The sequence below is a fragment of the Anastrepha obliqua genome, chromosome 1, assembly GCF_027943255.1.
Source record: "Anastrepha obliqua isolate idAnaObli1 chromosome 1, idAnaObli1_1.0, whole genome shotgun sequence".
In the NCBI taxonomy this organism is placed as follows: Eukaryota; Metazoa; Arthropoda; class Insecta; order Diptera; family Tephritidae; genus Anastrepha; species Anastrepha obliqua.
In genome coordinates, this window is record NC_072892.1 from 16,340,052 (window position 1) to 16,484,230 (window position 144,179).

Genomic DNA, 144,179 nt, shown 5'->3' on the forward strand with positions numbered 1-144,179 from the left:
GCTGCGAAATATATGAGAAAGTCAAGGTTCGTTAGCAAGTGGATAAATCGCTATAAAAAGGTTGGTAACGGTGATGATTTTCCTGATCGCGGAAAAGATTCTCGCACTGTCCTCGAAAGATCCAACTTTGACTTTACGTGGACCTGCAGTGAAATTGAAAGCAAAAGGTGTTGACATATCTTACGGAACGATTTGCAGGCATTGCTTGCCAATAAACTGAAATATCGCAGTACTATGGAAAAACCAATGTTGAGTGCAAAACACGTTGAAAAACGAGTGGAATGGGCGAAGGAAAACTTGGACCGCGGTTGGAGTAACGTAATTTTTTCTGATGAATCCTCCTTCTGGGCATTTCCGACGTAATTTAGATCAACTTTCTCGAGAAATTCGGAAAATTTGGAGGTAGAATATGTAGAAAAACTAGTGGAAAGTATGCGCCGACGGTGCCAGGCCATAATAAGTAATGCAGGAGGTTGGAGTTGCTACTGAGGTATTTGCATTGAGTATTGACGACCAAATTATCAATAAATTTGCCAATTTTAGAAAAATCAATTGTTGTTATTATTTAACAGTGACCACGCTCTTATGGACTAAGTAGGCAACTGAGCAGTAACGTCCTCTCTCGACGAACAAAACTAACACTCTACAAGACTCTCATCATGCCCGTCCTAACATATGGCGCAGAAGCTTGGACGATGACAACATCCGATGAAGCGACGCTTGGAGTGTTCGAGAGAAAGATTCTGCGGAAGATTTTTGGACCTTTGCACGTTGGCAACGGCGAATATCGCAGACGATGGAACGATGAGCTGTATGAGCTTTACGACCACATAGACATAGCGCAGCGAATAAAGATCCAGCGGCTACGTTGGCTGGGTCATGTCGTCCGAATGGATACAAACGCTCCGGCTTTGAAAGTATTCGATGCGGTACCAGCTGGTGGTAGCAGAGGAAGAGGAAGGCATCCTCTGCGTTGGAAAGATCAGGTGGAGAAGGACTTGGCTTCACTTGATGTGTCCAACTGGCGCCGGCTAGCACGAGAAAGAAAAGACCGGCGCGCTTTGTTAAACTCGGTCAAAATCGCGTAAGCGGTTATAGCGCCAATTAAGAAGAAGAGAAGAAGACCACGCTCTTATGTAACAGACTGTAAAAAGATAGTGTGCCACCAAAACTCACATCGTTCGACAAGTAGCGGCAATTGGAAGGTTTTTAAGAATTTATACGTTGCTTGAAGCTATGATATTGACCATCCACCCACGTTCCCAAGACAGTCGGCGCTACGTCAGCGGAATGACCCGGATTTATATATAAGGTTGTCAAAAAAGTCTTGCGGTATTTCCGCAAGCTTGTCTTTGCAAGCGCGTAGTTCTAGTTGTATTCGTCGCATCGGTTCACGCTAGAGCATTTTGGAAAGCTCTTTTCACATGCTAACACGTGTTTGATTAGTTGTTGTTTGCTTTTAGTCGTTCGTGAGTTATAGCGTCGCAAACATGGAGCAAAATAAAGAGAAAATACGGCATATTTTACAGTACTACTACGATAAAGGCAAAAATGCATTTCATGCTGCCAATAAAATTTGTGCAGTTTATGGACCCGATACAGTTTCCACTTCCACCGCACAACGATGGTTTCAACGTTTTCGTTCTGGTGCAGAGGTGATCGAAGATGCGCCACGGTCCGGAAGGCCTGTCGTCGAAAATTGCGATAAAATCGCTGAATTGATCGAAAGAGACCGGCATAGTAGCAGCCGTAGAATCGGCTAAGAGCTGGGCATGAGTCATCAAACCGTTATAAGCCATTTGAAGAAGCTTGGCTTCAAAAAGAAGCTCGTTTTTGAAGCGGATGGTGACTGGCGATGAAAAGTGGGGCACTTACAACGTGAAGCGCAAACGGTCGTGGTCGAAAAGCGGTGAAGCTGCCCAGACAGTGGCCAAGCCTGGATTGATGGCCAGGAAGGTTCTTCTGTGTGTTTGGTGGGATTGGCAGGGAATCATCCACTATGAGCTGCTCCCCTATGGCCAAACGCTCAATTCGGACCTGTACTGCCAACAACTGGACCGCTTGAATGCAGCACTCATGCAGAAGAGGACATCTTTGATCAACAGAGGCCGAATTGTCTTCCATCAGGACAACGCCAGGCCACACACATCTTTGGTGACGCGCCAGAAGCTCCGGGAGCTCGGATGGGAGGTTCTTTTGCATCCACCGTATAGTCCGGATCTCGCACCAAGTGATTACTACCTATTTCTGTCCATGGCGAACGAGCTTGGTAGTAGGAAGTTGTCCACAAGAGAGTCCTGTGAAAATTGGCTCTCCGAGTTTTTTGGCAATAGGGAAGCGAGCTTCTATAAGAGGGGCATTATGAAGTTGGCATCTCGTTGGGAACTCGTCATCGAACAAAACTGCGCATATTTGACTTAAATCGCATTATTATAACCAATTTTATGAACAATTGAAAATTCAATAAAAATACCGCAAGACTCTTTTGACAACCTTATATATATTCACAATGTGAAAAATGTATATCACTTAAAATGATTCAGGTAAAAATTAAAAAATACAAAAATACAAATATACGCAAACGGAAGATTGTTTGTTTGATTAATTATGCGCCACCCTGAATAACCCATACTTTTCATTCATTATATACCACAAACCGCAAATTATTTTAGTCACCCCTTTTACACTGACTCCAGTGCTATTTAGAGGTTCTAGTAATCAAATTAATAAATCTTTGCGGGCTTAGCAAAAGAATATAGGGGAATAAGCATGTGACTATGATGCCCCATTTGGATTGCGTTGATTTTCTTTCGCTTATTGCTATCTACTTTTAAGATTTACTGAGTTACAGCTTTTAAAAGCCTTTCGCCATCAAAAACATTTTTATGACGCCAGTCTTAATTATTTTGGACTTCACCTTGTATAACGACTTTCCCGGTAACCCTATATAATCGACTTTATTATGACGATTTTCTCACATTCACTGAGAGCCAATTAATGGTATTCTTATCTCAAACGTGCCATCTATCACTTGTTGTTGTATGAGAGACGACAATGTAAAACAGCATCAAGCATGTAATACACACACGCAAACACAATCGGCAATTCACAAATCTGCCGTTTAGAGATAAGAAGTTCAATCAATGAACGCAGTTTAAGTGAAATACGAGTACACCTGAACTCCAGCGTGATCGCGTTGCTCACTGACTAGCCCAGTAAGAAATCTTGCATGTGTTCGTAAGCTCGTGTTTGGTCGGCTTGGCGAACGTAAAGTCTTAAAAACCGACTCCCTACAACTTTCGCTGCCAACTGACTATGGCTGCATACATACATACATACATTTATACTTACGAAGATGCTCACAAAGCCACAACTGAGCAGTGTCAACAACAAAGCGAAATGTGTTTGGGTATCTCTCGTATTTTCACGTTCACAATTATCAGATGTAAACAAACAAAATTCGTAAAAAAAAATTGTTAACACGAGTATAATTTAAATAATTATAAATTAATTAAATACAGTGAGTATTGTTGTGTTATAACCCACAGTGGGCATGAAACGTTAAATTATAGAAAAAGTTTTTGTTTTTTAAAGAGGTCGCCCCTATTTTGCATTGACAAGCCTGTGAATGTAAATAGATGGTCGATTTTTAAAAGAACATATCGCAAGATTCGGGATGTTTTTGGTGGAAATAATCGTCCGAATAAGTCGAAAATTCAAGAGCTACTGAAAACATTTAAAGAGACTGGTTCTGTAGAGAATAGCAAAAAGACTGGCACACCAAAAACTGGACGTTCTGTTGAGAAAATTGCTGCTCAGAGCGCAAAGAGTTGCTGAATAACCTTCAACATCGATTTCTTGACGTTCTCAACAATAAGGCATTCATGAATCGACTCTTTGGCGGATTTTACCTGTAGACGCCGTGCTCGTGGTGAGCATTTAAATGATGTAATTTTTCACATCTAATTAAGAGCCGTATTTCGGATAAATATAGTGGAACCTGAGAGAATCTAAATTTTTACATATTTGATTTTAAACATCTATGCGCGGTTTTTGAAAGATCCTTTATAAAAGTATAGCAAAAACCATGAAAATGCGATTTTGAATTAGAAAAAGTCCGAAAACTTTTCGTCTGATTTTACGGGTTTTAATTTGAATTTCCAGAGAGATTTTTTTTACGCAGTTTTAGAGCTCCTTAAATTTTAGTATATATAATAAAGTGTAAGTTTAAAGTTTTTGTTTGTCGCACCATTGCTCGTTACACTGATACTGGTAGCATCGCGAAACGTCATGAAGGTGGTCATCAAAAGACTGCAACGTCACGTGAAATGGTTCAAAAAGTGAAGCAGCGAGTTGAGCGAAATCCTCGACGAAGTGCCAATCGAATGACGAAAGAACTGAAAATACCTGACCGCAGCATCCACCGCATACCGAAAAATGTACTCAAACTTAAGCCTTACAAGATCCAAAAGGCGCATGATCTCACGCCAGAGTAGCAAGAAGTCAGACTTGAAAGAGCGAAGGAGTTGCTTCGCTTGGCAGAAAGCGGTCATTGTGTTTTCTGTCGAGAAAATATTTCAAATTGAGCAATTCGTAAACTCTCAAAACGATATTCTTTATTTGGCCGACCGTTCATACGAGAATTTGAGTTATCGATTGACCACCATTTCGGTGGCAGACCGTGGACAGGACTGGGCACCGTCTCACAACGCTCGAGTGAACCAAGAACGGCTAAAAGCAACGTTCCCAACTTCATAATGTCCACACAATCGCTTTCAAATCCACCAGATGCGAATCCGATGGATGATTCTCTTTGGGCCATTTTGGAGAGCAAGGGCCAAACTAAAAAATTCACCATTGCCACCAAGTGGGCCAACATACCTGCAAGTCACATTCGGGCAGCTTGCAATTCGTTGCTGGCCATAGTGAAGGCAAGAAAGAGGTGGTCATATCGAGCAAAAGTAAATTGATTCTTAATTTTGTATTATTTTCACACGTTTTTTCCAAATAATATTTATGGCCATTTTAATTGGTTACACTTTGAGTGCTGGGCCCTGTATGCTGAACTCAATAAATCATAGTTCGTTCAGATGCCGCTTATACTGATCGCATTTTCTCCATATAAAAAAGTGTCGTGCATTCGTTATAGAGAAAAATTATCGTAAAGAATTGTAAGACGCTTCAAACGTGCTCTTTTGTAAACAAAAATGTAAAGGGCAAGAAAACTGTGTACCCAAATTTTAATTTTAAAATCTTATTAACGAATAAAAATGTGTTGCATTTTCACAAATCTTGAACAAAGTCTTAAATTTGGATTGGAAAGATATTTATTGTCGAATGAACTATATTTTTATAAAAAAATAATGAAATTAAAAAACAAAAGGTTAAAGTACTGAACTAACTAGTCAAAATGTCGTGCATTTATTATTTGTGCATCCAAAGCGAATTATAAACTTTATTACCAGCAACAATTTCGAGTTAATTATTTGAAATTAGTGCAGAATTCACACCAAACGATTTCCACTTCATTAAGTTGAAATATTATTTAATATCACTTCCATGCCACCAGCGACAATCTAATTTTCAATCACCCTCGGCAACCCGCAAACGCGGAATTTCCGCGTCATTAGCATGCGAAAAGCCACAAAGAATTTGTAATACGCACAGTTTAGGGCGTTTGCAGCGGAGTAAATGCCGGGAGAAAGGTACAACTAACGAAGAAATGCAAGTTAAAGCTCCCGTAAGTAAAGCCAATAATGGTCTAACGGCGCTTCGCTGCTGTGCACTTTGCATTTGTGTTATGCGACTCGGGTAATCCCCGTAAAATGCTGAAATCCGAAAGACACGCGCTAGTCGTACCGCAGCATAGTACTCACTTAATAGCTGTCATGTACCCTCTAACTCAGCTATTTAGTATATACAGATGTATATATGTACGTGTGTATGTATGTGTGTATGTTAGTTGATACCTAAGCTGTCAAGTCTCACTTAATCTTCGCGACGTTGCGTGGTTCGTGCTGAAGATGTTCTGCAAGTTGTTGGTTTCGTTTACTTCGGTTTGTGGGCGTTAGTTGAGTATGTTTTGAATTTGTGTTTGGTGTTAACACGTCTTCGACGTCACTCGCTAATAAACGATTGACATAATTTAAAGTGGGTACGTACATACATACATATTTATCTCTTATATATTTATGTATATCGGCGGCATTCGAGATCAACTAGTCGCATCGGGGAATTTTTAGTTGGAGATGTTTTATTTTTTGTTTATCTATAGTCTGTATGTTACCCCGATCTACCTATGCGCGTATGCTTTTTTACGGTAATAGCGGGTTTTGATTGTTTATTTTAGTTTTTATTGCGATTAAAAGAAGCTGTTAATATTTATAGACAATTGGGGTATTCACATTTTTTTAAATTAATTTGCTTTAATATACATAAGAAATACACTGTGACTACGACTAGTAGCTATCTGATCCAATTAATAATAATTACTAAATTAATGAAATTTAAACAGCTGTGTGATCACGGCACGTGTTTTTCTAGCAACCTAACAGAGCAGAGATGAGACACGTCAGTACAGGGTGGCAAAACTTGTGGTGCTTTCTTTTTTCACATTAACGTTGCATTCATTCCGCCCTGTGACAAAGCTGTCACAATTTCGTTTTGTTTTCTCAAACTGTTATAATCTGACTAAAATACTTAGTTTTGTGGGTTTGTGGAATCTCGATGTCATTGAGTAAGTCCAGTAAGAACAGTGTTCGGGTCTGGTGTCCGATTTAGTCTCATTCGTTGGGATTCACCAATTATGTAGCCATTTTTGCATTTTTACAAAAGAAATGCTTTACTCGCAAACAAAAAAGTGTCTATCGGCAGGATACGAGTTTATAAAGTTAAAGAAATTTATTGGAAGCGATTTTTTTTACTTTCTAAAGTAGGCCACCATACTCTGTCAAAAGCTTGAGTGATGTCGAAAAAGTTGTTGTGCAAAAATCTTCATATTCGAAAGCGTTGTTTATATGTTCGACGAGACGGTGCGCTTGCTCAATGGTGATGTGCTGTTTTTTTTTTTCCTTATTCACTCCTCTCGGGAGCACAGAGCCTCGACAAGACTGCTCCATCGAACACGGTTCTGCGCTGTTGTTTTCGCACCTCCCCATGAGATGTCGGCATCTGCTAGTTTGCGCAGCATCGACCTTCTCCAAGTGTTTTTTGGTCGACCGCGACCTCTGCTTCCTTGCAGGCTCCAGTCCAGCGCCATTCTCGTGATGCGGAGGCATTTGTTGGTGAAGAATTCTAGCCTCTGTGTGATGGTGTTAGAGACCAGCCATGTTTCGCTTCCGTACAACAATACGGACTTCACGCATGTGCTGCTTACGGAAATCAAATTATGAACTATGAAACAGCAAAATTATAGCAAAACAATTTCTAATGGCGGCTGGCAACGGCAGCCCTACGAGTGTGTTTCTGCCACTTATCTGGCCGGTATGATTTGAAATTATTTGACTTCTTTCCTGGTTTTAAAATCATGCTTATTTGAGCAACTTTTCACAGAGGTGGAACAAATCATTTCAGCATGATTGCATTGAAGAGTTGGATGAGAAATAGTATAGCTTCTTTTGGTATGAACTGGTGATCACTGTACCTTAAAAAGCTCTTGGTAGATTTCAATAAAATTTATACTGCTTTTGAAAAACATAAAAAACTCGAATTTTTATTCAAAAATCTCGATTTTTTTTAACAATTAATTGTCGGTTTTTTTCTGGAAAATCTGAAAAATATTTCCTGACGCTGCCATATTATTGCTTCGAATCAAGCGCAAGATTATTTATTAGTAAAACTATTTTCTCTTGTTCGATTGATTTAAATGAATCTCCAAAGACTTCTGATGATCACCGCAAGGGACTTCTGGAAAAACGAGCTCCACACAAACAGCGATAACTCTTACAATTATTAATTTTTTTTTTTTTTTTTAATTTTGTGATGTATTAATGCTATGTTTCTATTTTGTATTGTATGTATTAATGCTATGTTTCTATTTTGGTAAAATAAAGCAACTGAGAGCAACTTAAGAGTTTTGCTGTCATCAAATCGTAACCAGGGATTTTTTGGGTTTTAACTGCGACACTCCAAGCTTCTATTTCTTCCTTCTTCTTCTTCTTACAGCACTTCGTTTTTGACAAATCCATTTGGTGAGTTTCCTTTAAAAGTGAAGAACCATGGAGTTGAATATATGGCGGTGCTTCGTCTGGGTTGGGCACAATAACTTGCGAGAGATGTATAGCAAAGCAGTCCGCTTTCCCAGCGATCGTTTTCGCCCATGTTCCAGCTGGCTTAAAAATGGGAGGGTTTTGTTGAATTGGCGCTTTTAGGCTTTTAGTCGCCTTTCACAGAGATTACTCTATTCCTGTAGTATAATAGTTTAGCAGTATAGAGTTATTCTACTTAAATACTTTCTGCCATGACATCACCAAGGCACTAAACATTCATCATCAAACGGTTTTGAACCATTTAAAAAAGGCTGGTTACAAAAAGAAGCTCGATGTTTGGGTACCACATGAATTGTCTGTGAAAAATTTAATGGGCCGATTTAACATCTGCGATTCTTTGCTGAAACGAAATGATATCGAACCATTTCTGAAGCGAATGTAACAGGAGACGAAAAGCGGATCAAATACGACAATAATGTGCGAAAAAGATCATGGTGCAAGGGTGGTGAAGCTCAACAAATGGTCGCAAAGCCAGGATTGACGCCTGGAAAGGTTATGCTGTGTGTTTGGTGGGATTGGAAAGGAATCATCCACTATGAGCTGCTCCAGCCTGCTCGAACGATTGATTCTACACTTTACTGTCAACAACTGATGAGATTAAAGCAAGCAATCGAAAAAAAAACGGCCAGAACTGATCAGCAGAAAGGGCGTCGTCTTCCATCAGGACAACGATAGGCCACACACATCTTTGATGACTCTGCAAAAACTGGGAGAGCTTGGTTGGGAAGTTTTAATGCATCCACCATATAGCCCTGACCTTGCACCATCGGACTACCATTTGTTTCGGTCAATGCAGAACTCCCTTAATGGAGTAAAGTTGGCTTCAAGAGAAGCCTGTGAAAATTACTTGTCGCAGTTTTTCGCCGAGAAACCACAAAAGTTTTACACTGATGGAATAATGTCTCTAGAAGAAAAATGGCAAAAGGTGGTCGACCAAAATGGTACATATTGGGTTTAATAAAGTTCATTATAAATATAAAAAAAAATGAGTTGAAGTTTGATTAGAAATACGAAAAGACTTTTTCGACTTCCCAATATGTACTATACCTATGTTAGTAAGCCAAAAACAATTTTTGAACCGCGATTTGATGCGTTATTGATGCTGGTATGCCTTGTGAACTCAAATAACTTGTTTATTATTCCGATTTCTATTGGAAGATTACATCGAATGCAAAAATTTACAGTTTTGGTTGTCCAGTTTCGAAGTGATTTTATGTATTTTTACAGGCTCCCTAGCAAAATCTAAGTAGCTTTTATTGAACCGTTATTTGTATACCTAACATCTGTCTCGGAGTGTATTTCTGCCATGAAAAAGTTCCTCATAAAACACTACCTGCCGTTCGGAGGCAGCTCAAAGTGACTGCAGGTCCCTCCATTTGTGGAACAATATCAAGACGCACGCCACAAATAGAAGGAGGAGCTCGACCCAACACCAAATAAAGTTTGTAGGCGCCAATTATATATATAACATTTTTCAAAGGAGGGGACTTTATCGTATTAATGCTGTTCTAGCTGTCAAAGAAACACCCTCATAACAAGAAACATTCCCATGGCAGCCGGTTCTACGTTACCGGAACGACTCGGGTTTTTTCTGACCAATGGCTGCCGCCCCAGTAAACTAGCCCTATCTAGTAAACCATTTACTATCCCCCCTCTATCGTCCCAGGAGCAATTCCACGCAGCAATCTTGCTCCAAATACTTCCCCTTACCCAACCCTGAGCCAGAGGTATTCTATTGCTGCGTTTGCCATAAACGTCTCCACCCGAGCTCCACCTCGATTAGGAGCAATAAGTTTAACGGGTGGAGCCACCTTAAGACTTGTTCAGATAGGGAGTGTGGTCCACACGGTATGTGGCCTCGTGTTACTCCCGTCTCCAGGCGTCCAATGCCTCCACGGAACCTGGCATCAGTCAAATGCACTTTTTCCAATGGCTGGTGGCGCTTTCGGAAATGCTCTGGCCTGCGCACCACCCGTGAGTGGAAAAGATGAAATAGTCCACTTTATGAGCCGACACGAAATCCCAATATTTGCGGTCCAAGAAACCAAGCAGTTGGTTTAAACAGCTGACGCACGTTTCGTATTTGGTTTCACTGTCAAACATCTTCAGTTTGGTCTATAATTTAACCATGAATGGTCTAACAAACGAACAACGCTGGCAAATCATTGAATTTTATTATAAAAATCCATGTTCTGTTAAGAAAGTTTATCGCGCGCTTCTTCCATTTTATGGTCAGTTTAATCGACCCACTGAAGCCGCTATTCGAGCTAGGGTGACTAAATTTAGAACCAAATTTACATTATTGGACATCAAACCACCAACACCACTCCCACTTACGTAGAGTGCGAACTGAAGAAAATATAGCAGCTGTATCTGCCAGTGTTATTGATGACCATCGATTATCGATTCGTCGCCGTTCGCGGCAATTGGGCCTCTGTTACTCAACAACAAGGAAAATTTTGCGAAAGGATTTAGGTGTGAAGCCTTTCCAAATACAGCTGGCGCAAGAATTGAAGCCGAACGGCTTACCGCAACGCAGAGTTTTTGGTGAATGGGCTCTTGGAAAGTTGGTCGAAGATCCACTTTTTTATCGAAAAATTGTGTTCAGCGACGAAGCTCATTTTTGGATCAATGGGTACGTAAATAAGCAGAATTGTTGATTTTGGAGTGAAGATCAGCCAGAAGAATTGAAAGAGCTACCAATGTATCCAGAAAAGCTCACAGTTTTGTGCGGTTTACGGGCTGAGGGACTTCTCAAAGATGCTGCGAATCGTAACGTAACTGTGAATGGTGAGCGCTATCGTGAAATGATATCCAACTTTTTTTTGCCCAAAATGCAAGAGCTTGCCTTGCATGACATGTGGTTTCAGCAAGACGGTGCCACATGCCACACAGCACGCGTAACAATTGACTTGTTGAGAGGCGAGTTCGGTGAACATTTTACTTCACGTTCGGGGCCTGTCAATTGGCCACCCAGATCGTGCGTTATAACGCCTTTAGATTATTTTTTATGGGGCTATGTTAAAGCCCATGTCTATTCAGACAAGCCTGCTTCAATTAACGCATTGGAAGACAACATTAAAGCATTTATAGAGTATGCCAAAATTGGACTAAGCGGATGGACCATTTGAAGCGCAGTCGCGGTCAACATTTGCATGAAATAATCTTCAAATATTAAAATATATGGACTGTACTATCGATTTAAATAAACATTTCATGCATTTTTCTGAATTTTTTGAAAAACTCTCCTATAGTTCTTAAAAAATCACCCTTTACCAACTTCAACAAAGCTAATTGGGCTGGCTTCGCGGAATTCACTGAGGATAACTCGAGTTTGAATGTACATAGGGCATGAAATAAATTCTTATCGATAGTTTTCTATATCAAATCCCGCAGTCGTTAAACTAAAATAGGCCATGTTTATATTCACTTTTCAACGCCTGTAGCGGATGAGTTCAGTTATTGTAATTTTTTTCTTGATTATGCAATGCATGACCACTGTCACTTGAGCTGGGCGTTCACTGACACACTTTAAACTAACTAACAAATAATTGTCTTGAATCAAAATATCCGAACCTCTTCTTAGAGTCTTCAGCCTTCAACAGTCTTTCAGCAGCATTCCACCTCTAATTCTGGGTCATCGATCTCGACTCTTTTTGGCAAATATAAAAATATCACCAAAAAACCATATTTTAGTTAATCACCTAATTCATCTTGATTGTCATGCCATTCAGTTTTAGATGCTTCGCTAGTATGAATACCAAAACAAAAGCAAACAATTTAGTTGTTTGTGGCAGTTTCCATAAATGAAAAACTTGAGCTAAATAAAAAATCCCCCAGCAGCGCGCCGCCAAATTGCAAGCAGCACACAGGAAGATAGTAACAATGTCTAACTCAAACACAAATAATTATGGCACAAATAATTATGGACGATATTAACATATAAAAGCTGACGCATTTTCCACTCGCAGCACATTTGCGCCCTAAGCACCAACGCTATCACATGGAGCGGTCTTGCAGCCAAGCGATTATTAGAACGAAAGCGTCAGTAAATATTTCGAAATTACAGCAAAAACAGTACAACAATTAGTACAAGCACGAAAACACAGAGATCTCATACGATATAGTTACATATGTATGTGTGTACGAAGTACGAATGTGCATATGAGCAAAAACAAGCGGAAATGATGAACTCTTTCGATGTGCTGGTGAAATTTCTATTGACGCTTTTATCCATTAGCCCCACATATCCACAAATTGGCACCTTCGCTGGTAAGTGTAAAGCACATCGTCCCTCATAGTCGCTCAAAATATTGGAAAAATGCAGATGACTACGGTGGACTATGAAAAATGCACTTACACGCGCACACATCTACAGATTTTTATATCATATTTACAGCTCCAGTCACGGCGACCCACGGCCATTGGAAGTTGATAGCGCGCGACGGTTGGAGTGCACGTCCGCCCAAAGAGCGCAAAACCTTTGTCGGTCCTGCACCTTTCGTTATCATTCACCACTCGTACCAGCCAGGCGTTGCACAAACGACAGACGATTGTCGAGTGGCAATGCAACAGATGCAGGACTCTCATATGGATGAGCGGCATTGGGCAGACATTGGCTACAGTTTCGCCGTTTGTGGTGATGGCAATGTGTACGAGGGTCGCGGCTATGAAGTGGTTGCAGCCCACGCGCCACTCTACAACAATCGTAGCATTGGACTATTGCTAATTGGAGATTTTACCGGTAAGAGCCAGTGATGATGACAGTCATGATGATGTTGTACTATTGAATGTGCACTTATGGCTAGAATAACATTCGCTTAAACCATCAATTTTATGGATTTTACAGACCAACTGCCACCGGCGCCAATGATGAAGGTGGCGCAGAATTTTATAAAATACTCACTCGAAGCTGGCCACTTGCGTGAGGACTACATTTTGTATGGGCATCGGCAGGTGCGCAATGGCACCGTCTGTCCGGGCGATGCGCTTTATGCAGAGATACAAAATTGGTCACACTGGCAAAATGATGTGGAGGTTAAAGCGTATCCGCCCGTGTACGTACCTGCGAGCGTGGATGTGGTTGTGACCGAGAAACCATAAAAAGGAGGAGGAGGAGTGGAAAGAAGGAATTACTTTCAGCCTGCAGTATTAAAGAAAATGTACAAATTAATAGTAAAATTTCAATTTCACAATTTTTATAATATTTTTGTTTTTCTCAGGAGCAAATTCCCTTGATAAGAAAAACAGGTTACTTAAGCGTTCACTTAAGCACGTACGAAATACTACAGAACAGCAAAAATAAAAAAAAAATATTCATCCTCTTTTAGTTTCGTGTTTCATGAGCTCTACTTGTGGCCTTGAAATTTTCCCATACATATCAATGATTTTATCATTTTAAAGCAAGTGTGCAATACTTATCTGATATGGGAAGTGATCAGAAGCGAGGCTGAGGGCAATGCGATCCTCAAAATTTAGTTGTGGAAAAATAAATGATTCAACATAAATCAGAGAAGAACTTCAGTCCAAAGTGTCAAAGTTGAAATCATCATTCCACCATCTCCTATCACCTGGTAAAACAAAGAGCTTCAGAAGTTGAGGTGAGGTGCAAGAAGACCACTCAACTGTAGAATAAGAAGCTTATTCTGAGATGGACTCTGGACAAAGATACGCTTTTAGGTGGCAGTTGGGCAGTATCGGGCTTCATTTTAAAGAAAATTGCATTGCATTGCGTCATTGAGGAGTTAGCTTATATATGTTTCCCATGGGCCTCAACAAACCAGTTTAAATTAGGTTTACTTAACGCAAAACATTTTGTTTGTCTCCTTACTCAGAAAGTCCTTTGTAGTCTTCGCCATTTAATTTCCTAACTCGTAGCTGTTTTTACAGGTCACTGGACGATCGGTAGACACGCGGGAAAGCTAGGGTTACCATTTAACCCCCATTGCAGAAGCTGTATGGACCTTTCAGAGAAGGAGACTGTAGAGCATTTTATCTGTAAATGTCCCAGTTTGGCAGCTAGACGACTAAAGTCACTGGGCGCTCCTTTCTTCGACAGCCTGAGACAATGCGCCAACCTAAATCCCATTAATCTTCTCCATTATACCAACAGGCTCCATTATACCTCTGGTTGGCTGTAGATATCTGCCTGTTGGAGCTCTCATAATGGTAGCAAAACGGCGCTTTACTGATACTTGAGGAGTTTCAGACCGGCACTTCAACCATTTCACCTACCTACCTACCTACGGCCTGCTTGTAGCGCTTCTGCTTTAACTAGTCCCCTCCACGTATTGGGTGATCTTCCACGTCAGCAACTTCCTTGTGGGCACCAGTCTAATGATAATTTTGCGGTATCTCCAAGAGCCTTCTTCCGAAGTGTATGCCCAATCCATTTCCATTTTCGTCGCCGAATTTCGAAATGCACAGAAACCTGCTACGTCATTCTCCAGAGATCAGTGTTCGAGATGGTGGAAGTGATTGTGGTTAAACCTCGTTAGTAAAGAGGCCGAAAAGTGAAGTTCGGAATTGCTACTTTCTGATACGAGGGATATCAATAAATGAGTAACAAGAAGAGGCATCTTTAGTGTTCTTATATCAACAACCTTTATTTTATTTCGCCCTTGAGAGAAAGTATAACCGAGAACCTCACCAATGTAATCCACACCAGTTAATTTCTATTGATGAAGTCTTCAGATTATGACTTAAAGTTCGTCACGCAGCGGAAGTAGATCTTAGTTTGAGTTTACCAAAACTTTGCGGCTTGGAAGAGAAATTTTTTTTATTACATATTTTTCTGTCCATATATAGTATGTACACTATATATTTCATAAGCGTTCGCAAGATTAATTCATGTTGTGTTGCTTTTAAGTCCAGCACTGTTCAATGTTATTACGGATGGAATCATATAGGGTTTGATTGAAAAGTAATGAACCTTCCCGCGCAGAGCGTCTGCCAAGCGACCAACCGAATCGGCTGGTGGGGGAAAATGATCGTTGGACCTTCCCCTCCCACTAGAAACCGGTCCCAGTTCGCTGGCAACAGCGGTGCAGTCAACAGGAGTTTGCAGTGGCGAAATGCAGCGATCGTTGGAGCTACGTTACGCGATCAAATTTTGCGTAAAGCTAAACAAAACAAGTACCGAAACCATTGGGCTACTCAAGGAGGCTTACGGAGACCAATCTCTGTTCAGTGCCCAGGTAAAACGGTGGCACAAGTCGTTCAAGGAAGGCCGTGAGGACGACGACCCAAGAAGGCGCGCATCTCGAAATCCAAGGTCAAAACCATGCTGACCATCTTTTTCGACTCTCGAGGTATCATCCACAAGGAGTTTGTACCTCCACGAAGCACTGTAAACGAGGCATTTTACAAAGAAGTGCTCCTTCGGCTGAAAAACCGCGTCGCCCGGGTTCGGCCCGACCTCGTCAAGAATTGGACCCTTCATCACGACAATGCGCAGGCGCACACCGCCTTCCTCTGCACCTCTGCATTGGCCAAGATGAGAGTTCCGGTGCTTCCTCGCCCTCCCTACAACCCAGACCTGTCCCCTCCGGACTTCTTGTTCCCGCGCCTGAAAATAAAGCTGAAGGGGAGGCGTTTCGACTCCATCGAGGTGATCCAAAAAACTGTGACAGCCGAATTGAACGCGATTCCGGCGGATGAGTTTAAAAAATGTTTCCTGCAAGGACCACTACCAGCGGGGTATTGACACTCAAGGGTCCTACTTTGAAGAATATTAGTTGTGTAAGCCAAAAGGTTTAATAAAACTGCTTAAAAAAATAAGGTTCATTACTTTTCAATCAAACCCTGTAGCACAAGTTAAACCATCCGCATTGGGTTTCCGTATGACAACTGGTGCAAATCTGAAAAAGTGGATATCGGTGGAGAAGGTCAAGGCAATGGTAATAACCAAAACGCTAAAAAGATGCAAGCTGGCGGTTAACAATAAGGCAATGGAACAAGCCATGGAGCCATGGAGCTGACATATTACCAGCAGTAAGGATCTAAAGAAGGAAGTGCAGACTGAGGCAAACAAAGCAGCAACACTATCTGGCTGCCTAAGATCAGCGATATGGGAGAACAAATACATGAATATGAAAGTAAGAAAAGAATACATATATGACATGGATTCAACCGATTCTAACGAATGCGGCGGAAACAAGAGCAGGCACTTCTATAACCCAGCACTATATTATATAGTATATATATATCTAATTGGCGCGTACACCTTTTTGGGTGTTTGGCCGAGCTCCTCCTCCTATTTGTGGTATGCGTTTTGATGTTGTTCCACAAATGGAGGGACCTACAGTTTCAAGCCGACTCCGAAAGGCAGATATTTTTATGAGGAGCTTTTTCATGGCAGAAATACACTCGGAGGTTTGCCATTGCCTGCCGAGGGGCGACCGCTATTAGAAAAATGTTTTTATTAATTTGATTTCACCGAGATTCGAACCAACGTTCTATCTGTGAATTCCGAATGGTAATCACGCGCCAACCCATTCGACTACGGCGGCCGCCATTAGCACGGCACTATATTAGCGCTGTTGAAATGAAAACACTACGGACAATAATAGGATACTCATTGCGCGGCAGAAAACCTAATGACCAAATCCAAGAGATTTATGATGTAGCAGACGTAGGCCGGTGGATAAGAGGAAGAAAAACTGTGGAGAGATTATGTTCGCAGAAAAATACTTCGGAGATATCCTTGATCCCAAACTCAGCTGGATACCCAATGTAGCATACAGGATGAAAAAAGCTATATAACACTTTACACGTGTAAGAGAATGTTGGGTAAAAAAAGGGGTCCTCGACCAAAGTTATCCAACTGATCCTACCTACACAGCCATTGTAAGACCGATAGTAACACATGCGGCACTAGTCTGGTGGTCCGCGATGGAAAAGAAATACAACCGAACCAAGCTGAACAAGATACAAAGAGCAGATGTATCTTAACCACAGGAGCGCTTAGCACCAGACAACAAAATTGTACGATCACAGAAAGATCATTCTACAGGGACCCCGACTGCTCAAAATCAAATCAGACTTCACAATCCCTGACCTCAACTTCAAGCAAGGCTTTACGGTACGTTTTCCACTGAGAGCCGAAAGGAGGAAAGGGAAAGTGATTGGAAGATTTGATATCGACATGTACACTGACGGCTCTCAGATGAACTGTGGTGTGGGAGTTGGCCTCTTTTCTATTATCCAAATCAATTCGACTTTCTGACTATGCCAGCGTATTCTAGGTAGAACTATTAGCATTCAGGGAAGCTTGCGAATCACTCAAAGACACTGCAAAGAAATTAGTACAAGAGTAGCTATCTTTTCAGGTAGTCAAGCAGCTATCAAGGCCTTATACTCCAACTCCATTTCATGCAAACTAGTTTCACAATTCAGTGAGGAAGGAACTAGAACTGCTTGATCGCTGGCTTCAAATTACTCATATATGGGTTCCCTGACACAAGAATATAGAGAGTAATCAGAAAACAGACGAGCTAGCAAAAAAAGGTTCGACATTAAGCATAACAGAGACGGTGACAGTTGCTACCCCATGCAACACAATAAAAACATTCATTGCTTCACACTACTGAAAGAAGGTGGAAGCAATTAACTACATGGCCGTCGTACAATACCGAGAAGCCAAACTACCTGTTAGGATACTCTCGCTCAAACATGTCACGTATTACTGAAACCCTTACAGGTCACTGGAAGGTAGGGAATCATGCAGCCAGGCTCAACCTCAATCCCATCTGCAGAAACTGTCAAGCGGAGGGTGTGAAAGAAAGTCTTTTCCACTATTTATGCGAATGTCGGGGTTTAGCCAGAATAAGACTTCGCTCATTCGGTAAACCTTTACTACAGCAAATTAATGCCATCACAGACATAGAGATAGAAAATTTGCTGTCATATCTGGATGTCACGAAATGGATCTGAATTAAAAAAATGGACATCACACGAGAACAGTGCTAATAAGACGGCGCTAGTCGTTAATTAAGTATATATAGTACAAGGGCTCAACCATCTGCACAACAACAACAACATGTTCGCAGAATGTCAAGCGAAAGCAAAGCAAGTACGGCGATGAACAGCAGAATAATCCACACTATACCGCCCGGGCGACCACCGAAAATATGGCACGAAGGCTGGACATCCGAATGCACTAAACTACAGTAAAAGTTATCCAAATATATTATTGTAAATATAATTTTTAATAAACGAAGAAGAAAAAGTTTTGCTTTTGTTTACATATTTCAACAACGAATTCATTTATTTAATGAAAAATGCTACTTTAAAATCCTAAGTAAACCAGTAAGTTGAAGCGAGCGGGTACTTTATTTTGTTATTCCGCGTCAAACCAAAGCAAGTCTTAGTCATTAAAAAAAATACACTTTTTTTTTCTATTACAAAATACCCAAAAAGTTGTGATGAGCATCAAAAACCAATAAACGGATTTGTGTAAATATTTGTACGCGCTGTTGTGACCTTCATGAGAGCACACGAAACTGTTAAGAAGCGAAAGAGAGCGAAATGTAAACAGCAAACAACAAACAACAAACTTAAACCAAAGTTTTGAGAGCGACAGTGATTAAGACACAGATTAAGAAGTTCGAAATAATTAATTCCCCAGCAGCAAAAAGCATCGAGCGTCAAGCAAACAACAAAAGGCAGGCGAGCTAATATTGTACAAAGTCGGACGATTGGGGAGACAGAGGAAGGAATATAGCGGCTAAGTATGTAAATAACAGCATTACTATATTATCACCATCCCAGCTCGCGCATAGCACCCGTATAAGAGTCCGGCATGCAACGCTCAAGTCGCACAAATTAAAGCTTTTAACTGGTGATCGAAGCGGCGCGTTCAGTTATCAATTAAAAGCGGGCATGACCACAAGCAGGTTGTCAGCGCAATAGCAATGAAATGCTACAACAAAAAATACTAAACAATAGAATTGCATTAAGGCAGCGAAAATAGAGCGAAATAACGCCGTCATAAATACCGACAACGCGCACCAGCCGAAAAATCACTGCACAGAAATAAGCAGCAACAACAAACCAACCGTTGAAACAAAAGCCGTTGAAAATTTTAATATTGCGATGCGGTGGAAAATGTTTGATGCACGCACCGAACGAACTTCGACGTTTGCAAGGGCTGCTGGGGCCGTAGGATGCAGAACCTCAACGCACCAGCTGGTATTGTTGGTTAGCTTGCTTTTGGCCGGCAACATGGCCATGTTTACTTGTGAGTTAATTACGAGTTAAATTGCCTTTGCACACTACGGAAATTGTGAAAATTCAAAATTTCATAAATCAAATAAGTGAGAATGTGTGTGTGCATGTACATATGTGTGTGTGTGTGTGTGACTCTGTATTCTATGCAATTGCACTCGTGTATGAGTGCAACTGACGCTATGAGCTATACTTGACTGTTTGTGCCTAATAACCACAAGCCACAAATGTTTGCTTTTCACCCCTCCACCAACCCACTTTGACGGCGTTTAGCTATCAACACGATTGAAGCTTGTGCTTTACCCAAACAACACAGCAAACGATACACCGAAAGCCTCGGGGGGGATGTAACAAGCAACCAAATATTGGGCTACATGCGTGACTGGCGCCTAATCAGGCGCGCCGAATGGAATGCACGCACACCCACCGAAATCGCCAATTTCACCGGACCCGCGCCCTTTGTTATCCTACATCATTCCTATCAGCCGGGCGTTTGCCAAACGGAAGACGCCTGCAAAGCAGCAATGCGTTCCATGCAGAACTACCATATGGACCAACATGGTTGGCCGGACATTGGCTATAGCTTTGCAGTTGGCGGTGATGGCAATGTGTACGAAGGTCGCGGCTATGAAGTGGTCGGTGCTCATGCGCCAAACTACAATAGCCGCAGTATTGGTCTACTCTTAATTGGTAATTTTATGGGTAAGTAAGGGCACGCGCGCGCGCGAATTGCACAAAGGGAATGCATAAATGACGTGACTAAGGTAACAGAATAAAGGATATTTATTTGTTGTTGTTTTTTTTCGTTTGATTGTAGAGGAGCTACCGCCAGCGCCTATGCAACAAGTTGCGCAGGACTTTATTGAATATTCTATGGAGGGCGGACATTTGCCCAAAGATTATATTTTGTATGGACACCGGCAGGTCCGTGATACGGAATGCCCTGGTGATGCGCTGTACGCGGCGATAAAAGAGTGGCCGCACTGGAAAGAGCTTGACTTTCATTGACTAATTTGAAGGGCATTTTTGTCTTCCTAATGATTAACAAGAAAATTGTATTATTTTTATTTGTCGTTTATTTAATGTGAATTTGTGAAAGGTATTTTTGAAATAAAGGGTTTTCCAATAACAGGTATTATTTGGAATTGGATTGCGCTATCGATAGATGATTAACGATTTTTTATGGCCGGAATTGGATGGTATTGATATGGACAACGTTTATTTTCAACAAGACGGCGCTACGTGCCACATAAGCAACGAACCCATTAGTCTTTTACGGGAAAAGATTCCAGACCGTGTTATCTCTCGAAGAGGTGATCACAATTGGCCTTCGAGATCTTGTGATTTAACACCTTGTGACTTTTTTCTTTGGGGCTACGTGAAAGAGAAGGTCTACGCCAACAGCCCAGGGTCGATTCAAGACCTCAAAGATGGTGAGGTTATCAAGGACATAGGGCAGCCACTTTGCAATTCGGTTATGGAAAATTTCATAAAAAGGATATTGTCCTGTAAGCGTGATTGTGGTGGACATTTGCCTGATGTTATTTTCCACTATTAACGGCATACCTTCCTCTTTATAATGAAATAAACATCCGATCATTTATATTAAAATATAGCATTTTTCTTTGAATACCAAAATAACACCTCTTATAGGAAAACCCTTTACTATATGCAATTTATAATTTTTTTTTAATTAATAAAAAATCACATTTTTGCTATAATGTAACAAAAGGATGACGTTTTATATCAAAATCTAACAAAGTCTCGCTGCTAATCTGGCCGTAACTCACTATTCTCATATTGCAAAACAGGTTAGCGCTGTACATTTAGAAATGAATATTAGTCATCCCGTAGGGAATGCAAGTCACTCTAAAGCCACCTTAACTGCACTATTTGTCAACTGCTTATCAGTGACATTCTCAGCCACCGGGCTTAGTGATAGACATTTTATGTTACAATTGATTTTCCTATCAGCAATGCTTGATTATCATCAGACACTTTAACTGTATAAATTCTAACGCAAAAAATACCATCTAATACTCAGGGCTTAATTTTTATTTTACGTCCAATAAATAAGGCATATTTCATAAGTCTAAAATTTATGTGATGAGTTTCATTTTTCGTTCAGCAAATAAAACTTGCAAGAGAAGGTGCCTGTATGCCAAACATAAGTAATTTGATGGGGTACCTCTCGCAACTTGTAAGCTTCTTATTATGGACGCACTAATCAGTTCTGTAAATCAAAGATGGATTAGTGCCAATACCAATGTGAAATTGCTAGGCAAACATGGCCATGGCTAAGTCTACGTCTGTCCAAGAATATTACAAAATTGAGTAGACTTCAAATTAAGTCCTTAGTAGGGGCCCTCACAGGACATTGTCTCATAAGAAATCATGCAAGGAGATTAGGCGTTTACGCATGATTTCTGTCGTAGGTGCATGAATGAGGAGGAGTTGGAACCAATTCAACACCTTTTCTGCACATGCCTGGCTCTAGCCAGAAGCAGGACCCGATATTTAAGATCCAACTTCTTAATGAATTAAGATAATCTATACACTTTAGCTATCAACAACCTTTTACGCTTTTACGCCAAAAGCTCCGGATGCTTCCATATGGAAGGAGAAATCGAGCCCAGCCCCTGCGGCCCACAACGGATCCATTCGTGCTCTAAGTGGCAGCGCTGTCTTTATGTGCGATGCGGCTGGCAAACCTAACCTAAATAAGACTTGAGTTTTAACCTTCGTATCTTATGAAATAATTCTTCTTGCCTTGCGTTGGTTTCGTTAATCTATTTGATTTCTCACAGGGTAGGTGATTAGCCTGCCGCTATTATGACCTCATAATTTGATGAAAATCCCATTTCACGATGAATTTTTGTAGGTCTGGAAAAAAATGGAGGTCGCTAGGGGCCTAATCTGATGAATACGGTGAATGCTCCAAGAATTCGAACTTTAATTCGAGGATTTTAGCCATCGTCAAAATGCTCTTGTGACGCGGTGCATTGTCCTGATTAAAACGATTTTTTTTCTTTTGCAAACTGGGTATTTTTTCACGAATTTTTTCTTCAGTTGGTTTAAAATGTTGCGGTAGTATTCAGAACTTATTTCTTTATCACTTTATAGAACATGTCCCACCGCTGCCTCCAACGTCATTCATTACTTACTTTCCGTGAATCTTCAAGTTAAATCCATTGCTGCTCAGAGCGCTATTAGACTGAAAGAGATTGACCTCTGTAAGAAACTTCCTGTAGGACATAGTAACATCTTGAAGCAGATCTCCCATTCCTTATTCCTTCTGTGTACTTTGTACAAATCTCTCCATCTGCAAACGGAGTTTTGAGGGTTGTGTTAGAGCTAACTTTCCAAGCAGGCTGGACTGGAGGAGAATCGGCACAGATATATGATATGTATCTGTGTTTTCGCTGAAGGATCCAAGATGAAATCTGGAGTGGGAGCGGGGGTTTTCTCGTAAGTAAGCCAATATTTCAGTATCCTTTGAACGGCCGGAAACGAGCAGCGTTTTTTCAATCAGAGGTCTTCGCGATCCTGCAAGTATGCAAAATGCTTAGAGATCGCTGTTGGAAGAGAGACATTAATATTTTTTCCGATAGTCAAGCTGCGATCAAGGCCTTGTCGTCGCCGTATTGCAGCTCTTTTCTGGTCAACTACTGCTAGGAGGAACTTAAACATCTCGAACGTGCATCACATTTCCCTTAACTGGGTTCCTGGATACAGGAATAAAAGGGAAATGAATTTGCCGATGAGCTTGCCAGGAAGGGGCTGACAGAACCGGTTTCAGTTGTCCCATCTCAAACAACGGTGTCCCCCTGACCGTTCTTAAAGGGAAACAGCACAATTTCTTTCTCAAAAAAGTGCAAGACAGATGGAGGTCTGTCTCATGCTATCTCAAAAACACTATAGCTTTAATACGACAGGAATAAGACGCCTAAGGTGATGAGAGTTCCCCGCCATTCAATCTCCAAACTCATTGCGGTGTTCACTGGTCACTGTGGTCACTGGTTCTAAGCCACAGGACAGATGGCCAAGATATTCTTTACGGAAGTCTATGCCATCTTGAACGTGGCATACTGGATAATTGCGAAAAGGTGGCGGGGCAGCAGTATTGGAATTTGTAGTGACAGTCAAGCTGCACTGAAAGCCCTTGCTAATTTAAACACTGTTGGAAAACACAAACAAGTTAAGTTTTTGGGTGTCTGAATGAAGGCTCTGCAAGTATGCCACTAGATCCTGAACCCTTTCTAGGTGTCAATTTTGCATCGATTCAATTATAGATTGACGACTTCATGAGCTCTACCCATAGAGGACGTTAGTCTGGGTGGAACTCATCAGAGTAGCCAAGTGCTTTGTGAAAGAAGCTAAGGAAAATAGCGACCTTTATCCTAAAACTCAGCAGAAAGGACTTAAGAGTACTGGTGGGTATAATCACAGGGCACAACGCCTGTGGTCAGCATATGGTTGTCATGGGAGTCGTCGGCAGCCCGATATGCCTATCCTGTCTTGAGGATGACGACACTGCAGAGCATTTTCTCTGTAACTTTCCGGCGTTTTGCAGAATCAGACTTAGGATATTGGGTTGCGATGAGTATGGATAAAGTTCATACACTTCCTCTTCCGGATCTCTTAAGATTCATCAATCAACCCAAGAGGTTTTTGGAAGACTGACCTCAAACTAATTTTTCCGTCTTACCATCTACATTTTATCTTTCCTATCTCTATTCTTTCTTCTGAGTTCTATCCGGGTGTAGAACAATGGTCTCCTGACTGAGTGCTTGGACTTGTCCATCCCCCCACAAATCTAATCTAATCTAATTTAATCACTCGTCACTGGGAGATCGAAACTTATGCGAAGAAGCTTGGACTTCCCTAAAACCCCTATTGCAGAAGCTGAAAGGATGCTGCAGAGAACGACACTATTGAACACTTTCTCTGCAAATGTCCGGCTCTGGCGTTTGCAATTCCTTAGCGTCCCCTTTGGGGATATCATGAGGAAATTCGCTATGTAGTCTAAATAACTTTTCTCTCCTCCACTATATCAACACAGGATGGCTGTAGGGGTTTTCTCATCCCTAAATTTTTCGCAGGTAGTGGTTTACATTATAGTATTAAAACGGCACGTAAGTGCTACTAGCAATGTACCTGTCGTATCCCACCACCTTTCGTATCGCAAAAAAAAATTGAGCTAACAACTTCTTGGCCGATTTTTGGATACGAACTCGTTTCGGAGCCGAAAAAGCAGGTTCACACCACTCCTTAGACTTTTGTTTTGACTTAGGATCATGATGATAGACCCAAGTCTCATCCTTAGTGATGAGTAGACGCACAAAATCCACTTTTTCCTTTCGAAAATGCTCTAACTGTTGTTGAGAAAGTCACATTCGAATGAGTTTTTGTTCCATTGTTAGGGAATGAGGCACCCATTGCGCACACAGCTAGTAATTTTTCTGCAACCCAAAACTTCAGTCCAAATATTGCTTATACTGGCCAATAAGATGCCTAGGGCTTCTACTAAATTTCTTTCAGTCACTCGACGATTTTCCAATACAAATGCTGCATTTTTTCAACGATTTCTGGTTTTGTTGCTGTTTTTGGACATCTTTGACGTGCATCGTCTTCAAGGCTTCTACGACCACGTTTAAATTCATCAACCAATCTTTCTACTGTACTAATTTATGGCGAAAAGTCCTTAAACTCTATAAACATTCGCTCATAAGCTTCCTTTTCTTTCAGTGCGTCCAAAAATAAAAATTCAATCACTGCACGAGACTTGATTGTTTCCATTGTACTGTGGAACGTCGATACTGAATGGCTTGTAAGCAAAACAAGAATTGACAGATTGAAATGAAACTTCACATAAGAATTATTAAAACTCTTTCAGGTTCAAGCGGCAGGTTGCCATAGAAGGGTCTAGTACCTCTAGGCGGAGTACAACTGTAGGGCAGGAGGGACTGGCTAAACATGTCCGTCCCTCTAAGCAAAGCTACTACAAAAAAAGGCGGCTAGTAGGGTCTTATTTAGACTAGGAAAGGTATCAGCAGAGCAGCTAACAGAAGAATAGGATAAATCGCTGGAATGGGCAAAGGGAGTAATATCCGACTTGGGAATACTCCTAAAAGGCAACGATCTGCAGATAAAGCGGAAGAAAACGTCGCAAAAAAGCAAAACGTAAGTGGCCATAAATACCCAACTTTCAGTGAGGTCGTAAAAGACAGCGGTGCGATATTGGTTGTCAAGGAAGAGGAGGAAGGGACCATTCCTAAGGAAAAATTGAGGTGGATTGAGGAGGTTATCGCCGAAGTTTACCTCCATATCCTAGAGAAACACCCCGTACCCCCCTTTGCCATGACGCAGGCTGGTATCAAGGTAGAGCAAAGCTCATCGCCTGCGAAGACGTTAGGTCAGCCACGCTCTATAGGTTGGCCGTAGCCAAGATAGGAGAGGCTTGGCCAGGAGCCAAGCTCGAAGCGGTTAGTAAGAAAGAAATTCCAAGCAGACCTCGAGCTCGAGTATGGGTTCCGGCCAAGCCGGAAAAGCCGAAAAAAATTGAACAAATTTTTAAGACATGCAATAGCGACCTGCCAACTCACAACTGGAAAATAGGAAAAGTAGAAGAGCCAATAGAGAGAAGAAGATAAGTGATGCTCATCCTCAATGGAGAATCGCTTGCCCCCTCTGGCGCATAAAAATTGTGTTGTAAGGTTCGGCTTTGTTGACGCAACCATTCAGATCTATCGCAGCGACAAACCAGCTTTGGACTCAGATGAGCAGCGTGACAAAGCCGGCTTGGGGCCGCTCTTCAACGAAGAGGAATTCCTCGCTGACACTGAGGGTGGGGAGATTCCGGAGGAGGACGTTGATGTCACGATGGTGGAGATAAAACGGACAGATTCACATGAAGCTGATCCAAATTAATCGCCTTCACTCTTAACTTGCGTCCGCGCAAATCGCTTGCCCCACTGGCGCAGAAACATTATGTTGTAAGATTCGGGTTTGTTAACGCAACCATTCGGATCTATCGCAGCGACGAACCAGCTTTGGACTCAGATGAGGAGCATGACAAAGCCGGCTTGGGGCCGCTCTTCAACGAAGAGGAACTCCTCGCTGACACTGAGGATGGGGAGATTCCGGAGGAAGACGTTGATGTCACTATGGTGGAGATAAAGCTGATCCAAAATAATCGCCACCACTCTAAACTTGCGTCTGTGCACCTTTCCGTCCGCTTGGCTGCCGGTGGACTTCACGTAGCCCCCATGTTTTATTTTAAAACAAAATCTAGGTGCGTCTTTTGAAAAATCCTTTACAAAGGAAAAGTTATTTGTAAAAACTCTGCACTTAATTCAGTTCAATCCCTACTTCTATCAAATTCACGGAGAGCCGAGTACCGGTGCTGCTCACTTTATTAGCTTATAAAAGCTGATTTCTTATTTTCTTCTCAGTCTACACGCTGAGCGAAAAACTTCTATGAAAAGTGACCAACGAATTAAGCAAGCAAAAGCGACTTTACTGGGAGGTTGCACAATCACTGTGTCCTTTAAATTTTCAATACACTCACACTTACACTAACACTAACACAATCTTACTTTACTATTTGATTAGGCAGCTGGCTTCCAATTATTCCTTTTAGCTGAGTTTTAATTTTGCTTTCAACTTTTGTTGTTTTCTAGAAGACGACATGTGGATACTGAAATTGCTTTGCAAATTGAATGCAGCCTACATAAAGGCTTTCATTTTTGATGATTTTTGACAAACAATAGGTGTGAGAAGATTGAAAAGCAAGATTGTTTATTGTTTACCTATTTTTCCTAGGACTAACTCAAAAGGTATAAAAATCTGATGCAGTGAGTGCAGGCACCGTGATGACTACTACTGTGATGGCAGTTATCAGGTAAATAATTAATAAATATTCTTGTTTTGAACTTCTAACACTAAAACTACGAAAACGTTGTTGGTGGTGGGCGACTAAAAATTCGTTTCGGGTTACACAAATACTTTTCTGTTGTTCTGTTGTTGTTCAAGGGCCGATGTTGAATGTGAACCACACCTAAACGTCAACGACACCGTTGGACTTCTTTCTTTGGGGTTATTTGAAAGAAAAGGTGTACGTCGATAAGCCAGCAACAATTCAAGAGCTAAAGGATGAGATAATTCGGCACATTAACGGCAAATGGCATAGAACCTCAAGTATGCCTCAGCGTCAACGGAAATTTGGACCATCGGATGGAGGTGTGCCGCTGAGCCCGCGGAGGCCATTTGGCCGATATTTTGTACCATACGTAATTGAGCCACACCAATATTATCATAATAAACAAATGACAATAATTTCCTAAAAAAAATTGTATTTTATTCAAAATCAACACCGGCCCTTGAAACTTAACCACCCTTTATATTAGCACAATTTCTTGAAGTTAACTTCAAAGTCATTATGGACCGCGAAACGAAATTGATGGACTTATACTCAGATGTTGGATATACTCAGACTGACTTGTACTCCGATGCTGGATGTACGCAGACTGAATTGTACTCAGATACTGGATGTAATCAGACTGGCTCGTACTCCGATGCTGGATGTACTCAGACTGAATTGTATTCAGATACTGGATGTAATCAGACTGGCTCGTACTCCGATGCTGGATGTACTCAGACTGACTTCTACTCGGATGCTGGATGTACTCAGACTACTTGTACTCAGATGCTGGATGTACTCAGACTGAATTGTACCCCGATGCTGGATGTACTCAGACTGACTTGTACTCCGATGCTGGATGTACTTAGACTGAATTGTATTCAGATACTGGATGTAATCAGACTGGCTCGTACTCCGATGCTGGATGTACTCAGACTGACTTGTACTCCGATGCCGGATGTACTCAGACTGACTTGTACTCAGATGCTGGATGTACTCAGACTGACTTGTACTCCGATGCCGGATGTACTCAGACTGAATTGTCCTCCGATGCTGGATGTACTCAGACTGACTTGTACTCAGATGCTGGATGTACTCAGACTGACTTGTACTCTACTCCGATGCCGGATGTGCTCAGACTGATTTGTACTCAGATGCTGGATGTGCTCAGACTGGCTTCTACTCCGATGCTGGATGTGCTCAGACCGATTTGTACTCAGATGCTGGATATACTCATACTGACTTGTACTCAAATGCTGGATGATATATTACCATCATTTGAAGAGAGGCGAAATCTGGTGGTTGCTTTCCATTCAGAACCGAATATGAAATTACACTCAACGACAAAAAGAAAAGCTCCTTTTTGTCCTATACAGAGTGCTGAATAATAATTTATGCATCTCTTTTTCTTGGATTATCAGTACTAGTAACCGTAGAAAGTATAATAGTTTAATAGATTGGACTGTAACTTCCAATTCATTACTCAGGAAACTATACGCATATCTGGAAAATATTTCTTTCGCCAAAACACTTTATTTATAAAACAAAGCTAATTCGCCATGGGCAATTAAAAATTTCGTCTAGTACGTTTGCACAAATTAAACGTTTGTAAGTGGTGTGCGCAAATATTTAAACACATGACTTGCATTTCACGCGCTTGTTAGGGTTTTAGAGCTTGAATGGTTTTAAGTCTATCGCAATCGATACCAGCAAAGGGGATTCCCGCCACAGAACAAAGCAAGTCAATTCAATTAAAAGTACAATTTTTTACTTAATACTGTGCGAATGGTACTCCATAAAAATTTATTGCAATAATCGCATGCTTATTATACAATTTATACCCAACAGTAAATCGAATTGTCTCTTGGCTATCACAAAACTTGCTAATTGACGAGTGACAGCAAAAAATTAATAGCTGATTTGAGGTGACTATTGGCTAACACAATCGCTTGTATGCAAAAAATGAATTCTGTGCAAAAAATTCTTTCTATGCAAAAAAAAATTAATTCTATGCAAAAAATTAATTATATGCAAAAGCTGCAAAAAATGGAATCGAGTGTGAGCCTACAGCCTACGACGCAGTTACGGATGCAATAATAGAAGCCCTGCCACTTTGCGTCAATGTGAAGATAATTTTGAAGTGCTACTCGTACACATTTTAGTCATTCATTATTTCATTTTTTTATATGCACACAAACATCGATAAGGAGCCATAAATTGCTAAGCTGGCTCAAATTTTCGGCTGATAGCGCAATCAAAAAAATGCTGAATGGTTCATATGAGTGAATTAGCAGCTCTGTTTGATATTTGGCTTTTGTTTATTTTTTTTTTTTTTTATTTCTTCATTTTTCATTTTTATATTTATTACTTAACACGTGCGTTGCCAGCATTTTTTAAAGCGACCAGCAAAAATGTCGAAAATGCAGCTAATATCGGCAAACATTTTTCAACGAAAAATTTTCATGTATTATTTAAAAAAAAATCAATGCAACAACTAGAAAATGCCTCTAATATTATTTTGAATTAGCAAAGAAAACTTGAGATTGAATAATCTTATACTAAAATGAGCTCTATATCACACCACGGGGGATCCATAATTTCATCTCATGAATCGGTATGCCTACCAATACATACTGAGGTGATAGATCACATGGATTCATAAGTAGCTTTAACATCGTCAGCTTTATTCTACATATTTATTTCATTTTCACTGAATTCATAGAATTTAATACTCTTTGCGCAAAATAAAATATTTAAAAACTTAATTAAAGAGGTGGACCAAAGCATCCTTTCCTAGCACATTTTCACACACAAAGTTGAACCATTCATTCTACGTACAGTAATTTTAATGTTTGCCAATTTATACCTCTATCCTTTACTAAAGTAAGCTTTTGACAGTAAACTTAAACTGACGTCGCAGCAGAGTAACTATGAACAAGGCGCATTCAACAATTTAATGTCGGCATTTTTATTAAAAAGGGTTTCATTTAATAACCCTCTGTCAATGGTGCCCTGATGCGACCCCTCCCTAATATAGGCGGGCCCCAGGGAAAACGCAGGTGACTACTGTCATTTGTTGCTGGTCAAAAATTCGAATCGGGAAGTAACCCAACTATACAGGCAAGGCGCGCTGCGGGTAGCTATCGCATACAGAATGGTGTCTGATGATGCAATCTGCGTAATAACTTCAAAGATAACTCTGGGCCTCTTGGCAGATGAAATGAATAGGCTCTAATACGTGCAAGAAGCATGATCCACATGAGTACAAAAAGCAGCTAAGCGATCGCTGACAATTGGCCGGTGGCAGCGCGGTGGGATCAATCACACGGCGGCCGTTGGACCTACAAACTCATACCACGTGTTAATGAGTGGTTCGGAAGAAAACATGGACTACCACATTTCGCAGTTACTAAGCGGACATGGCTGTTTTCAGGAATACCTGCACCGTTTTAAGCTGGCAAACAGCCCTCTTTGCACAAACTGCCCGAATACGAACGAAAGCGCAGAATACGTGATTTTCTATTTCGACCGCTTCAGAGAGGAACGAGCTACTCTCGAACAAGCCTTGGGTAATCAACTATCCCCCATTAGCCTTATACGAGATATGTGCGTAACTAGCTGTAAGTGGGAGGTAGCCCAAACGTCCGCAGGTAAGATCATGACGCAACTCTGTCATGTTAATTGGGAGCGCAAAAGCATGCAGCAATAGTTACAGCAGCAGCCCCAGAGAAGGCGGACAGTGGAGGTAATTGAGACTATCGACGGCGTATAGCCTTCATATGCCTGCAGGAGAGGAACCTGGGCGCAGGTACCTGTTGTGTCTTCGGACATAAACACGGCTGTTATTTTTGTTTTAGTCTCAGAGAAGAAGTAGCTGAGGTGGGAGGATTGTTATTCCATTAGTGAGAGCGTGCTCCACATACTATTCATGTGACGTCATCTTTGAGAGGTTTCTGACATTTCAATTTGAACTTCCTCCAAAAAAAAAATATCGGCATTTTTCTCACGATGAACTGTCTCTCAGAAGGTGTGGCCAGCATCAGACCCTTAACCGGCTCTGTGCGATTTTGAAGGAATGAGCTGATTTGTTTTGTTGACGTAACAGAGGATGTGAGAGTGGTTTGTTTATGGTAAAATTGAGATTGTGTTGGTGATATGAGAAAAAATGTAGAGAGTTTACGCTTATGTTGCTTCACTGCTTTTATTGAAAGTTAAGTATTGAAAGTACTGGCTTGTTGCTAAGTACCGCAAATTATTTACTTTAATTCAGAGGCTTCACTTGTAAGTAATTTTATGTAGATAAAATCTGTTGTGACATAGCTTTACGAAGTCCTTGTCTGGTTGAACTCGCTAGAAAGGATGACATCAGTTAAGAAGCTGGAGCGGGCACAAAGGTCTGCCCTTATTGGAATCAGTGGGGCACTTCAGACCACACCTACTCTAGCACTCAACGCTATGATGAATGTGGCCCCTGTGGAAAAACTTCTGCTGCACGCGCCGCTATCAGATTAAGGAGTTCGGGCCCTAAGCTTAACTTAAACTACGGACACTCTAGCATTTTCAAAAATTGTGAGTTCATGCTGGATCATTGTACAACCACGCTAGGTCCGAGCGGAACTTTTTTCACTCATATTCCCAATGGGATAAGTGGGAATATGTTCACGGATGACTCGAACTTAGACGGAAGTGTCGGAAGGGGAGTATTCTGAGAGGAGCTCTCCATCAAGCTCAAATTCAGGTTTCCGAACTACTGTAGTATTTTCCAAACAGAAGCAGCCGCAATTAAAGAAACTGTGACTGCTCGCTGCTGTAATTTCAGTAAAGGAAGTAAATATTTAACTCCGACAGGCAAGCGGCAATTAGGGCATTGGGCTCGTTGTTTTTGCGTTCGAAATTAGCCGGGAAATGCCTGACTTCCCTCTCGATTGCATCCGAATACTTCGATATCAGACTCACTTGGGTTCCCGGTCACAGCAGCATAGAGGGAAACTGCTGGGCTGATGAGCTGGCTAGCCAGGGAACTTTGGAGAGGGTTTCGTCGCAGAATGAGAGGATCGGGGTTCCCTTAAAAACCTGTGATCTGTTCCTGGAAAGATGGACACTGGAAAGCGCTGGTTTAGCGCGCAAACATCCAAGGTAACGAGATCCTTCTGATCACGGGTTGATCGGGGACGCTCGAGGGAATTCCTTAGGCTAACAAAGGGCAAGCTCTTGAAATTTGTGGGTATCCTTACCGGACATTGTGCGTTAGGGGCCCATGCGGTGAGACCTGGGATTGCCTCAAGCCCATTCGGCAGAAATTGCCTGGAGTACGAGGTGGAATCATCTCAGCACCTCCTTCTCAGCTGCCCTGCTTTCGTCTGGCAAAGATTTAGACATCTGGGCTCTCACTTTTTCGTTAAACCAGTGGATATAGCGGGTTTAAATATCATACATCTGGTGAAGTTCATAAGTAGCTTGTTGCGATCAACTACGAACGCAAATCAGCCACTGTCGGCGTCGTCGTAAGTGCATGGTCATCATGCCCTAATCCCAAGGTCCCTTCTTCCCGCCCTTCTCCTTTCTCCTATATGGTATCACAACGGACGAATTTTTTGAATATTTGTCCAAGGGGGTCCCTAACCTAGCTCAACTGCTTATTAAGTAAATTTACCTGCAGCCCATTGAGCTGTGCGCAACTTTTGGAATCACTCAAACGTGATCCTATCGGTGGTCTTTCATTGATAAATACTGATTAAAACAAAATTTTACAGAAATGGAGTAATTTTGTTAGCTATCAAAGAACTTAAGGAAGAATATAAAGTGAAAGCATTAAGAGCAGCTGAGTTTGGTTGGAATAATGTCCGGCCACACCAATCAGTTTTAAATTTATCCGAATATTGAAATTTAAAATACCAACGTTTGGTATTGAAATTGTAAAACTTTACATTTTAACAGCCCGATAAAGTTTAAAATTGATTGGTAAAACCCGGCATGGGTTAAGTCCCATAAATCGACTGCCAATGAAAATCAATTTTCTTCGGCTGAGTAGAAGAAATTGAGACGGTACAACACCTCCCCTGTGAATGCCCTGCACTTCAAAGAAGCCGTGCGAAATATCTTGGCGATTACTTCTTTGAATACCTGGGAAACTTGCAAAATGTCCCACTGGAAGGACTAGTTACCTTCTTAAAAAGATCTGAGTGGTTTTAAGCCCCTTAGTTCGGGGATGGTAATCAAATGTAGGAATGACTTCAATCGGCCTTAGGGCTACCGAGTGTCTTGTCTTAGACAAGCAACCTGGCTCACCTAACCTTTTTTATGTGAAAATGGTTAAGTTGGCATCACTGCTCAATACAACTACGCTAGTAATTCATGCGCAGATAATAAAACAAATTATCAGTGCAAAATTTATAGCAATAAAACTGGTATGCAAATCGAAAAAAGAAGCAAATGGGGTCTCTAAGAAAAAAAATATTGGAATTTTTCTGAGCTAAAATATAGAAGCCTACGTGAATAAGTAAATAAAAATAGAACATAAATGTGCTTGTGTGCATAGCAAAAACGCGAATACTCCCTATAAATGCAAGTGGGATTGGCGGTGATAGAGGAGTCTGAAATATACGAAAAAAAGAAGTGAAATTTAATGGGGAAAGATTTGAAAAAAAATTTTACAAACTGAAAACGCGCATTTCGAGAAAAATCAAGTTTCTTATTAATACCAAATCAAAACCTATGCTCAAATTTAATTTGGAAGGATAAAGTTTTGCAGTTTATGATCCATTTATGTTTTTCAATCGTACAATTTTATAAAATTTAGAAAGCGTGAATCCCAAAAACAAAAAACAAGAAAAAACACTTTGAAAGGAAGAACAAGTGAAGCGGAAGCGGTGAGTAAAACGTGCGGAAAAGCAAATGAAAATAATAATTTTATTACCTGTAGTGTGCCGCGGCCTCGGTAGTCTAGCGTAAGTGCACTAGCCTGCCATCCCAGAGGTTGTGGGTTTATACTCGTATCCCATGTAAACCACGGTCCTCGCACTTTTCCAAATTAACCTACTTTCCCTGTTTCTAAAAAAAAACACAAATTCCTCCAATTCCATTCCTCAACCCCAAAAACTTATCCTTACTCCCGCTCAATAGTCTGCGCATTATTTGCAATGTGGCAAAAAAAAACAAAGAAAAACACACAGTTAAACAATGCATCAGTGGCGCCAGCAAGAGGAAGCGGGCAACCGCGGTAATAACGTTGACACACCACTTTAGCGAAGTCCTCAACCATCTGTGTGATCCTTCTGGCAGAAAAATGTGAAGCACAAATGGCGCTCTAAGCTCTAAGAAGGCATTGTTCCTAAGCACTACTTAGGAGTGGTAGCGGCAGGCTAATAACCTACCCTGTCAAAAATCAAAAGCAGATTAATGAAACCAACGCAAGGCTGAGTCTTGTCGAGGCCTTATGCTCCAGAGAGGAGTGAACAAGGAAAAAAAACAGCATGCCCAATGGCCGATCCTGCGACCTAAATGGTCTTTTGTGTCTTACTACATGTTTTAGAAATAGTTAACATGAGTCCTATTGACATCCGCAGAAGCGACCCTTGGAGTGTTTGAGAAAAAGATTCTGCGCAAGATTTTGGACCTTTGTACGTTGGCAACGGCGAGTGGAATGATGAGCTGTATGAGCTTTACGACGACATAGGCATAGCGCAGCGAATAAAAATCCAGCGCCTACGCCAGCTGGGTCATGTCGTCCGAATGAATACAAACGCTCCAGCTCTGAAAGTATTCGATGCGGCACCAGCTGGTGGTAGCAGAGGAAGAGGAAGACCTCCTCTGCGTTGGAACGATCAGGTGTAGAAGGACTTGGCTTCACTTCGTGTGTACAATTGGCGCCGGTTAGCACGAGAAAGAAACGACGACGTAAGCGGCTATCGCGCCAATTAACAAGAAGAGGAAGAACTGTCAGAAAACCTACTACTTTCCTGATCGCTACTTGTTTTGCAACTCTCTATTGTAAGTAAAAGGTCTTATAAGCCTTTTGGCTTGACGGATTTCTTGTGAGACTTCCCAATGGGTAATTCTTCTTGAGTATTCTCCCAACTATTACGCTGGGTAATTCTTCTTGAGTATTCTCCCAACTATTTACGCGAACCCGCACTAGCGAGTTCATAAGCAATTTCATTTCACCCAGCAAAGTACAATTTTATTTGTCGCACTAAGTTGGTTGAGGTTGTTGAGGCCTTCGTACATTACTTTCGATCCCAAAGAATGTGAAGTTGTTGTTTTTAATGCAGTTTGACTGTCCGAGCATATAGCTACGTGTGCACTCTTGTTGCTCTTCATATGATTTATTCGCGCACAGATTGAAATTGCCTGAATTTCAGCCTGCAAGACGCTAGGCCATTTGCCCATTGGCTCGGAGATTTTCGTGTTTCGCACTGACTCCAGTATTTGTTTTCGAACCATCTGTGAACCACGCGCGACTGCTGAGATCGCACTAAGGTTCACCAGTTCCCATTCGAGACTGCTGGTATCAAACCAAAGTTCTTCCAGTTCCTATTCGAGACTGCTGGGATCGCACTAAGTTCCTCCAGTTCCCATTCGAGACTGCTGGTACCGAACTAAGGTCGTCCAGTTCCCATTCATTGCAATCTGAGATTATGATTTCAAACCTGTGGTTAAAAATACATTTTGGAATCATATAGTCTGCTAATGAACAGATTATATTCTGACCCGGTGTCTCTATTAAGATACTTGTATGACCAAAGTCAGGAAGATCTATCCCACGTAAGATTTGGATTTTTAATGCACTTCGGGATTTTTAAGTAGCGGCTGCCAAACTCAGCGTACAACCAGCTATCCTGGGATACTTCGCCATTGAACGTTGACTCACTGCCGAACGGGCGTTCGGAAGCTACTCAGAAGATATTTGGGCTAGTCCCGGAAGTTGTGAGCTGCTTGAACCATATGCAGAAGAATCGTCCTGGCCACTCCCAAGTGTGTGGCGATCAGTAACATACCCCACTTGCGTGAACTTCTACATATGAAACCATCATCCTCCGTCCTCCATCGTCATGGAGCGGTTTTTTTCAATATTACTTCAAAAAACAAAAAAAAATAAGGTGCTTAAAAACAAAAGTCGGGGCGCAAGTTGTAAAAACGGCACGTATTATTGTCTGGCCTTTTTTACCATCTTCCGTTAGCGGGACTTTGAAAAAATAGGGGTTTCTTTTTCTCTTTTTTGTGCTGTGTGATGAGGCCAGGAAAGTAGGTCATTTTAATCGGGGATTGTACCGCTGTTACTTCAACTTCCAAAGTGCAAGGCGGATTCAATTAAACTTCGATTATTGAGATCTGGCGATAGCCGCAAAAAAATCACATTTAGTGACCTCAAAAAAGAAAAGAAGGCCGCGACTATTCGCACAGCAAGACTTTGACATGGCCGCAGTTAATCAAAGTCATTGCAATATTAAATTTATTTTCCGGTGAATTTCTTAGGCATGCAGATTTGGTGGCGTGTGTTATGTGTGTATGTATATATGCACCTGTGTATGTATGTATAAGCAATGAATTATTTACTTAAAACGTTATTGTTATTATTTTTAGTAGCACTGTTCGCAAATTGAAAACAAAAAGCCATAGATTTTTTGTTCAATTTTGCAGAAGAAAAATTCCCCTTTTCCAAGTCAACAAGAAAAAGTACCAAACAATTAAATTGAACTGCCTCAAGTGGGCCAAAGAAAGAGCTTTTACTGCTGGTGGAGGGTATTTGTATGGTGACTTTGAACTGATAAATCAGGCACTTTCGGCGCAAGTAAAATAATTTGAAATACGACGGCTGCCACGTATATATTTAGTTATGGCAATCGTAGTGGCAGCAACGTTTCCATTAAAAAATGAGACATGTTTTAGGCATCTATAAAAGCATACGTAGTCGGATATTATGTCCGTCGGCATATAGCTGCCCAAGCCGTTTTACCGTTCAGGTCGCGTGTCAGCATTTAGCCGACCAAATAAGTCGTAGCTGTAAGGCTCGCAACGACTGCCGTTCTGAGCGAGAAGATACGCATAGGCATAGTAAAAGAGTCACGTTTTCATTTAAAGACATTAGGGGCCATTAGCGCCTGAAGTCTTATCTTCCTTATAATGTAAAATTACGATGTGAGACGACGGTAGAGTCAGAACGAATTTCAGTTCTTGGATTCAATCTCTCAGTGTCACTGCCAGAGGAACCAGCAGGCTTTTTATATACTTTATAGTTTATCTTACATACGAAGGCTAAGCGATCTAGAGATGATACTCGTACGTTAGATAGTGACAGTTCTGACGAAAATTACTTTGAATCTGATAAGACGGAAGATGACGGCATTACTTCGTCAAGTGGAAGTGAAATTCGGGCAATAAGAAATCCACTCAGGCGTTTCAAAATTAGCAGTGATAGCAGTTGGTTTATAATTATTTTTTGATTTTATGTAAAATTTTTCTTGTGTTAAATAAGCCTTAGTTTTTATAACGTTCAACGTATTTATTTTCTTTACTGCGCAATCCAATACCTCTCGTCCTCAGCGACGCTCGCCCGTCGAGCGGGTCCGACTCCAAAGGGTTAAAATTTTTTCAGTTTATTTCTAATATTGCCCAGGCCTACAAATAAACCAATTTTCTTCAAAATTTACGACAGTATCCGAAATAGGGTGGCCGCCGTAGCCGAATGGGTTGGTGCGTGAATAGCATTTGGAATACGTAGGTTCGAATCTTAGTTCATGAAAAACTAAAATGCAGAAAAAGTTTTTTCTAATAGCGGTCGCCCCTCAGCAGGCAATGGCAAACCTCCGAGTGCATTTCTGCCATGAAAAAGCTTCTCATAAAAAAGAACTACGATGCGTAAATATTAAATTAGAAGGAGCGATAAGAATGTCAGCCTTGAAAACCAACGGAGAATCTCTCTTGCCAACAAGTGCTATTTTGTAGACAATTGAAAAGTACATAAATTCCTCTCTCGACGAACAAAACTCACACTCTTGAAATGAAGGCTCTCATCATGCCCGTCCTAACGTATGGCGCAGACGCGTGGACGATGACAACATCCCGATGAAGCCTCCCTTGGAGTGTTTGAGAGAAAGATTTTGCGGAAGATTTTTGGACCTTTGCGCGTTGCCGACGGCGAGTATTGTAGGCGATAAACATAGCGATAGACAACGAATAAAGATCCAGCGGCTACGCCGGCTGGGTCATGTCGTCCGAATCGATGCAAACGCTCCGGCTCTGAAAGTATTTGATGCGGTACCAGCTGGTGGTAGCAAAGGAAGAGGAAGACCTCCTCTGCGTTGGAAATATAAGGCTTCAGTTAGTGTGTCCAACTAGCGGCGGTTAGCACGAGAAAGAGAAGACTGGCGTGCTTTGTTAACCAAGGCCGAAATCGCTTAAGCGATTATCGCGCCAAAGAAGAAGAAGAAGGAGTTATATCATATTGTATATCTTAAATCACATTTGTTTTATGGAGTAGAATAAATTGGTTAAGGTTTTTTTCTTTTGTTTTTTTTTTTTTTTGGTTTTTGTTTTGCTTTCAAAATCAATTTGTGTTTGCAACTTTAGAAAATTTATTACTTCAAGATTTGTGCGTATTAGTATTGTAGCAGTTACTGAATTTCCATTCGTTTTAAAAAAGTTATGCCTCAATGTGAATCTCGGGACGAGTTCCGGAGTCTCGGCATTACTTGAGGAGTATCCCGATTACGGAATTAAGATTTTCCGACAATATTGGTAGCCCTGGTCCGCGATGTTCATTTAAAAAAAAATGCTTAAGAAAACGAAAGGCAACGAAATTCATTTTTTTCCCATAATGTAAATAAGTAAAAGCACAAATTTTTGCACTTAACAATTTTTACTACTTTAAAATCTACTTGAATTAAATCGTTTCATATCATAAAAGCGGTAGTTTGTGCTTGGATTCAACAATTTGCGGTGGGAGTGATGGAATTATCAGCGCCAAGTTTCAGAACCTAGTATGGATCAAGGAAATCAACGGCATGAAAACTACATTAACTTATGTATTTTTCGATATTCTTCATTAGTTAATAAAAAACTGCCAGCCACGAAAGTATTCACAGTGGTGGCAGCTGATGGCATAGAAAAAATAAGACCTACTCTGCGTTAGGTTACCTTAGCCAGGTTGCTTGCCAAAGACAACAAACTCGGTGGCCCTAAGACCCATTGTGGTGCCTGATTTGATTTGATTTCCATCCTTTAACTAAGTTGAAGATAGTTAGTGAGACATTTCTCAGGTCTTGAAAGAAATAATCACCAGATATTTCGCACGGCTCCTTTGGCAAGAGATCGTATAAGATAAGGTGACAGTTGAGTTACAGGCCTCTGTCAATTTATTGTGAAATTATTTCTTACTTGGAAATAATTTCCAACAATTTGTCAAGCTTACTCGGGTACAAGGCTGTGCATAGTAAAGTGTGGTTAAATTTCAAGAGCCGATGTTGACTGAACCACACCTAAACGTCAAGTTTTTTTCTGCATTTCATTTGACATTTTTCAATTTCAGACTAACTCAATTTGAACCATGGAAAGATACACAATCGAGCAACGCGTTAAAGTTATTCAGGCTTATTATGAAAACGGGCGTTCAAATCAAAAAGCATATCGCGCACTTCGAGGAAAATCATCTTCAGTGATGAGGCACATTTTCACCTCAGTGGATTCGTCAATAAGCAGGATTGCCGCATTTGGGCGAATGATAATCCAAGAGTGATTGCCGAAAAACCAATGCACCCACAAAGAGTGACTGTTTAGTGCGGTTTATGGGCCGGCGGCATCATTGGGACGTATTTTTTTCCAAAATGAGGCCGGTCAGGCAGTTACTGTGAATAGTGTTCGCTATCGTGAGATGATAATGAACTTTTTATGGCCCGAATTGGATATGGGCGAGGACGATAAGTGGTTTCAACAGGACGGTGGCACTTGCCACACCGCTAAGGAAACAATGGCTCTTTTGCGCGAATAATTTGATGGCCGAATAATCTCACGTCGCGACGATGTCAATTGGTCGCCAAGATTATGTAATTTGACACCGTTGGACTTCTTCCTTTGGGGTTATTTGAAAGAAAAGGTGTACGTCGATAAGCCACCAACAATGCAAGAGCTAAAGGATGAGATAATTTGGCACATTAACGGCATAGAACATCAATTATGCCTCAGCATCATCGAAAATTTGGACCATCGGATGAAGGTGTGCCGCCGAGGCCGCGGCGGCCATTCGACCGATATTTTGTTCCATACGTAATTGAGCCATACCAATATTATCATAATGAAAAGAAATGACAATAATTTCCTAACAAAATTGTAGTTTATTCAAAATCAACACCGGCCCTTGAAACTTAACCACCCTTTATTTTATCACAACACGCAGAACAGAAATGCTAAGAATGGGCGGAACAGCAGCTCGCATTATCGCTATCGAAATTGTACTATTTGCCTAACAATACACCAGTGATAATACTTTAGAAATTCACTAATCTATGCGATGTATCACAGAAAGTAATGCTTCACCAAACCCCCAAGGCGATAGTGGCACAATTTTCGATTATATCGCTCAAAATTTCGATTCATATAAGTAATTATTGGTATACTTCAAGATTATTACTTTGGGTGACAGGCGCGTTTTATTTACATGTGTTTGTTTGCGTATTCTCTTCAATGCTTACTTCGTAGCGATATAAACAAAATAAATTCAGGCAGAGCTTTACTTAGTGCATATGTTTGTATGTACTCAAGTTCAAAAAGCGATCATATCACATTTACAGTGGGATTATAAATCAATTACATATACATGGCCCGCCATCTATATATTATATAATATATATATGTGTATATGTGTACATGTGCATATATATATGTACCCACAGATAAGATATTTATAGATAAATTTTCAAATTTATTTTCAATAAATACAAGTGAATATCTATAAGTGAATATCCACATTATCAACTTTCAATGTCATCTCGACGCTACCTGTTTTTATTTAAACTTCAACTTTTTCGCCTAAAGCTATTCATAATCGTGATCATTAAATCCCGCCAGTTTTCGCGACAAGCTTGTATCTGGCTGTGTGTGCATTCGATCAAGACTTTGAATTACCAATCAGAAAAGACGTTAAAATGAGTGCGAATACCCGCGCATAAACGATTAAGAATTTGAGTATTATTTACGAAAGATAAAAATATTGGCGCTGGCTCTCCCAGAATGAAGAGAAAACTGCAAAGCAGCGCATAAATATACAGGGTGGCACACCGACAACCTTTTTTTGCTACAAACCAGTCAAGGTGAGTCAGTATAGTCAGTGGCTGGAACGCTAGAACTGCAGTGGGACATACAGTCTGTGTCAGAAGAAAAGAACCAGGTTTTTTTCTTGTAACATCAAGATGTTTTTCGTTCTGCTTTTTGCTGCATAACAGTCCCACTTCATGGCTACGACGTTAATGCTAACTCAGGTTAGTGTCGTTTGAAACTATCCCTTAAACGCAACTAAACTAAAATGGGCGTGAAGTACGCGAAACGTTTCGAGGCGGTATTTTTATGCACGCATTCGATAGGGCCGAATTTATCTTACGCCGCGGCTGCAAAAGTAATTGAAAAATCAAAAAAGTTAGATGTGATGTGGAATCAGCGGTATAAAGTGTACAAAAATGTTGATGACTTTTCCGAACGCGGCTTGAAATGAATGCCGACAAAAGAGCAGGTTAAAGTGATCGTCCAACTTTTCAAGCGGGACCCTTCTTTGTGACTACCCCTAGCGCGATCAGTACTTACTAAAAAGGGAATAGATGTGAGTATCAACATCGTCGAACGACAACTGAAGGAGGTGAACATATCCTACCGTCCTACATCATCAAAACCACTGCTCTCAGAAAAACACATTGAGACACAACAAAACAAGAAAATGGCGTCACAGTATTGGACTGACTTTCCCAGTCCCTAGACGGCAACCCCATTGAAAATGTGTGGGGGACTTTAAAAACACATCTTGCCGGAAGGCGAGTCCACGATTTAAAGCAACTTGTGCGTTCAGTTCGCAAAATCTAGTCCTGTTTGTCGACGAGCTACGCAGAAAAGCTGGTTCAAAGCATGAAGAAGATGCCAGGCTATAATCGACAATGATGAAGACTCCATGGCTTATTACTTTCATGTAAAAAAATGTTAAATATATATCTTTTATACTTCATGAATAATCGCGGTTCCTTTTTTCAGACACAGACTATATTCCCCGCTATGAGCTTTTCACTTTAGGCCACAAAAAGTCATCATGTGTCCGATACAAGCACAGAAGTAGGATCGCATCTCCCACACATTGTTTTAAGGCAATGGGTTGAAGTGGATGCTATGAAGCAACTAACATTTGCCCGCTGTTTCCTTTTTTTGCACAAAAACTTGATGTTACTGACATACGAGTGGAAAACACTGGGGACCCACCTCAAGATGGCGACGAGAAGGTAGTTGCTGTGGTCGTGAGTGTGCAAATCAATCCAGAGACCGCTATTCACCATGGATCTTAAGAACTCAACATTTCAAGGTTGGTACACAAAGATCTAATTGCACTTTTGTATGAAAGAAAAAAGTTGAAGAAGAAGAAGTACACGCCCTCAAACGATCCATATTTTGCGCACTAAAGCATTCTTTCAAAATCAAACTCCCGAAGAAGCAGCGATTTCAGACCGTTGACCCTCTTTTCGTGGGATGTTTCTAAAGAGGGATGTTAAGCGGATAATCTAGAAATGATTTAGACTCTAAAATTTCGTCCGAGGCGTGCTAATATAGAGCCAGAAATCGTCTAGGAGGTGGGATTTCGGTTAATAGAAAGAGCTACTACAAGCAAAGAAGCGATCGCAAAGCTATTTTTAATAAGCCATATTGTATTTATTGAAATTGATTTTTTTTTTTTAAAGATGCTTGTATTTGAATCACCCGGTATGTGGTTGCATGCATTGCCTGCAATGAGAGAAAAAGCTGCGGAAGCTTTACACAAGCATTGTTACTCATGGGAGCACGATCATGCAAAGTAAACAAACATAAACCGCTATTCGAAAGTGGAAACAACAGAAGGTAATGCATGACGGTGCAAAAACAACAGTTGTGCAAAAATAACGCTACATTAAACAGTGCAGGCGTAAAGTTTGCATACAGGGGAAATTTTTTGTTCTATATGGGAAACACATAGTTTTTAGTTCAATATAATTAAATTGTCGCAAGTATAACACAAAAATCAGCTTGAAAAAATGTGCACTCAGGTTACTGCAGAAATTGGGAAATGCTCAATTTTTTTGTTTGTTTTTCTTTTTTTGTTTTGTTGCTTAACATCTTTACCGCAGGCTACGTAGAGTTTTTGTTAAAAAACGGTGTGAAAGTAGTTATCGGGTGTTTTTTAGGTGCATGAGAACTATCGATAAATATGGTTTGCCAGCTGAGAATGGGAAACTGTGTTCAGATTTCTGTTTAGTAAGGCTTGGCAAGACATCATGAATCGTTTAATACCAGAACAATGTTTTCAAATTGTGGAAATTTACTTTGAAAAAAATAAATCTGTACGCAAGGCTCATAGAGCGAAGTGTTGAGGGACATTTAGACTTCTTGGACTCATATAGACTTATAACTCAGAATTTGGAGAAATTGGAATGATCGAACGGTTCATGTATCTCGTATCTGTGGCAGACATATGCCGGATATCATATTAAAAAAATAAATGCGATGAAAATATTTTGCAGATTATACAATAATAAAATAAATACATTTCAACAATATATATGTTTTGTATTATTTATTAATTTTAAATTCTGAAGCTCTTAAAAAACATGCAATATATAATGATTTTCCAGCGATTCCCGCTCTGCTTTGTTGCTTATTTTGGGTTTTTATATTCCTCATGTTTCTGTACGGCATGGCCTATGGAAATTTTGTATTTCTGCTCATCCCTTCCCAGTCCGATGAGTGCCCTACCTAAAATGTTTAAATCATTTTACTCAAAAGTATATTTCTCGACAATCTTGAACAATTTACTTCAAATTTTAATAATGTATTCAGAATTCAACACCTGCATGGAAGAGCGGATGGATTTTTGCGATATAATACGCTATTTTTTTGGTTCATAAAGAAATTTGCAGATAATTTATTGTTTTTTCTTTTGAACTTTGTTTTCGGAACGTTTCTAAAAAAAATTGGAAATATCAAATATATTGCATAACAAATTTTCATCGAAATTTAAAAAAATGCAGGAAGAGTGCTGCAGTCGCAATTTTTTATTATATTCTTTGGAAAAGAAAAATTGGAAAAAAAAAATGGCCTACCCCCTTATACACATTTTCCCATAGTTTCCAGATGAAACATAGGACCTCAATAAACAAGTTATAATTTCGTTTGTTCAGAGCTAGATGTTTAATTTGACTCTAGAAACGGCCTTCTCTGTCCGTCTCTGATGCTACTTGTCGCCTCCATATATTAGCTGGTCTGCCGCACTTACGATTCCAGTCTAGCGCTGTCCTTGCGATGTCATCCCGTGGTTTGCGCAATGTGTGTCCGACACATTTCCACTTGCGACGCATAATTTCTATGTGAACAGGTGTTTGCCCAGTAGCCGCCCAAAAATCCTTGCTTATAATATCAGCCCAGAATATCCGGATTATCTTTCGTAGGCAACGGTTTGGGAAGGATTGCAATTATTGCTGTTAAGTTCCGTATTTCACATCCATACAGAACTACCGACTTCACATTGGCATCAAATATTTTCGGTTTTGTGTGCCAAGTGCAACGCAAAAATTCATGACTTAAAAAATAAATAAGAAGAAGCAAGCAAAAAAAGTATTCGACATTGGTAATATTTTTAAAATGTATATATGATACTACAACTTTAGTAGGGAGTTGCTTTTCCTTGTCAGCATATCACCTCTCTCAAACGATCTGGCATAGATTTGACCAATGTTTGGGTGCATTCTGAGTCAATTTGGCTCCATTCCTCCTGCAGAATGCCTTTCATCTGGTTCTTGTTTGAGAACTTGCGATTTCGGATTCTTTTTTTTCCAAATGACTCTAAAGGTGCTCAATTGGGTTAAGATCTGGGGACTGTGGCGGCGTTTTTATTATTTTTGGACAATTATAGAGCAGCCAAAGCTTTGTATTAATCGCGCTATGTTTGGGGTCATTGTCCTGATAGCATTTAAATCTATTTGACAGACCCAATTTTTCTACGCTTGGCTGTAAATTTTGCTTTAGGAGATCAATATATTTTCGGTGGTCCATGATCCCATCAATAAATGCTAAATTGCCAACACCTGATGCCGCCATGCATCCCCATACCATAACACCACATCCACCATGTTTCACGGTTGGTACCATATGTTTTTCTTCCTAACACAGAAGGCTTACGATACACCAGAACTTTGCCATCACATCCAAAAAGGTTATATTTACTTTCGTCGGCAAAAATTACATCCATCCAAAACTCAATGGGCTTATTTACGTGTTCCTTCGCAAATTCTAATCTTATCTTCCTATTTTTTTCGAAATGTGTGGTTTCTTTCTGGCTGATCGCGCATGGAAGTCATGTTTTCTTAGCACATTTCTTATTGTTTGGGAAGTAACAGATACGCCCATGTGCTCCTCAGTGAATTTTGCCAAAACCGTGGCGCTACTTTTCGAATCTTTTCTCACTTCCCGCACGATTCGCCGTTCATCTATTTCCGTAAGCTTGCGAGGTCGACCAGTCCTTTCCTTGTTTATCACAGTGTTTCCTGTACTGAATTTTTTTATGATAAAATGAACAATAGTTCTTGGTTTCTGAACAACTTCTGCTATTCTTCTTTCCTCTTTCCTCTTTCCTAATTTGTAATGATGTATTATTGAATTTCTTACATCTAGAGATGTCTCTTTTCGTCTCTTTTACGTCCCATCTTCGTGATCACTTTTACAAAAATGAGTAAAAAATGCTTGTAAATAAAAAACAAGAATTCTAACGGTATTTTACCAACAACAACAACAAATATATTAATACAAAATACATATTCACTATAAAAGAAAACCAACGGTTGTCGAATATTTTTTTTTGCTTTGGAATTTGTGCGGTCTTATCCAAAGAGATGACTGAGTGTTAAAATGTGAAATATTGGTTAATTTTACTACGGTATATTCTGATATACTTACTGCACAACGTTATCTTAATCAGAAACTTAAACATTTTTAAAGAATACTAGCATTTTGAAATCAATTTTAAAAAATTACTCTAATGTCGAATAGTTTTTTTGACCGCTAGTTCGTCCATTTATTCTTTCTTTTGTCATGATATTTCGATGCACAAATAGTTGTTGTTGTTGGCACTAGGCTGTCATGAGGGAATAATATCACAAGGAAATAAATTATTAATTACTTATTCATATCAGTCTATTACTTAAAAGCTCATAAATTAATTTTGTGTGCAGACTTTTGTGCTCTACTGTATATTTCTATTCGTTATGTTTAATTTATGTAGTAAAGTTTGAAACACAAATTTCGAAGCTAACAATGAAATATTGTTAAACGTGAAAATCCATAACTAAATTTATTAAGCTCCCTCTCCAATTCCACCTTCAAAGTCGCCACACTTTTCTGCTTTACGGCGGTGATTTTGTTTTAATTTCATTTAATTTTGTTTATTTACTTTGATTTTTATTACATTAGAAGTTGTTTGTGCAAAACCTGTTGTCTTGTTGTAGTACACTTCAGTATCACTCTGGCAATGTTGTTATTGTTGGTTTTTGTTTGCGATTTTTGTGTTTCTAAACACGCGCGAGCCCATCGTTTAAAAAATACTCAGCCGTCGCACATCGCATGCAGAGCGTTAGGGTGTTAGTTGGGAGATAGCCATTACACAGTTAAGCGCACATTGCAAAAGGTGCTCCGAACGAGTGTGCAAACGGACACGTAAAACGGAACGGAAACAAACGCGCATACGGAAAACGGTGCCAGGCAGCCGAACACGCCGCATTGGGTTGGCAAAGCCATTGAGACACTTGAGCAGCAAAAGAACTCGAAAAACAAAAAATCGGAAAGTGTAAATAAAAGTGAGATTGTTGTTGGAAAGTGCAGAAGCGTAACCAAAATAAGTTTTATGCTGGCCAAGAAGAACACAAAAAAACTAAAGAAAACTGTTGACTTTGATTTTTTCTGCCGTTGCAGTCACTAAATTAAAAAGTTCTGGCAAACAAAAAAATTGTTTTGATAAAAAATCAGGCTGGAATTAAATCAACGAGTTGTGCAAATTGCTTACAGCAAATAAAAAAAATAAGCTTGAAACAATACAAAATAAATCTATATAGAAAAAAATTTAATTGTTGAAGTGAATTTGCAAATTCCGAAGCATCTGAAAGCGAAATAATAAAAAAAAAACTAAATAAAATAATAAAATAAATATGACGGCAGTTGGATTATTTCTCTTATCAATGTGGGGTAAGTCATCAATATGAAATGTCATCAGTACACATTTATTTATGTTTGTGTATGTAAATATGTATGATTGCATGAACCCACCGAAAAGTTGGCGAAGCCGATAAGTGCGTTAAGCTAAAATTTATAGGGTGGGCCAACAATTGCTAGTGTCGTTGCTAGTGTCGTTGTCAACACATTATTTTGACGCTGGCAGCTTACTTTCACTAATAAAAGTGGCAGCAACTCAGTAACAAATCTGCAGGATACGAAATGAATCACTTAACGTTTGAACTGTTGGGAAATATTTACAAGTTAAGTTCAAAGTGATTGTTGCGTTGCCGAAATAATGAAAAGTCAATGAAAAGGTGGTCGAAAACACCGAACGGGGTGCCAAGAAGGCAAAACCTGCGCAGAAATTGGCAGTTTGATGCCAGTTTTGGGGTGGTGGCATCATTGAGCATTGCTAACAGCTGCTGGAAGGCTATGCAACTTCGCTAACGAAGCCATAATAATCGACTCTTTGTATGCTGAAATTGACAATACAAACTTTGATGTCAGCAGAAAGACTCATCAGGCAATCAGTCTTTCGCGACCGGTGTACAATAAAGTCAGGTTGATAAGTGCCTCGAAGCTGCTGTTAGACTCCGTCAGGCTTTTTTGAGAATTTTCGTTAAAAATCGATCTTATGTGAATAACGTGGAAACGAGTCAGACCCCATAAGACAAATATTGGGCCAGCCATTTGTGAGAAAAAGCCAGAAACCGTCCAGGAAGTTGATGGAAGGAATGTGGGAAAAAAATGTTTGCTCAGAAGATATAATTTATGAAATGAATTGAAGGTTAAAAGCGCAACGTGCTCAACAAATTCTAAAAGCGGATTTACACTACTCGATTGAGAAAACATCGCCAAACTTGCCATTTCGGATCTCCCAAAAAGCGATAGACAATAATGGAAAGCACACAAACTTTTAAAATAACTAACTAAAATTTCTTGCATTTTGCGTGAATATTTTTTTATTACAATAAAACCTATGAGAAACTAAAGGGTGATCAATTTAGAGGTATCAGGTACCCTGTCAGAAATCAAAATAGATTACCGAAACCAACGCAAGACTGAGTCTTGTCGAGGCCCTATGCTCTCGAGAGGAGTGAACAAGGAAAAAAAAAGATTTCAAATTGAAAAAATTGATGGGGCAACCTTTATACTTTTTTTGATAATCACTTTCAAATGTTGGCCGCAACTGCGCCATAATTCTGCCTTCCGTAAACAACAATTTTGAATGACTCGCTGGAGGACTTCGGTCGGTATCTCATGAATAACTTTAAGAATGATAACTTTAAGAATGTTGGCTTCCGATGTCTCAATCGAAGCTGATTTATCCACAAAGCATTTAGACTTTACATATCCCCACAAATAAAAGTCCAAAGGCGTGAAATCACACGATCTTGGAGGCCAATCCACTGCTCTGAGAGGTAAATTGCTTACCGAAATGACGATGCGGTAACCCATTGTTTCACGGGCTGTATGGCAAGTAGCGCGGTCTTGGTGAGCCAAATGTTGTGGAGATAACGGGCTTTACTTTCCGGCTCCACAAAGTTGTTTATCACGGCGTGATAGCGTTCGCCATTCACTGTTACGTTCGCGCCAGCCTCGTCTTTAAAGCAATATGGACCGTTGATTTCTACAGCCCATAGGCCACACCAAACGGTTGTTTTCAATGGATGTAATGGCTGGTCTTGAAGGGATCGTGTTGATCTTCAGCTGAAATATGACAATTTTGTTTATTGACGTAGCCATTAAGCCATAAGTTGGGCGGGTTCAGCGCTTGATGAACACTTTTCACATAGCGTAGATTTTCGTAATACAATTTTACGATTTGTAAACGTTGTTGAGGAGTTAGACGTTCCATGATGAAATATCAATGAATATTGAAAAAAATGATGAATTTAGTTTGACAGTAGTCACGCGTGATCTGTCAAAAAACCCCTATTGGAAAAAGTACCACCAATCTGAGCAGCCCTTAGTAATATTTTACTCAATACTTAGATGTATTTTTGTTTAAATCAAATTGTTGTAAAACATTGAAAATATAAATATTTTCAAATATTTTCGAAACCACAAAGTAAAATGATGCCTTGATGAAAAATTCTTAGCGTGCATCTTTTGGTTCGTAATTCTTCTCCTCCTAAATGGCTAGACAGATTTTGAGGATTTATTTTCTTGTGTACTTACTGCATTTCATGGATGGTTCTTAGCTAAAGTTGGTGGCGCTAGACTTGAAATATTCCGAGAAACTAAATATAATATATATGGTACCATTTGATATATACGCAGAATATTTGAGCTACCCAGGTAGGTAGGTATAGTGGTTGTCGGTTGACTCACCTAGGCCTGCTCTAGGCCTTGTGATACCACCGGGGCTGTCCGCTCTCCTCACTCTACATTGTCCTCATTGAACCAACCTGTGGCTTTAATATATCTAACAAGGCTTGTAATTTTTAAATTAGCTCCTTCTGCCAAATTATTCAAGGAATTTTTTACTAAAATATTGAACCTTCTTCTATCCAGAGCCAAGCACGCGCATAGAAAGTGTTCCATAGTATCTTCTTCTTCGATGTCGTTGCAGCTCCTGCAATAGTCGTTATAGGGTGCTCCCAGTCTACTGGCATGCCTGCCAATCAGACAATGTCAATTTCTCATGTTTTCCCTGTTTAGTTTCAACAGTCGGTTTATGCGGCCCTTGCTCCATTCTGACCACGTCACTCTACTTGTTGCACAGGTCAGAGACTGGCTTCATAGCCTGTTGTCAGCTCTGATAGTGTGCTTGTCCAGAAGCATAGGTATGTTCGCTTTGTCTGGTTGGATCGGTAATGTGGTAGCCAATCTCGCTAGTTCATCTGCTTTGCAGTTGCCTTCTATGTCTCTATGACCCGGCACCCAGAGTGCGTTTATTACAAAGTGCTATGATAGTTCTGTCAAAACGTCGATACATTCTTTTACTGTCTTCGAGTTAATATTAGGCGATTTTAAAGCTTTCAGGGCCGATTAGCTAACTGAATATATGTTTATATCTCTTGTTGTGAGGACACTTTTAGGGCTAACAGGCCTTCCCTGATAGCCAGTATTTCAGCTTGAAATACACTGCAGTGATCCGGTAACAGGATAGAGATATTGGCATTCATTCCTTCAGAATGAAGGCTTCCACCTACTTGATGATTTAGCTTGGAACTATCAGTATAGATGCTGATTCCGCTTCTATTGTCCATTACCCCATTGTCCCAATCCTCTCTTGTCGGGAAAGTTCTGGTAAAGGATGTGTTTAAATGCAACTATACTGAGCTACAAAAGTCTGTCGTTTGATTAAGGAAGGGGTATTCGTCTAGTATTCTAGCTACCTAACAAGAAATTTCTTTTTGAAAAAAAAGACTGGCATCGAATTACGTTGGGTTTGGTGCGTGACTACCATTCGGAAGTGCACAGGTTCGAGTCTCCGTGCATGAAACACCAAATGATAGAAAAAAATAGTCGTCCCTCGGCAGACAATGGCAAAGCTGTATTGTGCCATGAAAAAGCAACTCAAAAAAATATCTGCCGCATAACACGGAACTTATGGCCGCCTAACTCCCTTGACCTTGATCCCCTGGATTACTGTGAACGGGGCGTAGTTGAATGTGAAACCAATAAGCATCTTCATAACACCAGTTCTTTTCTGAAGGCTGCAATTTGTGACGTTATGGAGCACTTCATTTAGGCATGCATTTGATTTCAGGCCTGGATCGAGAAGGTTATTGCAGCTAATAGAAATTTATTTGAAAAATTCGTAAGCTCGATTAAATCTTGTTCCAAATAAAAGCCAATTAGTTTTTCTCTCTAATTGTGCTCACATATTGAACGCACCCTGTATTTTTATAATATTACATTATCAATGAGATCTTTTTAAGCTGCCACAGACGAAAGGGGACATTTAGAGCGTCATAATATACGGACATAGCATAATCTCTCAGTCGCAATTATCTATAATAGTTAATAACCTTATGATCCGCAGCACGCCATTATCGCACATGAAGTTAGCCTACGCTACAGCAAAAGCGCAATACTTATTTTCGCTCACAGAATAAAAATTATGAAATTTCCATTAAATTCTTTTAAGTGGTTTCCATGAAGAAACATTTTAGCGCTCTCTCTCTCTCTGAAATAATGGAGAAAAGACTTTGCATATTCAATTAAATTATAAGAATGCGGGTACAATCTTAAGGTCAACTTATCCGCCAATTTGTGATTTTATTCCACAAATGGTGAGACCTACGGTTTTATGTCGCTTTTAAAGGCCACAGAGATATACCAGGGAACAGGGCAGACCAACTTGCAAGAGAAGGTACCTGCATGCCAAATAAAAGTAATTTTATGGGGGTACCTCTCGCAACTTGTAAGTTTCTTATTATGGACGCACTAAACAGTTCAAAGATGGACTAGTGCCAATACCAATGTGAAATTGCCAGGCAAACATGGTCAAGCCTAAATCTACCTATTATAAAATTGAGTAGACTTCAAATTAGGACCTTAGTAGGGGCCCTTACAGGGCATTGTCTCATAGAAAATCATGCAAGGAGATTAGGCATTTACATGCATGATTTCTGCGCGGCTCTAGCCAGAAGCAGGAACCGATTTTTAAAATCCTACTTCTTATCGAGTATAGATAATCTACACACTTTAGGTATCAACAACCTTTTACGCTTTGCCAAAAGCTCCGGATGGTGCCATATGGAAGGGGAAATCTAGCCCAGCCGCTGCGGCTCACAACGGATCCATTTCGTTGTCTAAGCGGCATCGCTGTCTCTATGTGCTATGCGGCTGCCAAGCCTAATTTAGCCTAACCTAACCTAAAGGGCAGCTGGTTTTCAATAAACTTTGTATTTGCTCGAAGCAGCGTTTTATGCTCAATGTAAGAACCGAAGCCGCGCGTAATCGGCAAATAAGTTTACGCAAACCCACTCGGCTGTGGCACAGAGTGATTCAATATCTCGTAAACGGTTAGCCCTGAAGTGAGAGCTAAAAACGGGTACTAAATTTTGGTGCAATAGGATATCTGCACCAAATGTAGAAGAAATTTACTAGCCGAATTTTGCAAAAACCCCAAAAAAAGAAGAAAAATCGATCTTAAAATAAATATGTTAGATAAGAGATTTGATCCAACGCATTTCATAATCGCAAAAATTTATGGGGAAAAAACAAACAAATCTCTTTTCTACAAATTTATAACAAAGCTTCCGAGTTTGTTAACTGGGTAACTACTCACTATTAAGCTTAGTCATAGCTGTTGATAACTTTGCGTTGGCTATTAAGTGCTTACTTCCTTATCTGCATAGACGAAACAGACAAAAAGTATATCAATTTGTGTGCGCAGCAGAGCATTTCTAAAAATGATACAACTCGAATAAATATTTATGACATATCATAATAACTTGATAGTACCTTCCCACATTCCATCCAAAAAATTATACAACAACAAAAATTATTCACATACAACACTGGTATTATTAAGGGGTCATTTTACTACCTGAGATAACTTTTCGTTAATACGACGGGTGCCTTTTATATTTCGGGATTAGAGAACAAAAACAAATTTTAATCATCGAAAATCACTTTATTGTTTTTCAAAATATTCTCCATGAAGATCTATACACTTTTCCATGCGTTTGAACCAATTGTCGAAGCACTTTTGCAACTCTGAATGAGGTACCTCCAAAACATGCATTCTGAATGCCGCAACCGCTTCTTCAGGTGTCGAAAAACGTTGACCTCTCAGTTTGTTTTTTACGTACGGGAATAAAAAGAAGTCATTCGGTGCCAAGTCAGGACTATACGGCGGATGACCCATTAATTCGATGTTTTGGGTGCTCAAAAATGCAGTTGTTTGAGCCGATGTGTGAGAGCTCGCATTGTCCTGGTGAAGAGTGATCCGTCTTTGGCGATAGGTTTTCCTAATTTCTTGGAAGACAACTGGCAAACAAATGGTTAGGTACCACTACGAATTTACTGTTCTGCGTTGTTCTAGTGGTACGGTTGCGACATGTACAATTTTTCCGAAAAAACAGGCGACCATTTGCTTGGAAGTGCTTCGTGCGCGAACAACTTTTGTTGGATTTGGCTCATCTTGAAACACCCATACAGTCGACTGCTGTTTACTTTCGGTCTCATACGCGTAAATCCATGATTCATCACCTGTCACGATGTCATAGACGTGTTTCGAAACCCCGCGATCGTATTTTTTGAGCATTTCCTTCGACCAATCGACACGAGCCTTTTTTTGAGCGATTGACAAATTGTGTGGGATCCAACGCGAACAAATTTTTTTGACAGTCAAATGTTTATGCAATATTGAATGTATGCTGGTCCCACTAATGCCTAAGATTGTCTCAATCTCACGATAGGTCACATGACGATCTTGCAATATCAGTTCGCGCACAGCATCAATGGTTTTCGGAACAACAACTGATTTTGGACGACCTTCACGAAATTCGTCTTGGAGTGAACTACGAAAACGATTGAATTCACTATACCATTGATAAACACTGGTCCTTGATGGAGCTTCATCGCCAAAAAATGAATTAAGTTCATCCATGCAATGTTTCTGAGTTAATTCACGTCGAAAGTTGTAAAAAATAATCGCACGAAAATGTTCACCATTTAATTCCATTTTTGGACCGAGATGAATCTTTTAAGTTACTGTAAAGAACACAAATAGCGCTGGTATTTCAAAACGTTCTGAGTACGTAAAAGCCAAAAAATGTCAAACTTTGCGATACAGCTGTCAGTTGCCAGATTGCAACACCAGGGTTGCCAAACCCCGAAACATAAAAGGCACCCCTCGTATTACACAAGAAAATTCGGGCTCATTTTTAACCTTTACTAGCATACGGTTTCTTGTCAGATTGGCCGCAGTTTTCGAGAATTTCTCTTGGAGCCGCTGAGGGCTCATGTAAAGATAATCTCTGAGTTGATGCTAGCATATGTTTCGTAGCCTTAGCTGTTCAATGCTGAACTCTTTTGTGATGGCATGTTGTCCATGGTCAGTAAGAGCTCAGTTCTAGTTGGTTTCAAATTGGCAGCCTTTCTACCCAACGCAACCGCTACCTCATTCCCAGGTATGCCCTTATGCTGCGTGAGCCATGTGAGCCGAATACGAAAATGATATTGCGCATCTTAATGAGCGGAACCTCCCGAATCTAGGCAACAACGAACTACTTCTCAAAGATTATGCAAGGTACCTCGGAGTAATACTGGACAGCAAATTGCTGTGGAAGCACAGCGTTGAGGAGAGGGTGAAAAAGGCCAGTAATGCGTTGTACGCATGTAAAAGAATGCTGGGCGTTACTTGGGGTCTATCACCCTCCCTGATGCATTGGTGCTACACAGCAGTAGTCAGACCGATATTGCTGTACGGAACCTTAGTATGGTGGACTGCGACAAAAAAACTGGCACACTTAATACCGCTGGAAAGGATTCAACGACTCGCTGCTCTGTGCATAACAGGAGCGATGAAGACCACTCCAACGGCGGCGCTGGAAATGATACTCAGCATGCCACCTATTGACCTCATGGCGGAAAACCTGGCAGCGAAATCCGCGAGGAGGCTAATGTCTGCGGGGGTATTCACCTGCAGAACCTTCGGTTACAGCTCAATAGGAAAGTGGAGCTCAGGTGGCACAGACTACATGACTCCGTACTTTAATTGCGAGAGAAGGTTTCGCACTACAATTGAAGAGGAGGGATGGCACAAAGGCATGAAGCCTGGCCATAGTACCTTTCACATCTATACAGACGGCTCGAAAACTCCAGACGGAGTGGGAGCAGATATTTACTGCTCAAAACTAGGAATAAGGCAGTCTATCAAGCTGCCAGACCACAGCAGTATTTTCCAAGCGGAAATTTTGCTGTGGGGAAGGCCGCGGAGCTAGCCTACACTAGAACAAGAAAGAACTCAACAATTAATATATACGTGGATATTCTAGCAGCAATAAGAGCAATAAGCTCATATTGTATTAAGTCCAAAAATGTTCGACGGAGCAGGGAGGCCATAAAAAGGCTAGCCGGAAACAGTAGGCTGCATATCTACTGAGTACCTGGTCACAAAGGCATTATAGGGAACGAAATAGTAGATGAGATAGCGAAAAGTGCTGTGAGACTACTATTTGAACAAGAGAACGACATACCAAAACCGCTAAACACAATATACAACGAAATGGACGACCACATGAAAAGGCAAGTGGAAGCTAGGTGGACTAACTTGACCACATGCAAAACAGCAAAAATCATGTGTAGAACTAACGACAAAAAACTGACTCCATTCGTACTTACGCTCTCGCGAAAGGAATGCAGAACTATTATAGGTATGCTAACAGGTCACAATCTATTGGCTGCACATGCGTACAAGATAGGGATTGCTAACACGGACAAATGCAGAAAATGCAGAGAGGATGAGGAGGAGGAGGAGAGGAGACTTTAGAACACAATCGGTGCGTTTGTCCGGCATTATCAAAAATGCGACTAAGATGCCTGGGAGCCCCACTGTTTGAGGGTCTGGAAGACGTCTCAAAAGCGGAGCTCCCAGCCCTACTTAGATTCGCCAAAAGCGCTGACATCCTACATGATGTCTACTTTAGGTATTCATAGAGGTCGGTCTCCATCTGTTATCGCTAGGGACCAAAAGGTCTATGCGTGGCTTATTGCCAACCAGGCTAACCTAACCTAACCTATCCTAATGAGTTGCATGAAGTTATGCACCAAAGGACTATTGAGAACTTTACTCCAAAGGAGTGTCGCTCAAAATGCCAATTCGCTCAATTTGAAGATATCTTTTTACATCGATTTTCGCTTACGCTATATACACACGTTAAGAAGATACTTGGGAAACTACTTATCGGCGCCGACAGCTTTATTTTGGAACCAAATATTCCAGCATACGGATATCGTTGCCTTGACTTGGATCGCAATGAAAGTATCGAATATTTGTGCTACCATTTCCTAGCATCGGAACGTCCCTATTGAAATCGAACTACTACCACAGATGAGTGAAAAGAGCTTTTGCTTTTCTCTCAAAGTGTTTATTTTGAATAAATTTTTTCCGTTGCGAACTTCTAAGAAATATTATAGAGTTCTTGGGTTTGAGCTGCACTCAAAAAAACACGTTCATCTATTATATGAAAGTCCACACGCTCTAAAACAGAATATCTGTGCACGCACGTAGCTATTTTATCGGAAAATACCATGTAATTTACATTCCATGTAATGCCCGCGATAACAACAAGAACATGCACGAGATTACACTAGAATATTTAAGTAGCGAAGCCAGCATTAAAAGAACAATTAAAAGTATTTTAATCGCAGTTTCAAGGGCGACTTCCATGAAATTGAATGAGGTAAGCATTAATAATTCCCTTGAAATGAAGATGGGTTCAAAACTTTTCGCACAGGTAGCGACGAGATTTTCGCTATACAATTTAAAGCCAAGTTATTTAGCCCCAACCGCATTACATAAACTAGTGAGCAGTTTTGTGTAAATTTTAGTAAAATAAATATTGTAGGACAAAAAACCAGATTAGCGGAATGAAAAACGTGATGTTCGTTTCAACGTTTTATTACACACTAAACTTAAATCTATACCAGTGAAAGGAACTTACGTAAAAAAGAAATTAAGTAGGAACTCGGGTTGCCAACTAGTTACAATTTCATTATTTTCCAATACTCCCTCTCAACCCGAATATATAATCCAAAATTTTTACATTTGTTCGCCGCCCCAGTCTGCGTCCACATATCCACAGACTTCAGAGTTGTCAGCATAGCACCGAAGCTTGTTGTCAATGGTCTTGGCCAAGTAACGTAGGATATACTTTGCTCCTATTTCGTGTTCAGCTTTCGGATTGATGTTGCATTACACCAACTTGCTCACCAAATGTGAAATATCAGGTCGAGTTGTTACAGCTAAGTATATTAACGCGCCAATGAGAGACTGATAGGACGTCGGATCGATCTGCTTCTCAATATCATTGCTACGTTTGATTTGGTACCCAGCATCGAGCGGAGTTGATGCCGGCCTGCAGTCTGTCATTCCGCATTTCTTCAACAGATTGAGGATATATGTATTGCCTGTGGCCAACAGTAATAGCGCCAGTATCGCCATCGCGTTCCACTTCCATACCCAGACTTTTGGGCCCCTTGTCGACGGGCGTTTGATCATTAGCTAACTCACGTTTGATTGTCGTCAGATCGTCTTGTGATGAGCATCCTAGAATAAGATCATCAACGTAAATCGCAAGTAATGCCAACCTGCCTTTGGTACAGGCATGGTTCATTCCTGCAGGAAACGAAGCCCATTTTCCTTAAAACGGAATCCAAGGTAGAATTCCACTCCTTGCCGGACTGCTTTAGGCCATAGATTGTCTTGTTCAGTTTTGAAACGCCGTCGGGTTGTCGCATGTAGCACTCCTCTTTCAGCTCTCTGTTTACAGGTAAGTAAGCGGTAGTGACGTCGAGCTGATGTAAGTAGAGTCCATGCTGTGCTGCTAACGCCAGTAGCATGCGGATCGTGGCATACCTCACGACTGGAGAAAATGTTTCGAAATAGTTCACACCATATTCCTGACTACAGCCTTTAGCTACCAGCTACCAGATCGAATGATTTTCGCCTTCCTGGCCGCTTTTCGGCGCTATCGGTGCTTCTGTGGTCATGGTCTTCACCGTTGTCTTCTTCGCTGTTATTTACTGGTTCTTTATAGTTAAAAATTTCGTCGCAACTTCTTGAAACATCACCTCCAAACATCTTCCAGCAGATGTAGATCTTCATACGTTGTGTCGTTTTCTTACGCGTTGCTTTTGACTTACGACATCGGTTGCGTATATAAGAAGCTGTACAAATGGCTTCAGCCCACAAATATTCACTTAAACCGGACTCTACAAGCATACGACTAGCGATCTCGGTTAAAGTTCGATTAAGGCGTTCGGCCACGCCGTTTTGTTATGGTGTGTAGACAACCGAAGAAAGTTCGCGTTTGATGGCAGTTTCTTTGAAAATCTGTCGAAATCCTTGTTTATGTATCACGGCCGTTGTCGCTGCGCACTTTTTTAATTTTTAATTCACTTTGGTTTTCATCCATATTCTTAAAATCTCTCTCATTAAATTCTTTATTAAACTATTGAGTTGAACGTATAGAATAGAATAAATCTGAGTTTTGCACTTCGACGAACTCTCATCCAAACACAGTTCCTTTATTAAACTTAAGATAGAGCTGGGTTGTACTTGAACGGATATGCCTCTATTCTGGCGGAAATTGGCCGAGATGTCTCAACCTCCTCCGCGCTATAGCGCGTCATTCAAGGAGAAGGTGTATTGAGTCTCCGATTGGTCGCAAAAACGACAAGTGTCAGTGCAGCATATCCGCGCCCGGAATGCCCGTGAGCATACTCAGTTTATCCTTAGGAGGCGCTATGAGTTTCCCAAACCCCTTTTTTTAGGTACTATACCCCCCCGTATAGGCTTTGCCTGGCATAGCTCCATAATTTGGTGCCAGCTAACATCTCTTAGCCTTATAGCTCTACACTCCTAAGGTTTTCCTTGATTTTGTGGTGTCTCATAGCTGGAAGTGCTCGCTTCCTCTTGATAATTAGTCCGCAACCTCCGTATTCGATGCATCCGCTACTTCATTCCCAGTTATGCCGCCGTGCCCTGGGATCCATATGGGCCGGTTGCGATTCAATGCGATCAATGAATACAAGAAGAGGGTACACTCTTGGAGTGTCCTTTCTAGTGCAGGTTACTCCAGTTTACAATACTTTATCATCAAGTTCAATTCTGAACTTCTCAAATTTACTGACATTAGTGATTCATCCTTGAGTAGATGGGAAGCGCTTCCATGCTCTTTGATGATACTACTCTTCCTTTACCGAATTCTTCCCTTGTAATGTTCAACGGTACGTTTGGCTGATCGCTGAATAATTATGTGAAGCGGCGTCAGTGCAGCGTATTGGTCAGAAAATATTAGCATATATCGGGTTAAAATTTTTTAATCAAAAATAAAACTTATTTTTCCAGTATTAAGTTTCCCGCTTTGAAGTAATGACTATTTTGCGAGTGATTATTTTTTGATCGAAAGCAGTACTTGTTTTTTAGTACTATTATTATTATTTTATTTTTTTCATCAAAAATAATTATTATTTTCTTAATTTTATATTCCTCATCAAAAGTAATGATTATTTTTGAGTCTCATTTTTTTCCTCAGAATTAATCATAATTTTTTGATTAAATTTTTTTTAATTTTTTTTTAATCGATTATTTCGAAATCGAAATGCGATTCTTAATACTAAGTCTTATATGTATCGCTCAAAAATGTATGAATCGTAAAGAAAGTGTTCGCCGCCACACATTGATATGTTTTGACTAATTATTTATTTATAATGTAATTTCGATAATTTTTTTATAAAGCCATGTTGTTCATACAACAACAAGAACCATATATATAGTTTTATAAAATTAAAAAAACAAAATTCGGCATATTTTCATCCAAATTTCAAACTTTTTACTCAAAGTTTTAAAAAAAAATGTCGGATATTCAATGATCCACATTTTGGTACAATAAAGTGCAAGTTCGATTAAAAAATTGCGTTGATTTTTGACAATTTATTCTGCTGACGGTGTTGGGTGTTTTCTTCCATATAAAAAAGTGTGGAGTAGGCGTTAAATGGAGAAAATTGAGAGAAATTCTAAAAATCAGTGTAAATTTGGACCTACTTGAAACTTGCGCTATACTAACTCAAAGAACTATAAAGTGGCATATTTGAACTTTTTTCAAGAATTCTGGTTAAAAAGTTTGAATTTTTGATGAAAATTTTCCGAGTTCTTACAAATTTTGTTCAAAGTTTGAAACTTTGCTTTATATGGCTTTTGTTGTAATGTGAACTGTCTTTTTATATAAGAATAATTGAAATTAAAAAGTAAATAAATAAATAGTCGAAACTTGTCAGTATATGAAGTACACTTTCTTCAGTCGTTTGCTGTACATATATACACTTGTAGATACAATCGAAGCTATCCGACAGTATTTGTAAGCTTTTAATTTGTTCGTTGAAAAGTTTACGATAATAATTATTTTCAGTTGCTGAAAACATTAGAAAGTACAACCCGCAACAAATCTATAGCATCTCAAAATTTTGACTATCTTTTTTATTATTTAAAAAATTTTTGTTTCTAATTTTTTTTAATCTGTTTTTTTATAATTCTTTTTTTTTAATTTTTTTTTTTAATTTTTTTTATACTAATTTTTAATTTTTGTATATTAATTGTTAATTTTTTTATATTAATTTTTAATTTTTTATACTAATTTTTAATTTTTTCATTCTTTTTTTTATTTTTTTTTCATGTTTTTGTTTATTTTTTTATGACCTTTTCTCTATTTTTCGTATCTATTTTTATTTCTTTATTTTCCTTTATTTTTTTTACCAATTTTTTATATGAATTACAAGTGCGCTGCATTTCTGATTTGGTAGTGTCAAAAGGTCATACACGATTTATACAATTGGAATTTTTTGAAAGCTACTACCGATATTCTGAGTAGGTTGATGGGTTCTTAAGAGGGCATCATCAGACAGACTGTGCCTGCTTTTAAACATAAATTCAAATCAACGTATTCACTATGGATTGCACCTGCCAGTGAGGCAATGTAGTGCCTAAAATATCGCACATTTGTTATGAATTCCCAATACATCCTTTTTTATCATGTCCACTTTAGCCCGGATAATGAATTATGTGAGACTTTTTTTTGGCGAATGAGGAAGTTTAAAATGCCTAATGCAACAGCAAAGCTGCTGTCGCAGCAATGGTAAGCCCAGAGACTAAAAAACTCCCCCTCGTTTGGAACCATCGCCCATCCTGTAACTTATGTTAGGTTTAGCAGCTCACAGCTGTGCAAATATCAGAAGCACAACAAATAGCAATAAAATTTTAAGCGGTGTATTTGTTAGCAAAAAATAGAAAATATTGGCCTTGAAATGGCAAATATTTGTGCCTGATAGGTCATTTCCCCCATTGCGTATATCCTCATATCATTCGCCAATAATTTTGGATTTTGGATTTTAACAGTATCTACTACTATTAAAAAAATCAATAATCTCAGCTTTGGCTTTATTGGAAAAAACGTAAAATTCTTTCGAAAATTCGCTTAGTAAAATTTAATTTAAAGTTACTAATGAATCGCAATTACAAATGAATAATCGAGCGGTAGTCGCTAACACACACACGCACACAATCGTGCTTGTGAAAGTTCGCGAGAAAACTGGCGCTTAATGCTACGTGCACAAGTGCTGTGTGCAGTTTTATTTAATTTTCATATTTAAAATTAATTTCCCACTTATTGCCCGGCTAGGCGACCTCAAACTCAGTCACAGATTGAACTCGCATTGCTGCACTTTTGACAATTCGATACAGTACAGTTATTATGTAATAAATATGTATATGTAAGTGCATGTCTGTGTGCACTCAAGCATGTGTGCGTGTGTGCATATGAGCCTTAATTAATTAATTTTGTAATATTCACATTTTTTTATGATTTCGTTCAATTATTTTATTCATTATGAATATTTAAATTCGTTTGTACAAATTGTGTTATTCGATTTATTTGTGTTTTCCATTAATATTCAGTCATTAAATTCATGTTGAGCCCGACAATGGTGTATTGAAACTTAAAAAAGGCAATAACAAATATGTGCATGCAAAAAATGCAACAAAAAAATTATAATTCTGAATTAAATTTAAATATGTAGGATATGTGCTGGCCCTGCTGGCCGCATTTGCAGTAGTGAAACAAATTTCTAAGTAGCTCTGAATTTATTTTAATTTCACTTTCTAATCACTTCAGAACTGTGAACAAAATCAAAACTTTCCGCATGTCATAGTCGGCGAGTAACGAGATTTTTTCATTTAAAGCAATTAGGAGTACACGCGTTTACTGTTACATTTTTATTTAAAAAAATATAAAAAAAATTAAAACAAAATATTAAAAAAAATAAAAATAAAAAATAAAAATAAAATATAAAAAAATAATAACAAAAAAAAAATTAAATATTAAACACAAAACAAATTTTAATTAATATTACTATTTCTAAAATAATAAAACAGAAGTAAAAAATTTTTTTTTTTAATTAAAAAAAAAACATGAATAAAAGCGAAAAAAAACTAAACTAAATAAACAGTACCGGCCACTGCCTTTTGGGCACTCACGCACGTCGGCTCGGGGTTCCTCAAAACGACCTGTGCAGATACTGCGGGGACGAAGATGAGGAAGTATCGAGCAGACATTTGCTGTGCAGTTGTCCGGGTCTAGCCAGAAGTCGACTCGCTCTTCTAGGCTCTCCAACAATTGACAATCTTTCAGTACTCTCGGACCTGAAAATCGAATCTCTCATCAAATTTTCGAAACGAATTAATATCTTTGACCAAAATCTACAGTAAAAATCTCGGCTAGGTCGGGAAATCATTTAAAATAATGAGCTCTAGGGCAACACAACGGACCCAACTTGCGGTCTATGTGGCACTCCGATGCGGGGTCACCCTTAAACCAACCAACCAACCAAATAAACAGTATAAGAAAAAATCGAACAAAAACATAAAATAAAAAATAATATTTAAAAAAGTAAAACAACTAACCAAATTACAAAACTAACTACAATTAAAAAAATTAAAAAATATATAAAAAACAAAAATAAAAAAATTAAAATAACCTTAAAAAAATTACAAAATAAATAACGAAAATTAAAAAAAAAATATAAAAGAATATAAAAATATAAAAAATGTTAACATGAAAAAATGTCAAATACAAAAATAAAAAAATATAAAACTAAAAAATTTAAAAACATAAGTGAAAAACAAAAAATGTGATTTAGAAATTAAAAAAAAAATTTAAGAAAATATTAAAAAAAAAATATTTAAAAAAAGTTATATTAAAAAAATTCCAAAATTTCCAACAACATAAATAAAAAAATATAAAAAGTAACAAAATAAATATACAAAATAAAAAAATTAAACAAACAAATTAAAAATAACAAATTAAAAAAAAAGACAAATAAAACAAAAACGAATAAAAAAAGCAAATAAAAAATAAAAAAAAAGCAAATAAAAAATTAAAAAAAAAAAAATTAAAAGAAAATAAACAAAAGGAAAATTAAGAAATCAATAACTAAAATATAAAAAACTATATAAAATAAAGAAAAAATTAAATGTAAGAAAACCTCACAAAAAATAACAAAATAAATAAATCAATAGAAAAAAATCCAACAAAAATATAAAATTAAAAAAACTTAATATATAAAAACAAATCAAACAACTAAGAAAATTAAAAAACAATAACCAAAATTAAATAAATAAAAAATATGTATAAAAACAAAAATAAAAGAAAAAAAAATGCAAATAAAAAATAAAGCCAAACAAACCAAAATTAAAAACATTAAAAAATGAATATAATATAAAAATAAATTTAAAAAAATATATAAAAAAGTACATAAAAAAATAAAAGCATAAGAGGAAAAAATGTAAGTTAAACATTAAAAAAATAATAAAAAATATTAAAAAGAAATTACCAAAATTTCTATACAAATAAATAAAGAAATATACAAAATAACAAAAAAAAATTAAGAAATAGAAACAAATACAAAAAAAATTAAAAAAACAGAAATAAACATATTAAAACAAAATGTATAGAAATTTAATCAAAATTAAAAGAAAAAAATAAATAAAATATAAAAAAAATATTACAAAAATAGAAAAAAAAATAAAAAATAAAAAATAGAAAAATTAAAATAAAAATATTAAATATATTTTTTTAGTTAAAAAAATAAATAAAAAAATTAAAAATTAAAAGCAATGACAAAAAAATAAAAAAAAAAATTAAAAGATAAAAATTAAAACAATATTTAATCTATTTTAAAAAATCAATTACTAAAAGATAAAAAGATTATAAAAATATAAAAAAAATGTACAAAAACCCAAAACAAATAAAATTAATAAATAAAATAATAAAATCAAGAAATTAATTATATGATTTTAATTTAAAAAATAACAAAAATGAAGAAAAAGAATATAAAAATATAAAAAAGTACAAAAATATAAAAATATAAAAAAATTACAAAAACATTTAAGAAATAAAAAAATTAAAACAGCATTTAATCAATATTAAAAAATCAACAACTAAAACATAAAAAAAATTTTAAAAATATAAAAAACATTGAAAAAATATATAAACAAAATTTAAAAATTAAATAAAAAAGATTTTACCATAATATTTTTGTTTTTTTTTTTAACGTGAAAAAACTCCTGGGGTAAAATGCTGAAAGCGGGTGTTCTCAATCGTTAATGATGTGCCATAAAAAATAGTGTAATGGAGTCAAATCGCAGCCACTAGGCAGTTAATTGACATCACTGATTTTCTACTGATTTTTTGGTTTTCAAATATTTTTGTTATATATAAAGAGTATTTCAAAAGCGACGCCTAGATGTCAGTAGTGAATAATTCCTGGACGGTACCTTTTTTATGTCAGCTTCGTCATTTGTCAAGTAGGCAAATGTACAATTTATACCAAAGAACAACGCTGTAAAATTATTGAAACTTAGTATGAAAATTTCGTGAATTGGTTCTTTAAAAATGATGCTGGCTTTTCACGCAAAATCAGCTTTAGTAAAGTAGCTCATTTTACACTGGCTGGATTTGTCAGCAAACAAAATTGGCCCTCCAGTAATTTCAAAAAAATTCATTACGATCACTAAAATGTACTGTTTGTGGCTTTGGTCTGCTGGAATAATTAGCCCGTTTTTCTGAAACATAAAAATTAAAAATCTGTTACTCTCAATGGACATCGCTACAGGAAGTAAACATAGACGATCTTTATTTTGAATAGGATGGCGCCACAAATCTCACAACACAGGAAAACAATGCATTATTGCGATCTAAGTTTGCCGGCTAATTTCACGTATTGGCCACCTAAGTAATGAGATCTAACATCGCTAGACAACTTTCTGTGGGGTTTTTTGATAATTAAAATCTATGAGGGTAAGCCAACAATGATTCCCGAACTGAAACACAACATTCGGATCGGGATTGCGGAAGTCAATGATGTTGATTTTCTTGCAGGGATATTGCTATTTTGTCTATATATGCGTGAAAATTCACTATAATCTGAAAATTGAAAATCGCGACAAAATTAAATTAAAAATGTACTTTAATTCCACTTAATTATGTAATAAAATGCAGTTGCTTAATCAAGTTAAGGTGAATTAGCGGCACCGAAAACATGACTACGCACATGTGAAGTGTGCGAAAATGTTGACGTTATCACAATTGAGAGAAAGCTCTTTACATTTTTTGTGCTTTTAATGATGTTCAGCATTCTCATTAATACTGACATTAAACTCAATTATGTTTATTGAGATAATAGCATTGGGTAGTATATGAAGTTCGGTAAAAACTTGCTTTAAACTTGAGTGCTTCTTGGAATCCACAATCGCAAGCATCTGCATACCTGGCAGATTGAAGGGGATTCTAGCAGTTGATAAAGATTTTTTCGGCGCACAATAGACACCACCAGTCACTAGAAAGCTTTGAGTGGGTCTCTTTACGCTAAACAAAAGTTAAGTTTGAATAGAATTGCTAACCAGATACAAATTGACTGTACTCGACGACTCGACTGGTGTTGCTTTAATAAGAGTAACAGCAAAATTTTAGAAAATCCTCAGTACCGAATATTTTCGCTACAGAGTCTGGAGTAAAGTAAGTTCTGCAAATTATATCTGTAGCCGAAAATAAAATAAATAAGAAAAATTAAATCAAAATTAAAAAATAAATGCTAACATATAAAAAAATTATAAAAGTATAATATATATAAAAAATTACAAAAATAAAAAAAACATACATGAATAAATAAAAATACACAAAAATTAAATAAAATAAATAAAAACAAAACTTGAAAAAATTAAACCAAAATGAAAAACAAATTAAAAAAAAATTAATAAAAAAATATAAAAAAAATGAATTAAAAAATTGAAAGAAAATAATAATAATTAAAAAATTAAAAAAAAAATTAATTAAAAAATTAAAAAAAAATTAAAAAAAAATTAATTAAAAAATTAAAAATAAAAAATTTAAAAAAATTTAAACAAAATTAGAAAATTGAAATAAAATTAAAAAATATAAAAAAAATGAATTAAAAAATTGAAAGAAAATAATAATAATTAAAAAATTAATAAAAAGTTAATTAAAAAATTTAAAAAAAAATTAATTAAAAAATTAAAAATAAAAAATTTAAAAAAATTTAAACAAAATTAGAAAATTGAAATAAAATTATTTTCAAGGTGAAAAAAAAATTGCTGAAACAAAATACTAATAGCGGGTGTTCTCAATTGTTAACGATGTCCCATAAAATTGTCTAATGGAGTTAAATCGCAACTTCTAGGCAATAAGTTCACAACACCTTTTTGACTGATTTTCCGATTTTCAAATATTTCTTTATATAGTTTTCATAAATGGTATTTACTTTATCCTACAGTTTTATACACTACCGTTAGTCTGGACTTTAGCCCTATAATTATGAATTTCATTCTCATACACTTCTTATTACGTCAATCAGGCGTTGAAACGAAAAATGTATGCCGATGGCGCAACGTTTCCTAAACTGAAAGTCAAGATTTGATTCACCTTGCAAAATGTCGTCGAAAATTTTGTCAGAAGGCCCAACGATATCGGGATATAGATTAATATAGAGATTCGATTTCATGTTTGCACTTCGACCTCTTGGTCTTTTGCGCCTTCTACTCATCACAGTACCTCATTTAAACCCAGCACCCCTATTTAACTTAAGATAGAGCTGGGTTACGCTAAACGTGATTTCCTTTTGGCTAAGCCACGTGTTTTTTAGGCACCGCATTTGTTATTTTTTTTTTCAAATAGGCTGCTTAAGGCGAGTTCGATCTCATCGAAACACTTTTTAACACAGCCGAATTCAATTCTTGACTTCAAAGACAAGGATTGCTCCTTTCTTAAAGATTTTTTATTAAAAAAATGCATAAAATGTGAAAAGCTTACCAAAAGATTTAAGATTTTACTTCAAATTAGAACTTGACTGCATCAGTGGATGGAAATAATCTGAAAAGAAATAATAGGTTTACCAGTAAGTGAGAAAGCTTAGACAAACAGTGGTGCATAGATTTGACAGCAAATTTTAATTTTTCTTACTATAATTTTCCATAGTAAAAAATTAAAAAAAAACCGATAAAAGTAAAATAATGATAAAACTGTTATTTGCACTTTCTTAAGTAACAGTCGTTTTGACAATAACTGATATTAACCCCAAATCGTTAGCTGATACGCCCCAGCACGCCAACTGACCACCAGTCATAACCTTGTGTCTTCAACTCTATAAAAATGATGGAATCCGTTTTATGGTGCAATAATTCATGGATGAAATATTCCCCAATAGATTTGAAGCGGATTTTGAATATGAAAATTATTTAAAGTAGAGTCAACGATTCACTGGCGAAAAGAGCTGTATTTTGGAGTATTTTCCATGGTAGTTATTTGGCACCCATATTGTTGTGAGACAAATTTTAACAAAAGTTATAAACAAAAAATATAAACGCGGTTTCCACATTTAATAAATTATGAAACCGCATAACAACAATTTTTTAGAAAAGAAAATTCAAAAAAAGAAATCCATTATTTTCTTGGTAAATGGCTGTAGTGATTGATATCTCGTAAAGTAACGATAAAACAATTTAAAGTCTATGCTCGCTGTCAGGTTTCACACTAAAATAATTCGTTTGCCCTTTTTTGTTCGTTCTATTCAGTTGTGCTTTACAGGGTGTTAACAATGGAAGTCAGCAAAGCGAAAATTCGGTACATTTTAAAGTTTTTCTTTGATAAAGATGAAAATGCTAGCCACGCCGCTGAAATTTTGAATGGTGTTAAAAAAAATTAAGATAAAAGTAGTCAAAGAAACACAGTTTTAAGAAACACAAAATTGTACCACTTGATTTACGAGGGCGGTTCAAGAAGTACCCGCGTCTGACGACAGATGGCGTTCCTGAGGAAAGTTTGTGTTAGCCCCGTGTGCTGCCAACTATCAAACGACGGCAAAACAAATTTCAGACTGATTGATGGGTTAGTTTAGATTTGGCGGATTAGCCAAAAAAATTTAGTTAAACAAATGGTGTCTTTATTTCTAACACGGGTAATTATTGAACCACCTTGTATGTTTAACAGATTTTTTAACAAACGTTAACACGGGTTAAAATCCATCTTTATCACATTGCCAAAGACACATCAGGCCAATAAATGTAAAGATTATCGCTTAATAAGTTTAATGAATCAATCAATCATAATGAATCAAGAAATTGAGCTCCATCTTTTCTGCGCTTTCTTGAGAAATAACTTGTGCAGGTTTTTTGTTTGAAGTCTCTAAGGCCAATTCCTGGCAAGCTCATCAGAAATTTCATTTATCTATGTTTCCATGTTCTGGAACCCAGGTCAGAGAAATGTTACCTGCACACCCAAGAGATTTGTTCTCCTCCTTACAGGAGTCTACTAATTTCGTTCTGCACCATGGCGTCATCAGAGCCTTGATCGCGGCTTGACTATCAGAGAAAATGTTAACATCTCCCCCTCGCTCCCGCGTTCCCCAAGCATTTTGCATGCCTGCAGGATCGTAAAGACTTCTGCTTGAAGCTTGAATACTAGCAGTATTCGGCAGTTTAAAGAAGATAGGTAAATTTGCTGATTTAGAAAAAGCTCCTGGATTTCATCTTGGAACCGTCAGTGTAGACAGAGGTGCAAGCTTCGATGCAGATTTTCACCTCGACCCAATCCTGCCTATTTGTAAAGATTGCCCTAGCACGACCCTCAAACTCTAGTTTGCTGATAGAGAATTCTATTCGAAGTTCGGACAAATACTGTCCCTTGAGAGATTGCCTCCAGCGACCAAACTCCTTTAACTGGATTGCACTTTGAGCTGCGATGGAAATAACGTGAAAGTCGATGGGGAGGGAGTAAGTACGTAAGGACATTCAGAGCAGCACTGGGGCAAGTTTTGCATGCTCCAGTGATGCCAGCATGCGTCCTTTGCACCGTCCCCAGTTTAGTGATATTGTAGCCTTTGCGAAGACCTTCCCACCAAACTAGGCATCCATACGTTAAAATTGGCAAAACCACTGCGTTGTACATCCACAGCACGACCTGTGGCTTGAGTCCCTATTTTGTACCGAACATAGATTTGGAAGACTAGAAAGATGTACTGGTCTTCATCACCCGATTTTCAATGTATAGCTTTTAATGGAGTTTGGAGCCAAGTATCACTCCAAGATACCTAACGTTCGATGAAAGCGGGAGAACGTGGTTGTTTAATTTGGGAGGTCGAAAGGGTGGAGGTTTATATTTTCTGGTAACTAGCACCAGCTCCGTTTTGTCAGAGTTGACTCGGAGGCCTCAAGTGGCAGCACAGCGACTGAGCACAGTCAGCCCAGTGACCTTTCCAAAATCTCAACCATGACCGAAGGAAACGGTCCCGATACTATTAGGACCAAGTCATCGGCGTATGCTACTACCTTAACCCCAGCCTTATTTAGCATTATCAGAACTTCGTCAATAGCAACCAGCCAAAGTAGAGGCTAAAGGACACCACCCTGCGACGTCCCCCTGTGAAGGAATCTAGTGACTTTAGCAACTCTCTTGCGACCGCATTAACTTCCTTGCAGCCAAGCAGGGACGAGATCCAGAGACAGATAGGTCTTTCCACCTCTAGTCTATCTAACGCAGTGACAATTGACTCCGCCTTGATGTTATTTGAGCCTATAGTACGTATCGCCACTCGAAGCAATTTCCCATCGCAAGTATTGGTTTGGGTCGCAGTGACCGCTGATGGACGCTTTCCAATCGTTTTTATCGAGCCTGGTGTCAAAGTGAATGCGACTTATTATCGGGAAAATATTTTAGAAGCTGTTTTAGAGCCGTGGGCACGCAAACATTTCGGTCGTAGACCATGAACGTTCCAACAGGTTTCGGCACCGTCTCATAAAGCTCGTGTGAACCAATAATGGTTTAAAAAATCATGTTCCACACTTCATTTCGTCCACACAATGGCTTTCGAATTCGCCAGACGCAAATCCGATGGAGTATTCCATCAGGTCCATTTTAAAGAACAAGATGAGAACTAAAATATATGGCAGTATGGATGTGCTGAAAAAAGCGATTATACGAGAATGGGCCAAACTACGTCAAGATCACATTCGTGCAGCATGCAACTCATTTTTTGACCGTTTGAAGGCTATAGTCAAGGCAAATGGTGGTCATATCGAGCTAAAGTGAATATATTATATGTTAAAATTGTAATCATTTTTGAACAATTTTGACTTTGAAACCAATAAAAACTAATTTCATACAAAAAAGTTATGGTGTTTTGAATAGGTAACACTTCGTATCGTTCACCCTGTATGCAACTTGTAAACTATTTACAGAAAATCACAATACGAATCCGCCGCACAATATTCATATAAACCAACTTTCACGTTCCGATTATTAAAACAAGTAGTGCCAACTGAGGCAAAGTATGCTTGATTTTTAGTGCAAATAATTGCGTAAAATATTTCATCAATTCCACACGCAACACAAATGGATCAGGGGCGTAATTGCAAAAGCTCTGTTTACGTTGCCACTAAACCGACTATTTGGAGATCATTTCTATGAACTCAATTAAAATGTTCAAACGCTACTCATGCAAAGCGAATTTACAAAGCAAATACACAGAATATTAATTCTGATTAATTTAATGATTTCAAATGAAAGATAAACACGATGAGAGGGAAAATAGATAAATACATACATACATACGTATCCATATAAAACGTTAAGAAGTCTAGATTTGTTTATTAGCAACGTAGACAGGCATCATCCTTGATTATTAATTGTGTCTTGCATAATTACATAACTACGCTGTTTAAGCTAAGAATGATAAGTTGTTGATTTGCAATTAAAACAAAATTGAAATGTTGACACGCCTCCACACGCACTCGCCCATGCAAATAGCTGTAACGGAATATTTTGACATTTAAACAAATTGTTTTTGACAGTTTTCTCAATAAATCCTAATTAGCCGAATTTACAGCAGGAATCACAATTCAACTGCATGCTCCTCAGTCTATGAAACGTAATATTCCAAAACATATTACACACACACACACATAGACAAAGCGACATCCAGAACAACGAAAAATGTAGGCAATTAAGAGCGTAGGAGTTGAATATTACCAGCCATCAGCAGCCAAATTTCATTAGATAAAATTTTAGTTTCATTTGCTGCTCCAGTAACTTCATAAACTCTTTATACTTGTGCGTGTATGTGCGTCTGTGTGTGTGTGTACTATGTTTACCAGCATTTAAAGGCTAATTAATGAAAATTAATTATTTACATTTTAGTGTAAATAATGAAATGATATGTAAATTTTGCACGCTCGCAATAAAAACGCTTACAAAGTTTAATTTGCATAAAACCGTTATATAAATTATTCAGTGAGGAGACAAATTTACATGATTATGGGGGTGTACACTCACACACACAGCCTGCATCATGTACATGGAAAAACTGTAGTTCACTGATTTCACTATTTCATATAATATTTTATTATTTCTCTCCTCCGTCGCCTCTGCCTTTAAGAGCTCATCACCTTATATGTTGAGTTTGTTCCCGACTAAAAGCTCCCAAGTCACAAACCTGCAATACCATAGGTACTATTTTCTACCTATTATGTTTGCTTTTGCACGCGTACACATCTGCAACTATAAACGACTCTGCAATGCAGCGGGATCTGGAACACACACACACGCAGCACACTATTTGTATATACGCGCTGGGGCGTATGAGTAACTTGAATGCAATGCGATTTAATGTGTGGATTTCAATGCGCGCATACACATACTTATGCATATACACACATATATACACATAATTCCACTTATAAACTGTGCGCACCTGATGACGCATACAAACATAAATATAATAATAAAGCAAAAAAAAACATTCTGCTGCTAATATCAAAGGAGGAATAAGTTAGTGATATCCATATTTTGAGCTACAAATAGCATTGCAAAAGCCACCGGAGGTACAGCGTAACTACGACCAAAACTAGGTATGCATTATGTGTGGTAAGGAACTTTGCATAGTTATTATTACTACTATTACAATATTTTTTTTATTTTAAATTTTTTTTTAAACCTTTTTTTATTTTTTTTTAATTTTAAATTTTTTTTAATTGTTGATTTTTATTTTTTGTTTAATTTTCTTTTTAATTTTTAATTCTTCTTTGTTTTCATTTTTTTTATTTTTATTTCTTTTATTTTTTTTTTTATTTCTTTAATTTTTTTTTTATTTCTTTTATTTTTTTTATTTCTTTGATTTTTTTTATTTCTTTTATTTTTTTTTATTTCTTTTATTTTTTTTTATTTCTTTTATTTTTTTTTATTTCTTTTATTTTTTATTTCTTCTATTTTTTTTATTGTCTTTTTTTAATTTTTTGTTTTCTTTTTTGCATTTTTATTTATTATTTATTTCTTTTATTTTTTATTTTTTTATTTTTATTTCTTTTAGTTTTTTATTCCTTTTTTTTATTCCTTCTATTTTTATTTTTTCATATTGTCTTTCTTTATTTTTATTTTTTAATATTTATTTTTTTATCTTTCCTTTCTTTCTTTCTAAATGTTTTGTTTTTATGTCATCCACGGGAAGTACGTGTGCTAGGAATCGAAAACGTTGCGCCTTCACGAAGCACCCTATGTTTTGTCTATTTATCAGTACTTCGATCTCATTTTTATGTTTAATTCTATAAGACCAACTTAGGCTCTCGTGCAGTCCAAAAACTGCTCCTCAATCTTGTATGCTCAAAACGTAGAGATAGTTTTTTTTTATATTAGTAGACATAACCCATGCTTCACATCAATTTCACGTTGCAATTGGCCTTAGAAGAGTGCTGTAGATCTATATCTTACACGCCCATGACAAGAGTTTGTTTTTAAGGGGTTAGAGGTAGTCAGAGGCCCAAAAAAATTCTGATTTTAATACATCTAGTTTCGACTTGACTTAAGCAAAATTAAAAAAAAATTAATAATTGTAAAAGTTATGGCTATTTGTGTGGGCCTGTTTCCCCAGAAGTCCCTTGCGGTGATCATCACAAGTCTTTGGAGATTCATATAAAATCAATCGGACAAGAGAAACGAGTTTTATTATTAAAAAATCTTGTGCCTCATCAAAGCTTTTTTGTTTTTTAAAATTAATAAATACTTTTCAAAATATTTTTTTATTTTTCAAATATTTTTCAGATTTTCTAGAAAAAACCGACAATTGTTAAAAAAAACTTGAAATTTTTGAAAAAAAAAAAACAAAAAATTCGTCGATCAGGCACGAGTTTTTTATGTTTTTAGAAAGCAGTGTAAATTTTATTGAAATCTGGCAAGCGGTTTTCAAGTTACAGTGATCACCAGTTCAAAAAACATAGTTTTTAGAAAAACGCATTTAAAGTTTTGCTATCGGTTTATGTATACGAATTATTCTTCTTCCCGATTGACGCGATAACTGCATACACGAAGTTGGCCGAGTTTAGCAAAGGGCGCCAGTCATTATTTTCTCGTGCTAACTGGCGCCAGTTGAACACAACAAGTGAAGCCAAGTACTTTTTTCCCATATCTTTCCAACGCAGAAGAGGCCTTCCTCTTCCTCTGCTACCACCAGCTGGTACCGCATCGAATACTTTCAGAGCCGGAGCGTTTGTATCCATGGGACGACATGACCAAGCCAACGAAGCCGGTGGATCTTTATTCGCTATGCTATGTCTATGTCGTCGTAAAGCTCGTATAGCTCGCGAATTTCCTTTACATCCTGCGATACTCGCCGTCGCTAATGTACAAAAGTCCAGAAATCTTTCGCAGAATCTTTCTCTCAAACACTCCAAGGGACGACTCATCTCCCGAACGCCCACTTACTGAACTTTTATTAAACGTAGTTTGTGAACTATTAGTTAAAGGCGTATGCAATTTATCCATTCCAAATCAGCTGTTGTATAAAAAAAGTGTTGCAAAGGCATAAACTTCAACCACTGCTTCAAGAGAGCCTAGAAGAGCGAGTCGACTTTTGGCTAGACCCGGACAACTGCACATCAAATGTCTGCTTGATACTTCCTCATCTTCGTATCTTCGAGTATCTGCACAGGCAGTGTTGCCAATTTAGCGACTTTGTCGCTAGAATTGACGACTTTTGCTTGAGTCTTGGCGACAAAAAAAAAGTTTTGACGACAAAAATGATTTAGCGACTTATCTGGCGACTTTTGGAGAGCAAATCAAAACCGTTTTAGGCAATAGATCCTTTTCTGTCAACTTGATTACCCGTGAATGCCCTTTACCTTCCATACTCTAGAGTAACAATTTACTGACTATAGATAAAATAACGCAATCCGTCGCCATTTTTTTTTTCAAATGAAAATTTTCGAAATTCCGTACGTACAACGATAACTACATTTATACAAATTAACAAGCAATTTCAATTTTTATTTCCAGATGATCCGTTTTTGAGTAATAGAGGAAGAAATGCTCCACGAGATTGTTTATAACTTTTTTTAAAAATTAATATTTTTCCATAAAAATTTAGGGTGACAGTTTTTAATGGACACTTAATAAAATAAAAAATCCGATCCACAAATTCCTTCGTTTTCCCCCTAAAAAAAATCACTTATTTCTTTGGCTGTCATAGTGGTGTTCCCCCTTAAAGCGTAGATTTTTTATGCCACTTTTTCTTTACTATGTTTAAATATATTTTATAAATCCATTTCAAGACTTTAATTAATAATAATATAGTAAATTGTTGTATGATTTGCCTGGTTTTATTATAAAAGCGTAATAGTTAATATTATTAATTTTATAAATTTTCAAATTTCCATTTGAATCCAGTACTGGATCAACTTCATAAATAACTTTTTCAACATTTCTTGAATCACTCATGCTTTCCCATGATATTTTAAAGACTCAAATGTTTTTCAGACACAAATTAACAAAGTGTTAGAAAATTTAGAAGATTTATCGAATCATAATAAAAAAAAATAGTATTTCAGGAGATTGAAACTAACTTCCGTTGATCTCAAATTTCAGTAGAGTTGGTATTATTGGTTTAATTATTATTCATCTAAAAATTTTAAGTCCGCACCTGGCCTCTTGTGCACCTCTCAGAATGAAATTTAGGATCCGCCCCTGATGCAGTTAGCGACTTTCTAGCGACTTTTGATATTGGCTCTAGCGACTCAGATTTATTGGCGTTGGCAACACCGTGCACAGGTCGCTTTGAGGAACCCCGAGCCGACGTGCGTGAGTGCCCAAAAGGCAGTGGCCGGTGATAAGAGATGTTATATGCCTTAGTTCGTGTTTCGAAAGACTTATAAGGGTTTTTGTCTATTTCAGATTGTAGGATGGCCAGATTTGTCTGGTCGTAACGCAAGTAGTTTCCACTCGCCATCTCCGTTCAGCAATGCTGTGAAATTCTCGATCGATGAGCATTTTACATGTTGAGAGCGGAATGTGGATTGTGGGTAAGTTACTAACATTTGATTTCGCAGCTCCAGCTCTTGCGAGCTCATCAGCTTTGCAGTTACCTTCGAATCCACTGTGACCCGGTATACAGATAACTTGGACAGAATTCTGAACACTTATCTCGTTAAGAGATAAGAGACAGGATCGAACCACATCTGAGTGGGTACAAGAGGAGCTGAGTGCTCGAACGGCCGCTTGACTGTCGGTGAAAAAGCGGATATCCTCTAGTGATATTCTATTTTCTAAGAGAGTTTTCGCAGCATACCAGATAGCGCATACTTCCGCTTGGAATACACTACAGTAGTCGGGTAATCTAAATGATAGATTGATGTGAGGGGAATTGGAAAAGATTCCAAATCCCACTTTGCCGTCTTGTTTTGAACCATCTGTATATATAGTCAGAGAGCAATCGATTTCGGTAAGATTTGTCTTCCATTCTTCCCTAGTTGGGAGTGAACAGGAGAATAGCAAGGGTGGTGATGGAAGACTTACATGATAGTCTATGTCGGAAAAGATAACAGTGTTCCTGTTCAGTATGGCCGAATGGCTAGGATACTTATTCCATTTCGATATAGCATTCATGCGTGTCGCTGCTTTCGCTGCAATCGCTTTGCCAGCCAGATCGATAGGGAACAAGTGAAGCAACGTATTTAGAGCCTTAGTAGATGTTGTACTTAAGCATCCTGTTATCAGGAGGCAGGCTGTTCTTTGGACTCGATCAATTGTGGCTACTCTGCACCGTTTCTCGAGTGCTGTGCACCATATTTTTTTTTAAATAATTTATGGTTTTTTTTTTTAATTATTGTTAAATATTGTTTTTATGTTTTTTTTTTAATTTTTTTTTTTAATTGTGTTTTTAAAATTATTTTTTATTTTATTTTTTTTTTTTTTCTTGTAATTTTTTTTTTGTTTAATTTTGTTTTTTAATTTTTTTTTTAAATTTTTTTTTTTTAATTTTTTTTTTTAATTTTTTTTTTACAATTTTTTTTTACACAGTTTAATTCAACTAAATTTTACTAATGGCATCTAATGAAAAAAATTTGCTTAACAATACCAGGAGTTGAGTCGAGTGATCCCGGGATCCCTGGATTTATATGAATGGAATTAAAGATGTTTTAAATTGTTATGGACATTTTTTGCTTCCTAACGCACGTTTCTCAACTCACTCAGCTACGTCTGTTACTCAACTGTCCTGAGCGCACTACAAAAGGATCCAGAAAGCAGAATCTAGAACCCAGAAATCCAATTGTATTTCATCCCAAAATTGTGTTTCACTGTCTTTCAACACCTAACCAACCCACGTCTTAGCATCACATCTGCGTCAATAAATCCAAATAAGTCGCACTAAAAATTTTTACTCTCAGTTTTAAATTTACAACTCAAACCACAAAATACCCGTGAAACATCGAATCGAAGACTTTCGAATATCTGGGCACCCTTAATGTGCATGCAATATGGGTGTACAGTAGTATATGTGTGCTGCAATTTGCAACATTTGTGTGATTTTACCTTTTTTGGCCAATGGCAAAATAGTGCTTAATTACGATTTCTCTCATTGTAAACGGTATTTTTCAATTTGAGGTGTACATTCGAACTTTTGCTGCAAGCAAAACGAACCAGCTCATTTTTCGTGTATAATTACAGCAATCAATGTATTTGATTTTATAATTAGGCCTTATGGCATATTTAACCAAATTTTGTACTCAAATAAGCAAGAGGCCCTTCAAAGCTCTAATGATGTCCTACTTTTATGGCATACTTTTTGCAAATAAGAAAGTGACGAATATATTTTTTGCATGAAATTTGTATTTATTCCAATAATTAGCATAATACAAAGGTATATTAGTACCTCCTCAATTATATAGAAGCAGAAGCTGCAATGCCTTGCATTTGCTTGTATGAAGAACAAGAAGAAGAAGGAATTGGTCGATGCACCAAAGAATTGAATTAAATTTGGAAACTTTTACAATTTCATCGATTTCTGTAAAAATAAGTTTTTAAAGAAAAGTACGATGTCTAAAAATTTGGGGCGTTCGAGCAAGTAACATTTCTTTGATCTGGGTTCCAGGACATAGGAACATAGAGGGAAATAAAATTGCTGATGAGCTAGTTAGGAAGTCGACTGAATTGGTCTCAAAGACCTCCTAACCGGGCATCGGCATCCCCCTGAATGTTGCTACAGAGGAATTGCATAACTAATTTCTCAGAAAAGTTCAGAAAAGATGGAGCTCCATTTCTTCATGTGCTATTTCGGCCGGGACAACCTCGACCCCAACAGGCCGGAATCCTCGAAAAGCGGATTGGACACGATATGAGGATCTCACTAAAGAAAAAGTCCTTGATGTTCCCAAACTCCGAACAATAACTGCGCTTGAAGAAGCCACAAACTCAATGGGGCGAACTTTAATCAAGTGTTATAATAATGTGTGCCCGGAACGTAGGAGAAGAGAGGGTATGACAGTCACTTGGTGGAACGCCGAGCTCTCGAAACTCCGGAAAACTTCCAGGAAACTTCTTAACAGAGCTCTTAAAACTCGGTACTCCTTTCTTCGACAGCCTGGGGCAGTGCGCCAACTTAAATTCGATCAGTCTTCCCCATTTCATCAACAGCTCTGGTTGCTTTAGTGCAACTTGAGAAGTGCCAGAGTGGTACCAAGCATTTCATCTACCTACCTACTAGTTTGATGAAATCTCTCAATATCCGGTATTTTATGTTATGCCAGTGTAGATCACAGAGATTAAATTAAATCGAAATGAGCGCAACTTTTATAAGTTTTTAAATCAAAATTTTCGGAGCTATATTTCATGTCTAGTGGGAAAAGGATATCGGAAAATTTGACAGAGTTGCCGAGTCTATTTATGGACTTTATTGCTTGATGGATGTATACTGTTTCAGCTGAAAATATCGTGCTGTATTCAGGAAGCGAGACTAAATCAATACCTTGATGTTCCTTAGTAATGCTACGCTATAACTACTAATTTCTTTAAGGCTTTGAGTTGCCCGCGCAGATGGAAGAGTGATTAGAAAAGTGCTGCCTTAGCGCAGGCAATGAAGGCCGGAATTGTTCTGGGAGTGCATCGGAGATGAAGTGAAGACGTTGTAGAACGTGACGTTATCACAAATTACGTCAATATTCAATTGCCGCGTGGTTTCCAATTTATATTCAAAATCATATCTTGGATATCTTATCAGTCTCGCATTTAAAACACTGAAGTACTTACCTATATAATGCCCTTGTCTTCGATGTTGGAATTATCTTATTTTTTGTTTTTTGGAAAGCGCTGAAATTTTTTAGCGTCTGAGTGCACTTAACGTAAACAAACAAAATAATTGTCATACTTCAACAAAGTATGGCACGAAGAGCTCCTACAAAAGCTGAACTCCATATTGCCAACACAATACTGCGATGTGCTCTCGTTGTATCTTAATGATAAGTACGTTTGCGTAACGCGTCTCGTCTCCAAAAAATAGAATCGCATTTTGGGTACTTTGCTATATCTCCTATATTCCTCCGACCTACCATCGGCAAATCCGCAAGTAACTGCAACAATTGCGGATGCCATTGCCATACTAGCAGTCGATCACACTATAGAAAACGCAATAAGCTGTAAGAAGTTGTTAACCTTCCCAATGGAGAATAAAGCTAAGCAAAAGCAAGTCCGCACTTTTTCCTAAAAAAACCCTACTTACGTCGACGAGATGGATTATTGAGATATGGTGAAGTGTTTCATGGAGTTTAAAGCGGTTCATATAATGGTTGATCATTTTCCTCATTCTTGTTGCCCATCTGCACAGAGGCTGGTAAAAATATCGAAACATTTAAGACAAATTCACACGAATTTTATCGAAATAATCACCCCTGGTGGCGAGAGATGCGTCTATAAATAATACATCGCAATGAATTAATAATCATTACAATAACGCTTCTTAAACGAGCCAAAAGCTCCCAAGCACTATAACAGAGATCCAAATCGAGACTTTTATAACTTCTTCTTTTTTAATTTTTCCGGCAGGCCAAACGGTCAATAAGGAGTATTGCATGAGCTTACTAAAGCGACTGAGGGAAACTATTCGTCGCTAGTGGCTGGAATTCCGGAGTATCTACCAGTCCATGACTTTGAGAGTCCATAACTTTGAGATTCCATACTTTGAGAATTTTATAAAATCAAACTTTCTGGACCGTGCATTTCAAAAGCGACGACAGGAATCCGTTTATGTCTCACAATGGTTTCACAGCACTCAGGTGCAACTAATGAAGGCTATGAAAATTTAGTCAGTGAAGTGAAACTTGAAAATTGAACAGGTCGAGCCAAGAAGCACCAAAAGATTTGGTGGCTCCTAAAACACTCAGGCTAAAAAGCCCATTGTATTTAGAGCTCTGGAAAGAGGGTAGATAGTCAAGGAGGGAAGGAGAAAAGTATCAGAGAAAGTGATAGGAATGAATAGAGACAGATATAAAGGTAGTCATGTGAGAATTTTCCAGATTCCTTGACAAATCTCTAAATATCCTCCAGTTTTAGAGAACGAATATGACTCATTCTCGCGACATCGAAACCCAAAACTTGTAGCCATGCTCTAGAAAAGGCAGGGCACTCACAGACAAAGTGCTCCGGCTCCTCCAAGCAAGACAGGCACTTCGGGTACTTAATGATTCCAATGCTGGGCATATGCTGACCACATGGGTTGTGCCCTGTAATAATAGCGACCATCAACCAAACGTCTTTCCTTCCAAGTTTTAGTAGAATGTTTGTTAGTTTTTTGTTCAAGACACTTTGCAGTTCTGCGGCGTTCTAGACCGGACCATCGCTCTTTGTGTAAATTGCCTACATAATCACTGATTCAATTCATGATGCCTGCGGAACTAATTCCAATTATTGGCTCTGGCCCCTATGGGGGCACCGCTGATCCACGGTTGGCCAATTCATCGGCTCATTCGTTTTCTTGAACACCGGAGTGTCCTGGAACCCATATAAGTACAAGCCTGTTCCGTCTTGCGATAGAATTAAGCTTCTTCTTACATTCTTGAACGATCTGAGGTTTGCTTCGCGTTCTTCACGGCCTTCAGTGCAGCCTAACTGGCACTGAAAACTCCAATCTGTTTCCCGCTCCATCTCTCGATTATCCATTCGGCTACTTTGAGGATGACAAAAATCTTCGTTTGGAAAACAGTTGCCATTTCCCCCATAGCATAGTGATACTTATTACTATCGTTTAAGTACCATCCGGCTCCAGACCTTATTTCGTTCTTGGACCCATCGGTAAAGAAAATATCCGTCAATCCACCCTGAATACATTCCGGATTGCTCCATTGCGTGAGCATCATCGTGACATCAAACAACGGGTATCAGGTCGTCTTTAGCCGCCAGAAACAGTGGATACTGCTCAGATAGCAACTTAAAGATTTCTCTGTGTCTCGAAGTTCCGTATTCGTGCCAGAAACCATATGTCAGTGAAGTACTCACATAAAGTATGAAAATTCACTACCAGTATGAAGACCGCTCACAATGTGGCGATTTGAACTAGCTCCCGGGATCATGTGTTAAAACCTCAAGACTTCTTTGGGTGTTTTGCACAAGAAAGTTGAATGCCATCAACGCCAGACAAATTTTTAAACTGAAGTGCGAAATTTTACGTCTTCATAAAGAAGATATCATACAAAATTTGAAGAAAAAAAGCATCAACTAATACCATCAGTCAGCAGCCATTTAAGGAGCAATGAATTTCATACGCAACCTCCTTCTTTAATGTAGTAAAAATATCAGCGCTTTTTAAATAAACATTGTGTCTTCTTTTTCTTAAATTTCAGTATTGCGGCTCTTCATGAGACCCAGCCAGTTTTTGTAATTTTTTATTTTTTTGGTAAATATTTATTCCATATTTGCCTTTGTTTGTATAAAAACTTGCTCAAAGTGGGATAAAAACTTTTAGCAAACGCCGTTTTTAATTGGCCAATAAATAATTTACACACCAACAGACAAGCAACAATAATTTCCCGACCGGTTTTCTTTTGTCCATTTTTTCTATTGTACTTTTTCCTAATATTCAATAAAGCAATTTTTATGTGCGCGTGCGGATTTACACTTTTTTCAAACAACAGTTCGAGTGCAAGTTACACTCTCCAGTACGCAGTAAAAGTAATAACAATCAAATTTCGCATGCGCTTCCCGGACCTTTTCACCTCTCCTGCTCCTGCTCTGAGTGCAATTATTTTCCGCAACATTTTCGGTGCTTATTGCGACGACAACATAAAATGCAACAATAAAAATGCAAATACTGTAGAAATATTGTTTATTTCGGCAGTGACGATTTCGTAAATAAAATAACAGTAATAATTGTAACAATGTGTAAAATCGTAAAAAATGCGTGAAATGTAATAAAAATTTAAATAAAATGAAAAATGTATCCTGCTGTTGCTGCTGCTGGGCGAAGTAAACATTAACTTTACTCGTGCAATTTTTTGTATATTTGAAACTTTTATATTATGTTGCTGCATTTCACATTATAAATGCAGCAGATCTATAAATGATTGATGAGCATTCTCACCATTCCAATTCATTGGGAACTATTTATTTATTTTTCAATTCATTTGTTTTTAGAGTAAAATATTTTCAGTAACCACACATTGATTTTCACATTTATTTTCAAACAAAATGCAGTGATAAAACTCACTTTATCATAAAAATTAAGCAAAACTGCAGTAACGTCGAAGAAATGAGGGAAACAGCGAGACTTTGTAAGGTCCTTCATCTAGACCGCTCAGTAAGGCTGGATTCCATTCGAAAACCTGATGATTCATACACCATTTCCAAATCGTAACCGTTTAATGCTCTACTCGAAACTCATTTTCCGGGTAGTAGAACTCTCTTTGAAGTAGAGAGTGGGATGAAAAGTAACGGTAGCAACGGTGTAACCTCTAGGTACAGCTGGCATATTGCTAGTCAGATAGTGACAAAAGAATCGATAAGGTTCTCCTTGTCTTTCTTTGAGAACTTTAAGTCCCCTGGACCTGACGGAATATATCCAGCAATGCTTAAAAAGGGAGGAGACAGGCTGATTGAGGCTTGAAAAGGATCTTCACAGCCTGACTTGCATTTGGTTATACACCATCCCAATGGCGACGCGTAAGAGTAGTATTTATTCCGAAACCAGGAAAAGATGACTATTCCCTAGCAAAAAGTTTTAGACCAATCAGTTTGACATTGTTCGTGTTGAAAAGTCTAGAACGAGTGATGGAGAAACATATTCGAGTGGGAGTATTGCCGAGAAGTCCACTTAGTGGAGCGATTAAGTAGACAATCTACATAAAGAGCGATGGTCCGGTCTAAAACGCTGCAGAACTGCAAAGTGTTTTGTGACAAGTCCGAACAGAAAACTGTCAAACCTTCTACTAAAACTTGGAAGGAAAGACGTTCGGTTGATGGTCGGTATCAGTACAAGACACAACCCTTGGGGTCAGCATATGACCACCATTGAATCATTGATGACCCAATGTGCCTGTCATGATTGGAGGAGGCGGATAGCACTGAGCACTTTCTCTGTGAGTGTCCTGCCTTTGCTAGAGCACGGCTACAAGTTTTGGGTTCCGATGTCGTGAGAATGAGTAAAATTCATTCTCTAAAACTTGAGGATATTTACACATTTGCCAAAGAATCTGGAAAGTTCTCACAGGACTAACTACCTCTGTCTCTGTCTCTATTCTTTCCTATCTCTTTCTCTGATACTTTTCTCCTTCCCTCCTTGACTATCTACCCTCTTTCCAGAGCTCTAAATACAATGGGCTTTTTAGCCTGAGTATTTTAGGAGCCATCAAATCTCCTGATGCTCCTTGGCTCGACCTTTTCAAATTTCAAATGGTAGAAAAATATAGAAATTTTTTGTTTATAAATTTTGAAAACCTAATTTACTAGGTTTCTGCTATTTAATCTAGAGTTCACTAGGTACACACAGAAGTCTGTTGTGAAGCTCGAAAGAAGATTTGCCGAAGCCTTACGAGCTACGGGCAATAGGAGCAATCGTTTTAAGTAGTATAAAATAAGGCGCCTTCGATTCGCTAATGATTTTCATGTGGTCAATAGATGAACCAACTGGTATAAATAAACAAGCATTAGTAGCACTGGCAAAAAGCTACCAAAAATTACATTTGTTTGGAATCACTTTCTGAGGATTAGTAAGTCCGTGATTATACAGCGAAAAATTTGATGGTTCAACTCGTCTCTCTAACAACACACTTTGTGTACTCGTTCTTCTCATTGTTGTTATTCAGTGTAGACCAATAGCAAGGTGTGTGTGAAGACGACGAGCAACACCAAAAGAGAAGTCGCAAAGTTGACGCAAAAAAAATTATCGCTGTAGGAACGCGTTCCAATGAAGCATGGCTAATATCAGAACAGAGATTTGCCAGCATTAGTATATATAATAGTAAGGTATACCAGTTTTATGAGGTGTAATCATACAGATGCACCGCTACATCTTGCTCGATAATTTTGTTGTTGCTCTCACATGCAAATTTTTCGTAAAGCGCGTAGAAGCCAAACATAGCAACCAGAGAAGTGGTGAATCGAAGACGACGTTACTAACAAATTCAAGCGGGTGCTGGAATTCGAGTGAAAAGAATATGAAATTCGACCTTCTTTGTGAATTATCCTAAAAATTAAATTTACAGCTGTCAAATTAAGCAAAACAAATAAAAAACAGAGTAAAAAAAACCAAAATATTTAAAAATTTGTGAATTATCGGCGCTTGTGTTTATTTTAATAAAAAATAAAAGACTTGCAGAAGGAATGTTTGACAGAAAGACTAAGCGACCATTCCAATCCTCTAGATTTGATGATTTTCTGTTAATAAATTTTATTTGCCATGTTTTTCGATCCAGAATTTGTTTGTTGCGTTTTTTGTTTTTTTTTTTTTAATATACTTAATTCGCACACTGACTGTTTATGCTTAAAATAATAAAAAAAACTAAAATATAAATAAAAATTAAAAAGCAATAAAAAAAATAAATAAAAATGATAATAAAAAATATATGAAAACAAACTTAAAAAAAAAAAATTAAAAATATAAACAAAAAATAAATATATAAGCAAATTTTAAAATATATATATAAAAAAAATAAAAATAATAAAAAAAAATATAAAAAATTAAAACAAAAAAATTAAAAATTAAAAATTAAAAAAAAATTAATAAAATATATAATACAATATAAAAAAATTTAAATATATAAACAAAATTTAAATATATAAGCAAATTTTAAAATATATATAAAAATATTCAATACATTTTTTAAAATGACGAATAATTTTAACTAGAATAGAAGTCCGTGTTTTCATTTTCTGTCTGTTTTCTAAAACAAGTACAAAATTAAAAATTTAATATTAATTAAAAAAAAAATAAATAAAACTAGTAAAAAATTAAAAAAAAAACATAAAATAAAAAAGATATAAATATAAAAAAATTAAAAAAAAATATTGTATATAAACAAATAAAAAATAAAAATAAATTGATTCAATACATTTTTTTAAATTCTTCATTGACGAATAATTTTAACGAGAATAGAATTCCGTGTTTTCATTTTCGGTTTTTTTTTTGTTTTGTTTTTTTTGTGCATTAAACAGTTTTCACCTCAACCACACACACACAGGCTCGATATTTCATCTTCAATGATGGACTTTCTTTAATTAAGCTCGTCGTTTCCAAAACACGGATGAAAACTTTGAAAATATCTCGCCCCTTACGAAAACCAAATTTTATGCTTGACCCGCGAAGACAATACCCTCGACGCCATCCACCAGACATCACAACGCGTCCATAAACACCTCCACTTATACTCGTAGAGATGCCGCAGCTATCACTCACTTTATATTGTTGTAGTTTAATTGAAAGTAAATGAATAATGATCAGCCATTAAAGTTCGAAAACTGTTTGTATCTCTACGCCAAACTACACAAAAAAGAAACAAATAAAAAAAATGAACGCCTTTAACAATTACGAGCGCATTACTTGGGGCTCATCATGAAATGTTAACAAATTAATTTCGTAACTTAAATTGATATTTCAACGTAACTATTGCCAAGTTAATGATGTGAATGATTGGCATGAGCGCAAAAATGTGGCAGCTATAATTGGCGGGCGTAGTGCCGTGGATGCTGCGTAAAGGCATAGGCAGGAGCATATCAGGCGAGATGATGAAGTGTAAAAACATTGACACATTGAATGATGTAGTTAAAAAGTTGATGAAACATGAAAATATGAGCAAAGTTTTTACTAGCTCGCCAGCGCGCACGCAGATGTTGATACAATAAGGGCTGAAATATATACATACAGCCAGCGTCAACAGAAAGTGTACGCCACATAATGATAAGTTTTGACTATTTATTTATTCATTTTGTATTTGTATTTCAATTAGTTTTTTATAAAAATATAGTTCATGCTACAACAAGAACAATATCAGGCAAAGTTTCGAATTTTGTATAAAATTTGTAACAATTCGGAAAATTTTCATCAAAATTTCAAATTTTTACTCAAATTTTTAGAAAAAATCCGGGTATGCAGTTTTGCAGATCACTGAATTTCTGTATATAAAGTGCAAATTTGAAGTGGTTCGAAAATCGCGTTAATTTTTGGCAATTTTTTCTGCTGACGGTGTTGGGTGTTTTCTTCCATATAAAGAAAAATATGGAGTAGGCGTTAAATGGAGAAAATGCACGAGAACGCAACCAAAAAAAAATTAATGTGATTTTAGACCCACTTGACACTTGCACTTCACGCAATTTAATGAGCTCTTAAATTGCATATTTCAACTTTTTTTAGTAATTCTGGTTAAAAAGTTCGAAATTTTAATGAAAATTTGCCGAATTTTTCCAAATTTTGTTCAAAGTTTGAAACTTATGAAACTTTGAAACTATGGTTGTTGTTGTAGTATGAAAATTGATTTTTTTTTTTTTTTTGAATAACTGAATTTAAAGATCAAATAAATAAATAGTCAAAACTTGTGTGTTATACACGTTTTTTTGACATTGACTGTAAGTAGGCCAGAACCGAGGTTCAAGGGCAATGAGTTGGAAAGTGCGTTTCACGTTTCATATTGAGGAAAAACATAAACGGAAGTGATGCCAAAAAATGAAAAATCTACACCAATAAAGGGTGTTCCAATAGCAGTTGTTATTTTGAAATGGATTGCGCTATCGAGAGATGATTAACAATTTTTAATGGCCGGAAGTGGATGATATTGATCTGGACAACGTTTATTTTCAACAAGACGACGCTATTGCCACACAAGCAACGAAACCGTTGATATTTTACGGGAAAAGTTTCCGGACCGTGTTATCTCTCGAAGAGGTGCTCACAATTTGCCACCGAGATCTTGTGATTTAACACCTTGTGACTTTTTTCTTTGGGAGCATGTGAAAGGGAAGGTCTACGCCAACATCCCAGGCTCGATTCAAGAACTCAAAGATGGAATTCGTGAATTCGTGTGGCTATCGCGGACATGGGGCAGCCACTTTGCAATTCGGCTATGGGAAATTTCATGAAAAGGATATTGTCCTGTAAGCGTGGTCGTGGTGGTCATTTGCCTGATGTTATTTTCCACTATTAACAGCATACCTTCCTCTTTATAATGAAGTAAAAATTCGATTATTTATTTAAAAAAATAGAATTTTTCTTTGAATATCAAAATAATACCTCCTATTGGAAAACCCTTTATATCAGGTCAGTCCATAAGTTGGTGCATTTTTTAAAGGTGGTCTTAAAATTAATAAAAAATATGTTTCAAGTATTTATTAATAAATAATATATTTTCGTTCATTATTTACAATGTCTTCCCAACGTTTAGGTAAATTTTTAATTCCCTGCTCAAAAAATTGGTTGCCCTTGGAGCCAAAATACGCTTCGATATCCCTTTTTATAGCTTCTTTTAAGGAGTAATTCCTGTTATTCATATGGGATTGAAGTTCATGGAAAAGGTGATAATCTCAAGGTGCTCCCATCCGAGCTCGTTCAGCTTGCCTAATGTTTGCCTTGCGGTATGAGGTCTTGCGTTGTCGTGGTGAAACAAAACTTTGCGTCTATTCACTAAAGACGGTCGATTTTTTTTAAGTGCCTCATTCAGGTTTGATAGCTGATGGGAATAATAATCAGCAGTTATCGTCTGGTTTGGTTCCAGAAGTTCATAATAAACAATACCGGCCATATCCCACCAAATAGACAGGGGTATCTTCTTGGGGTGAAGGCCATCTCTAGGGGTCGGTTCTGGTGTTTCATCTTTATCTAACCATTGGCGTTTGTGAACAGGATTATTGTAAAGAACCCATTTTTCATCACCAGTAACGATACGGTTAAAAAAACTTTCATTTTCAAGCCGTTGCAGCAGCTGAGAACACACATTCACTCTCTGCTGAAGGTTGGCGACGGAAAGTCTATGCGGAACCCATTTTCCCAGCTTTGAAACCTTTCCCAAGTGAACCAGGTGCCTATGAACTGTTCTATGCGATTAATTTAACCTCTGAGCTATCATATCGACTGTCAAATTTGGCTCAGCTTCCACGAGTTTGAGCAAGGCGTCGGAGTTAAAGATTTCAGGACGACCAGCGCGCGGGGCAGCCTCCACATCGCCGTTATCACTTCGGAATTTTGAAAACCACTTTTGCGCAGTCCTTGCACTCACGGTATTCTCTCCGTGAACAGTGTTTATTTCTGCAGCAGCAGTTGTTGCATTTTTACCACTTTTATAAAAAGAAATACAAAATATGCCTCTTATACGCGTTCGAAGATTCCATTTTATTTTTTAACAACGCGTGCTTCTATCCACGATTAAAATCACTTATTGAAAGAAAATATAAATAGTTCCGTTATATTCTGCGAATAATTGTTTGTATGCAAAAATCGTACAAAAGTGAGATCATGGGTAAAATACGCACGAACTAATGGACTGACCTGATATCATACGAACATACAAATTTAACATTTACTTTAACTTTACCAAGCTGACCAATAAGTCACAAGTACTGCTAGGAATTAAAAGTCACAACCTCTTCCACCACATCAACTAACTTACTAAATTTAGGCAACTACAAAAAAACAATATTTGTTGTATAATTGTTAAGTATTATCGCACTCTCAGCCCCAATTAGTAAATTGGGTCATTATCGAATTTCAAAATGTCTGCTTGAATCCAGCCAAATTAGTACCATCAATTCGCATTTGTTGCGTTCAATAACCCCTAGAGGTAAATTAAAACAGAATTGTTTCCAAAATGAAACAGTTTTATTTTCACGCGCAAACAGCCATGAATAGTACACACACAAAAAAAAACAAAGCAATACTAAAAACCATGTTCACTTTATCAAATGACCTCTTTATCAAACTCCCGCTGTCAAATTACCACCAACTGTTTTTTTTTTTGTTTTTTTTTGATGACATACAAACTCATTTAATGGCTCAAAGGGGCTAAATAACTATGTGACTGATTGACTAAATGACTAAATGACAGACTGCAACACTGAAATTTACGGAAATGTTTAGTCCCTTGTGCATTTATCAGCGCAAAAATAAAACAAAAACGAGAAAAAATTACAATAAGCACATCAATACGAGTATCAAAGCAAAAAAAAACAAAAAAATACAAACGAGTTCATGTGTTATTCCCCTAACGATGGGCACACAAATGGCTAAACAACTGACAAATTTTATCGCAAAAATCACACTTGAATGCGAAAAATAAAATGTTTAGTGTTGAAATGTGAATTTAATGATTGCATGGAAGCGGCAACAAAAAACGGCTGCAAACTACTACAGAAAATTAAAAATAATACAAATAAACAGTGAAAATAATTTAATTACCCAACTGGCAAAGCAAAGCTAGTGGTATTAACCAACAGAATATTAGGTGAAGTGAAAAGTACTGAATTTTTGCTGCTAAATAACTTTACTGAGCCCTCTTCCGCGATGTGCACATGGCATTAGGTCACACCAAACGGAGATTTAAAGGTGATATTTCGCTTCAAAAACGTACTTTCACATTTTGTGTTTTGGTGAAACCGATTGTGGTTTACAATATTCCAAAATGGTGTTAAAAAATTAAAATTTTTATACATTTTGCAGTACTACCACGACTAAGGTGAAAAATTGAAGCAAGCGGCCCACGAAAAGTATGCGGTTATGGACAAAAATATATTAACGAATGTAATGGCAAAATAGTGGCTCCAATGATTCCATTCTTATAATAGAGGCGTCGAAGATGTGGTACTCTTTGTCAAGCCAATTGTTGAAAATGTTAATAAAGTCAGCGAAATCAGATTGTCGGGTGGGTAAGTTGCTATCTCTTGCACAGGAATTGAAGATTAGTCAGAACCCGTTGTATAAGAAAACATTTCTATAAAGATATGTTAATTTCGCCATCGAAGTAAAACGAAGAAATGTTGACAACTTTTTTCTGAGCCCATTATACTATAAATGTATGTAGGTATATTTAAATTTGCGTTTGTTTGACTTGAAATTCGAGTACTCAAAACCTTGTATAATATTAATATGTAACTTTTTTTGAAATTAGCTGATTATAGTACAGGCAGTTGATTACCATTTGAAAGTTTTGTCAAACATTTCCCGAAGAAAATTTTACGTTTAGAATGCTAATATACCTGCATATTTTCCAGTGTCTTTATTTTGAGCCAGAATTGTTTGCAAAGAGTTTGCTTTTTTGATATGGAAAAAACTTTCAACTCAGTCAGGGAAAAATATTATCAGAAATCAACGAGCGAATTTGAGGTAGCCCAAACTCGCACTTTATTGCACTAAAATTGAATGAGCTATAAAACTGCGTAGCCACATTATTTTTAACCTTCCGCTGGGCACCCGGGTCTGGCCAACTTTCCTGGTCAAAAAGTTTGGAATGATGAAATTTTGTTGATTTTTTATAGATTTTGTACAAAGTTTAAAACTTTTATTTCCATATATGATCTTTATTATAGAATGAGTTATATTTATATATCAAAAAAATTGTAATTATAAAAAAAGCCAAGTACGCAAAATTGGTATCTAATATTTATTATTTTGACTATAAGTACATAAAACACCCAAACCACTTGGTTGTTGTTAAAGTGGTTGAGAATAATCCTAATTAGTGACCAGCACCGTTTTACTACCACTGTCTTCGTGGGATGATGTCTCGTTTTTTTGTTTCTTTTTTTCTTGTTTAGATTCTCAGTTAAATCCATTTTGTGAGATGCAAATATACACTTGGTATTCGATTCGTATTTCTTAAGATAAATTTTATCTAAAAAATTATACATAACATTCAAACAGCACTGCTTAAAGTACGAAAAATCCATTTTACTGGCTGGATTTGGATAGACTGCGAAGTCATATTTCAAAAGTTATGCACTTGCTAAAAAGAGAATAGATGTGAGTATCAACACCATCGAACGACGACTGAGGGAGGCGAACATATCCTACCGTCCCACATCATCAAAACTACTGCTCTCAGAAAAACACATTGAGAAACAACAAAACAAGAAAATGGGATCATAGTAATGGACTGGCCTTCCCAATTCCCAGACGCTAACCCCATTGAAAATGTGTGGGAAACAATGAAAACGCATCTTGCCGGAAGGCCTGTCCACGATTTAAAGCAACTCTTGCGTCAAGTTCGCAAAATATGGTCCTCTTTTTCGACGAGCTACGCAGAAAAGCTTCAAAGCATGCCAAAAGCAGGCTATACTCGACAACGATGGATTCTACAGGGCTTATTGAGTCAGATTAGACCGTAGATTTAGTCTGCACAGTTGGTAGCTGTAAAACTTCCGCACCGATAACTTAAAAAGCATACAAATATATTCGCCTGAAGTCAATATTTACAAACGTATAAAAGTATTTTATTTCAATGAATGTATTGCACAAACGGCGACCACCGCAGTTACACCAAAAAACATTGTCAGACGGGCAATTGCACTCACGACATTTTCGCCATTCGCTCGTATCAATTTCGTTAACCATAATTTAGATCTACTCAAGAGCCACTTCACCTACGCCACTTCTCAATTCCACTTTAATACTTGCAAGCTCTGCAAGTAAAATATATGAATCGAAATGTCGGGGGATTTTTTCGCAAGTAGACAAATACTATATGTATTTAGAGAAAACCAATTAATTCAATAAATACAACGACTCGTGAGCGTACTCAGGAATGCACAACAATAACACTTGTCTGCTTGGATCTTTGCTCTTTTTTTTTGTTTCTTTTTTTTTTTTTTTTTTTTTTTTTTTTTGAATATCAAAATGCTTCTCTTTTCGTTCGCGGAAAATATTTTTAAGTATAAAGGTTTTATTTTAAGACTTTCTTGCTGCTATCAACTGTTGCAATATTACCTACTTTTATGCTCGACGCGAACTCGATTATACAGCGTTAAGTAATGGCTGAAACATATTTTGAAGCGATTTTTTTTTTTTTGTACTTGACGATGCATTGTAATTTATTCTGATGGCCAAAAATATCTAGAAAAATTAAAACAATTCGACATCGTAAAGCTTAAGACTTCCCTGCTTCAGTCATCTGCCTCACTTAGCTGAGCAGCTCATTCATGCTGTTGTTTACGGCAGATCGCGACCATTAATAAATTTTTACATATGGATATATACTTATACATACGTATATATATCCATTCATGCGTACGTCGTTATTCATGAATCGTCTGAGCGCCGCTTTGGGTGACAGCTCAAGTTCGAGAGCGCTGATGTCAGAAACTGCCAAACTGGCGCGGCCTACGGAGGTGCAAATACTGAATCGCGCTCAATTATAACAAGAAAAAAAATTAAAAATAAATAAAAACGCAGTTTATATAAAAGCGGAACGAATAAGACTGTTATAAGAAACGTAAACATTGTTTTAAGTGAAATGGTTTAGCTAAAGGCAGAGCGAAAAGCATAACTTAGTTGCCGGTTTTTTTTTTGGTGTTTTCTGTTTTTTATGTGTAAGTGAATGTCTTTCGAAAAATACCAGCTTATCCGCAATTTTATCATCAAGTTTTCAAGTGTTGATGTGCTTCCATTGGCGTTTGGCGATATTAGCGATAATGTCAATGCAAAATGAAACAGGTGGGCATTCTAGCTGCTAAAAACATTCATAATTGGCTGCACTCTAGACGAGTTGTAAGCGAAAGTGTTTAACTAATTTATTTGATTAAAAAAGTGATTATTCTATCATTAAAAGTGAAGTAAAATAAATAAAAAAACAGGTGATGGAAAAAATACTTCAAAAAATTTTAGAAAATTTTATTTTTAATTATGTAAGTAAATAGACATGCATTGGCTTCCAAAGTGTTCATAAAAACTGACTTTTAGGTATGAGTGATTCAAAAAGCAAATAAAAAATTAAAATCAGTAAAATTATATCCGGAGAAGGAGCTCGGCCAAACACCCAAAAAGTGTGAACGCGCCAATTATATATTGTATATGTACATAGAACTAAAATTAAAATTCTCATGCTCCTTAATTGCCGCTCGGGCCGTGCCTAATTTTGTGAAATTTATTTGTGATCGGCTGAAGTTAAAAAATTACTTTAACATTTTAATGAAAATCTATGTAAAGGGTGGTTAAATTTCAAGGGCCGATGTAGAATGTGAACCACACCTAAACGTCAAGTTCTTTTCTGCATTTCATTCGACATTTTTCAATTTCAGACTAACTCAATTTGAACCATGGGAAGATACACAATCGAGCAACGCGTTAAAGTTATTCAGGCTTATTATGAAAACGGGCGTTCAAATCAAAATGCATATCGCAAACTTCGTGATTTTTTCGGTCAATTTAATCGTCCAAATGTGCGTACAATCGGAAAAATTGTGCAAAAGTTTGAGCAAACCGGGTCTGTAGGAGATGTGAAAACCAGTGCATGGTCGTACAGCTCGTACTGCAGAAAATATTGCTGCTGTTCGCGATAGTGTGGTTGAAGAGCCGTCCACCTCAACTCGCCGTCGTGCCCAACAATTGCACCTCTCAACCTCTTCGTTGATGAGCATTATGCATAAAGATTTACATTTACACGCTTACAAGGTGCAATTGACTTAAGAACTAAAACCTCTTGACCATTTCAAGCGTCGTCAATGGTCAGAATGGTGGCAGGAAATGGCAATTTTCGAAAAAAATCATCTTCAGGATGAGGCACATTTTCACCACAGTGCATTCGTCAATAAGCAGAACTGTCGCATTTGCGCGAATGATAATCCAAGAGTGATTGCCCAAAAACCAAAGTACCCACAAAGAGTGACTGTTTGGTGCGGTTTATGGGCCGGCGGCATCATTGGACCGTATTTTTTCCAAACAGAGGCCGGTCGGGCAGTTACTGTGAATAGTATTCACTATCGTGAGATGATAACGAACTTTTTATGGCCCGAATTGGAAGATATGGATGTGGACGATATGTGGTTTCAACAGGACGGTGCCACTTATCACACAGCTTACAAAACAATGGCTCCGTTGCGCGAATATTTGATGGCCGAAGAATCTCACGTCGCGGCGATGTCGATTGGCCGCCAAGATCACGTGATTTGAAACCGTTGGACTTCTTTCTTTCGGGTTATTTGAATGAAAAGGTGTACGTCGATAAGCCAGCAACAATTCAAGAGCTAAAGGATGAGATAATTCGGCACATAAACGGCATAGAACCTCAATTATGATTCAGCGTCATCGAAAATTTGAACCATCGGATGGAGGTGTGCCACCGAAGCCGCGGTGGCCATTTAGCCATTATTTTGTTCCATACGTAATTGCGCCATACCAATATTATAACATTAAAGAGAAATTACAATAACTTCCTAAAAAAATTGTATTTCATTCAAAATCAACACCGGCCCTTGAAACTGAACCGCCCTTTATATCAAGCATTCCATTGACTGATTTTTTGTCTGCATGGCAAGTAATCACAGCCGAAGAAATAAATATATGATTAAAAAAATGTTTTTCTAGCGTAAAAGATGGACGGATGGATTATTATTATCAAATTATTTTATTTTTTTTTTTTGTATTGAAAAAAAAGGACAATTATAGATTTCGAAGCTCGTATGCATTCATACAAGTTTTTAAAATTAATAATGATAGATATTCATTTGTATGTGGTTTTTATTTCGTAGGTTAATATAACAAATACAAATAATAATTCAAGGATATTTTCACACCTAGAATTAGATTCGAAACAAGAGGAACTTATTTGATTGAGGATTTTTGATTTTATTAAAAATGGTAAAATATTTAAATTATCAAAATTTAATTAATAACACTGTGTCCACCACGATTGGTAATGGCTTCTGGTATTCGACTTGCGATAGAATTGATAATCCTACGACAAGTTTCTGTGGGATTGGAACTGGGGTACTTTGATTTTTTGCTAAGTCCTTCATATTTTTTGCTGTTTCCTTGACGATTCGCTTTATTAGATCTCCCCAAAGGTTTTCAATGGGGTTCAGGTCGAGTAACTGACTTGGCCAATCCATAACTTTAACATTATTTTGTAAAAACCATTCATGTACTTACATTGAGTAGTGTATATATAGTGTATATAGTGTATATATATATATATATCGAAGTGCCATATTCTACTCAGCCCATTGTCGCATTACCTCTAGAGTATATTCTTGTACATACAGGGTCCGGCACTCGAGGTGTTACCAATTAAAAAGGCCGTAAATTTAGTTTGGAAAATTACCTTTATTCAATTCGAAGTAAAAAATATGTGAAAATAATACAAAATTAAGAATAAATTTACTTTTGCTCGATATGATCGCCGTTTGCCTTCACTATGGCCTTGAGACGGTCCAGAAACGAATCCACGAATCGCAAGCTGCCCGAATGTGAGTTGCAGGTATTTTGGTCCACTCGCGGCCAATGGCTTTTTTCAGCTCCTCGAGACTGGTGAATCTTTTAGCTCGGCCCTTGCTCTTCAAAATGGCCCAAAGAGAATAATCCATCGGATTCGTATCTGGTGAATTTGAGAGCCATTGTATGGGCGTTATGAAGGTCGGAACGTTGTTTTTTAGCCAAACGTCCATGGTCAGCCACCGAAATGTTGGTCTGCCCACAGCTTCAAAGCAATTTCCGGAATACTTTCCTGATAATATTTCGCATTTACCTTGACGCCAGGTTCGAAGAAAACGATTGGAGAGCGCCCATCTGCGATTACAGCGCCTCAAACCATTACCTGGTAGCCAATATATGACTCGAATTCTCGTATGAACCGTCGGTCAAATAAACCATATCGTTTTGGAAGTTTACGAATTGCTCAATTTGAAAATTTTTCTCCTCAGAAAACACAATGTTCTGAAATTGTTCGCTTTCGGCCAAGCAAAGACACTCCTTCGCTCTCTCACTTGACTGACTTGTTGCTGCTTTGGTGTGAGATCAAGCGCCTTTTGGATCTTGTGAGGCTTAACTTTGAGTAGATTTTTCGGTATGCGACGGATGCTGTGGTCAGGTATTTTCAGTTCTTTCGCCATTTGATTGGCACTTCGTCGGGGACTTCGCTCAAGTCGCTTCTTCACTGTTTCAACCATTTCACATGGAGGTCCATGACGTTTCGCGATGCTACCAGTATAATTGTAACGAGTAATGGTGAGATAAACAAAATCGTTATTTACTTTAAGGTGCTCAAGCTCAAGATCAGCCGCTGCTTGTGATTTTTCCAGCCAAATATAATGCAATCGCGCTATTACGTTTGAAATCCATTACTGATTTTCTTTTTTCCCGTTTACTCTGGGCAAAATACTTCCGCGTGCTTGTAAACAATACTCTGGACTGTCATTTGGCCAACTAACAAACAGCTGCACGAGCGGTCTGAAGTTGGTTACACTTCGAGTGCCGGACCCTGTATAACCTCGATACGCGCCATTAGTGCCACCGCTCTGACTTTGCGTGGACTTTCCAAACGACCCTGGTATATAATATTGGATGTGTTTTCATTTCTTTGCTTCACTTCTATTTCTGAGATGAGAAGAATGTGAAATTTGCTATGGAAAGTTCATCTTCAACGTTGCTGAAGTTGACGAATCGCTGAGTTAATCATTACCTGGACTTGAACTTTCACTCGAAAATGTCGTAGATATTCGGGAAGTTTTTGCTTTTTGGTAACGGGGTTTTTCCCGCATATAAAATTTCGCCCATGCACTTGTACGGAAGAAAACATCTCACAGAAAATGGTCACAAGACTTTCAATTGGGTGAATTTGGTGGCCTAATTGCCACAGAAATTAGAAATTGCATGAAATTAGTTTTATTATTATTTGGCTATGCAAAAATGTATAAGCACTGCTTTATGCTATTGTAAAAACAACAACTCTTATTTTTCAATCAACTTTCTTAGGATGAGAGACAAAAGATTCATCCTTTTCATGCCGGATTTTAATCATTTTTATACGGCTCTCCAGCGAAATTGAGCTCATTTCAGTGCGTGTTCAGTAAAGTGACTACAAAATGCTTTTAATGGTGCTGGGCATTTTCTGCCATAAATTCGATAAATTCCAGCATGGACTTTGTATGGAAGAAAAGCGTGAAAGTTCAGGTAGCTTTTGTCGTTCACTATGTAGCCCCTCCGCCTGTTTTTGCTGCTATGCATCGTGATGTTGTTCCACAAATGGATTAAATAAATACGCTTAATTAGAAAAAACAATATCCTCACCGTACTTGACCATCGTTCAGACCCTCAAGATATGCCAATGAAAGCAAAAAAAATCGAAATTTTTTAGTATTTTTAATCAACTAATTTGCATTTAATTACTTAACTTAATTGCAAAGTGCATGAGAAATTAAATTTAAAAAAAGTCCATTTGTTTTAAATCAACAAATCCGTTTGTTGTTGTTATTATTATTTTACAAAAAGCTGTTGCAAATTGATTACTGTTTTTATGCGCGAAATTTACCTTTTAAAATGTTTCAGAATTTGTATCTTAACTCTAATCTATGTAAATAAAATGTCCAGTTTTAACGCATAAAAAATATCAAATTTTTTTCTCTTAAATGGTTTTTCTATCCTCTACGAATATGTGGAGAAAAACGCTCAATTTTTTTGCCGTACACTCACATAGTGTTGAGTTCATAAGGTTTTAATTAATTTTGACATTCAATTTTAGCATGAAGCTATTGCCCCAATTCAGCATAAAAAATGTGATAAGTGATATTAGGAGCGCAACAATTTATTGAAACGGAAATTCAAATGCGATTGGTATAAATTTAAATCTGTTTGCGGGTTAAATATTTCCCAGTTTTTTATTCAGTGCTTCCCTGTCCAACTAAAATGGTAGTTTGCATAAATTCTCTACCTCGGTTTGCCGCAAATCAGCTTATTATATGAGTGTGCATACCTACAGTGTCGGACAAATCATTTGCAGCTGACGCAAAGGCTTCAATTTTTTTTCTGACAAAGTCATTTTTTCTTTGAAAATGTTTTTTAATTTTTATTTTGGAAACTAGCGCATATATGCAACGTATTTAAAAATGATTATTGACATCTATTTTTGTAGATAGTTATATTCGAAAAAAGTTGAAGATATATGGCAATCCTGCGCGACAAAATAATGAACACTTTGTTTGCTTTACTAGGCAACGGTAAAAACAATCAAACCCTCGTTTCGTCTTCTAACTGTATTGCGTTTAATTAGGTCGGGACATTTGCCGCATTATTTGTGCGGAAGAATTTGTTGTCGCAACGCGCTTTATTTGAGAAATTTTTGATAAAGTAAAACCGAATTCGGTGTTATTGACGACTATAATAATGGAACTTCTCAATAAAACATTTCTAAAAAATATAAAATTCATAAGACGTCAATTTCACGATTTATTTTAAAATTTATAAACAATTAAACTGTTGCAGTAGTACAGCGTGGAGGCCGGCCAACCAAATTGATTACGAGGGGTGCCTTTTATATGTCGAGATTTGGCAACCCTGGTGTTACAATCTGGCAACTGAACCTGTGTCGCAAAGTTTGACATTTTTTGGCTTTTACGTACTCAGAACGTTTTGAAATACCAGCGCTATTTGTGTTGTTTACAGTAACTTAAAAGATTCATCTCGGTCCAAAAATGGAATTAAATCGTGAACATTTTCGCGCGATTATTTTTTACAACTTTTGACGTATATTAGATTAACTCAGCAACATTGCATGGATGAACTTAATTCATTTTTTGGCAATGAAGCTCCATCAAGGACCAGTGTTTATCGATGGTATGGTGAATTCAATCGTGGTCGTAGTTCACTCCAAGAAGAATTTCGTGAAGGTCGTGCAAACTCAGTTGTTGTTCCGAAAACCACTGATGCTGTGCGCGAACTGATATTGCAAGATCGTCATGTGACCTATCGTGAGTTTGAGACAATCTTAGACAAAAGTTGTTCGCGCACGAAGCACTTCCAAGCAAATGGTCGCCTGTTTTTTCGGAAAAACTGGGCATGTCGCAACCGTCCCACTAGAAAAACGCAGAAAAGTAAATTCTGAGTGGTACACAACCATCTGTTTGCCAGTTGTCTTCCAAAAATTAGGAACACCAATCGCCAAAGACGGATCACTCTTCACCAGGACAATACGAGCTCTCACACATCGGCTCAAACAACTGCATTTTTGAGCACCCAAAACATCGAATTAATGGGTCATCCGCCGTATAGTCCTGACTTGGCACTGAATGACTTCTTTTTATTCCAGCACGTAAAAAACAAACTGAAAGGTCAACGTTTTTCGACACCTGAAGAAGCGGTTGCGGCATTCAGAATGCATGTTTTGGAGGTACCTCATTCAGAGTGGCAAAAGTGCTTCGACAATTGATTCAAACGCATGCAAAAGTGTATAGATCTTCATTGAGAATATTTTGAAAAAGAATAAAGTAATTTTCGATTATTAAATTTTGTTTTTGTTCTCTAATCCCGACATATAAAAGGCACCCCTCGTAAAAATCTGATGCTGGGATTGTAAGAAAAATAACGAAATTTCGCATTAAAAGTGCTCAAAGGTTGGTAAAAGAGTTCCAGTTAAAAAAATCCGCTGATTAGTAAACAGAACCAGCAAAAACGTTTGCAGTTCGCTGGCCTGTAAGCAAGTCCCTTTCAGTGGCGAGTTCAAATTTAATTTGACAGAAAGTGATGGCGCACGAAGTTTCCGTCGTCCACGAAGCAACGGTTCTCATGATTTTTGAAGGCAGTAAAACATAGTGGCTCTTTTTGGTTTGGGGGTGCTTTTCCTCTTCCGGTTTGGTGCCGCTTCATCGTATTAATGGTGCTAATCTATAGTGTGTTTACAGAGACCGCCACATGCAGAGTGGGGAATGCCACTTAAGTGAGTCTTCCAAGAGAACAATGACTAGAAGCACACGGCAAAGGTCCTTAAATCGCCATAAGAATAAAGTGGACGTAATGAGGTCGCCCACACAAACCCAGACGTTAACCGAATGCAAAACTTATGAGAAATTATAAAAAAGAGAGTTGATCGTAATAATGTGGCTAATTTTTACAAAGAGTTCTGGAAGCGTGGAGAAATATATGCCAGATCATCGTCGACAATTTGTTAGCATCAATGCTGAGGCGGTGCATGACAATTATTGAGAGCCACAGATTTGCCACGAAATATTTATGTATTTTTTCTTTGAGTTTATTGAGTTAAGTTGCAATTGTTTTGTCTCATTGAATATACAGTGGGTCAATAAAGAACTCGGACACTCAAGTGATGTGGTTTTAAAACAAAAAATATATATTAAAATGCAAATCTATTGCGTTTACAGGTCACCTTTATTTTCGTTTTTCAAAACTACAAAAAACATACAAAAACTTGAACTCATTCGTATGATACATAGAAAATACAAACATAAAAACTTAGTAAAATGCATGACAAAAACGAAATCGGGCATATATACAAAGTACAGTTCGACAAATAATATTTAGGAAAAAACAATATGATTAATATTTAGTCGGCAAGCCTTTTGTTCTCTCACAGCATTCAGTTTTCTTGGCATAGAAACGACAAGGTTCTTGCATGTTAAAGGATCTATTTTCCCCCACTCTTCCTAAATAGCAGAACATAGAAGAGTATTTCTTGTTTCTTCAGTTGGTTTTCCAAATGAGCCCACATATGTCCAATTACATTGATGTCTGGAGATTGTGGAGGTGTTTCAAGTACTTTGTACAGACATCAAGTGTCTTATGCTTAGGCACCTCCTTAATTCCCAGCTTTTCAGCACTTTGGACCAAATTTTCTTTCATAATTGTTAAGTAATATTTGTGGTCCATATTGCTGTTAATGGGGCACAAATTTCCAGCACCAGCAGGGGGCATACAACCCCATACCATTACCGACCCACCTCCATGTTTAACTGTCGGACGTACATAAGTGTTTTCCCAGCAACTCTTCATTAGGCTTTCTCCACACATATGTTTGTCTGTGTGACCTAAATATTTTAATCTTGCTTTTATGTGCAAATAAAACGTGCTTCCAGCACTCGAAATCCTTATCCCCATGGCGCTTTGCGAATTTTATTCTCTTATGTCGGCTACTCTCGTTGATGAAATTTTTTTTTCGTGCAACTCTTTCATTATAATTATTGTTTCGCATCACTATACGTATACTTTCGGGGTTGCAGTTAATATTATGGTGTTGGGCGACTTCTGTTGCGTGCTTAGGAGCGCTCAAATTTGAATTTTTCTTAATTTGTTGCAGCATCCACCGTTCATCTGCATCCGAAAACAGTTTTGGTCGTCCCTATTTCTTCTTATTTTCCACGGATTTTGTTTCTTTGAAACGTTTTATCACATCCTATACAGTCGAACAGGATCTATCCAGTACCTATGCGATTTCCCGAACGGTTTTACCCTTTTCATGATGACTAATAATTAAATTTCTGAAGTGAATTGAGCTTTGTCCACGCTCTCTACCGATGCTTATAATTTGGACTTTTATTGAACAAAACACGACAGAAATTTTACTTCGCTTTATTACATTTGGTTCTTTCTTAGCACTGTTCTACCGGGAGCAAATTAATTGTGGGATTTCCCGTTTTAAAGTGCCAACTAATTGCAATAATGTCAGATGTCCGACTTCTTTTTTGACACCAATTTTGCGAATGCTGCATGATACATTTTTTATATCAAGGAGGTAATAGATTTGTAAATCATTATTATTTTTTTTAGAATCCTATTGAATATCCAATAAAAAAATATATAAATAAAAATACTTAACTTCCTCCTTTCCATTTCCTAGACAAATTTTGAATTTGAAGCTGCATGCTATGTATGCCCGACTGCTTTATTGAGCCACTGTAGGCGTGGCATTAACTTCGGAATTGAAATAAACCTTCCTTTGTTGTTTATATGAATAAGCTTCCATTGTTTATAGCAAAAATAAAATAAAAGGCCACAGCCATTTAACTGCAATCGAGATTATTCACATTATTTGTCCGATACTGTACATGCATACATACATACATACAAGAACACATACAATAGATGTATTTTTTATGCTGTCATAACAGCCTGTTTGCTGTCAAATTTATTATTTAAAATACTGTTTTTGTCTAATTTGTCATTATTAATTAAAGGCAATTAAATTTGTCTCATCGGGAAAACATAATGCGCGCTGCTGTGCTCCCGTGTTACCTCACACCTTCGTCAACCATATGGAAATTTGGGTATTGCTTATGCTGCTTTGAGGCCTGAATCACCAATGACTGTTTAAAATTCATCAATGGTGCCATTATAAATTCATCGCCATGTCTATTTGTATGGCCAAAAATTTATTCCCTTATACGAATATGCGCGTTTTTGCCTTTCATTGGATATTCAAATTGATTTGATTTGTATCGCTTTAATTAAATTATGCCATTACACCAATAACAAATCGAAATGGAAATAAATATGCGTGTATATACATACATACATACATACATACATACATATGTTAAAAGTGCAGATTAGTGTCCATGCTTTTTGTTTGTGCACATGAATGGGCGACTGATTATTCGAGTTGCTGGAATAGCCAAGAGCTATTGAGCTGAGCTGACAGCTATCGAAAAACATTCAATTCACGTTTTGGTCAATATGCAGCAAAATAAATGAAACGAAACAGATACAATTCATAATTTTCAATTATTTACATGCATACAAGCATTCATACATACATACATACATATGCTGGTGGTAAATTTTTGAACAATTTATGCAATGGGGTTGCACGTTTCCGATTTTCGGAAATCTAAAATTGTGTGATATTTTAGAATCTTCATTTTAACAAACGTTAGGTCAGAAAACTGTTATGAGATATTTAGTTTATTTGCTTCAATTTTTTTGAAATATTATATATTATATTTAAGAAGATCATTTTTCCTGCTGCTTTCAATATACAGGGTGGAGCTTGCTCTTTAAACTATCCAATTTTTTTACTAAAATTAAATCCATCATGTGTCATATAAAATCCATCAAAGTTCTATTCCGCTTTTCGCTTGAACAAAGTTTGAAAATATTAAAATCGAATAGCGAAAATCAAAAAATCGAATAGTTCGCAGAAACGGTAAATGAGTTGTAGGCCTGAAAGCTGCTATTTAACTTCAATGCACAATTTCTTTCCTCGTAGCGCGTGTTTACCATTCAAAAGTGCCCAGGAATCTCCGGTCATGAAACACCAAATAATAGAAAAAGTAGTTTGTAATAGCAGTCACCTGTCGACAGAGAATTGCAAATTCCTAAAAGTGTTTCTGCCACGAAAAAGATCTTCATAAAAATCCAACTAACGTTGGACTGAAATTGTAGGTCCCTCCAACTTGGGAAAACATCAAGACACACGCTTAAAATAGATGGAGGGGTTCGGCCAGACACCCAATAAAGGGTGTAAGTGCCAATTATATGTTTATATATAAATGTATAAGTACACCCAGCTCTCTTTTCACACGATCCTTTTTGAAATAACACAATTCACTTATATATTTTTTTACACGAAATTTTCGTTCTTGCATGAATTTCAAAACAAAAACAAACTTTTCTAAACAAACATAATTCCTAAAAGGATGTCTTATTAAGTAAAAAAAATTTCGTGTAGGCGCAATAAGTATATTTTAGAACTAGACAAGTTGGTTAGAGTGGTGATTCAACCAGAATCCAACTAGCGCTTCCGCACCATTTTGTTCCACCACCATAGAGGTTGTTGGCTATACGAAAGAATAGCGACATTGCGCTTAAAAGAGAAATCTGCGATTAGTAGCCTACTAGCTTCCCCAACTGCAAGTACTTCCGGCTGGAAGACACTGCAGGCATTAGGGAGACGCACAGATTTTTCAATTTTAAGTCTATAAGAATATATACCTGCTCCAGCACCACAATCCATTTTACGGTATAGACTGTAGTGTCGAAGTTGTGTAGTGAGAATCCCTTATTACATTCTTTCTTAGATGGAAAGAGAATGGCAAAATTCCTATTGAATGTTATCGTCGGGGTGACTACATGCCTCCTCTTCACCGAGGTTAACTGAATTTGACTGGCATGACTATAAGTTTTTTCTTTCCAGCGACCCGCTTCATTTAACCGACCGTTATTGCACAGGCTGATTTTTGTATTCTGCCGAGTAATTTGATGTTGTATTCTCTCTAGAGCTTTCCACCAAGACATACGTTAAAGTTTGTCATATAACCGCCTTATACAACCATAATGTATACAACTTCTGCTTTCCTTATCCAAGTCAAGTCCAACTGTCCGTTAAAATTTCAACGTCTAGTTGGATAACAAATATTGTACAAGGTGGTGCAAAATTAATCATCCAATTTACTGAATTAAAAAAATAATTTTAGTGATGGAAATTTTTACTTCAGCCTTTACGCGCTCCATTGCTTTCCTATTTGTATGCTGCAGCTATTTAATTCACAAGTGTCAAATTTTATTGGAGTACGACGACATTTGCAAAAATTATAAATCTTCTGATAGGGGCATCTTGTGGAAACAACTCGGGGGAAAGCAAAACAGACTTTCAAACTTCCAACGAAAAAACCAACAGAAGCCATTAATAGTTTGAATAAAACCTGTCAGATGTGCTGGACATATCTGACATAGTAGCTGACATATCTGAACCGATTCGTTTCTGGACCGTCTCAAGGCCATAGTCAAGGCAACATGTGGGTATATCGAGCAAAAGTGAATTGATTTTTAATTTTATATTATTTTCACACATTTTTTACTTTGAATTGAGTAAAAGTAATTTTCCAAACTAAATTGATGGCCTTTTTAATTGGTTACACATCGAGTGCCGGGCCCTGTAGTCCGTAAAATAGTGAATTCTTGTGATCAAGTAATGATGAGTAGTTGCAAAATTAATTTTTTCCCCTAATTTCAATTTGAATTTTTATGTGTTTGGTACTTATGGATTGAAATTTCGCTGTAAACTAATTAGGATTTTTGTTTGTAGTAAAAATGAATATTCGAAACTCCAGATCACCCTAGATAGACTTATGTACAATATGTAAAAGTCGCTTTAAAGAGCTCGCAAAATAACTCATAATTTTAGGTTAAAAAAAATTGTGCCCGAAAACTGTCTGGTAATATCTACTCCGCTGGCAGACTCGTAGAAGTTGACATGACTCATTCACTATTTTTGTTTTCAAATGTAAAATTGTATATCTGCCAACTTAGCGCGCAGAGAAGGCGAGTATTGAAACTGTGTCCTTAAAAACAAATATTTAAGCAAAAACAAAAACTCTCCCTGAGTTTGTGTTACAATACCCTTAGAAATATATATTTTATTAGAAAAAAAACCTAAATAAAAATAAAAATCTGCGCAAATGCTATCCAAATTTATAAAAAAAATCACGTTGGTTGGACTGGAAAGCGTCTGAAAATTGTCGAAATTCCATAAAATAAAAAAAATGCTGCAAAAAAAATGCTCAAAGCATATGTATATGTATATTAGAGCGTATCACCAAAAAAAAGTCGGCCGTACCTCCCCTCATATGAAGTGTTTTTGAAAAACATTAAAAAAAATTTTTTTTTTTCTGGCAGCCCTAGATGTCGCCCAATTACATTTTTCTTCATATCTTCGGCATTTATTGTCGGATTTTAAAGTGTGAGACATCAATTTTTTTGTCTCAAAGAGGAGGTTTTTCTCAAGAAAGTTCATTGAGCTCATGCGTTTCCTTGTGGTACTTATCCACCATATCTTAGTTTCTACCACCCTAATGTAACAACCTAATGTCAGTTAGTTGAAGACCGTAAAAAATCATAAATCTTTTGCGAAAAAAGTATTTCGATTAGTAGAACCAGAAATATAAACAATTTATTATTAGTCTAAAGCCATACAAGAAAAAGTAAATTTTATTCAAGTTCAAGCTTGCTTTATTCAAATTCAAGCTTGCTTTATTTCTGCCGGCTCTCGAGCTTAGATTAAATGTGGCCCATGCGTTGTTCCTCGGTGACCGCCATTGCAGATTCATGAACTGTATGAACAAATCGCTCGGTATTTTGGGAAGGATATGCTGTGAAAAAGATCAGTGAAAATGCCGATAAAAGAGAAGCAAAGAAAAATTAATGGTTTTCGTTGTGCATACCTGGTAATTCAAATATTTCATTGGAATATTGTAATGCTTCGAGGTGATCTTTCGCGAAGAACTGCAAGCATGGTGTGGTTCAGCCTGTTCGAATCTATCCCAATCTATAACATTAAAATATTTGTCACTCTCGAAATTTATAAAATTATCCTCTTTCGGACCAAACATTTGACGAACACATCCATTAGCTTCTCTGCAGGCTGCTAAGATCTTTGTGTATCCATCTGAACGTACGAATGGATCTGTATCGGTTATCATCGATATCAAAATATTTTCTGGGTGCAGAAAGTATAAGTTATTTTTTATGACCGGACGGACAATATTTTGAATGTCTTGTGGCAATTGGCGAATCCAAGTGATGTATTTGAAAACATGACGACATCCGTGAATTACAAGTGGTTGGTTTTTAACCAGAAACCAGAAAGGAGCATAAACTTTTACAATAAAGTCAGCAAGTGTTTTTAGTGTTATTGAGGGTTGCTCGCACGTTATATAATAGCGAAGAATTCGAGACGCTGTTGTCAGCCAACGGGCTGTACTCATAGCACCGGTCTTCTCGCTTGCTAAACTCTCGTCACCCTCTGCTGTATGAACAGCCCGGACCATACGATAAAAATATAATTGGTCGCCCCGAATATTGAAGTCCTCAATATTATCTGGCATCTCACCCATTGGAATGCGTTGGAAATTTTTTTTAACCTAACAAAACAAAACAAGTTAGAAAATATATTGATAACACTGTTATACTATAGTTGAAAAATCCAACAGACGTGGTATGGATCATTTCTATATCATTTCGATACGATGAATTCCATGGCTTTAACCGGTCTGCAAAGTAAGCGAATAATAATAAATGTTTCCTTTGCGAATATTGAGACGTCTCCATGCTTATAAGGAAAAAATATTTTGTTTGACCTAACTTTGCAAAACAAATAACACCAATGAATTCAGCGCACCGATATGATATAGAAATGACCTATCGTCCGTCTGCGGACAAAAAAAGTCAAAAAACTATAACAGTGTAATTTTAATGGTCTTATACGAAACAAGTCAAAGAGATGATGAGTGTTGGAACGATTTTCCATAATCCCTTGTCAAATTTGGTTTTGAGACAACACAGACAAGTCAAAGAGAGTTAAAAACAGAGGTTGTATAAACTTACAGAATAAAGCATACAGTTTTGAATGCAAGCTCTGATATTTCCCGGCCATACTCCAGGACCTTTCTGTCTTCCAAGCAAGGATCTCAATAGTGCATTAAAAGGCAATTCGTTAAAATGAAAAAGCCACATAAACCATTGCAACGGTCTCTGTAGATGACATTCCATTTTTGCAACTACCCCACCTTTGTAGCCAGTGTTGGTAGGAGTTCCATCACAACAAATGGCAACCAAGTCATCCGTACTTATATGTTGTTGTTCTAAATATCCCACGATGCTCCTCTGTATTCCAGTTGCGGAACTTTCAGTGGGCGTGGCATAGCCGAGAAATTTCGAACCGGGCTCTTTTACGATGGTGATATGTTCTTCATTTAACACAACATTCCGGATCACATTTGCCTCTGTTACTCTTTTTAAAGTTTTCTCTTTTTTGCCATCGAATGAGATACACTTTACAGAGTCATCACATTTGGCCGCCGCTAATGCTTCTTTGCGGAACTTCACACGTTCCCTATATACTTTGTTTTTGTCGATGATAAGCCCATCAAACAACTCATTAATTTGTGCAAGTGATTCTGCTGATTCCTCCTGTTTGGCTTTTGCAGCAATTCTCAAATCTTTTATCAGCATAGTCGCAAGCAATGCATCGTAACGAACAGAGGTGTCGCTGCGGTCCAAAGCCGAACAAAAATTACGCAAGGAAATATCCTCAATTGATATATATTTTTTTTCGTGCCGCTCACATTTTCTTCAAATTCTTGTTCTTCTTCGCTGTCTGGTAAGTACTCAATAGAGTAAACGTCGCTACGTATAGTGTTTGATGAACAAACTGTCGTCATTTCTTGTATGTCGTTCGTCGTCCTCACATCTACATTATCAAGAGTCATTAATCGTGGACCACACTGATCGATGAAAAAAGTTTTAGTATCATCTGGAATTTTATTGCAGGCTGTGCAGTTGCATAAATTATTTTTTTCAATTCTACATACGCAACGCGATATCATAAATAATGTATTCCACTCGTTTTCATCGTATTTCGATAGATGTTTCACTACGTTATAGTACTTATTCACAACACTATCTAATTTTCTACGCGTAACACTATTAGATAAAATTGGAATACCTGCACGTTGCCACAAAAGACGCACTTTCCTTAAAATTTCTTGCTTATAAACTCCCGATCACTTCTATGACGAAGTAAAATGACAATTGATTATGATGTCAAGGGCAAAACATAAAACAGAAAAAAGTAGATAAGCAATAGTCCAGTTAATTTATAAAAAATAAGGTGGAGCATGCCGAAAAATGTATAAAGAAAATAAGGCACCTAATGTATGGCTTTCAACTAAAAACAAAATTGGTTTCATTTCGAGTTCTATTGAATTAATTGAAGTACTTTTTTCGCCAAAGATTTACGATTTTTTACGGTCTTTAATTTGCTGTTATTAGATCGGTACATTAGAGTGGTAGCAACTGAGATATGGTGGGTAGGTACCACAACGGAGCGCCTGTGATCAATGAGCTTTTTTAGGAAAAACCCACTCCTTGAGACAAACAAATTTGTGTATCACACTTTAAAATCCGACATTGATCTGGCTGGCACTTATCCGTAAGGTCATTCGTAATATTCAAGTTCGAAGAGCCAAAGCATCTAAGCGTGGCCAGTGACAGAGAAGATATCTGACAGACTTTTGCTTCTCTTAATTTTCCTTGGTCTATTAAGAGCGCCGACCATTTCGTCCACATTCTTTTTGTAGCATTACATGTCAGGTTATCAGTCCATCTCGTGTTGGCTGAAGTGACAAAGCTACTTGTACGACGCAGTTGATGGCTTGAGAGGGGTATACCTACAATTCTCATTCCAAGAGGGAGACGAGTCGTAGTGCACTCTCTCGCTAATGTATGTATAAAAATGAGAATGTTGCGAATCCAAGTTTCAATGCTTATGGCTCTATGAAAATCAGAAGGTTTGGAGTCTTATATGGTAAATAAAATTTATTTTTGATTTTGGTATAACAAAAAATATTTAATAATTAATCAAGTGCGCCAAAATCTTCTGATTCATTTTTCATTCATTTTTCAATCATAAGTCTAAAACAGTAAATGGTCTAAGAACTTTCACATCTCATATTTCCATTTTTTGTATTGCTTTTTCAATCATAATTTTGGTATTTAGTGTCCATAATTGTCAACTTGTATCCACCCTAATACTATTGAGGGAATAATGCATGAGTGTTTTAAATACTTTTTGATTCTCTTTTTTCTAAATATTTCGTATGCACAATCGATCGCCTTAAATCGCACAGTTGCTTAGGAGGAGTGTGAAATGTGCAATAAATAACAGCCCATTATACTTATAATATACATGTCCGTATATGTATGTATGTTGTGTGTGCACAAGTGAGAATATGCCAAATATGTATGTATATACATGCGTACATATATACATACAGAATTAATATTTGACAATTCAATACTTTTAATTCAACCGGATTATTGGCTTGAGCGCTTGTGAGAGTAGTCGCAAATCAGTTTTTGTTTTTTATCAGCGTTTTTTTATTATCTGTATTTAGAAGTTAAACAATTTTCTTTTTTCAAACAAAACCTAAAAATCAAAGCAACGCCAATTACATTAACTTTATTAGCCTTCCTATTTGCCGTTCATAAATCATTTTGATTGGTGAAATTTATGTAGAGCCACTTTTTCCTGCGTATTCCGTTTTATTTCAAGAAGTCGTAAATCCATTAAAGTGAAAGTTTATCAACAGAGTAAAAGCACATGCATAGGCGATCCATTGTGAAGCATATTTCTACAGACTATTCGGACACCAAAGGTTTGTCTCCACAGAGTCATGGTTCCACACACTGCCTGACATTTTGCGGCGTCTTGTTGGAGGTGCAAAGCAAAAAAGCCACAGCTTGCTCGCTGCCAGTAATATGACTCTATTTTCAGTTCTAATGAATTATGGATTAATGGTATAGCTTATAGAGAAATTTACTCGTACCAAACCAAGTGGTAACTGTTTACTTGGCACATATATAATACATATACGGTCATTAAAATAAGAACGCTACCTTAATCTGTCGATTTTCTTGTGCCGCTCGGACAAATTTAAAGCTATTGTTGAAATTTTGCTTTTTTTTTTTTTTTGATAAATAGCACCACTGCCTCGTTGTGAATTTAGTTTTGCTCAAGAGCACGAGCAATGCTATGGACCAGAAATTATGCAAAAATGGTATAATTTGGTGCGACGAAACAAAAACAAAATTTATTTGGAAATGATGCTGGGTGGAATGTCAGTCGTCCTAAACGACAAAAGTTCTCACCGCGGTTCACAAAACAAAAAAACAGTGAAGATCTGTGGCGGCAACATAATGATTTGGGGATACCTCTCTTAGTACGGAGAGGGGCCTATTCGCCTCACAACGACGAAGGACCAGCTCACGCTTCAAAATTAATGAAAATAGGGTTCCAACTCGTTTCACATCATCCGTATTTTCCCTTCGGATTCGTGGTCTACTTTTTATTCCTCAGTTTGAAAAAACGGCTGGTGGGCAAAAAATATTTTATTCAAACGAGCAGGTGATAGCAGTACCGAATTGATATTTTTCAGACTTGAACAGCTCCTATGATTCGCAAGGGATTCACAAACTGGAACAGCAGTAGACGAAGTGTATACGTCTAAAAGAGACCATGTCGAAAAATAAAATAAAGTTTTTCCCAAACAATTTTTTTTCCTTGTTCACTCCTCTCGGGAGTATAAGGCCTCGACAAGACTGATTTCGATAATCTAGGTATTTGATTTCTGATAGGGTAGGTGATTAGCCAGTCGCTACCAGTCTTAAGTGGTGGAAATACCAACCTGTCCTTGCTTAGGAAGAGCGCCTTCTTTACTGATTAGAGCGTCATCTGTGTTTCACATTTCTCTGCAGAAGAATCGCACAGATGGTTGAGGACTTCGCTAAATTTGGTGTGTCTATTGAGCGGGAGTAAGCCTGGAATGGATAAGGTTTTGGGTGCGAGAAATGAGATCTTTTTTTTTAGAATTTTTTAGAAACCGAGAAACTAATATAGGTAAATTTGGAAAAGTGCGAGGACTGTGCTTTACGTGGGATTTGAACCCATAACCTCTGGGATGGCAGGCTAGTGCACTTACGCTAGACTACCGAGATCGCCACACAATTAAGTAGTTCTTATTTTTGCGCGGACTTTTCAATATTTTCAGTTCATTCATTCAATTTCATGACTTTTAATATTTTTCGCATTTTTTAAAACATGCATACGCAACTGAAGCTGTCTAACTAAGCTAAACCTTCAAAATTTATTATCATGCATTTGCAGTTATACATAAATACGTGCGTGTATAAATTCAAAATCAAATGTAAAAATTCACTTAAATGACGTTTCACTCTGCTCTTCTCCTTTCAGGTTTCGGCTTAGATATGCCTGACACAACCACACTTCTGATTCCGCGCTCCGAGTGGGGTGCGCGTCCACCAAAGCTCGTCGAAAACTTTCCCCGTCCAGCGCCATATGTCATCATACATCATTCGTACATGCCAAGTGCCTGCTACACGCCCGCCGATTGCCGCGAGGCGATGCGCTCCATGCAGGACTACCATCAACTGCAACGCGGCTGGAACGACATTGGCTATAGTTTTGCGATCGGCGGCGATGGCATGATTTATGCGGGACGTGGTTTCAATGTGGTTGGAGCGCATGCGCCCAAGTACAATGACAAAAGTGTTGGCATCTGCATGATTGGTGATTGGCGCAGTAAGTGTGAGCAACGGTGTCAAAAGCCGTGATTTATCTGCGGGCGAGTATAAATGAAATTTTCCTTTTTCAGCTGAATTGCCACCACCACAAATGCTCAAGGCGGTCAAATCACTGATCGAATTCGGCGTGGCGAATAATTATATTGACCCACAATACAAATTACTGGGGCATAGGCAAGTGCGCGACACTGAATGTCCTGGCACAAGACTGTTCGATGAGATTTCATCGTGGCCGCATTTCGTGCTCAATCCCAATGGAACGGAGAATGAGATTAGAAAGTGAGGAGATGCTACGGAGTGCAAAAAAAACGAAAAGAAAACAGAGGCCATGTGCAACACTTAGCATCCTGTGGAGGGAATGCCTTCTTCGTCAAAGTTCGCTATTAAGTTTAAATTTTATTTTATTTTTAAGTAGAAACTCTAACTCTATTTCAATGCATAGCAAATTTCACAGCGATTACTTAGTAAGTGATGGCAACTTTAAAGTAATAGTTCATTATAACTAGCGCCCAAAAATATACTAGTATTTAGCCAAAAAATGTACATCAAAGAAATTATTCTGCAATCAGGTTTTGCTGCAGCCAACTTTTGCGCGCCAGTCTATAGCTAATTATTCTAGTATTTGGTAGTCATTTTATGTGCTTAGTAGATTTATCTACCCAGGAGTAGAAATCTATATAATTTAGAATTGTATGTAGGTGTGATTCGATGTGGCAACCCTCAGTGCATGGCAAGTGTATCAAACCAGAGCCGTTATGTTTGTTAAGAGCCTGTAAAGTATGCTAAGTAAATGAGAAAAACGTGACAAATAAAATTAATATCAAGAGATTTTTTTCTACCATTTTTTAATCAACGAATAATGCGGTAAGACAAGGCTGCGCTTTAAGTTTTGAGGTATGGCAACACCACATTGTCATCGTCAATTTTGAAATTTTAATTGGTGAACGTACACAGAATTTTTTGTCATACGAATGTCTTTTGTGTTGTTTGCAGGTACTTCGAGGTCAAAAAATGGAATTAAATCGTAAAGATTTTGGTACGAGGACTATTTCATGATTTTCGATTTGCGTTAAACCATCAACAGTGTGTCCCAATAAACATCCACCATCTCGTGCTACCGTGTTTCGCTAGTATTTCGAAATCAATCATGATCCTATTTCACTGTAAGACGAAAAAAATCAGCACCTACTTTTTATGGAAGAAAAGACGTAACACTTCAAAATTCAAAAATCTTAAAAAATTGTCAAAAATTCACAGTATTTTGCAGTCACTTAAACTCGCATTTTATTTACTAAAATTCAATGGGTAATAAAACTGCATACTCAGAAAAAATCTGAAAATTCTGGTTAAAAAATTGTAAGTTTTGATACAATTTTGAAAATCTTTTACAAAGTTTGAAACTTTGTCTTGTATAGTTTTTGTTGTAGTACGAACTATATTTTTATAAAAAAAAATTATAGTGTGTTTATAATTTTGCAACAGGCTGTCTATGAGAAGAAATCGTAGGAGTACGAATAACACTCAGGATAAGTATTGCATACGTACAGGAGTTGGGCAAAATAATATGAACACCATGCGATGGAGTGCAAATACTTGTATGTCGTTGTTGGCACGGCACCACTGATATTAAAAGTCAGCCCTAGAAGACAGCTGACTATTATATAAGTACGCATATTAGCATCATCACTATTCTCATTAAACTACACATTTTCGTTCTAGCCACGGGAAACTTCTGATAGTTTACCCTTATCGGTGAGATATTCTATCTCTATTTTACCAATAGCAGTTTCTTAAAACTGAGAAATATATAATATCTACCATGCTCTAAAGGCAATGCAACTAATCATTTTTATTCTTACAAAGTAATAACTGCTGACAACTAAACTCCTCATTGTTGTCATCTCAAACTTCTCAGCACTAATAATCATACTTCTCATTTTTGTTTTCAAAAAGTAATCAGCACTGATGAAAAAACTCCTCATTTTCGACATCAAAAAGGAATCAGCACTGATGCAACAAACTCTTCATTTTCGTAAAAAGTAATCAGACTGATGACAAAAGCTCCTCATTTTGGTTATCATAAAATGTTTTATTTAGAAATATAAATACAAAATTAATACTTTTTTGTATTCATTAGAAAACTCTTACATATCAATTCGGTGTCTCATCCACAGAGATTCGAACTCACGAATTGTCAAATGTTAGTCAAGCATTTAATCATTCGGTTATGGCGACCATACAACAAACACAGCCAAATTTCACACTAGTACTTTTTTCAGAGCAGCCACATTATAAGCATACAAATGCAGTAGATAAATTTTTCACTTATATGAAATTGCTATTGGTAAAAAAAGAGATAGAATTCACGCCGACCAGGGGAAAGGAATATCAAATGAAATATTTGATTTCCCCATTAAAAAATATTATATGCCATTTTGATAGTGCGAATGGATTTTTTGCCGAAAGTGCTCAGCACGGTCTTGTAGGGAGGCTTGAGTGATGTAGAGTGCAGGTGTCAGTGTCGTTTGTGATGTGTTCCTGGACGATAACAGTGAAATCTGTGATCTTGCCGACTTTCAATAGGAGCGATTTGATGGTGCTCTGTTAGCGGGAGCGTCTGTGATGAATCTAACTGAACTTTATAATATCTCACGAGCGACGGAACCCACGGTAATGGTACAAACAAGGCAATATATAATCGGCGAACAGGAGAAATAGTGGACGAAAGCCAAAACTATACAGACAGAGACTGACGAGCATTAAATAGATTGTCGGCAGACAACATAAAACTAGCTTAGCAAAAGTGATAGCACAAATCATGACCCACCCGGGTAATACTGTGTCGACAAACATTGCACGCTGGCGGCTCCACAGAAGCCAAGTTTCATACAATTGGCACTTATACCCTTCGCTAGGTGTTTGGTTCAGCTTCTTATCCAGTTTTCGTGACATGTGATGATTAATATTTAGCAAACAAATGGAGTGAGCTACAGTTTTATGCCGCCTCCGAACGGAAGAAAGTTTTTGTTATGAGGAAGATTTTCATCACCTACCGAAGGGGACCTTTTCTATAGCTTTGGTGTTTCATGCTCATAGGTTTCGAACCTGGGCTCTACTGAATGGTAGTAGCCTTCAAATCCATTCGGCTACGGCGGTCGCCCTTACACACAACAAAACAAGTGTGATCTTGGTTCGAGGAGCATCAGAGCACCATCAAACATCTTTCCTGGTCAGCGCACAAACGCCAGATCTCAACATCATTGAACTACTGCAGGGATTTTTAGAACAAACAATCAGAAGCAGATTTCCAACTCTAACATCACTGAAGCAATTGGTGGATGTTTTGATACAACTCATTGGAAATCATTCAGACACTGTACAAATCTATTCCGCGAAAAATTTCAGCAAATAGTGGCGCAACAATTAATAAATGGCAGGTGTTCATGTTATTTTGTCCCTATTTTTTGTCATATCATTTTTGGACAAAGTATTAAGAATTTTTTGCAGTTACAAAAATAAAATATTGTAATTACTTTTGTAATTTTATTAATACATTTCGCGCTAGTTTGCACAAAGTGCAACTGTGAACAACTCAATATACGAGTCCTCACCACCGAATGCGTAAAATATTAAGGCCATCGCCCCATTTGAAATGATGTTTCTGCGGTGTTTCTTTAAAAGCGTGTAAAACGGAAACGAAATAAGATTTTTTTATTTTTGTTTTCAGTATTTTATTTTTTGAAATTTTTTATTTTGGCAATGAGAGATTCGTTCAGAAAATTGTCAACCTTCAAAAAGTGGGCCCCACATGGACAATGGACACAGCTATAACCGGTTCTACTGAACCGATTTTGATGAAATAAAATTTAAGTGAAATTGATGTCGTTATCGTGTGAACTAAAATCATTTGGAAAAAAAAGTTGTTTAGTATTTTTTTCGAGCCTTTAAAGCCAAAAAAAGGGTCAAAAAACGATATTTCATCTTTTAACGAGCGCCATTTTGTCAAATTTTATTTTATTATTTACAGATCGTAGTCCACACGACAACGACTTTCATACTGACTAAGAACCTTTTTGTCATTTTGATTTCAGACACCTGTGAGTCGCGGTATCTGTGTCAACAGCGACATATCATTTTTTGACGGCTGACAACTTTTTGAACGAAAAAAAAAATTCTTAACAATGAATCAAACAATAAAATACTGAAAGCAAAAATAAAAAATCTTTTTCGATTCCGTTTTACACGCTTTTAAAGAAACACCCAAAACACACCTTTTCAAATAAGGCAAGGGCCTTAAGTACAGCGAAGAAAGTGCGGCTGTGCAAAACAATACAGGAATCTCCACTCGCCATCGAATGTCATAATTTTACATATCAAAGGAATCGAACAAAAGTATCGAAATGATTCAGCAATTGAAGACAATTGAAGGTTTCAATTTCGACTCTAGAGCAACTGGAATCGGACGAAAAGCAAGGCGGAATGATTTCACTAGTTGCCTTCTATTTTGACATTATACGAGCCAAAATTTAAGGTATAGACTGAAACTTATCAAACAATAAATCTTTTCTGCATTAAGTTTGGCCTTTTTCGCGATGCAAACTGGCCGTCCGAAAAGCTGCAATTGAATTAATTCCTTGGAGTGCATTATTCATTTTTGTCTTATTCACTCCTTTCGGGAGCATAGGGCCTCCACAAGACTCTTCCACCGCACACGGTTCTGTGCTGTTGTTTTTGCACCGTCTCATAAGATGTCGGCGTCTGCTAGTTCGCGCAGCATCGAATTCGCTAAGTGACCGCGACCTCTATTCCCTTGCGGGTTCCACTCCAGATTTATTACCATATCTTTTCGTGAAATCGCAATTAAGTTCCAGGAATTCTCGGATCACTAAAACTTAAACAAATAAAATGCGAACAAAAATTGTATTATATTATCGACTTTCATAATAGTCTCCCTCGAACTTTACACAACGATTGTACTGTGATTGGAATCACCCATATTAACGCCCCGAAGTAGGCTCATTAGGTTCTTTCTTCTTGCTTATTTCCCCCATGATCAGTTCACATGAGTACGGCTGCATCGAGAGTGATATAAGGACTAACGGGTTGAGGGCAGGAAACTTCGAATGCACGAGGGCTGGAGCTGCGCGTTGTTTTGACTTAGCATCCAGCCTTTCTCGGTAAGTAAAAGTCGTAAATGGAAATTCCTGCCCAAAACAGCTGCAGCTGAAAAGCGAAGGGGTTGGCCGGGAAAACGGTGGTTAGACGACGTTGAGGATGACGTCAGAAGCATTGGAGTGACCATCTATCGTAGTCTGGCTACGGACCCAGATGCATGGAGAAGACTTATGGAGGAAGCTAAGGCTTACAATGAGCTGTGATGCTGTGAATGATGATGAAACAGCTGCAGTCAATCACTGTCTGTCCGTTAGGAACATATTCACGAAAAATGATGTTGTGGATATCGAATCAAGAAACGATCAGCACTAGCAGCACAGACTTGGACATTCTCGCTTTAGTTATCTGCTCTCTATAAGCAAATAGCCAGGTCGAATTTTCAGTGAATAACCGAGGTGCTCAATCTCTGCCGTAGCTCTGAATTGGATCAAAACACGTTTTGTTTGTAATGTAAGTGACACATTTCCATAACGCTAAGAAAAACGGTAATCTCGAAAGAAACGCACGAACGAGACGTACTGACAACGTCGCCTTGACCCAAAGGAAGGTTTCCTCTATCGAAGCATATTCCAGACGAGCGATGAAAAGTTGTTAGTTCTCGAGATACAACTAAATTTTTGAACTTACAGGTCCGCCACTCGAAGTGTAACCAACTTCAGACGGCTCACGCTTTCTATTAGTTGGCTAAATGAGAGTATTTTTTACAAACGCGCGGAAGCATTTTGCCGAGAGTAAACGCGAAAAAAAAATCAGTAATGGATTTCAAACATAATAGTTTGATCGCATTATATTTGACTGGAAAATCACAACCAGCGATTGTTCGTGGGCTCGTAGCACGCGCCGCATACTGAAAAATTATCCCAAAGTCAAGATTTACAAGATCTAAGAGGCACATGATCTCACACCAAAGCAGCAACAAATCAGACTTGAGAAAATGAAGGAGTTGCTTCGCTTGGCCGAAAGCGCTCAATTTCCGAACATTGTGTTTTCTGACGAGAAAATTGTTCAAATTGAGCAATTCTGAAACTCCCAATAGGATTTATTTGACCGACCGTTTATACGAGAATTTGAGTCATCGATTGGCCACCAGGAGGCAGCACCCGCCGGCGACACAGGTAATGGTTTGGGCCGCTGTAACCGCAGATGGGCGCTCTCCAATCGTTCTCATCGAGTCTGACGTTAAGGTAAATACGAAATATTATCGGAAGAGTATTCTGAAGTTTGCTTTCGACTCTGTAATTACCCACGCCAAGTGTAGCTTAAAGTAAATGGCCATAAAATCCACCATATGTTAAAACATTTTCTTCCTAGGGGTGGCAGGTATTTATGCCCTTTGTGCATTGGCTTATTTAAATAAAACTAACAAACTTTCGCATTGTAGCATTTTGCACAGACAGGCACACCTACACACATACTTACATACCATATAAATATATTTAAATAAAGTAGACAGCAACAAACTTTTCGCGCAAGGCTTCATTTTAAATCCGCCACAGGCACGCGTATTGCAGCAGCTGCTGGCAAGGCAAACTGTGTGGAGAAACCAAAAGAACTTTTTTAAGCTAAAGAACTTCACGGTGTCAAAGCTGTGAGAAACTTTTTTTACATTGTGACTTTAGATGAATTTTCAGATAAACAAAAAAAAAAAATAAAGAGAAAAAAATGGCGCGATGAAAATTTAAAGCAAAGAAATGAAGCACCTCAGCTATCTCATTTCACATTCAAAATAGTACTAGAAGTGGTTGCCATTTAATAACTCATCACACAATTCTGTTTACCTGAACAGTCTGTTGCCGAAAATTCAAGTAGCCCTTCGAAATATTCGAAGAAATTTGAATACGAGCAAGTTGAGAAATCTGAAGTTGCAAACATTTCGTGTAGGTGCACCATGCATGTGTGTGTGCATGCATATACAACCATTCATGCATAAGTATGTGGAGTTCTAAAAGGTTTGCTTTGGAAAACATGTCGTATTTTTTCTATCAAAACAAAATGCCAAATTCGAGAAGACAGAATGTCACATAAACTCTCGAATTTTATGACGAAACTTTTGCTGCTTCTAGACAAAATATGCGAGCGCACTCGTATGTAAACAGGCTTCCCACACCAGTATAGAGTAAATTTAAAAACAAGCGCACGGTAGCGTATGAGTAACTACAGTGGATAAATGTACAGCTGTGCATTCGTATGTGTGTGTGTGCCAATATTTTTCTTCTACATATGTATGTGCAATTGTCAGACAGCGAAAACTGTGTTCAAAAACTTTTTTCAGTAAAGATTTTACAACACTTCTTTAATTCTTCTTTGTATTCCTTTCATTCCAAAACAAAAAATTATTAAAATCAGCAGACAGCTCCAGCGCATGTTTGTCTGAGCAAAAGAAAAAATAATTCTGTTGAAATTTAAAAAAATGTATAAAAATGGATTTATTTTGATTTTACACGCATGCACACAAACTTGAAAATGTACAGTGAAACCTCTCCTAACAGGCACCTGTATTAGAAGGACATCTCCCTCGGGCGGTCATTTTTTGGCTACACAAATAACGACCGCGAACAGCTACTTTTTATTTAAAATTGACACAAACAACTCTATTGAGCGGACGCGAATCTGTTATCGAACGATATTAACACGTTGAGTGCCATGTGAGTCCAGGTTGGTCTCACAGTGCGAAGAGACTTTCAGGCTTCGTGGTGACACTTGGTCTCGCGGTATAATGTGTGAGATTTCGGCTTGTGCTGATGCAGCTGCTTCATAGAGGCTATTAGTAGTAGTGTATTCACGCCATACTAGAGCCATTGCATTGTTTATGCTGCTTGGCCTATGGGTATGAGACCAATGTGGCATCATATGGCCTATTCAAAAAGTGATTAAAATTAACGGATTTTTTTACTCGTCGCGAAAGGGTACAAGTGTATCATCGATACAGACATATTCAGATGGAATAATATGTTTTTCTATTAATGGTGAAAGCTTATGTAAGAGTCTTTCTGGGTGCATTGAGAAGCATAGCGATTTGTTTCCAGTACCTAAACACAAACAGTTTTAGATATTGAATATATCTACCTGCTTCCAATGCAACTTACAATAAGGTCCAATATATCGTTATTTACAAACAATTTGAAGAAGTCCACTGGCTCTTTATTGTACATATCGTGTAGCTTACTTTGAAAGCCAGAAGACTCTTTGGTAAAGAAAAAGTTTTAAATTTGTTTCCATCTGCAGGATACCAGTCAAAGGTGCTCCTTTCGTTTGTGTGAGATCTGTTTGCTATATTTTCAGATAAATTTATTGTACTTCTTCATTTTCTTCTTCGGAATCGGAAAATTGCAAATTTTGAATAACTCTCGAAAACGTTTGATCAATAGCGTCCATTTCGCGTCTTGAAGTTGATGGTTGATCCTCAGGATTTACTTCTGCTCTTTTTTTACGAGGAGGTGGTTCGCTATATTCACTACAGTCGGAATCACTTGAGCTTGGTTGATATTCATCCGACGTATCATTATTGGCAAACGTATCACTCCTCTCATTTTCCTCATCGGACATAAGTTCTTGCCATAGCGCAAGTGTATGCTCTGGTTTTTTTTCATAAGACGACATTTTTTTACTTTTTCACCGACGCACACAGAATCACTAACTAATTATTCAATCAAACAATTGGAAATCAAAATAAACGCTAAAGCTTGCAAGCTAAAACATGATCAAAACGGTTGAAAGTGCAAAGAAGAATGTGTGGTGACAAGTTGGTCTCATTCGGCACAGAAGTTCTAACGGTCAATCTCCTGACCCTGTGAGTCCAACGTGTCACCATAAACAAAAAGTACCGCTATTTATCGAATATTACATATATTTTAAGAAAAATCGGATATTCAGAATTGTTCAACAATATTCTATTGTATTATGTAAAAAAAAAACATCGTGGCCGAACGAACCCCATTTTTTTTGTTGTATGGTGGCACTCAACGTGTTAAGATTTCTTTTCATACCAAATCAAACAAAAACTTCCATTGAGCGGACGTGAACTCCTCGTAGGGGAAAGATAAAGTCCCTGGATAAAGTCTGATATTTTTTCACGTTTACTTTGATTTGCACAGTAATTTGTGTTGAAATGCGATGGACAGACCTTCTTTTTTTTATTTTTGCCGAGACAGACTAGCAAGTGCCGCACTCAGACACAATTTACTCCATTGTACTGCACTCGGATTCCCTTTCTAATTTTCTTCAAATCTACTTGACCTTCGAAGAAATCTGAGTAGATCTTGTGGTGCCAAGGAGCCAAGATGGTCGCTTCTTAACACATCAGTGCCAAAGACCTTAAGTCTGATTCGAGTGAAGGATAGGCAGACGCACAGAAAGTGGTCCGCCGTCTCATCCACCCCTCCACATGCTGGGCAGAGTGCACTGTCTGAGAAGCCCACTTTTTCCATGTGCCTTGCCCATAGAAAGTGGCCCGTCATCAGTTCAATCAGCCGCCTACAGGCCCATCTGCTTAGTGACAGAAGGAACTGCGAGAGTCGGTCGGACATGACAGGTAACATCAGTTTTGTCCATATGCAGTCTCTCTCAGCCTGCCAAGCTCGCTTGTGGGTTTTAGTAACCCGTTTGCTAACCGTGGCTTTGATGGCTGCAGAAGGGAGGGGCAGAACGGGCTCCGGGCCAAGGAAGTGTGAAGGAGAAAATTTAAATTATTAACGCTTACGAGGAAAACCATTTGTCTGTAGAGGTATTAGTCAATAGAAAAATTTCACTAATCAAATCTTGCAAATATAATTTTTTCCGATAAAAATTATTAATTCATTACATTTGGTCTAATATCATCTGCATCGTACATATAATACAGACCAGACATGCATTTTCTTCAGAGCATTGCCAAACTAAACTTAAGCTTTGAAAAATGAGGTATGCCGTTGAGGCAAATTGTCTAAGGAATGACTTACGGTCCTATTTTGTGTTTGCCATTCGGAGTCGGCCTAAAACTGTAGGTAGGTAGGTATAGTGGTTGTCAATTAACACACCTAGGCCTGCTGTAGGCTTATTGTGATACACCCAGGGCCGTCCCCGCTCCTCACTCTACATTGTTCTCATTGGTTTTAATATCTCTATCAAGGCTTGTTATTTTTAAATTGGCTACTTCTGCCAAGTTATTGAACGAACTTTTTCATAAAATATTGAACCTTCTTCTATCCAGAGCCATGCACCCGTATAGAAAGTTGTTCTATAGTCTCTTCATTGTCGTTACAGTTTATGCAGTAGTCGTTAAGAAGTGCTCCCAATCTACAGGCATGCCTTCCAATCAGACAGTGCCCTGTTAGGACCCCGAGAAGATTTCTCATGTTCTTCCTGTTCAGTTTCAGCAGCCGGTTTGTGCGGCCCATGTTCCATTCTGGCCACGTCATTATACTTGTTACACAGGTCAGCGACTGGGTCCATAGCCTGTTGGCAGCTCAGATCGTGTGTTTGTCTATAAGCATCTTACAAGTTACTAAATGCCAATCTCGCTAGTTCATCTGCTTTGTAGTTGCCTTCTATGTCTCTATTACCGGGCACCCAGAGCAGGTTTATTGCAAAGTGCTGTAATAGTTCTGTCAAAACGTCGATACATTCTTTTACTGTCTTCGAGTTAATATTAGGCGATTTCAAAGCTTTCAAGGCCGATTGGCTATCTTTATATATATATTTCTTATGTTCGTGTGTTTGTCACTGAACTCCTCCTAAACGACTGAACCGATTTTGATGAAATTTTTTGTGTGTGTTCAATGGGATTCGAGAATGGTTTAGATTCACAATTTGCCGGGAAAATGGTCAAAACGTGGACCCGGGTAACCTTCGGATGTGTATATACAATATGGGTATCAAATGAAAGCTGTTGGTGAATGCTTTAGTTCAGAGTATTTTTCATGCCGCTCCGTGACTAGGGTCTCGAGATAGAGACCAAAACGTGGACCCTAGAATGTGTTTGTACAATATGAATATCAAATTGAAGCTGTTGGCGAATGCTTTAGTATAGAGTATTTTTCATGCCGCTCCGAGACTGGGGTCTCGAGATATAGGTCAAAACGTGGGCCCGGTTAACCTTCGGATGTGTATATACAATATGGGTATCAAATGGAAGCTGTTGGTGAATGCTTTAGTTCAGAGTATTTTTCATGCCACTCCGTGACTAGGGTCCCGAGATAGAGACCAACACGTGGACCCTAGAATGTGTTTGTACAATATGGATATCAATTGGAAGCTGTTGGTGAATGCTTTAGTACAGAGTATTTCTCATGCCGCTCCGTGACTGGGGTCTCGAGATATATGTAGGTCAAAATGTGGGCCCGGGTAACCTTCGGATGTGTATATACAATATGGGTATCAAATGGAAGCTGTTGGTGAATGCTTTAGTTCAGAGTATTTTTCATGCGGCTCCGTGACTAGGGTCCCGAGATAGAGACCAACACGTGGACCCTAGAATGTGTTTGTACAATATGGGTATCAAATGGAAGCTGTTGGTGAATGCTTTAGTTCAGAGTATTTTTCATGCCGCTCCGTGACTAGGGTCCCGAGATAGAGACCAACACGTGGACCCTAGAATGTGTTTGTACAATATGGATATCAATTGAAAGCTGTTGGTGAATGCTTTAGTACAGAGTATTTCTCATGCCGCTCCGTGACTGGGGTCTCGAGATATAGGTCAAAACGTGGGCCCGGGTAACCTTTGGTTGTGGATGTGCAATATGGGCATCAAATGAAAGCTGTCGATAAGTGCTTTAATGTGGGGTAATTTTCATACCTATTGATGACTAGGGTCTCGAAATATATGCCAAAACGTGGACCCACCATGTCTTTGCCCAGCGAAGCGGGCCGGGTTTGCTAGTCTGAATATATATTTATTTCCCTTGTGCTGAGAACACTTTTATTTACGGCTAGCAGGCCTTCCCTGATGACCAGAATTCCAGCTTGAAATACACTACAGTGATCCGGTAGCCGGAATGAAAAGTTGGCACTCATTTCCTCAGAGTAAAGACCTCCGCCTACTTGTTCATTTCGCTTGGAATCATCAGTATAGATACTGATTCCACTTCTATTGTCCATTATCCCATTGTCGCAATCTTCTCTCTTTCGGAAAGTTGTGGTGAAGGATGTGTTTACATGCAACTCTACCGAGTTGCAAAAGTCTATCGTTTGATGTAAGAAGGGGTATTCATCTAATGTTTTTGCGTGACCCCTCCTATTAGTGGCTAGGTTAGAAGATTTTCTTAACCTAAGTGCCGATTTTGTCGCCGATTTTGTCAATCTGTAATAAGTGCAACATGATATTCATCGCTGCCGTGGGCGTAGTCTTTAGAGCCCTGCTTATGCAGAGACTAGCACCCCTTTGAATACTTTCTAAGCGTTTTACTGTTGTTCTTTTCTTAAGTACCGGGGAAGAAATGTCTTCCTCTGCATATCTCCGAACTACACAGGTAAGGCCAGGTATCCGTAAGTTCACGTTTACGACCAGGCTGATCCTCGGCACGGGTCGCATGACACCTTCATCCGGCCCTTTACCTCACAGCATAGTGAAGCTTCAAATGCTGTACTATTAAAGAGTAACGAACAGCCAGTGAAGTCGTACCTTAGCTAGCTACTTCTCGTCTGCGTGCAGAGTGAGAACTGTGGTACCTATTACCAGTCCGCACCCTCGGGGTGGGTTCAGTGGAGAGGTTTTTGCCACTGTAGGTCGCTCCTGTTGTGGAACTACATTAAAACGCACACCAGAGACAGGAGAAAGTGGCCGAGCTCCAACTAAGAGAAGTGTAAACACCAATTATTTATGTTTTTTATATTTTTTATGGCAGGAGTTATTGGAAAAGCTGCTACCCCAAGAGCGTTTGCGTCAGTTGATATAAAAAACTATCTATAAATGGACAATCAAAGATGAAGGCACGATTGTCACGTAAAGGGAGGCCACAATGGCTGATGGAATTCGACCGAAAAATGGAGTTAGGGTTAGGTTAGGTTTTTGTGGCAGTTGGCTTAGAGTACCCAAACTTAGACCATGTAGGTCCGTTGTGGTGCCACTGTATAACATCGGAAGCTCAGTACTTATTCATCATGAAACCATTTAGATGCTTTTATGAAGCGTAGGATAGGTTTTATACCAACACCGGATAGCTTCATAAGAGAGTCAAAATGCTATTTTCCCAACAACATTGCTCTACTCCTAGATAAGGCTGGACAATTACAAAGGAAGTGTTCTACTGGTTTTTCCTCTTCCTCGTCTCTACAACCGTATTCATGCGAAAATGTTCCCAACCTAGAAGAGGTCCTACAGCCAATGACCGGTGACACAAGCCATGACCTTCGAGATGTTCTCTTTTGAGAGGTTAAGCAACTCTCCTGATCTTCTCTTTTCTATTAGCGGCCAAATTAGCCTGGTTGTAACACATGTATTTTCTTCTCTCCATGACCTATTGGCCTCCTGGAGAATATTATTTTTTATCTTTAATTTGCAAATTGCTATAGGAATTCCCATAATGCCTATTTTTCCAAGAAGTGGAAGATTAGTACCCTTCCTGGCCCTGCAATTTCCCTCAATATCTCTATGTCCCGGAACCCATATAAGACTGACCTTGAAGACAGTGCTAATATCTATTGGAGCTGCCTGGCATTTCTGAGCAACCTTCGATCTTAGTATAACTGCCTCCATTGACTTGATGGCCGCCTGGCTATCCGAGAACATATTTATCGTAGTTCTGGTTACGGCGTGTGTGTTAAGGTACACAGTTACCTCTTTTATGGCTAAGACTTCCGCTTGATAAACGCTACAGTAGTCCGGTAGTCGAACCGATAATTCTAATCCTAGTTCTTTTGAAAAAACTGCAGGCTAACTTTATTTTCTAGCTTAGATATTAAAGTGGTGCACAAATGCCTTGCTTATTACAAAGCAACAAGTCACACATTGCATGTGACACTGTTTGTGAAGACAAAAAGCAATGTAGGCACACAACTTGAACAGCAACGAAGAAAAACTGTCTTCAACAAGCAATACTACTTCGGCTCTATCGACAGTGCACGAATTGCACGACGCTGCTTATATGCTTGCATGGCAATGGTAGAAAAACATTATCATACAAGCTTTGCCGAAAGACATCAAGTACAATGTGTGAATTGGTGTCATATGTATGTATGTACGTAGTGTATATTAGCAGGCAAAGTGTAAGTTACATTCAAATATTAATCAGAATTTAATTTTTATTCTACAAAACCATCATACCAAACATTAACTGCCTATTTGATTTTAAAATATCAGGAATTCATGTAAGTAAATAATCCACATTTGACACAATTCACTTGTTTGAATTGAATTGTTTTTCATTGCCTTTCAGTGTCATTGCTTTTCTTGCTATCTTGCCGAAATATGTGTGTTGTGATAATGCTGAGAGAGAAACAAGTCATACAAAAGCATGATTTGGTTTTCTCTCTAGCTGCTATTGCCTGTTACTGTTAGTTGAGAACAAAACACTGCATTGTTGTGTGAATTTAGCAAATGACTTGAAAGCACATATATGCCGACTTGTGCACCACTTTATTAGATATATCCCCTCTTCTCCATGGACTTTGAGTTTGCCACTCTCTTCTTGACGGGTTGTTAGTCTTAAGGAGCCTGTTGAAGGTGAGTTTCGGCAAAGAGTAGCCGATTTCTTGATTAAAACTACTCATAGTATGTAGGATAGAAGCGTGGCCGAACTCAGGGTCCTCCATAGCGCCATACTATTAAGTCGAATCGCTGAAGCTGCGGCCACGTATTCTCCTACCAGATTTAGAGCAGGTAAGTTGACTAACACCTCGAGCACTTTATTAGGGATGGTCCTTAAAGCGTCGGTGATGCCTAAAAATGCAGTTTTTTGGACCTTGCTCAGCAGTTTCATATAACTTGCCTTTTGAGTTGATGACCACCACACAAGTATTCCATATAGAAAAATAGGCGAGACTAGCAAAGTGTAAAGCCAGTGTGTGATACGAGGTATTAATCCCCCTTTGATTCCGACCGCGTTTTTGCTTGTGTGCAATGCAATGTTAGCCATATGAACTCATTCTCAATATTAGATATCCACGTAAATTTCCTGTCTAATATGAGTCTTAAGTATTTAACAACTTTCAAAGGAATCTCCACACCCTGGAAAATTTGCGGGAAGAAAAATGGAGTTGCAAAACACAAAAATTGTAACAATTCTATACAACGGAGCAACTCACTGTCGGGATATCCATTTAAAGAATATCCAAATATATTTAATAATACAACTTCAAATTGCCAGCCTTTAGATCAAGCAGTGATTCGAAATTTTAAAATTTCTTATCGAAACCTTTAAGTTAAACATATTTGGGTAAGCTTAGAGACTACTATAGCTCGAATAAAAAAATTTTAAATGCCTCCTATTTGTAGCGTGTGTCTTAATGTTGTTCCACAAATGGAGGGACCTACAGTTTCAAGCCGACTCCGAACGGCAGATATTTTTATGAGGAGATTTTTCATGGCAGAAATACACTCAGAGGTTTGTCATTGCCTGCCGAGAGGCGACCGCTATTAGAAAAATGTTTTTCTTAATTTTGGTGTGTCACCGAGATTCGAACCTACGTTCTCTCTGAATTCCGAATGGTAGTCACGCACCAGCCCATTCAACTACGGCGAATGACTTTAGAGGCAATACATTTCGTAAATGAAACCTGGGCAAGCATTCAAATGGAAACCATAGAAAACTGTTTCCAAAAAGCAGGGTTTGAAAAAAACAGAAATGTGGCAAACGCATACGACCCCGAAGACGACTGACGGTGAGCGTCCGCCCAAGGGAGGTTTCACTGTGCTTGCACACAAATATACATTATGTACACATACATACAAACCAACGCAAACACATACTTTTCGCTTACTCTTAATTGAGTGCCATATTTTAGTTCTTTCCACAACTTGTTTCCCTGCTCTTTGTACTTTCTTTATCAACCGAAATTTAATGTCAAACTGTGCAGCTGTCTGCTCAAGGACGCTCGGAAAAGTTTCGCTGCCGAAGGTTATGCGCGCGTAGTTTTAAGTGCCAGCAATTGCATATGAATATGACAATACATTCTGGGAAATTCTTGAAATTTCTGCTGCGCTTAGGAGGCCTAAACAAATGTGCTGGAAACCCAGCGGCAAAATTCGAGTAGAGATTAGGGAGCATGAGCAGGCGGTGTAGGTACGCCTATGTTCGCTATGCCAAAGACGTGTTGAGGCGAGTGACACATACTTTGTTGCATACTTTTAGGCACAAGTAAGAGAAAATGCAAAGTATGTGTGATGCCACCTGTTATAAATTGAAAATGCCAAGTGGATGACGTATGCACTTGCACAAAATTGGGGGAAACGAGAAGCTGTTTGCTGTGAATGGAGAAATTTAAAAAAAAATGCAACAGAATTTGAAATAAAATATGGCACGACGCAAACAGAAGACACAAAGGAGTTAAATTATATCAATCACTTTTTAGTTTCCAAGAAAAAATGAAAATCTATTAAAAAATGAACTTTGCTTGTGCGCCCCAATTCCAAATGCACAATAACCCAAAAGCATATTTTAGAAAAAAAAAAACAAGAAAAAATAAACATATTTCCGTTGCTGCTACTTTCCTTTTTTAAACCTGTTTTCGCCGCCATAAGCGCAATGCTCCGTCCGTCTCCTGCAGCTCCTCGAGGTTGAAATACTATGCACATTTGCGCAAAAGCATACTTTTAATGATACGTAAGCGGAAGCAGAACGCTTCCATTAAATCCAACTTCCTATTCCAGTGCATCGAAGTGCAAACAAACAAATTCAGCAGAATGGACGAACACGGAAAGCAGGGCATGCCCGCGCTGGCTTTGGGAATACTCGCGCGCGCTCGCAATGTAACAACAAAATCAACTTTAAATAATCAGAAAACTATATTGTTGCCCTAAAGGCTGTTATAATTTCATAATATTCGCTAAAGTATGCGCCATCAAATTGCGAAAATAGAATAAAATAAAATAAAAAAATCAACAAAAACGGGGAACAAGTGTCAATGGAGTGATTTTGGGCTGAAGATGGGCGGTGGGGGGCAAGAGGTGCGCGCGGCCACAAAGTACCACTACACTATGAAATCCCTTGCACTTAACATTTTACGCATAACAAGTGGCTGCAGGGCTGCAGGAGGGGAAAGAGAAACGCAGAAAAGCGAATAGCGCATTAGCGCCACCGACAAATGCCAACTCAAGTAGGACGCGGATGGCTAAGCAACAGGAGCACGGTGGGATGGTGGAGTGGCTGGTGTATGAACTGTAGTCTACAGCTGCCACTTGGCGGTTACTCAGTGTGCGGCAACCAACCAGCCAACACGATCAACCAGCAGCCCAACTTCCGTCTCGCCGTGCGACCATCCAATCCAAACGGAGGTAGAAGCTGGATTACTCGCTGCAAATGTAAGCAGTATTTAATAGAAAAAGTTTGCAAATTTCAACATAACCACAAACAAAAAAGGCAGTTTTATATAATATGAAATTATTAAAAAGCAAAGACCAACAGGAAAAAGCATAAATATTTAAAATGTTATAAAAATCGGAGCAGCAAACGGCACCTAGTGCTTCGCAGTAACTCTTCGGCGTCCACACGTTGTGCATGCGTGTGATTTAGAGTAGGTACCAACAGAGGTCCAGCTGAAAACCCAAATTTTTTTATTTAATATTTTCAAAAATTTTACATGAACTTTTCGACGTTTATGTAAAAGCTTTAATGAATTTTGTAGATTTCAATGCAGAAACCACACATTTGGAATTTTGCCTAATTATACAGGTATAATACCAATACTACGAGGGTCGTTTGAAAAGTCGGTGCAAAAATTAACACCAATTTTTTTTTGTTTATTTTTTGGACATACAAGGTGAGGCCCAAAATAAACAAGACTGAGCTAAAATAGAAACGACAGGAGCTTAAAATTAAATGAAATTCAAATTTGAAACGGTTGAGCCAAGGAGCATCAGGAGATTAGGTGCCTTCTAAAGGCTAAAAAGCCCACTGTATTTAGAGCTCTGGAAAGAGGGTAGGTAGTAAAGGAGGGGAGGAGAAAAGTATCAGAGAAAGGAGCTTTGTTCTAATAACTTCGGGTTTATTATTATTCAAAATAGTCACTCTGGTTTCGGTACACTGTTTTGCGCGATCTAAAAGCTTTTCGAAAGAGCGTTTCAGGTCATTGACAGGAATGTCCTTCAGGATGCCAGTACAAGCCTTTCGGATGGCCTTTACGGACGCAAAAACGTTTTCCTTTCATGGTCAAATGTAATTTTCCGAATAGAAATCACAGGGAGCCATATCAGACGAATATGGTGAGTGATTGATGGTTAAAATGCGATTTCTAGTCACAAAATCAGTCACAAGGGTGGATCGATGAGATGGTGCATTATCATGCAATAAGCGCCAGCTTCCTCCTTCGCGGTATTCAGTGCGAAATCGACGAATGCGATGCAACAAACGCTTCAAAACGCCAAGATAGAAAATTGCATTGACGGATTGGCCCGTTGGCACGAACTCCTTCTGGACAATTTCCTTGGAATCGAAAAAAAAAATAAACATTGACTTGATTTTTGACTTCTCCAAACGCGATTTTTTGGGTAGTGGCTCGTCTGGGACCTTCCACTCGGCACTTTGACGTTTAGTTTCAGATTCATGTTGGAAACTCCACGTTTCATCTCCAGTTACAATGTTGTAGAGGAAGTTCTCGTCATTTCTCGCCTCTTTAATGAGATCTTTCGAATGCAGAATTCTGAACAATTTTTGGTCCTCAGTTAACTTGTGCGGAATGAAACGTGCACAGACCTTTCGTAAGCCCAAATTATCAATTAAAATGCGATGAATCGATGTTTTGAAGATATTCAGCTCCGATTCCATAAATATCAACGATTATTTCGTTTCATTTTTGAAAAATTTACGGACAATTTCGATGGAGTTTTCACTGATTACTGATTGTGGGCGGCCCGTATGTTCACTAACATTTAAGTCCTCACAACCATCTCTGAAACATCGAAACCACACATGAACTCTGGCACGAAATAGACAATCATCGTCATAAACTTTTTTCATCAATTCAAATCTTTCGGTAAACTTTTTACCAATTTTAAAACAAAACTTGATATTAACTCTTTATTCGAAACTCATTTTGGTACCAATGACACAAACATACTGACACTTTAGACGCGATAACTTCGCTTCCTGAACTGAATGTCGCCAATGGAAGTCAGCTGTGGAAAATATTCATCGCCTGGGTGCACTTTCCACTGTACGGGCGATGAGAACTACTCCAACAGCAGCACTTGAAATGATACCCAACCTCTCACCGATTGGAATTGCGGCAGCATGTCTAGCAGCTAAATCTGCCGAAAGACTTAGCGCAACGGGTGAATTTACCTGTAAAATATTCGTACATAGCTCAGTAGGCATGAGTTACAGGATCAAGACGGACACTATGACTCCAAAATGCAATTTCGTGAAGAAATTCCGAACAATAATGGAAGAAGAGGGGGAAAGGAGGAATTAAACCTATCCCCAATACGCTTAATATATTTACTGACGGCTCGAAAATGTTAGACGGAGTGCATACAGGGGTGATGCGCAGATCTAGGCATCACACAGTCGTTCAAGCTACCTGATCACTGCAGCATTTTTCAAGCGCAAGTCTTCGCTGTAGGAAAGGCGGCAGAATTAGCAATCGCCAAGACATCGAGCAAGCAACTCCAAAATAAATAAATATATACGTTGGCTATGCAGCGATTAAGACAACAAATTCATACGAAATTGCATCTAAAATGTTTTTAAAAGCATAGAAGCCATAGAGAGGCTAGCCGCACACAGACGGCTGCACATCTAATGGGTACCCGGAGAGAAGGGCATTGAAATGAAATTGTAGATGAGATTGCCAAGAGTTGCAGTTTACATGCCACTTGAACAAGAAAACGACATATTAAAATCCTTAAAGACGATCTACAATGGCATCGTTGAAGACATGAAAGAACGGATAGACAGGAGGTGGAACAAAATAGGAATTACAAGCAATGAGAACTACAGATTTAATTTGAGAATTTTAAAATAATTTCCATGTTCGTGCTCTGCCTTAGCTAGAACCCGATTGAAATGTTTAGGAGCTCTACAATATGAGAAGTTGGAATGTATCACGGAGTTAGAGCATGAGAGTTTACTTAGATTCGCAAAAGACGCAGACTTATTACAAGATGTCTACTGTAGAGAAACGTAAAGGTCTAGTTCCATCTGGTACCACTAAAAACCAACAGGTCTATATGATGGATTTTAGACAGCCTAACCTAATTTAACCTAACCTAAACATAACCTCAATACGCATCAGTAGTGCCATCTCTTTCACATTGCACAGATTTTTCAAGCGACCCTCATAGATTTGCGCATTTGAGCCATTTTCAACTAAGCTGCTGCATAACAGCGAACAACAGAATAACAGTAAAATTTAGACTAAAAAAAATCTAAGTAAGCGGAAATGAACTGCAGAATAAAATATTATTGTTATTACTAGTGCTAGAGAAGAAAATTCTTTAGTATAAAAAATTGCAAGCGGAGTAATTGACGCCTGCAGCCTTGGCAGATATACACAGCTTTTCTTTTTGCTGCATTTGGTGGCTGGTTAGGTTGTAGCGGTCGCCCACTAAGAAGCGCCTAAGATGGCCCACTGTGATGCCATATAAAGAACTTGTGGTGTAAAATCGATGTGAAATTTTCAAAAACTTTAGAAGACTCATTAAATAATTGCCTATCTAAAGTGGTGAAACTTTGTCTGGATTAAGCTGGACAGTGCCATAGAAGGTGCGAAATCGTTATTTCCTATTCTTTATCTAGACATCTTCTGCCGAAGTCAAGAGTATGCGCACCTAGTCTGGATATTCATCCCATCCCCGCTTGATGATTAGAGCCTTGGGCCAAATATTCTCGCCTCAAAACTCCTATGATTCAATTATGATGCACTTGAATACCAAACTTGCGTCGCTTCACCAGCAGATAGTAGAGGCATTGTATGGATCGCAGAGGCATTGTAGGGTTTGATAAAAGATGCTGTGCTGTTGTTTTTGCACCGTCCCATGAGATGTCGGCATCTACACGTGTTTTTTAGTCGACCGCGACCTCTGCTCCCTTGCGAGTTCCAGTCCGTGCCATTCTTGTTATGCCATCTAGTGGTTTTCTCAACGTGTGACCTATCCGTCGCCACTTTCTGCGTTTGGTTTGCCTAAGGATGGGTTCCTCGTTCATTAATCTCCACAGTGCGTCGTTACTGATGGTGTAGCCTCTGTGTGATGGTGTTAGAGACCAGCCATGTTTCGCTTTCGTGCAACAATACGGACTTGACGCATGAGGCGAATATTCGTAGTTTAGTGCGCCTGGAGATTTGCGAACTTCCCCATACTGTATGCATTCGCCCGAATGCAGCCATTGCTTTGTTTAGCCTGCAGTTGACATCTTAATCATCTTGAGAGAAGCAGCTGCGACTATTTCGCTTAATTTTTTTCAAAACACCTAGCCCAGAACCGACTTTAACCGAGTCCTTTAGAAAGCGTAAGTTGTTTTACAAAATCAGTTCCGCATACGAAAAATTATTTAAGTGTTTCTATGTACACACCATAAAGGTTCGAAAATGTCACATGCAGATGCGTGTAAAATATTTGAATATTTGCGCAAAATATTTGAGAAAGTCTACGCTCAGAAAAATAACTCTCCAAAGCAAGATTAATGATTTGTTTGTGACAAAGCCGAATTTATCGTTGGGTGAAACCGAGGCAGATTTAACCAAAAGTGGTATTAATGTATTCAAAGACACGATTCAGGGACGTGCACGTGCAGAAGACCTCAAATTCCGCCGCACATTGAAAAAACCCGCTGCTGCCAATGTCACACATTGGAAAAGGACTTGCATGGCTTAATCAAATTCAGAACGAAATTGGGCAAATGATATACTCACAGATGAATCTTTCTTAGGGGCGAATAGCTGCATACGTCGTTGCTGGTGTATCGCTGATAATCGACAACTTCAACGAACTGTTAAGCATCCAGTTAACGTTCATGTTTGCAGCTGCTTCTTCGAAAAATAATTTGGCCGTTTATTTGTGTTCGCCTCCAAACTTAATGCCGTTTTAATGAATAAAATTTACCAAAAAACATTATTAAAGTCAGCTAAGAAAATGTTTGGAAAAACTAGCCAAACTTGGATTTTACAAGAAGGCAACGATGCCAAGTATCGAAACCGAAGATGTCTAGAGTGGAAACAGCAAAATGGAACTGGAGTGTTTTTGGACAACAGTTAAGCGAAAACTCAAAGGAAAACAAATATGGAGGGGCAAGCAGTTATCAAGGCAAATTCGGCTGATTTCGTGCCTATTAGCTTCACAAATTATGGAGCAAAGATGTGCAGCCATTATAGCTAATAATATAACTATAAATGATAACTATAAATTTTATTAAATATATTCCATGTTATAAATATTATGAGCCCCTACAATGCAGATTATTAGAATGGGGTTGGTAAAATAGTTTCCAAGTTATGGCGGTTACGCTACTATTAGACAGACTGTATTTGTCAGCGCGCATTTGCACATTGGGAATTATAAGCAACAACAATTTGTTGTGAAATATCTAATGCAACAACAACGCATTCAAATTATTAAAGCATTTAATTGAAATAAGTATGCGGAGAAAAGTTTCCCACAATTTACATTTTATTTGTTTGGTTCGCTAAAAAAATATGCACACTTTATAAAATTATTCTCAGGAGTACAAGTGGCATGTAAATAAAATCTGTTAATAATTAAAATATATTGTATTTGTAAATACTTCATATTTGCTCATTTTTCGGTGTTAGTGAAGCCAGCTACAGGGTCTTGCAAGTTTGAGTTTTTTTTTTGTTATTGAAGTTAGATACACATGGCTCATTTGCTGCAAGGACCATCATCAAAAAAAAAATATTTTTTTGCAGAAATCACTACCTCTTTTTTAACGACCTTATTTAATAGTGATACCTCAACTTTGTATATTCAATCGCGACTTTGAACTTCAGTTTAAATAAAGATACAAGAAGTCAGGATAGTCGACTCTGTAATCTGTATACTCACCAGCGACAAAAACCGAAGGCAAGAATCAAACAAGTGAAACAAGAAGTGATGCACAGCAACTAAACAACAGAATGTTGAAGTATGATTTCTTGATTTTGCTGGGATTTTGGAATAAAGTAGGTACTAATCCGCATTGACCGCGTTCAAAAGAGGCTGCAGGATCCCACGATCAATTTTCATGATGCTGCTGAGTATTTGACGGTTCTTCAAATTTGTTTCGAAAATGAAAGAGAGGCCATCGTTGATAGTTCACTCGAAGAAGGGATAATTTTATGTCAAAAATGGAATGTTGCAAGTGAAAGACTCGGAAAAAGAATAAAAAATATGAATGGTGAGATTTCGATTGATGCAAGTTTCAGTGCCATCGAAGAAATGAAAAAAGGGTCTTGAAAGAAACAGTTGATCGACTATTTCAAGAAACGAACGGAAGATTTGAATGAAATCGATGCAAAATTTCTATTCCTTCTCGATGTCAAAGGTCTTATTTATCAGGAAAAATAATACGATCTCAAAAAAAGTGCAACGATTTAGGTCAATTCTACGTCAGTGACATTGATGGAAATGAACTTTACGAAGAAATTCTTGATGCAGGATGTCCCGAATCTTCGCGTCACAATTCAAATTCTACTGACAATAGCAGTTTCCATTGCTAGCTGCGAAAGATCCTCCAGCAAGTTAAAACTTATACTGTCTTATTTAAGAGCTACAATGGGTGAAGAAAGATTGTGCTATATATTATATTTGGCGTCATTAAGTATAGAAAGGGATGAAACTGAAGGTTCAACTGTAATTTTTACAAAGCTTCGAGAGCAGTAACAACTTAGTTGAAGAAATATTGATTGTAACAATGCGAGAACTTGCAATAAATAATTTAAATCTAACCTTAAACATGTTACGTAATTATTGAAAACCAGCATCCTGAAATAATAAATTATCTTGAAAATGCAAATTTAATTTCCATTCTTTAGCATTATGATAGTGCCTCGGCGCAATGCCCTCCAGGTACGCCTCTGCTTGTTGGAACCATATATCGGCAATATTCATGTATGGGCACTGCTATATACTTTTACAAAAACAACAACTCGCATTGTTCCATCAACATTCTTAAGGGGAACTGGTGGTCTAGAAATTTCAAAAAATCGATTTTTTGTTTTTTCGATATTTCGAAAGTATACAGGGTGAACGATATGAAGTGTTACCAACTTCACACTGCTTGTATCTGTAAAACAGCTCATGACATCAACGTCAAAATTGTTCTAATGACAGTTCAATATACTGCTTATAAGCCATCAAAACCATTTGCGTCTCAGTTTTGTTGAATTTTTTTTTCTGTGATGGACTTCAAACGTAATATTGATATTGATATTGATTGCGTTATATTTGGCTGGAAAATTACAACCAACCATTGTTCGTGAGCTCAGTCACCTCAAAGTGAATAAAATGTTTGTGTATCGCACTATAAAACGTTACAATTATACTGGTAGCATTGCAAAACGCTATGGAGGTGGACCAAACAAAAAACCGCAACAACCCCAGAAATGGTTCGGAAAGTGAAGGCTCGACTTGAACGAAATCCACGTCGAAGTAGAAGAAAACTGACTAAAGAACTGAAAATATCACAAGACGCATATTGAAAAATGAGCTTAAGGTCAAGGCTTACAAGTTCCAAAAAACACACGATCTTTCACCCCAGCAAAAAAAAGTTCGGTGCGAAAGAGCAAAGGAGTTGTTGCGCTTGCACGAACGTGGCGAATTTCCTAACATTGTGTTTTCTGATGAAAAAATTTCCCAATTGGGCAATTCATTAACACGCAAAACGATCGTGTTTACTTGACCGAACGCGCATACGAGAATGTGAGCCTACGTATGGCCACTCGAAGCAATTTCCCATCGCAAGTAATGGTTTGGGCCGCAGTGACCCCTGATGAACGCTCTCCAATCGTTTTTATCGAGCCTGGTGTCAAAGTGAATACGACTTATTATCGGGAAAATGTTTTAGAAGCTGCTTTACAGCCGTGGACACGCAAACATTTCGGTCATAGACCATGAACTTTCCAACAGGACTCGACACCGTCTCATAAAGCTCGAGTGAACCAAGAATGGTTAAAAAATCATGCTTCACAATTCATTTCATCCACACAATGGCTTTCGAATTCGCCAGGCGCAAATCCGATGGACTATTCCATCTGGCTCATTTTGGAGAGCAAGGTGAGGACTAAAAATATGCCAGTATACCGGCAGCGATTATACGAGAATGGGCCAAAATACCTCAAGATCACATTCGTGCAGCATGCAACTCATTTTTTGACCGTTTGAAGGCTATAGTCAAGGCAAAAGGTGGTCATATCGAGCTAAAGTGAATATATGTTAAAATTGTAATCATTTTTGAACAATTTTGTCTTTGAAATCAATAAAAACTAATTTCACACAAAAAAGTTATGGTGTTTTGAAGAGGTGACAACACTTCATATCGTTCGCCCTGTAGTATCTTAAGAATATACTGTGAAATTTTCAGGCGGAAATTCCCAGTAGTATAGCTCCTACAGCCCATTAACAATGTAGAGAGCGGTCCGCGCGCTTCCGTACCTCAAACTTTAAACTCATTTATCTCGAAACGACTTTTTTCGGCCAGGTGTTGTCAAAACAAAAAAAATTGATCGTCTGATTTTTTAATATGTTATTCACATCATCAAGGGCTATCGCCCCTACTAGAATCATATTATTATTTCAATTATTCCGTATTTTTTTGTTTAAAAAACTAAAAAAACCGAGTTTTAGGGTGTCAAATTCAAAACCGCGCGGGATATAACTACATGCTGATTAACAATTTTTTTGGTTTTAGCGTTTCAGATAAATAGAAGAGCCCAAATGGACAACACCGTCCAAGTCGAATTTTTCGGAAGGGTCAACTTCAGCGCCATTTTTAAAATTATTACCAAAAAAAATTTTTTTTTTTGTTTTCATTTAAAAAAATTAATTTCATTTAAAACAATGTTTAACTAAAAAATTTTTTTTTTTACTAAAAATTTTGTTTTTCACTAATTTTTCACAAAAATTTTTTTTTTCATTTTTGTATGTAAAAGAAGTTAAATAAAAAGCCTAAAAACTTAAATATCGTTTTTAATTTTTTGTATTGTAAAAAAAAATTCCTGAAAATACCCTAAATTTTCGAGCTCTAAACAACCGGGACCCCTTAAATCGAGATTCAACCTTTTACCCAGAAGATTAACCATTTTCATGGCGGATTTTCATTATTTTTTTACGGCTCTCCAGCGAAATTGCGTTCATTTTAGTAAATTGTGATTTTTGCACTTAACATCCATCAATAAAGTGGCCAACGAACAGTAACAGTTTGACAGCTCAAAAAGCAACTCGAGCTTTAAACACCCTGTGCATGCTAAATTCGAAACTGTGACTGAAAATCTAATTGTTTATTTGCACTTTTTTCGCAGTTCCATGTAACAGCAAACCGCAGCGAGTTTTGCGCGAATCGTTCACATTTTGTTTCTGCAACATTGGCTGCTGCTGTGGTTAGCAAAATTTTCAAATGATGTTTTTTTCTTATTTTCTGTTTAGTGCATTTTCGACGAGCGCTATGGTCAAGTGGCAGCGCTCCCATGTCACTTCCAACCGCGCATTCGTTATTTCTACACTTCATTCAACATTCTGCGGTATTTCTGAATTTCCGAGAAGTTTTAAAATTGTTAAAACATATTTTGGCTGACGTTACGCATACATTAAACCTTTCGCACTCTCCCTATGAAAGTTATTTGCATTTGCTAAAAACTGTATAAGCATCGAGAGGTGGTTGGGAGCGGCAGTGAGTTTAATGTGAAGCGCATTAATTTTCAGAAGCCATAATTCAAAATTTCGCTGTGTGTTCGAGACTTCCACGTGGCGCGTTTGGCTTAGTCGTTGCTTACGTATGTCGATTACTTCATATTTTATTTATTTACCGTTAAGCGCTACCCGATTTCAGTTCGACTCTTTTATTTTGATGGGCTTGTAAAGGCAACGCACTTTTCTTTATTGAAGGTGTGGTAAAAATACTCGTGAGAAATCTTGTTTGTTTGGTTTAAAATTATTTTTATCGGTCACTGTTACACGTAGGTAAAAAGTCAGAGCGTCCTTTCTTTTTCTATGACATAGAGGGCACCTCAGTCCTTCATGATGTTTGTAAAAAGTCAGGTGTTGACACATTTAGTCTTCAATTGAATGGTTTTTCGAAATGAGTGCTGTTTACGCCTCTCGCTTTGAGGCAATTTTTCTATGTTTGCATGAAAAAGGACCCAAACTAACGCAAACTGCCGCTGCGAAATATATGGGAAAGTCGAGGTTCGTTAGCAAGTGGATAAATCGCTATAAAAAGGTCGGTAACGTTGATGATTTTCCTTATTGCGGAAGTGCAAGCAAAGTCTCAAAAAAGACGAAAAAACGATTCTCGCATTGTCCTCGAGAGATCCAACTTTGACTTGACGTGGAGCTGATGTGAAATTGGAAGCAAAAGGTGTTGACATATCTTACGGAACGATTCGCAGGCACGTGCTTGCCAATAAACTGAAATATCGCAGTGCTTTGGAAAAACCAATGTTGAGTGCAAAACACGTTGAAAAACGAGTGGAATGGGCGAAGGAAAACTTGGACCGTGATTGGAACAACGTAATTTTTTCTGATGAATCCTCCTTCTGGGCATTTCCGTATATCAAACACGCCTGGACAACCTCCACCAGTAGGATGCTTCAACGGATTGTTAAACACCCCGTCAAGGTTCATGTTTGGGGGTGCTTCTCAAACAAAGGTTTCGGTACTTTGTTCTAATTTACCGAGAATTTAAATGCCGAAAAAATGAATAAAATATATCAAAAGACTTTGTTACCATCTGCTAAGCAATGGTACATCAAGAAAAGTGAAAGCTGGATCCTTCAAGAGAACAACGATCCGAAACATCAGAGTCGAGCGTGTAGCGCGTGGAAGGCGCAAAACGGAGTTGTCACTTTAGATTGCCCATCTCAGTCACCGGATGCAAATCCCATAGAAAATGTGTGGCCTCTGATGAAAATGCAGCTTCGCAGACGCAAGCCATGTAATTTATGTAGATCAACTTTCTCGACAAATTCGGAAAATTTGGAGGTCTTTTCCGGTAGAATATGCAGAAAAACTAGTGGAAAGTATGCGCCGACGGTGCGAGGCCATAATTGACAATGCAGGAGATTGGACTTGCTACTGAGGTATTTGCATTGAGTATTGACGACCAAATTATCAATAAATTTTCGAGATTTCGAAAAATCAATTGTTGTTATTAGATATTTAAGTCACCACGCTCTTATGTAGCAGACTGTATCAATGCACAGAGCCATTAAAGAACTTGAGAGTACCGAAAAATCAATTTGAAAAGAGCCTTCAATCGATTTGAAAGAGCACAAAAAGCAAAGGAAAAACAAAAACTCTTCTGTATTATTTACAATTTCATATTCGCTGCATAAAGCTAGTTTTGTATTCAATAAATAATATCATCTTTTGTTTGCTTGTTACTGTTTTTTTGTTTTTTGTTAATTTACACCACTCGAACCTCCTTTTACGCCCTTACGGTCCTATAAGACCCCATTGCATGAAAAACTTAAGTTTTGTAATTGAACTGCTCATAAAGCACTAAAGTCACACATAAACTTTGAATAGCAGCAAAGCGAAATCGAGTCTAACCATCAAAAGGGGAAATAATTCATTTTAACAGGCAGTTCATTCATCGCTTTGTGTGCGTCTCTTGAAAAGGGAGAAATAAATCTACTTTTGCGGGCTGCCGCCACTTTTTTCAACTGCCCTTACAATTATGATTAGTTTCGGTTATTGTTGACGAGGAGTCCACCATTCTGTAGACCGGAAAACAGCAATTAATTATTGCAGCAGCTCATAGAAATGCCATAAAGGCCCAACGCCAATTGGGAGGGAGAACAACAGCAAAGAGCGGAACAGCAACAATTGTTGTAAACAATATACTCGTAAAACATGAGTACTCATCAAACAATAACACTAACAAATAGCAACGCCCATAAATATGAAAATGGCTGCTCATGTGAGTGTGTACGTTTATAGAGTGAAGTACAGCGAAAACTGGACGCGCCGCGCTGCTCATGCAAAGGGACAAACAGAAAAGCGCCATTTTATTCCACTTTCCAGAGTTGAAATTGATTTTGTTGTTGCAGCATTTTTATCGCCCTATTCTCGCCTTTGCCTTTTTCACATTTAATGTTTTTCACCTTTTTTAGAAAAAGTGCAACAGCGCGTGGAAAAAGAGTGAGGACGCACTGTTCTGCATTGTTGCTATTTTACCGCTGCGATTTGCAATTGAGCTGTGTAAAATACAGTTTGCGGCTATTGTTGTTGTCACGTACATTTGCTTTTGTTGTTCGCTATAGTGTATTTGGCTTGCCATGACTGCCATTGTTGCAGTCATCGATGGTCGTCAATGTTTATTGCTGCTAACGGGACTTGCGACAAACAGCAGCCGCTCTATTTTGTTGGTGTGGCGTTAATTCTCTTCGTTTTTTTTTTGCTTTTGCCTTTATTATTATTGTTTTTGTTGTCACTGCCATTGTGGCAAAATGAAATTGCCAACAGTTTTTCCGGAATGTTTACGTTTTTATAGCTACAACCAGCTCCGCTGCTATTACTGTTACTTTTGCTGTATTTTGTTTTTTTTTTTTTGGAACGAAACTTGTTTTACTGCTTTGTTTTCCATTAGCAAACAAATGACCATTTTGAATTTGCGTTGGGTTAATTTTTTTTAAATTTACTTGTGAAAAGTCTACTCTTTAAGGGTACAATTTTATTTTGTTAGTTTTGGCTATAAAAACAAAAACAATAACTGTAGCTATTCCATCATTGTCTTTATTGTTCATGTGTGAATATTTTCAGTAGTTGTTCCTTTGTAGCTGTTTTAATAAAGTGCTTTAGCAAACAAGAAATCAAACGGCTCATTGCATCGATGTATCAATTTAAATGGTGGCAATAAAAGGAAACTCTCTGTCAATATATACTTTGCGTCCATCTGATCCCTTTGCAGACTAGCAAAGCTTCAAAATAATATACACTTAGGCAGGCATCAAAACTGTATATATTTAAATATTTGTACAAGTTAAGAGCAGCTAGACAACAGCTTTTCCACAAAATTTGCTGACGCTATGTCTGCCAAAAGCGGAATCACAAAATTAGTCATTCTGACGAAATGTGCTTACGCCCCAACTTGGGCGCCAAATAACCGAATAAGACTTCTATAAACAAAAAATAAACAGTTTGATCCTTTAAGGCCTAGAGATCTTTAAGGCTTATGAATCGGATCAAAGGCTTAAGATCGGGCTTGCAAATTATTAACTTACATTAAGCAAAAATGGCTCTATGGGTAATGCTCCTAAATACACTAGTCCGAGGGCCAAGCATTGGTTTCACGCAAATGAATTGAGCTCAGTCCCCCGACCTCAATCCTATAGAAAATCAGTGGGGGACTTAAAAAAAAAACTCTACACAATGCCAAACTGAGTACAATGACAAACCTTTTGAAATTGTTAAAGGGTCAGGGAGCTGAGAAAGTAAGCGGCATGTTAAGTAAGCTCATGGCAAGCCTTGGAGGTCCAACGCAGAACAAGCGAAAACTTTTAATGGACATGACGAACTCGATTCTTTTATACGAAGGCGAAATATGGGCAGATTCGCTAACTTTGCAAGCTGTGCAACGCACCTGCGCTCTCAGAGAGGATTCGTCATACAGAACAGTATCTGAAGCAGCGGTGTTAGTTATCAGCGGAACCATCCCTATAGATATTCTAGCACAAGAGCGCAAACTGATATGGGAGGCAAAAATCTCAGTACCACGCCTCTCCGATAGTAGAGATCAAACGCTAACACTTTGGCAGGCAAGATGGAACTC

At 38.0% G+C, this 144,179-nt stretch overlaps 2 protein-coding genes across 4 annotated transcripts; both read left to right on the plus strand.

The window, feature by feature from the left end:
* The first annotated feature begins 12,249 nt into the window (after positions 1–12,249).
* LOC129240456 (uncharacterized) lies at positions 12,250–21,154 on the plus strand. The gene is made up of 6 exons (XM_054876298.1): positions 12,250–12,539; positions 12,667–13,011; positions 13,117–13,364; positions 19,215–19,506; positions 19,767–20,195; positions 20,311–21,154. The coding sequence occupies exons 1-6, from the start codon at positions 12,401–12,403 to the stop codon at positions 20,499–20,501; spliced, it is 1,644 nt and encodes a 547-aa protein (XP_054732273.1). The 5' UTR covers positions 12,250–12,400; the 3' UTR covers positions 20,502–21,154.
* A 26,112-nt stretch (positions 21,155–47,266) lies between these two features.
* Positions 47,267–113,775, plus strand: LOC129253366 (peptidoglycan-recognition protein LB). Of its 3 annotated transcripts, none has more exons than XM_054891714.1 (3): positions 47,267–47,862; positions 112,607–112,954; positions 113,028–113,775. In XM_054891714.1, the coding sequence occupies exons 1-3, from the start codon at positions 47,826–47,828 to the stop codon at positions 113,237–113,239; spliced, it is 597 nt and encodes a 198-aa protein (XP_054747689.1). In that variant the 5' UTR covers positions 47,267–47,825; the 3' UTR covers positions 113,240–113,775. The 3 variants fall into 3 exon arrangements, with proteins under 3 accessions (XP_054747689.1, XP_054747688.1, XP_054747690.1); XM_054891713.1 differs by lacking the exon at positions 47,267–47,862 and adding an exon at positions 93,250–93,573; XM_054891715.1 differs by lacking the exon at positions 47,267–47,862 and adding an exon at positions 102,553–102,592.
* The last annotated feature ends 30,404 nt before the right edge of the window (positions 113,776–144,179 follow it).

Coding starts and splice junctions, on each gene's coding strand:
- LOC129240456 (XM_054876298.1), top strand. CDS start 12,401: ATGTATGTGTGTACGAAGTACGAATGTGCATATGAGCAAAAACAAGCG. Junction 13,012..13,116: donor GCTAATTGGAGATTTTACCG/GTAAGAGCCAGT, acceptor TGGATTTTACAG/ACCAACTGCCACCGGCGCCA. Junction 13,365..19,214: donor ATGTGGTTGTGACCGAGAAA/CCATAAAAAGGA, acceptor ACTAAACAATAG/AATTGCATTAAGGCAGCGAA.
- LOC129253366 (XM_054891713.1), top strand. CDS start 93,516: ATGTGCTTCCATTGGCGTTTGGCGATATTAGCGATAATGTCAATGCAA. Junction 93,574..112,606: donor GTCAATGCAAAATGAAACAG/GTGGGCATTCTA, acceptor TTCTCCTTTCAG/GTTTCGGCTTAGATATGCCT. Junction 112,955..113,027: donor CATGATTGGTGATTGGCGCA/GTAAGTGTGAGC, acceptor TTCCTTTTTCAG/CTGAATTGCCACCACCACAA.